General features: G+C 43.3%; 2 protein-coding genes across 5 annotated transcripts in view; both read left to right on the forward strand.

The window, feature by feature from the left end:
* The first annotated feature begins 41,191 nt into the window (after positions 1-41,191).
* On the forward strand, positions 41,192-114,372 carry LOC128704097 (uncharacterized). The gene is made up of 4 exons (XM_070091896.1): positions 41,192-41,274; positions 99,065-100,288; positions 105,904-106,062; positions 110,261-114,372. Exons 1-4 carry the CDS (start codon positions 41,211-41,213, stop codon positions 110,476-110,478), a joined length of 1,665 nt encoding a protein of 554 aa, XP_069947997.1. The 5' UTR covers positions 41,192-41,210; the 3' UTR covers positions 110,479-114,372.
* A 19,144-nt stretch (positions 114,373-133,516) lies between these two features.
* LOC128702530 (carotenoid isomerooxygenase) overlaps positions 133,517-144,179 on the forward strand; it is a 53,273-nt gene continuing 42,610 nt past the window's right edge. Inside the window, exons 1-2 of one of the 4 annotated variants that reach the window (XM_053796822.2) lie at positions 133,575-133,675; positions 143,554-143,657. Coding sequence is in view for 1 of the 4 variants with exons in the window: in XM_053796808.2 (XP_053652783.1) it covers positions 133,575-133,612 (38 nt within the window). In the remaining 3 variants the exon portion in view is untranslated. Of the gene's footprint in view, positions 133,676-138,092; positions 138,213-143,553; positions 143,658-144,179 lie in introns of those variants that run through there. The other 3 variants (XM_053796815.2, XM_053796808.2, XM_070091898.1) reach the window with 3 other exon arrangements.

Here is a 144,179-nt window from a genome sequence, read left to right on the forward strand (position 1 = left end):
TAGAGGGACTAGTACCGAACTTGCACACGAAAATCACTCACTACGAAAGCAAAAGACTTGGCAGACGATGCACCATCCCCCCAATGAAAAGCAGGGGTGTCACTAGCACGTTAAGAGACCATACAATAAGTGTCAGGGGCCCGAGACTGTTCAACTGCCTCCCAGCACACATAAGGGGGATTACCAACAGACCCCTGGCAGTCTTCAAGCTGGCACTGGACAAGCACCTAAAGTCAGTTCCTGATCAGCCGGGCTGTGGCTCGTACGTTGGTTTGCGTGCAGCCAGCAGCAACAGCCTGGTTGATCAGGCGCTGATCCACCAGGAGGCCTGGTCACAGACCGGGCCGCGGGGGCGTTGACCCCCGAAACTCTCTCCAGGTAAACTCCAGGTAAACTACGTCACTTTCTAGGCTATTCCACTTCCTAACAACTCTGACTGAAGAAATACTTCTTAACATCCATTCGACAGATCGGAGTCATCAGCTTCCAATTGTGACCCATTGTTTCTGTGTCTCATCTCAGGAACATCCTGTCTTTGTCCACCATGCCAATTGCTCGCAGTATTCTATATGTCGTTATCACGTCTTTCATAGCCCTCCTGTCCTCCAGTGTCGTCAGGCCGATTTCCCTTAATCTTTCTTCGTAGGACAACCCCCTTAGCTCTGGGACTAGTCTTGTTTCAAACCTTTGCACTTTCTCTAATTTCTTGACGTGGTTGACCAAGTGTGGATTCCAAACTGGTGCTGCGTACTCCAATGGGGGCCTTACGTATATGGTGTGCAGAGTCTTGAACGATTTCTTAACGAGGTATCGGAACGCTATTCTTAGGTTTTCCGGACGCTCGTATGCTGCAGCAGTTATTTGGTTGATGTGGCCCTTAGGAGATGTGCTCAGTATTATACTCACCTCAAGATCTTTTTCCTTGAGTGAAGTTTGCAGCCTTTGGCCACCTAGCCTATACTTTGTCTGTGGTCTTCTTTGCCCTTCCCCGGGGGTTGAATTCGAGAAGCCAGTTGCTGGACCACGTGTTCAGCCTGTCCGGGACTCTTTGTAGTCCTGCCTGATTCTCATCGGATTTAATTCTCCTCATTAATTTCACATCATCTGCGAACAGGGACACTTTTGAGGCTATCCCTTCCATCATGCCATTCACATATACCAAAAATAGCACTGGTCCTAGGACTGACCCCTGTGGGACCCCGCTCGTCACAGGCGCCCACTGTGATACCTCATCACGTACCATTACTCGTTGTTGCCTCCCTGTCAGGTTTTCTCTGATCCATTGCAGTGCCCTTCCTGTTATACGCGCCTGATCCTCCAGCTTCTGCACTAATCTCTTGTGAGGAACTGTGTCGAAGGCCTTCCTGCAGTCCAGGAAAATACAATTAACCTAACCCTCTCTCTCATGTCTTACTTCTGTTACTTTGTCATAAAACTCCAGATGGTTTGTGACACAGGATTTGACTTCCATGAATCCGTGCTGGTTATCGTTTATAATCTTGTTCCGTTCCAGGTGCTCCACCACTCTCCTCCTGTGTGTGTGTGTGTGTGTGGTGTGTGGTGTGTGTGTGTGTGTGTGTGTGTGTGTGTGTATGTGTGTGTGTGTGTGTGTGTGTGTGTGCACATATGGGTGTATGTGTGTGTGTGTGTGTGTGTGTGTATGTGTGTGTGTGTACTCACCTAATTGTGGTTGCAGGGATCGAGACTCAGCTCCTGGCCCCGCCTCTTCACTGATCGCTACTAGGTCGTCTCTCTCTCTCTCTCTCTGCTTCCTGAGCTTTGTCATACCTCATCTTAAAGCTAGGTATGGTTCCTGCCTCCACTACTTCACTTGCTAGGTTATTCCACTTCCTGACGACTCTATGACCGAAGAAATACTTCCTAACATCCCTGTGACTCGTCTGAGTCTTCAGCTTCCAATTGTGATCCCTTGTTTCTGTGTCCCCTCTCTGGAACATCCTGTCTCTGTCCACCTTATCTATTCCCCGCAGTATCTTGTATGTCGGTATCATGTCTCCCCTGGCCCTTCTGTCCTCCAGTGTCGTCAATCCGATTTCCCTCAACCTTTCTTCGTAGGACATTCCTCTGAGCTCTGGAACTAAAGTTGTTGCAAACCTTTGTACTTTCTCTAGCTTCTTGACGTGCTTGACCAGGTGTGGGTTCCAAACTGGTGCTGCATACTCCAGTATGGGCCTAACGTACACAGTGTACAGTGTCTTGAACGATTCCTCATTAAGGTATCGGAACGCTATTCTCAGGTTTGCCAGGCGCCCATATGCTGCAGCAGTTATCTGGTCGATGTGTGCCTCCGGAGACGTGCTCTGTGTTATGGTCACTCCAAGATCTTTCTCCTTGAGTAAGGTTTGAAGTCTTTGTCCACCTAGCCTATACTCTGTCTGCGATCTTCTTTGCCCTTCCCCAATTTTCATGACTTTGCATTTGGCCAGGTTGAATTCGAGAAGCCAGTTTCTGGGCCACGTGTCCAGTCTGTCCAGGTCTCTTTGTAGTCCTGCCTGATCCTCATCCAATTTAATTCTTCTCATCAACTTCACATAATCTGCGAATAGGGACACTTCAGAGTCTATCCCTTCCATCATGTCATTCACATATATCAAAAATAGCACTGGTCCTAGGATTGACCCCTGTGGGACCCCTCTCGTCACAGGCGCCCACTGTGATACCTCATCACGTACCACGACTCGTTGTTGCCTCCCTGTCAGGTATTCTCTGATCCATTGCAATGCCCTCCCTGTAATATGCGCCTGATCCTCCAGCTTCTGCACTAATCTCTTGTGAGGAACTGTGTCAAAGGCCTTCCTGCAGTCCAGGAAAATGCAATCCACCCACCCGTCTCTCTCGTGTCTTACTTCTGTTGCCTTGTCATAAAAGACCAGAAGGTTTGTGACACAGGATTTGCCTTCCATGAATCCATGCTGGTTGTCATTTATAATCTTGTTCCGTTCTAAGTGCTCCACCACTCTCCTCCTGACAATCTTGTCCATGACTTTGCATACTATACACGTCAGAGACACTGGTCTGTAGTTTACTGCCTCGTTTCTGTCTCCTTTCTTAAAAATGGGATTACATTTGCCGTCTTCCATATCTCAGGTAGTTGCCCATTTTCAAGGGATGTATTGAAGATTGTGGTTAAGGGCATGCACAGCGTCTCTGCTCCTTCTCTAGGGACCCACGGGGAGATGTCCGGTCCCATCGCCTTTGAGGTATCAAGGTCATTTAGCAGCTTTTGCACCTCCTCCTCCGTCATCCAACACCTGTTGGTATATTCCCTGTTGATGTTCCCCTCTGTGCTGTCTTCCCCGAGCCCTTCCTGTCTCTACTGTAAAAACTTCATTAAATCTATAGTTTAGCTCCTCACATACCTCCTGATTATTTCTTGTGAGTTCTCCACCTTCTGTCCTCAGCCTGATCACCTAGTCTTTGACTGTTGTCTTCCTCCTGATGTGTCTATACAACTATGTGTGTGTGTGTGTATGTGTGTGTGTGTGTGTGTGTGTGTGTGTGTGTGTGTGTGTGTGTGTGTGTGTGTGTGTGTGTGTGTGTGTGTGTGTGTGTGTGTGTGTGTGTGTGTGTGTGTGTGTGGAACATATTGTTCAGAACGTAATATTTGGCAGTAATCTTATACTAGAACCGGCAGCGGTATACAAGCTGCGTTATTTCTTCATCAGCCAGGACCCATCAAAGCTTCTATGATAAGTGAGGAGTGAACGGGGTTTGTGAGGTAAGATAACAGAAAATTTACTAGTAATCAGTGGTGATTCGTAGAGTAGCTACTAGGCCATTGCTTGGTGACTGATAGCGATCAGTGGTTTCTTTTTAAAAAAGAATGAAAATAAATCAAATTTTTTGTTGTGAAGGGAAGTTAGAGTAGTACAGGCTGCCATAATTATATTTATCCTTATACAGCAATTCTCTGAAGAAGGAAATCAGTCATGGGGACTGGAAAAGGCAAATGGGGTAATAGCACCCTGGTCAGTGAAAACCCAACAGATACCATCCTACCAGAAATCAAAATGTCACTATCACCGCAAGGTATGGCAACAACACATATCCAAACAAAAACAGTGACGCACAGCTTTTATAGTGTGACTATTATATGGTGATATCGGTACTAATCCAGGACCTCAAACTATGGTACAGGTGCAAAACAGACAGATAAGGGACGGCGATAATGATGATCTAGTAGTGATGATCTAGTAGCTAGGAATGATAACCTTAACTATATATGTGATGCACAGATAGGTCATTGTGAGACAATAGAACCATTCTTATTATCTTAGACACCAACAAACATATGTATACACTGTAGTAAGGTACGAAAGAAGAGCAGTAAATATATCTTATGTAAATTGTGTAAGGGGTGGGTGCATAATGGATGTGTGTTCGATTATGGTAATGGTGCCAGATTTCATTTTGTTTGTAATAAATACACTTTGACACAGTTACCCTTTAGCAATGATGACATTGATTTACCTATTTTTAATACAAATGACCCCTTGCCATATATTGATGATTATGATTATTTTATGAAAACAGGCCTCACTCTATTCATGTCATAGCAAGATCACTTTTTCCAAAATTGGCAGAGGTTAGGATTCTAGCTAACAGAACTAGGGCGGCAGTTATATCCATCTCTGAATCCTGGTTGGATGATACGGTGACTGACGAAGAGGTCAAAATAGAAGGTTACAAAATAAAACGCTTAGATAGGAATGGAAAAGGTGGTGGGGTATGTGTCTACGTAAGGAATGACTTAGCCTATAATCCAAGGCCTGATTTAAATGACAATAAACTGGAGATTCTATGGTTTGAAGTGTTGCTTTCCATGACCAAATCCATCTTAATAGGAACTAGTTGCCGCCCTCCCACCCATGACCAGTTCTTAGAGGATTTTTCGAGAGTCTTGTCCGGACTTGATAACAATTGCTAGACAGTAATACTGGGAGACTTCAATATATGTTTTCAACAGCAAAATAAAGGGCTATGTAAAAGGTATAAGCAAATTCTAGGTTTAATAGTTACACTCAACTAATTAATACACCAACCTGGATCACACAGTTCTCAGCCACACTAATTGACAACATACTTTGTAACTGCTATGAGAACATTAGTCAGTCAGGTCTTAGTGATCATTTCATCATTTACTGTACCAGGAAAATCGCTAGATCAACTAGAAACTACAGTAAAGAAACTGGTAAATAGGCTACACAATTGTGACTGGACAGTGATAACAAGTTGCACGGACGTAAATGATGCCTGGGAAAAATTCAAAACAATGTTCACTGCCATCCTTGATAATATTGCACCAGTTAAAGAGGTTAGAATTAAACGAACCCTGGATGACTACTGAGACATTAGACAATATGAAATTTAGAGACCAGTTGCTAAAAAGATTTAAGGTAAACAGGCAGGATATTGCAGTGCTAAATGAATTCCAAAGGGTGAGGAACAGAGTGTAGAAGCTTATAAAAGGCGCAAAGGCAAGGCACTATTGCTCAAAAATCGAAGAGTACAAGAATAACCCTAGAAAGCTCTGGCAACAACTAAAACAGTTGGGGTATAGCCATAAACCCGTAGATAGATCTAACATAGTACTAAATATCGATAACGAGGTATGCCACGAAACAACTAAAGTGACAAATTGTTTTAATTCATACTACACATCTGTCGCATCAACACTAGTAAGTAAACTACCAGTTTCATCAAATACCTTTAACACAGATTTTGTTACGTTTAAAATCTTCTATACCAATAAAGGGGTAACCCCCAACAGTTGTCAATTAGTAAGTGTATCTCATGACTTCGTACAAAAAGAACTAAGCAGGTTAACCCTAACAAAGAGCACCGGCCCAGATAACATCCCGATGCTCACATAATAAATTTGTCCATCACCACTAATACCGTACCCGAGGGGTTCAAGGAGGCCAGAGTTACTCCTGTCTTCAAGAAAAATAGTAGGTCTGATGTCAGCAACTATAGGCCTGTTAGTATGCTCAGTGTAATATCCAAAATTCTAGAGAGGGCAGTGTACTGTCAAGTAGTTAAGTATCTTATGATAACAACATTCTTCATAGTTACCAATGAGGCTTTAGGAGTTCTTACGAAGCAGCCCAGCCACCGTGGAGAGAAGACGTCGTCGTTCCTGCTCTTCAGCTGAGCAACTCTGAACACTGTTGCTCGAGATTTTTCTTGGGTTATCCTGAGTAGTTCTTCACCAGAGCTGAGAGGAAACTTGCTTGCAGTCACTTCGAGCCCCATCCCATCAAGAGGGTAAGGCGGTGACTTGCTTGCTTGTTCACCCCTCTCATCCCCATCCCCCCATCCTTCCCCATCCTCCCCTCACCCATACATCAACACTGGCCCACACACTAACACACTACATACATTGCTATCCTTCTGACTTTCCTGTCTTCTTTTTCGGCAACTTCGCTTTGGCGAGTTAACACAAGGCATTTTGACCATCCGGTAGCCCGTGTGGTTTTTTAAAATCCGGCCGATCTTTGCCTTGGGCCCTTTCCCCTCACTACTCGAGGGTAGGCTATCTTAGGGGCTGACCTTCATAAGTCAGCTGAAATAGGATGTTAGATTAACATTAAGGAAAGATCCCTTTTTGTTAAGAAACTCCTCTGCCAGATGTTCCTTCCTAGACATCATGGCGAGGATACGTGTAAGATTACGTATTGCTGGAAATCAAATGTCAATGAAAGAGATTCTAACATGTATTTGCTCGAACTCAACTGTTGCTCCAGTGGATGTTTTTCAAACCCACGCTGGAGCAGTACTTCTCCTCTCTTCGGAAGAAGAGTTACTTCAACTGCTGAAGCATGATGTGCTTGAAAAACTGAAGACTTCTGGTGTTACCCCAGTTGCACCTGAGAGCTATCAAGCTCAGAGGACTGTGTTTGTGGCCAGAATCAACAGTTTCATGAAACATAGCACAGTGAATGAAATTGTTGAGGACATTAATACAGAGAATTCTGATTTTAGGGCTGTAGAAGCACATAAATTCTCTAATCCTAACAACAACAAGGTAACCTTAAAGTTAATACTTGAGACACCTGAGGAGGCCAAGTTTGTGTGTCAAAATGGCTTCAAATGTTTTGGCACCAGATGTACATCTGACCAAATCTCTCTTGAACGATTTGTCAGTGTGACACAATGTTTTAAATGTTATGCCCTTGGTCATAACACCAACAAATGCAGTACTCAAGGGCAAATTTGTAGCATTTGCTCGGGCCAACATTCTTATCGAGATTGTAATAATAAAAATACACCCAAATGTGTCCTCTGCAACGGGAAACATCATGCTGTTTCTGCTATTTGTCCTGAAAGGAAAAAGGAAATGCAGAAAATTATTGAAGCCAAGAAACTGTCCACTTCAAAGAAGTCCACTCCCCAGGCACCGCCAACGATGTCCCAAACTTCCTTCCCAGCTCTGCCTGGATCAAGTGGGACTCCTCAGGTCTCTACCAATGGTTCCAATGTTTGGAATTCTGCCCCTCTTGGAGCGCCCCAATCTAACCCTCACCTACAACATACACAAACGCAACAACAAGGTTCAGTCTCATCTATGTCTCAGGTATCCACAGCCGGGGATATGACGAGAGCACAACTAATGTATATGATGGCCAAAGACATAGCAGGTGGTGACATTCAACTCTGCTCTCAGGTTTTAATGGCTAATGGGATCACTCCCATCACTATCCCAGAAAATGTGAAGGCTATTATGACCCAGCCTTCTCATAACAAGAAGTATGTACCCTACTCTACATCTAAAAATAAGCCTAAGTCATCCCTGGCTCAGGGATCGCCCACCTCGCATACCCAGGTTGTCAACTCCCCTCAACCCGATAAGTCAACACCTGAACATAACAATGCCCCAGAAATTGGTGCCTGCTCTCCCGCTATAGAAGCTGATCCTGTTGAACAGGAACTTTCCCAGGGTAACTCACCTTGCCTACCTAATTTTCCCTTGGAGCCTCCACAGTCTCCCATTAACTCTCACGAGCCTCTGCTTCCTGTAACTGGGAATAACATTCCTCAGTTTTCTGATGATGACTCTAACGATTCTAATGAGTCTGTTAATATTACTACCTCTAGTGAAGATGATGGCATTTTTAATACACAAGCACCTACGCAAAAGTTCCCTCCTCCCCTTGACGAGTCCAGCAGGGATAGTGTGGATACAACACGTGACATTACTTGCAGGCGTTCAGACCGCAGTACACGAGCGAAGTGCAAGAAATAATGGGGATTACAATTTTCCAACTTAATGTTCAACATTTCTTTAATAACCGTTACCTTCTTGAGGTTGAACTACATAATTACAATCCCGATGTTATACTTTTGAACGAGACAGCTGCAAGAGTTGATCAACATATTAAATTACGTGGTTACTCTACTGTGGAGAAATCGAGAGGACCATTTAGTGGTGTAACCATCTTAGTTAAATTAGGCTATACATTTAAAAATATTCATGTTGATGAAGATAACATTCTTGCAATAGAAATGACAACGTCTCATGGACAACTAGTGATAGCAACTGGATATTTTCCCCCGAGACAACAATATATAGAGTCAATTCCTCTACATAGGATATTAAGCAGAAATATTCCAACAATTCTAGCGGGAGATTTTAATGCTCATCACCCTGCCCTCTTCAACTGTGGAGCTGGTATTCCACTGGGTGACTTAAAAGGAAAACAACTCTTTAATATCATGACAGCTAGAAACTTGTCATTTCAAGGCCCATTCTTTAAATCGTACATTGGACCTCATCCAGGGACACCAGATATAGTACTGACAAACAGAGACTGTGACATCTTCTACTGTCGTATATCTCCTGGTGGAAACGTAGGATCTGACCATATCCCTGTTATAATACAACTACAAACTTCTCCATTTAGAATACCTGTACCTCCTAAACCCAATCTTAACACCCTAGGATTTGACCCCTTCAGGGCATTTCTGGGTGACGATGAAATTGTGTCATTGGAAAATCTACCTTCCATTGCAATTGATGATGCAATCAGGTCCCTGCATAATCGAATAATTGAAGCTACTAATGCAACTTGTCAATTAGCTTCCACAAAGATATACCAACAATATAAACCTACTAGAGAAATTAGAGACAGTTTAAGAAATTATCAAGCAGAATGTCGAAGGCATCTTCAAACGCGACAACCACCAGTAGCTACACTGCACCGATTAAGGCAAGAATTAATTACCATGATTAGTCATCACAAACAGGACTTATGGAAATTGCTAGTTCTTCAAGCTAATCAGTATAAACGTGAACCAGCAAAATTTTGGAGTAAGATCAGACAACTTTTAGGGGCAAAGCACAAGGCTCCTAACTACCTAGTTCATACCTTCACTGATGAGGATGATGAAGAGTTGAAATTAAACTTGACGATCCACAAGACCAGGCTAATTTGATGGGTGATGTATGGGAGAAAATTCTCTCCCACAATAACAGTCGTCAATTTAACAATAATCATTATCAGTTGGTAAATGAATGGAGAGATGAGAACTTGGATGATCTACAACCACTACCTTCCATCGATACTTCAACTCTTGAAGACGCCCACCCGCTTACTGGAGAGTTTACCTGGAGAGAGTTCCGGGGGTCAACGCCCCCGCGGCCCGGTCTGAGACCAGGCCTCCTGGTGGATCAGAGCCTGATCAACCAGGCTGTTGCTGCTGGCTGCACGCAAACCAACATACGAGCCACAGCCCGGCTGACTTTAGGTGCTTGTCCAGTGCCAGCTTGAAGACTGCCAGGGGTCTATTGGTAATCCCCCTTATGTGTGCTGGGAGGCAGTTGAACAGTCTCGGCCCCTGACACTTATTGTATGGTCTCTTAACGTGCTAGTGACACCCCTGCTTTTCATTGGGGGGATGGTGCATCGTCTGCCAAGTCTTTTGCTTTCGTAGTGGGTGATTTTCGTGTGCAAGTTCGGTACTAGTCCCTCTAGGATTTTCCAGGTGTATATAATCATGTATCTCTCCCTCCTGCGTTCCAGGGAATACAGGTTTAGGAACCTCAAGCGCTCCCAATAGTTGAGGTGTTTTATCTCCGTTATGCGCGCCGTGAAAGTTCTCTGTACATTTTCTAGGTCGGCAATTTCACCTGCCTTGAAAGGTGCTGTTAGTGTGCAGCAATATTCCAGCCTAGATAGAACAAGTGACCTGAAGAGTGTCATCATGGGCTTGGCCTCCCTAGTTTTGAAGGTTCTCATTATCCATCCTGTCATTTTTCTAGCAGATGCGATTGATACAATGTTATGGTCCTTGAAGGTGAGATCCTCCGACATGATCACTCCCAGGTCTTTGACGTTGGTGTTTCGCTCTATTTTGTGGCCAGAATTTGTTTTGTACTCTGATGAAGATTTAATTTCCTCATGTTTACCATATCTGAGTAATTGAAATTTCTCATCGTTGAACTTCATATTGTTTTCTGCAGCCCACTGAAAGATTTGGTTGATGTCTGCCTGGAGCTTTGCAGTGTCTGCAATGGAAGACACTGTCATGCAGATTCGGGTGTCATCTGCAAAGGAAGACACGGTGCTGTGGCTGACATCCTTGTCTATGTCGGATATAAGGATGAGGAACAAGATGGGAGCGAGTACTGTGCCTTGTGGAACAGAGCTTTTCACCGTAGCTGCCTCGGACTTTACTCTGTTGACGACTACTCTCTGTGTTCTGTTAGTGAGGAAATTATAGATCCATCGACCGACTTTTCCTGTTATTCCTTTAGCACGCATTTTGTGCGCTATTACGCCATGGTCACACTTGTCGAAGGCTTTTGCAAAGTCTGTATATATTACATCTGCATTCTTTTTGTCTTCTAGTGCATTTAGGACCTTGTCGTAGTGGTCCAATAGTTGAGACAGACAGGAGCGACCTGTTCTAAACCCATGTTGCCCTGGGTTGTGTAACTGATGGGTTTCTACATGGGTGGTGATCTTGCTTCTTAGGACCCTTTCAAAGATTTTTATGATATGGGATGTTAGTGCTATTGGTCTGTAGTTCTTTGCTGTTGCTTTACTGCCCCCTTTGTGGAGTGGGGCTATGTCTGTTGTTTTTAGTAACTGTGGGACGACCCCCGTGTCCATGCTCCCTCTCCACAGGATGGAAAAGGCTCGTGATAGGGGCTTCTTGCAGTTCTTGATGAACACAGAGTTCCATGAGTCTGGCCCTGGGGCAGAGTGCATGGGCATGTCATTTATCGCCTGTTCGAAGTCATTTGGCGTCAGGATAACATCGGATAGGCTTGTGTTAATCAAATTTTGTGGCTCTCTCATAAAAAATTCATTTTGATCTTCGACTCTCAGTCTGGTTAGCGGCTTGCTAAAAACTGAGTCATATTGGGACTTGAGTAGCTCACTCATTTCCTTGTTGTCATCTGTGTAGGACCCATCTTGTTTAAGTAGGGGCCCAATACTGGACGTTGTTCTCGATTTTGATTTGGCATAGGAGAAGAAATACTTTGGGTTTCTTTCGATTTCATTTATGGCTTTTAGTTCTTCCCGCGCGATTCCTGACTCCTAAAGGATTCTTTTAACTTAAGTTCGATGCTTGCTATTTCTCTGACCAGTGTCTCCCTACGCATTTCAGATATATTGACCTCTTTTAGCCGCTCTGTTATTCTTTTCCGTCGCCTGTAAAGGGAGCGCCTGTCTCTTTCTGTTTTACATCTACTCCTCCTTTTTCTTAGAGGAATAAGCCTTGTGCATACATCGAGTGCTACCGAGTTAATCTGTTCTAGGCATAAGTTGGGGTCTGTGTTGCTTAGTATATCTTCCCAGCTTATATCGGTTAGGACTTGGTTTACTTGGTCCCACTTTATGTTTTTGTTATTGAAGTTGAATTTGGTGAATGCTCCCTCGTGACTAATCTCATTATGTCGGTCTGGGGCTCCGCGCATACATGACTGAACCTCAATTATGTTGTGATCTGAGTATATTGTTTTTGATATGGTGATATTTCTTATCAGATCATCATTATTAGTGAAGATGAGGTCTAGTGTATTCTCCAGTCTAGTAGGCTCTATTATTTGCTGGTTTAAATTGAATTTTGTGCAGAGATTTAAAAGCTCGCGTGAGTGTGAGTTTTCATCAGAGCTGCCTCCTGGTGTTATTACTGCAACAATATTATTTGCTATATTCCTCCATTTCAGGTGCCTTAAGTTGAAATCCCCCAGGAGCAAGATGTTGGGTGCAGGAGCTGGAAGGTTTTCCAGACAGTGGTCAATTTTTAACAGCTGTTCCTGGAATTGCTGGGATGTTGCATCCGGAGGCTTGTAGACTATCACAATGACTAGGTTTTGGTTCTCGACCTTTACTGCTAAAACTTCCACTACATCATTTGAGGCATTTAGCAGTTCTGTGCAAACAAGTGACTCTGCAATGTACAGGCCAACCCCCCCCTTTTGCCTGTTCACTCTGTCACATCTGTATAGGTTGTAACCTGGGATCCATATTTCGTTGTCCAAGTGATCCTTTATGTGGGTCTCAGTGAAAGCCGCGAACATTGCCTTTGCCTCTGCAAGCAGTCCACGGATGAAAGGTATTTTGTTGTTTGTTGCTGGCTTTAGACCCTGTATATTTGCAAAGAAGAATGTTATCGGACTGGTGGTATTGTTGGTACTGGGGGGGGATTTTTTTTCCGGCATTAGTATCTGTATCTGTTGGTTTGGAGTGGAGGCCATCGACTGTGGTTCCACTCCAGGAATGACTGGATTTGGTGTACGATTTCTGCCATTTCCTGCCAGTTTTTTTTCCTTCCTGGCACTAAAAAACCTCTCCCTCTTGAGTGGCTGTGGCTACCCAGGTTTTCCCATGGCCTGGATGTTTTGTATCTTTTTGTCCCCTTTAGATGGTATGCCTGGCAATTTAAGTTATAGCACAGTCTTTCCTGTACTGAAGAGGTACACAGTTCAGGGTGAAAAAGCTTACAGGAAGGGAGTTTGCATTTTCCTGTTGTCATATGGGCATGGCATTTCCTAGGGTGGTCATAGTTGCACGTCCCATCTGTTTTTCCAGATTTCCCATGCCAGCAGATACCGAGTGCATAGTATGTGCACAGGCTTGGTTTCCGTTTGCCTTGGGTTTCTGTGACTGTATTCCCTGTTGGTGCATGTTTCCCTGTCTTACTTCTATCCTCCCTAGCACCAACAATGGAGCTCCCACCATTACATTAATAGAGATGAGTCAAGTTATTGGAAGAATGCGTAATAGAGCCCCTGGCCTCTCTGGAATAACAATGAAACAAATAAAGTTCCTTCCCAGAAATTGTAAACAGTCTTTGGTAAATATCTTTAATGCCATCTTGGCCTCAGGATATTTTCCAGTGGTTTTTAAGACTGCTAGGATGATCTTTCTTGGTAAGCCCAATAAAGACATCCACCAACCTGGGAACTATAGACCTATATCTTTACTTGAAGTCACTGGAAAAGTTTTTGAGAAGGTCATTTCCAACAGATTGAACTACTATATGGAGTTTAATCACTTTTTTACTGAAAAACAATTTGGCTTTAGAACACATAGAGGTACCAATCATGCAATAAATATTATTTTTGATACTGTAGCAAGTCTAAAACATCAGGGGAATCTTGCCTTAATTGCCACCAGAGATGTTCATAAAGCTTTTGATAGCTTATGGCATGATGGCCTTATATACAAACTCATTGACCTACCAGACCATAATTGGACTTTCCTCAGAGTAATTTATAATTTCTTAACTCAAAGAAAAATCATTCCCACCTTTCATGGCAGGTCGACAGAGCCTTTTATACCAACAGCTGGTGTCCCACAAGGTTCTTGTCTCAGTCCACTTCTGTTCAACATTTATGTGAATGACCTTCCTCAACCAGAGTTTGGTGATACGATTGTGACACAGTTTGCAGATGATGTTATTCATGTCGTCTCATCAGCTCTGGTAAGAGGAAAATACAAGTATGAGAGAGTCATAGAAAAAATGAATATTGAACTTCGTCGAACATCTAATTGGGAAAAGAAGTGGAGAATTACGACTAATCCTGACAAGGTCCTTGTTAGCACGATAGGATGTTTTGCATCAACAATTGAAGATAAAGGGGGTATCTCCATCAGAGGTACACCTGTAGCCATTAGAAACCCTAACAAGATTTTGGGATACGAAATAGACAGGCTGCTCCACTCAACATCTCATGTAACTAAAAAGATCAACATAGCCAAAGCCGGTCTTAGCAGTCTCTTTCGATTCAGTCAAGCCCCTCAACATGTCAAAAAACATCTGTACAAAATGTTAATAAGACCTGTACTCGAATACCCATGTGTCCCAATGTCATTAACAACAAAGACCAACATGCTACGGTTACAAAGGGTCCAGAATAGAGCTCTTCGCTTTATTACCGATACCAGGAGGAGAGACAGAGTTAAAATGGTAGATTTACACATACAACAAGATATTACTGCCATAAATGTACGCCTTGACACCCTAAAAAAGAAACAACTCTATACAATACATGCCAGATAGAGAACATCCTATACAAGTGGTAAATACCACGGATTATACCATCAATACTCCTCCTCACAGGACTCAAAGAATGACTCTCCCACAGAGGGTCCGTCGTTTTATACATAAAGATGATTACCCTCGACCCATGATAATGAGCAACCTCCCTGATGAAGAAGATTGGGTAACACCAGAACCCTTCTATGTATACTGAGAACATCATCGCCCCCAATTAGGGAGACATCTTATATAACTTTCTAATGTAAAAATTATGCTATTTAATATGGCTGGACACCACCTGTAAGAAGCCATTGTCACGGAATTCTATAAACTGGCCAGAAACTTATTGCCTTCATTGTCGCATAAATATCCGTTGTGCAATCGCAAAAAAAAAAAAAAAAAAAAAAAAAAAGCAATTGCAACTTGTATAATTACTACCAATTCAGAGTCATGTACTTATATTCTGATATATCTATGTGACTCTGATGGGTTAGTCTTATACCTCTTGAAGAATATCTTATCATTTTACGTACACTTTTTAAATTACACCAAAGTGGTTGGGCCACTTACCTTTTATATCGTACCTCTCCCCCCCTCCCACCCTTTTCCAAAATTTCTATCCTTACCCATCCTTCTTCCTTACCCATCTCACTAAAGCTCTGGTCTGGATACCGATAGTTCTTACTCAACCTACACCTCCCTAATTAATCTGATGGATTACATGAGAACTGTAATGTCGATAGGGGACCTCATGGGAATGGTAATCTTAGACTTGCAAAAGGGCTTCGATACTATCAATCACAATATTTTATGTAAGAAACTTCAAGCTATTGGCATAGGTTCCATAGACTGGTTTAAGTCCTATCTTAGCAATAGGGAACAAATTGTCAAAATCAACAAAACAGAATCAGAACCCCTGCCGATAGCATATGGAGTTCCTCAAGGTAGTATTCTGGGTCCCTTATTATTTCTGTGTTATGTAAATGACATACCCATCAGTGTCAAGTGCAAATTCCTACTGTATGCGGATGCCAGTGCTCTGTTAGTGTCAGGTAAAGACCCACAAGATATAGCTAATGTAATAACACTAGAACTGGAGTCCTGCAGCAAATGGTTATTAGACAACAAACTATCGTTACACCTCGGGGAAACGGAAACCATACTCTTTGGCACGAAACATATGCTGAGAAGGGTAAATAATTTTAATGTCCGGTGTAATGGGGAACCCATCACTTCAGTTTCATCAGTAAAATAACTGGGAATCCCCTTTGACCCATGCATGTCAGGAGAACTGATAGGGAACAGTGTAGAAAAGACAGCGAATGCGAGACTGAAGTTCCTCTACAGACAAGCACAATGTCTACCAACTGAGGCTCGCAGGACCCTATGTCTAGCCCTTATACAATGTCATATGGACTAAACTGCAAAATCACCCAGAACAAAATGGTAAGATTCATCCTGGACCTGGGACCAAGAAAACATGTAGGCCAGGATTAATTACAATAATTGGATATGGTGAATATTGAAGACAGAGTAAAACAAATGAAGTTTAATCAAGTTTACAAAATTGCTCACAAACAGTATCCAAAATTCTTGCGGCTAATATTGTCAAGGCTGGAAATCAAAGTAATCACAGTACTGGAGGAGAGAGCACAACCTTGTAGTACCCAAAGTCAGTGACCAGGCTTCAAACACCTTTTATTGTCCAGCAATAAAGGAATGGAACAGACTGCCTGCACATGTCAAAGCCAGCCATAGTATGAGCCAGTTCAAGAAGAGAACCAAAAGTTACCTAATGAATGTAACGACAGAAAGGGAGGAGAATGGTTACTCAAAAATCCGGGACAAAGGAATTAATGTACAATTGCTATGGATCCCATCACATATTGGATTACTCCTTTATGATAAAGTTGATATGTTAGCCAAGAAGAGTACCCAGAAGGAGAATGTAGAATATAACATTGGTATATCTGTGTCTAGCATTAGGAATAATATTAGGAGAGAAGTAAATAATGAAAGTGATTGTTATAGGAATGCAGTTAGAAGCCTGAGTAGATCTATAACCAACTATGATAACATGAAGGTAGATAATTATGTTTATGGAGCAACTTGCAATGTGAACAGACTGATTGATGTTGTAGTGGCCAGGCTTAGGCTTGGTTACAAGTACTTCTGGCAGTTTGGGAGACACAGATGATGATCAAACTAAATGTAAATTATGTGATCAGGCATATGGCCACTGTGTCCTGTTCGCAGATGATGTGAAGTTAATGAGGAGAATTAAATCAGATGAGGATCAGGCAGGACTTCAAAGAGACCTGGACAGGCTGGACACGTGGTCCAGCAACTGGCTTCTCGAATTCAACCCTGCCAAATGCAGTCATGAAGATCGGAGAAGGGCAAAGAAGACCACAGACAGAGTATAAGCAAGGTGGCCAAAGGCTGCAAACCTCTCTCAAGGAGAAAGATCTTGGGGTGAGCATAACATCGAGCACGTCTCTGGAAGCACACATCTACCAGATAACTGCTGCAGCATATGGGCGCCTGGCAAACCTGAGATTAGCATTCCGATACCCAAACAAGGAATCTTTCAAGACATTGTATACCGTGTACGTCAGGCCCATACTGGAGTATGCAGCACCAGTTTGGTGTTATAAATTTAGAGAAAGTGCAAAGGTTTGCGACAAGGCTAGTTCCAGAACTCAGGGGAATGTCCTACGAAGAAAGGTTAAGGGAAATCGGCCTGACGACACTGGAGGACAGGAGGGTTTACCTGGAGTTTACCTGGAGAGAGTTCCGGGGGTCAACGCCCCCAAGGCCCGGTCTGTGACCAGCCCTCCTGGTGGATCAGAGCCTGATCAACCAGGCTGTTACTGCTGGCTGCACGCAATCCAACGTACGAGCCACAGCCCGGCTGGTCAGGTACGGACTTTAGGTGCTTGTCCAGTGCCTGCTTGAAGACAACCATGGGTCTATTGGTAATCCCCCTTATGTTTGCTGGGAGGCAGTTGAACAGTCTCAGGCCCCTGACACTTATTGTATTGTCTCTTAACGTGCTAGTGACACCCCTGCTTTTCATTGGGGGGATGTTGCATCGTCTGCCAAGTCTTTTGCTTTCGTAGTGTGTGATTTTCGTGTGCAAGTTCGGTACTAATCCCTCTAGGATTTTCCAGGTGTATATAATCATGTATCTCTCCCGCCTGCGTTCCAGGGAATACAGGTTCAGGAACTTCAAGCGCTCCCAGTAATTGAGGTGTTTTATCTCCGTTATGCGCGCCGTGAAGGTTCTCTGTACATTTTCTAGTTCAGCAATTTCACCTGCCTTGAAAGGTGCTGTTAGTGTGCAGCAATATTCCAGCCTAGATAGAACAAGTGACCTGAAGAGTGTCATCATGGGCTTGGCCTCCCTAGTTTTGAAGGTTCTCATTATCCATCCTGTCATTTTTCTAGCAGATGCGATTGATACAATGTTATGGTCCTTGAAGGTGAGATCCTCCGACATGATCACTCTCAGGTCTTTGACGTTGGTTTTTCGCTCTATTTTGTGGCGAGGGGAGACATGATAACAACATACAAAATATCGCGTGGAATAGACAAGGTGGACAGAGAGAAGATGTTCCAGAGAGGGGACACAGAAACAAGGGGTCACTCTTGGAAGTTGAAGACTCAGATGAGTCACAGGGATGTTAGGAAATATTTCTTCAGTCAGAGAGTAGTCAGGAAGTGGAATGATCTAGCAAGTGAGGTAGTGGAGGCAAGAACCATACATAGCTTTAAAATGAGGTATGATAAAGCTCATGGAGCAGGGAGAGAGAGGACCTAGTAGCGTTCAGTGAAGAGGCGGGGCCAAGAACTGAGTCTCGACCCCTGCAACCACAATTAGGTGAGTACAATTAGGCGAGTACTATGTGCTTAATTATCCATTTATTGTGGAATACAGAGACAGACAATATAATAACCTATGTGACATGTCAAGATATCTTATTAATAAAAATAAGATACCAGAAATACTAAGCAAATTTCCTAAATTTGCTTGTAACAGATAAGTGAACTGTATATATGTAGATATAAACCCATATGTACACCTGTTAACCCCTTTTGGGGTTCGCAGGGGCTATGCGGCCCGTCTGAATAGACTTTATGCAACACAAGGAATTAGAGTTGGGCGCGTACAGACCTTTGATGTGGGGTTTTCAGACCACCGTGCAGTGCTAGCGGACTTGGACTGGGATGGAACGATCAGGGTTTATCCAGGTTATTGGAAACTGAACGTGCGGCTATTGAAGGGGCAGGGGGATGGGTCCGTTTTTCAGGATTGGTGGAAGAATCTCTGGGAAACGCGACTGGCAGGTGAATGTTTGTTGGAATGGTGGGAAACGCGTGCCAAACCCGGAATAGCGAGTTATTATAAGAAGCGGGGAAAGGAGGGGCAGCTAAATGATTACTATGTGGGGGGTAGGAGTAGTAGATATGACGACATTGAACATCTTCGTAGTCGACTTGCAGAAATTCACAATGAACGTTTCAATGCGGTTAGAGTCAGAGCAGGTATGGAAGAAGTGCTATGGGGTGACAAACCTTCGGGTTGTGTCTTGCGCAAATTTAGGGTCAGACAACAGGCGACGTCCCTCTTGCAATTGGAAGTATGCACGGGTTTGGGTGGTTACCTGCCAGGTCAAGTACTTCTCACCACTGACAGCATGAGTTTTTATGCTGATCTATGGTTTGGGGAAAAGCTACGGCGGGGAGTAGGGGGGGTCCATGCGGGTGGCCTGGTGGGGAGGGATTTCAGAAAAGTTATAAGTGACAGGGATAGAACGGTACTAGAAGGTAGAATTCGAGTGGAGGAGGTAGAGGATGCGATTTTTAGTATGAGCAAAGGAAAGGCACCAGGTATAGATGGGATTTCGAATGATTTTTATAGGGCGCATTGGGGAAGTATTAAGCATTGTTTGGTTGATGTATTGAATTGCATGCTCACGGAGGGGAGGTTAGGTATGTCGTAAAGTACGGGGGTAGTTGTGTTGGTGCCCAAAAAGGGAGGGGGGAGGGGTCTGAGTGCATATAGAGCAATATCTCTTATGTGCTCGGACTATAAAATCTTTGCAAAAGTTTTAGGAAACAGAATTAGGAAGGTTATGGGGTTGGTTATTCACGAGGGACAGCTAGGCATACCAGGTAGGAGCATGAGGGACGGATATGTACGTATTTTTTTTTTATTTTATTTATAACATACAATACATTAACAAAAGTATACAGTATGAGAGCATCGACAGACAATACAAATTCATCAATTTCCATACACTGCAATATGCAGTAATATGTCAAATATATACACTTCATGCAGCTGATAGGTGAATACTGCCATATACATAATTCATTACTACAAAATATAACTGTTCAAGTAATACAAAATAAAGAATCCTCTTACTCCTTCCCGACTGCTAATTTCAATATACACACACAATAATTACATGCCGCAAAAAATGCAAGCAGTATAACCCCCCCCCCCCCCATTTACCCCAGCTCACCAAAACGTACAGCATTTTACCGTTGTTTATTTAACTTGTAAACTAACCAAACTAATTTAAACTTAAGAACATATTATATTGAAAACAATAACAACTCTACAGTAGTGAAAATGCCAGCTGCTGTCCTACCATTATTTATATATACATATGTATATATATACATTATAAAAGGAATTAGTTTACAATGGGAGTCAAATCCTATCTTTATTGCTGTCCATCGACACCATGCCTAACCCTTCTAGGGTAGGGTAGGTGCCTGAGCCCGAGCCTTTAGCTCATAAGACTGTCATTCCCATTAGCCCCCTTGGGGCGGGGATGGCAGACCAGAGAGGCCTAGCTTGTGGCTAGGCCTGGGGACAGTTGGTCCCAAAGATGAGGAGGTATTTGTGCCTCCTCCCATGGGAGACTTAGGTCTCAGACACTCCCTAAAGAGGGAGCCAAGGCCGGGCCACCACTTGGAAAAGGCCCGGGCCGGGAGAATACCGGCTAATCTTTAATAATAATTATTGCTGTCCCATGCAGCATTCTCAGACTTCTACTATTATACGTTACTACGACAGCCTTCAGCAGAAGGCATTAATTAACAAATATTAAATAACACTAAGAACGCATGAACTCAGCACTCCCATGCACATCCCAATTACACACAATCCTTCTCTCTTGCACTTATCACTCACCCACGCACATGCACACCAAACCAACATCTTTCGTTTGGCAAGCCCGTTTGGTACCCCCCCCCTTTTTTTATCGAATGCTTTACACAACAGTCTAAACCCACTTCCGTCCTCTCACAACTCTAGCAACTCCCCAACAGTGATGGACCTGTAACTCTTAGTGAAATCTCCCTCCCATCTCCTCCCATAAATTTCCCGATTCCTATTCATTGTCCTACAAAAAAACCTCGCTAAAACTCGTTTCCTCGTCTCCCTATTATCCACCCCTCTCATTCCCCACGATATGTGCACGAAATCCACCATGATATAAGCTAGTCCCGTGCCACATTCTCCCCCACCCCCCCTATATCAAGAGTCAGCGCTCTCAACACTGACACCCCAGTTCCTCCTATCCTCCTGACCACTTTCCCCAGCCATTCCCTCACACTCCCCAAATAGTCGCAAAAGTATACCACGTGATAGGCTGTCTCCAACTCCCCACATAACCCACACCAACCCTCCTCTACGACACGTCTATTTCTGAGGACTGATCCAGTAGGCAGAATCCCGTGTAAAAATTTAAACATGATCTCTCGCACCCTGGGCCCTAGCTTTAGTTTACCGAACAGACTCCATATAGTGCCCCATGCATACATCGGGAACAGCCCCCCAACTGGGGCCGTCTCCTCTACCCTCAATATTCGATATAAATCCCTCACCTTTAGTTTGTCTGGCTCGCGCGCCCACAAAAGTGCCCTCAACAAAATCTCACACTCCCTCCATTCCCCACCCACATACATTCCCCTCAAAATATCATGCAACCTTTGCATGCATGTCCCCATCTGTCCCCCTAGTCTTTTCCACTCCCACCTGACGAAAATGCATTTCACCCTCCTTCCCAGGTCCAACAAACCTAAACCTCCCTTCCTCACCGGCAAAGTCACCACCTCCCTCTTCATCCATTCACATCCTGAGCCCCATAAGAACCTAAAAACACTTCTAAGGATACGAGTAATCTCAGCCCTCAGCAATGGAAAAACTGCTGCTACATACCATACCTTACTGTACAGCAATACATTAATAACAATCGCCCGTTGCAATAATGTCAAGTGATAAGGCCATAACATCCCCAACCGTTCCACGCGTTCCACCATTCTCAACGAATTCGCCTCCCTAGCCTCCCGTATGGTCGCTCCATACAAAATGCCACATATTAATAACTGCCCTTCCTGCCTTCTCACAACATCACAGTCCCAATCAACTCTGTCTCTCCACGCCCCTAGCCCCATGATCTTTGTTTTCTCAACGTTTACCGTCATGCCTGTCGCCCCTCCAAACATGCCAACCACCCCTCCCAGCTCTCTCAATCTTGTTCCTTCCAGACTAGGAGTGTCGTGTCATCCACGTAACCTACCACATGATGCCTAATCAAGCCCTCCCTCGACCCCTCCCCCCCACACACTCTGGTCTCAACCAACCTATAAAATGGATCTTGCACACATGCAAATAATAACTGTGATAGCGGTCAACCCTGCCTCAAGCCCCTATCCATGTTCACCACACCTCCCACACGTCCATTGATCTGAATTCTCGCTTTTGCCCCTTTATACAACGTTTCAACCCACCCCACAATCTCATCCCCAAAGCCTTGTTTGCTAAGGATCTGTCCTAAACCCTCCCTTTCCACCTGATCATAAGCACCCTGCCAATCAATTGCCACCATACCCCCTCCTTCCTGCGTCCCCTCAAAACTCTCAACAAACCCCTTTAGAATTCCGTGCCCCATGACCATCGACCGTCCTGGCAACCCTAGTTGACCTTTTGAAACTACACGTCCCACTACACATTTTAACCTATTCCCCAAAATCTTCGCGAACAATTTATAGTCCGCACACATGAGAGTAATCGCCCTGTAATGCTTAAGTGTACTCTGCCCCTTACCCTTAGGCACAAGCACAACGACCCCTGTACTTTGCGTCTCGCCCAGTTCTCCCCCGTCTTTCATTCTATTGAACAGCGTTACTAAAAAACCCCTTAACAGATCCCAATGTTTTAAGTAAAATTCACTTGGTAGTCCATCAATACCTGGTGCTTTGCCTCTGCACATGTCTACAAGTGCTCTCCATATCTCCCCCTCTTCAATCTCACCACCCAAAGCTTCCCTGTCCTTTCTCCCCAGAGCTACGGGCTCTACAGCACACACCCCATCAAGATCCTCCCTATTAACTCCTTTACTTTTCCAATAATGCCCCTACCACGCATCCACGAACATACTCATCCCCTCCGTTGTTTTTAACACCTGCCCTTCCCTAAAACCTTTCACCTCAGTGTGCACTTCCAAATCTGCTATTGTGGTCGCTGTCCTCCTCTGCTGTTGTCTCCTCAACACACATGCCGATGGCTTGTCCCCCCAAAGCACTTCCTCCACACCCGCCTGCACCCGCACCGCATGAAATCTCTCCTCCTGCACCTCTCTTAACCTGCTCTTCAGATCATCTATTGCCTCTGTTTGGAATACCCCTCCCACCACTCCTTGCTCATGATAGTTTCCTATTCTACTTTCCAAATAATTTGTTAATCCATACTTCAGTCGATTTATGTGCTTCCCCTCACCCACGTAAAACCTACAAATTCTCTCCTTGGCCACACTGTCCCACCAACGTACAACATTATCTACCCTTTTTGCCTCCTCACTTAGCTTCCTCCACAACGAAGCAAACCCCACCTCCACTTCCTCATCCTCAAGGAGTCACGTGTTTAATTTCCAGTAGCTTTCAAACCGTTTCACTAATGAATCCCATGCCACCCCCACCACCACTGCCCTGTGATCTGAATAAATTGCTTCTATAGTGTTAAAAGACTCTACTGAAACCCCTTGCATTATATAGATCCTATCCAGTCTAGCTGCATATTCCCTCCTTACATACGTATGTTGCACTTCACCTATTCCACCCCAAAATGCATCTTGTACCCCAATATCTCTACACAGATCTCGCAACACGCTTGAAAAATATCCTGCCCCCGCTGGCATCACATCAAATCTCCGTATTATACAATTCCAATCTCCCCCAATCAATGCAACCCTGGACAGTGCTCTCAAGAAATACACCAGATCATCCCTTACAAATGCCGATTTTACCCTCACATCGTTCTCCACCGGAGCATACACTCCAACAAAGGACACGCATTCATGCATCCACCACCCGTCCACTCATTATTTTTCCCTCACCCCCCTCAAACCTTTGCAAAACAAACGGGCTTGCCTCACGAATTAAAACACCTACTCCGCCTTTCAAATGTGTCGTTGGCATTACAAAAGCCCTATATCCATCCACCTCCAGCAATTTTCCTGCTTTCAAGTTATGCTCTTGTATAAAGGTAACATCTACCTTGTAACGATACAGCAGTCCTCGCAACCATACACACTTACCACTCTTACATAAACCATTAACATTAATTGTCATACACCTTAGGCCTGCTTACGTTTTCCACCCACTTTTCCCCACCACATTTTTCCGCTGTCCAGTAGCCTCATACACACCGTCCTTGGCACTCACCCCACCCCTTCCACTCCTAACCCCTTGCTTACATTTCTTTTTCTCTGTGCCTCTACACACACCTTCAATCCTCGCCTTTTTCCCTGGTCTTTGTGCTGGAGTGAGGACGTCATCCGAGTCAGACGTGACAGCTGCCCACTTCCTCGACACTTCCTCTTCTGCCATGCTTGTCTCCTGACCTTTCTCATTGTGCACCTCCACCTCTATCACCTCATTTCCCTTCTCACTACTTGGCCAAGCCAACATTACATCCCTTCCTCCAGACCCGCATGCTTCCCCTTGTCCCGGTACCTGGTCTCCCGTCATTACCTCTGTCAAGGCTTCCTCCAATTTAGGGAACATCTCCTGCAAAACTGTCTCAAGCACTACGTCAATTTCTACGTCATTCGGTACGTCCTTGTCCGTCTCGTGCATCACATCCTCTGCAGACGCACTCAACTGCTGCACTGCACCCTCCTGCTCCACCTCACGTTGCATTTCCTCCACTTCCTCACTCTACAACCGACCACGCCTACGTCCATCCTGGCGGTTCTGTTCAGTCACTGTAGGTCCTCGCCTCGAAATGTCACTCCTTGGTATTCCCTGGCCAGTCCTCCACCTCACACATTCAGCCGCTATGTGATCATAACCATCACACAGTCTACAAGTTCTACGTTGGCCAGCGTAAGTTACAAGTATTTGTGTTCTAAATTCCTCTAAGAACACATACGAAGGTATAGGTTGCCTCAGAGTCATCTTTAGGCTAAAACTACCTTCTGGATAACCCACATAAGCCCCTGCCGTCCACTTGCCTTGTTGAGCTACGTGTACAGTTCCAAACTTCCCGAACACACTACGTAGGTCAGCTTCATTTGCCTCGAAAGGCACATTACGTAACTTTACATACGTAAATTGACTCGAAACATCGACCATCTTTACCAGGATGCCCTCGTTAACCTCGATAGCAACATCCTGATAATGAGCAAGTAGATCCTCATATACCTGTGATGACAGCAGTTTCACGAACATTCGGTAGTTTCCATTTAAGGCTACTCCGTAAAGGTCGCAATCCTCAATCCCATATGTCTCTCGAATAATCAGAGGCAACAACGACAACGCTGAATCTTGATTAATTGTACCTCTCAGTAATTCATTCGCTGCCTGACTACGGTGGAGTGAGGTTGTGCTCAGCACCCCTCTGCTGTTTTTCAGGCGAGCTACCCCAGTACATCAACAACCATTGAGTAGTGTGGACGTGCGCTGCTCATTTTGGGATATCAAAATGGCTGAACATACAGTACGGAGAGTAAATACTATCTGCATAGAGCTGGTTCGTGGTACGTTAAGTGGAGATACGATGAACGTACTTCTCCCTAACATCATCAGGGACACATATGGTATCCCCAACGAGGAATTATATGGCGTCGCTCTTAATGGTTTGACAAGAATCTTCGTGAAATTTCTGAGAGCCGGCTTCTACACAAGAATTGTCGAGCAGTACCAGGAACAACGCATGAGTGTGAATTCAGCGATGGATGTTGTGTTACATGATGTTTCTAAGTACTTCACATGGGTGAAGGTACGGAATGTACCCTTCGAGGCTACGGCATATGGACTACAGGAGTTTTTTCGCAGTTATGGGACAGTGCATTCTGCAACCATGGGGGTATGGAGGGATGGTCCGTATGAAGGAATGCCGGAAGGTTCTTACACCCTTAAAATGTCTTTAACAAGGCCTATACCATCCTATGTAACGATGACCGGTTGTAGAACACAGGTTTATGTGTACTATGCGGGTCAGAGAAAAACATGTCGTCTGTGCAGCTCTTATGAGCACATGGCAGCCCAGTGTCCTAGGAGGCGGGCTCCTCGAATTCTGAAAACGCCGATTGTGATACAACAGTCGTGTGATTTGGTGCCTGGCTCTGTTGCCTCGGGAGGCCATCTCTGGAGCGTGGAGGTCGACCGGGAGGTGGCGGAGGAGGAGACATGTGTCACTATCCCAGGGGAGTCGGGGGAGTCGAAGGTGTTATCTGAGGAGTCTTTAGTCCAGGAAGCTTCGACTCAGGAGGGTTTACTGGCAGATGTCATCAAGGATTTTTTGGATGGGGATGAGCCCGGTGCAGAAGGTGTCCTCAGTTTATGTGAAGTTGGAGAGCTGGAGGGACAACAAATTGTGGAGAAAGACTTGAGTAAGAAAAGGCTGGAGCGTGTGGTGGCCGTGGAGGTACACCAGGAGGATTCGTCTGAGGGTGAGATGTGTGTAAGTGGAAGTTCTAGAAAAAGAACTGCGGCATCAGAGATAGACGAGGTTATTACCCCGGGGCAGAGGCCGGGGAAGAAGTCATGGGCAGCGGTTGTGGAGCCGATGCCACATAGTGGTAGAGGTGCGCCTGAGTTGCACAGTGGGAGAGGGAGGGGGGAGGCGACTGCACAGGATAACTCGAGTGGTAAGGGAATACGTAATGTGAAAAGTGCAGTGAGTAAATCCCAGCGGCATAGGGGAAAGCCGCCACTTCTATAATTTTCAGAAGTGTCACGCTTAATGTCAATGGACTTAAGATTGAGGTTAAGAAAGTTTGGTTGGAGTGGTTTTTACGGCGGTTTGATGTAGATATTTGCTTTTTGCAAGAGCATAATCATATGGCTGGTTGTGTGTTGCGGTTAAAAGGATATCGGATGTATGTTACCAGTGGTTTGCAATTGAAAGGTGGAGTAGCAGTGGCGATAAAGGAGACCAGCCCCTTGCGTGTCATCGGCTGGGAAGAGGGGGGGGGGGGGTGGGAGGGTCGTGAGGGTGGATGGTGTCTGGGGCGAGAGTCGAGCTAGTTTTGTAGGAGTTTACATGCCAGCAACTAGCAATACCAGGGTAAAAGTAGATTTTGTCAGAGAGGTATTGCTGTATCACTTGAGAGGTTTGCCTGCTATAACAGTAATAGGTGGTGATTGGAATTGTGTGATTAGGAGTGGTGATGTCGAACCGAGAGGGGCGGGTTGTGTGCTGAGTGTGCTGAGGGATGTATTGCGAGATATTGGGGTTGTTGATGTGGTGGGGAGGGGGGGATACCTAGTGGAGCACACGTTCGTCCGTAGGGGATATGAAGCGCGATTGGACAGAATTTATATTAAGCAGGGTATAGATGTTGTGAGGGTGCAAACCTTCGATGTTGGGTTTTCGGATCACAGAGCGGTAATAGCAGATTTGATGTGGAATGGAGTGGTGCGTATTTATTCTGGGTACTGGAAATTAAATGTAAGACTTCTTAAGGAGGAGGAGGAGGGGCCTTTTTTCAGTGATTGGTGGTTGCCTTTTTGGGAGGCTAGGGACAGGGAGATAGATCTGTTAGATTGGTGGGAAATGCAGGCAAAACCGGGAATAGCGAATTTTTTTAAGGTTAGGGGACGGGAAGAGGCGAGGTGGCGTTTTGGGTTGCAAAATTATCTGGAGGGACAGTTGCAAGATTGTTATGTTGGGGGAGGTGGTAGGAGGGATGACATGGACAGTCTGCGGAGCAGGATCGCTGAATTACACAATGATAGGTTTGATGCAATTAGGGTTAGGGCGGGGTTAGAGGATGTATTGTGGGGTGATAAGCCGTCTGGGTTTGTTTTACGTAAATTTAGGGACCGAAAGAGTGTAACCACCATTCTACAATTGGAGACAAGCCCTGGGGTGGGAGGGTATCCAGTGGGTCGAGTCCTATCCAATACGGAAAGTATGAGTCTCTATGCTGATAGTTGGTTTAGGGAGAAATGGAGTTGGAGGGAGGGGGGTTCCTGGGAGGGTATTTTTGAAGGGGGGTTCCATAGCGTTTTAAGTGAGCAGGATAGAGTGGGGTTGGAGGTTGGTATAAGTGAGGTTGAGGTGGAAGAGGCAGTTTTCGGTATGAGTACCTGGAAAACACCAGGGATAGACGGTATACCAAATGATTTTTATAGAGCACATTGGGGGTGTATTAGGCAGTGCTTTGTTAGGCTATTGGATCATATGTTAACTAGTGGGAAGTTGGGCACATCGCAAAGTACGGGTGTCATAGTTTTGGTGCCAAAGAAGAGGGGAGGAAGAGAGTTGAGTGCTTACCGAGCAATATCTTTGATGTGTGCTGATTACAAGGTTTTTGCGAAAATTTTGGGTAATAGACTGAAGAAGGTCATGGGGTCGGTGATACATGGGGGACAATTTGGTATCCCGGGGAGGAGTATGCGGGTAGGTCATGGACGTATTCGGGATTTCCTTGAGGGTAGTAGTAAGGGAGGTATTCTAGGTCTGGATTGGGAGAAAGCTTATGATTATGTGGATAGGGAATTTTTGTTTGAGAGTATGGTGAGAATGGGTTTTGGAGGGAGGGTGGTTGGATGGGTGAGGACATTGTATGAGAATGCATCGATGAGAGTACAGGTAAATGGGAGGTTGGGTAGTTCAGTAAGCATGGGGAGGGGTTTAAGGTAGGGGTGTCCACTCTCCCAAATACTCTTTGCATGTATGCAGAATCCTTTCTATGTTCTGGTTGATGGTGGGATGGGAAGGATGGGGGAGAGAGGTGGATTTTGTGGGAATATTGTTGGTTATGTAGATGATACAACTGTTTTACTTAATGAGATAGAAGATTTAAGTAAAGTGGGAAGGGTAATTGAGATTTTTGGGAATGCTACTGGGATGAGAGTTAATAAGCAGAAATCACGGTTGCTGGAGGTAGGCAATTGGGTAGGAGGGACCTTGGGGGAGGAGTTTGGATGGATAACTGTAGATAGGCTAAAGATTTGTGGGATTTTGTATTTAGCAGATGTACAGGAGAGCAGGAGGGTTAATTCAGAAATGGTAATGGACAGAGCTTTGAGTAGGCTCAGGAGTTTAAGGGCCGGGGATGTAACCTTGCATCAAAGGGTTGTGGTGGTAAATACACTGATTTATAGTAAGGTGTGGGGAGTGGCGGAAATTTACCCCTTAAGAAGTCAGGATATTATGGAATTACAAAGGAGAGCCTTAAGGTATGTGTGGGGTTTTGGGAGGGCGTGGTTGGGTAAAGATGTGGTAATGACTGCGGTAAGACAGGGAGGATTGGGATTGATGGCATTAGGGTCTAGGGTGAAGGCGCTATATGTGAAGCAGAGGTATATTCGGGCAGCGGGGGAAAGGGGTCTTCGGGTGGGGGAGGTGATGGGGGATATCCGCAAATGGTGGGGTGGCAGGGACTTAGTGGAGTGTGAAGATATGTTGCGGTTTATGTTAAAGGTCCGCAATGTTAAAAAACTCAAGGTAAAACGGTTAGTGGGTGTGGGTCGTCGTCAGGAATCAATGCAAGGGATGGCAGTGTATCCCACATATGATTGGAGAGTGATATGGGTGGAATTTAGTAAATTAAGAATACCGGCAAGAGCGAGGGAATTAGTATATAGATTTCTTATGGGGACGTTAGCATCGAAAGAGGTGCTAAGACGAATGGGTTTTGTGAGAGAGGCATCATGTGGTTTTTGTGGGGAAGTTGAAACGGCTTTTCATGTAGTATATTTTTGTTCTGCTTTGGAGGTGGTAAGATTGTGGTTGAAGAGGGTTTTCTTTTTATTGGGGGGGGGACAGATATCAACCCTCAGGGCTTTAATGTTAGATATGGGAGGGGTACCCAAAGAGGTGGGGAGGGCTATCAGATACGTAATAGTTGATTACTTGTATGTTTCTTGGGGGATGAGGGAGGTGGAGGGAAACATTAGGATAAAAGCGTTGGCGGCGTGTTTTTATAGGACAGCATGTAGGAACAAACAATTATATGGGGGAAGGTGGGCAATTAGTTTTCCGGAGGGATATCGTGAACTTACTGTTGAACGTCTACTCCGTTTGATGACGGGGTGAGAGGCAAGGGGTTGGTCTCTTCAGTGGTGTGTCCTCTTGGAGTGATTGGAAGCCTGATGAGGAAGGTTGATTGGTTTGCAAGGTGGTTGATGTGGGTAAAGTTTTTTTTTGCAGGGAGCCGTCGGGGGCTCCGGGGTATGTAGACCTTTATGAATTTGTAAAATCACAGAGTCAAAAGTAGTATGTGATTTTCTGTTTTTTCTCTTATTGTTATGAGAACCATTTTATATAGGGGGTTTATATTTATATGTATATTGTGAAGATATGTTTTATACATTCGAATCTGATGTTAGATTTATCCTTGTCATACGTCTCTTTTTTATCGTATTGAATGGGTACAAAATGACCTATGTACGAAAATATAAAAGTATTTGATGGGGTTTATATATACCCTTCATTTGACTGGAAGGTCATATTATATATTGAGTGTTAATAGGTACCATTAATTTTGTGTGTGTGTAGGTGTGTTTGTGGGAACCAATGTCTTAGGTATAGTTCTATCATTGGATGTAATATTTTTTTAGTTTATTTGGTGAAAAGTCATTTAGAGCTTTATTTCTATGTATGATCCAGTTTGTTCTGTACGAACAAGTGCACATACACGTATGTGTGTATATGCATGCGTATGTGTATGCATGTATATATGTATATGTATATATATATATATATATATGTATATATATATATATATATATATATATATATATATATATATATATATATATATGTATGTATGTATGTATATATATGTGTGTGTGTGTGCTTGTAGGACTCATTCCTACATGTTTTATAATGACTCCGACTGTTTGTTTGGAAGTCGGTTGGTTGGGTTATTTTAGTAGAATTTGTTATATCACTGTGTTACAATGTTTTTTGTGTGTACCTGACATTGTCTGACACTTCTGTTTTGGATGTTATGTATTTAGTTTGTCTAGTTTTTTTTTTTAGTGATAAGTCCTTTTTTTTGTTTGTTTGTTCTAGTATAATCCAGTCTGTGCTGTAAGAACATATGTGCACATACATGTATGTGTATATGTGCATGTGTATGTATATACATATATACATGATTATAGGACTTATTCCTACATGTTTTATGACTCCGACGTTCTGTTTTGTAGTCGGTATGTTTTTTTTTTTCCCGTAAACGGGTTGGGTTTCTTACGGTAGAATTTCGTTATATCAATATGTTAAAATGTTTTTTTTTTTGTTTATTGTGTGTGTACTGACATTGTCTGTCACGGTTTTGGATTTGCTACTTGTTGGCTTGTATCATGTGTATGTTGTTTTTAAATAAAATATAAAAAAAAAAAAAACTCTCAGTAATTCTATGCCGACAGTGTTAATTCTACGGTGCACCCCAACCACCATTGTGACAGCCTGGCTAGCACTTGCGCCTGTCAGAGAGAAGTAGCAAACGTCCACCCTCACCGGCAGCTGGGCGAGGAATTTATATGTACGTATTAGGGAGTTTTTTCAGGAATGTCAAGGGGGGGGGGTGTCCTCGGGCTTGACTGGCAAAATGCTTACGACTGCGTTGATAGAGATTTATTTATTGAGGCTTATTTTATTGAGGCAGGGTTTTGGAGAGGGGATTGTAAGATGGGTTGATACCTTGTATGTCTCGGCTATGGTACGCGTACAGGTAAACGGTAAATTGGGGCAGCCGGTCCGTATGGAAAGGGGTTTGAGGGGTGCCCCCACTCCCAGCTGCTTTTTGCTTGTATGCAAAACCCCTTTTATGAGCTGGTGGATGGTGGTTTGAGGCGTGGAACGCTGAGCAGTGACCATACAGCGCGTGTGGTCGGGTAAGTAGATGATACCACGATTTTGTTAAAAGGGGAGGAGGATTTGCAGATCGTGGGATGGATTGTTGAGTTTTTTGGGGCAGAGTCTGGCATGTGCGTCAATAAGGCAAAATCGAAATTATTGGAGGTGGGTACATGGGTGGCGGGGGGCGTTGGGCGAAAGGTATGGGTGGTCAGTCGTGGTGCAACTTAGAATATGTGGTATCGTGTACATGACAGATGAGAGGGAGGGCTGAAGGGTAAACTCTGAATTGGTGGTTAACAAGGCTTTAGATCGACTTCGGGGGTTAAGAGCTGGGGATGTCTCATTGCAGCAGAGGACAGTAGTGGTCAATACACTTGTTTATAGTAAGGTATGGGGTGTGGCTAAGGTGTACCCTTTAAGAGATGTGGATATTCAGGAACTGCAGAGAAGGGTCTTACGTTATGTTTGGGGTTTCGGGAGAGCTTGGTTAAGTCGGGAGGTTGTCATGACCCATGTTCGTCGAGGGGGTTTAGGTCTCTTGGCTTTGTAAAGCAGCGGTTCCTCAGGGCGGGCGGTGAGAAGGGCATCCGGGTGGGTCGGGTAATGATCGAAATGCGTAAATGGTGGAGCGGCAGGGGATTAATCGAGTGTGAGGACATGCTGCGTTTGTTGTTAAAATTGAGAAATGCACAACGGATCCGGGTGGGGCAAATGGTCAGCATATGTTGTCGTGGGGAAATTGTACAGGGATTGTCTGTTTTTCCGCTGTATAATTGGGGGGAAATATGGGACGGATTTTGTAAACTTAAGTTGGCACCAAGGGTTCGTGAATTGGTGTACAGATTTGTCATTGGGATTTTAGCATCAAAATCGGTCTTAAATAGGATGGGTTTGGTAAGGGAGGCGGATTCCTTGCGTTGCGGTCTTGAAGAAACAGCTTTTCTTGCAGTCTACTTTTGCGATACCTTGGACAAAGTTCGTTCGTGGTTAGGGCGGGTTTTCGATTTTCTTAGTGGGGGAAGTATTTCAACCTTACGGGCCTTAACATTGGACGTTAGCGGAGTATCAAGTGAGGTACGAAGAGCAATAATGTACGTGGTGGCTGATTTCCTCTATATCTCGTGGGGTATGCGGGAAACCGGGGGAACAGTTAGGATCAGGGCAATTGCGGCAGGTCTCTACAGAACGTATTGCAGAAATAAACTCATATATGGTAGTAGTTGGGATAATAGTTTTCCTGCAAACTATCGATGTCTTACTGTTCAAAGGTTGCTGCAACTGGGGGTGGGGTAAGGCAACGGGGGGCTGGACTTCCCCCGTGGTAGCACCAACGGTATGTTCGGGACTTCAGGGTAGAGGGCGGGTCTTAGGGAGTGACGTGTATGTATTATGAATGGTTCCGTGCGTCTGTGTGTGTATGGTTGTGGCGTTGTGTGAAACTGAGATATTGGATTAATCCTAAAATGGTCATGTATCTTGATAATACAGATAAAAAGCAATATTTCAGCATATGTTCCAGCATCTAACAAGACTGAACCGGTTCCCGACTATGGCCGGGGTTTGGTGAAGTATGTTGGGTCTTTCCTGGGATTCCCGTATGGTTTTGTTTAGTCATTTGTAAGCGGATGCCACGCTGATATCACCGCTAAAAGTACAACGTTATCTGGCCTTTAAGGGGAATGTTCATAAGCAGACCTTTGGTGATGATTGTTAACTTTTGATGAAGGGCACAAAGTTTCATTTGCCTAAGATTGTTTTTGTATATGTAGTAGCGGTCTCCACTGTGAGGGGGGGGGGGGTTGAGATGTATAATGTCCTATATTGTAAACTTTGGACATTCAAGTTCCTTGGGCAGCAGCTTTTGTGGGATATATTGTTCCCTCACCCAGTGATATCACATGTATTTTTTTTTATCATTTATGGTGCATATAGTCAGTTGATGTTCAATTAAGCACCTTTACTAATATCACTGTATACAAGTAAGGTATATTTTTTGTGGGCTTATAATTAGTTTAAGAAACTAAATAGGGGGTTGGTCGGGGTATTAGGTGTCTAAGTGTTTCCTCATATGTAATCATACATGACTCACGAAATCGTAATGACACGATTGCAAACAAACCATACCCCGGCCGGGATTGAACCGCGGTCAGAGAGTCTCTGGTCTAGTGGCTAACGCGACGGTCTGGAATTTTGAGACTGGCCGCGGGTTCAATCCCGGCCGGGGTATGGTTAATCATACATGCTAGAACTGTAAAAGTCTTATGTTAATTATTAAAGTTTTTTTGCATATTTTGATTCCATTTTCAATATATACAAAAACAAAAAAAAAAGAACACCGTGTTTCAATTTCAAGAGTCATGTAGGTTTCTGATAGTTATTTTATATAACCATAGTACCATTGATAGTTATTTTATATAACCATAGTACCATTGATAGTTATTTTATATAACCATAGCACCATTGATAGTTATTTTATATAACCATAGTACCATTGATAGTTATTTTATATAACCATAGTACCATTGATAGTTATTTTATATAACCATAGTACCATTGATAGTTATTTTATATAACCATAGTACCATTGATAGTTATTTTATATAACCATAGTACCATTGAGTGTGCAATGTATTAGTTTATATGATATTGTTTTTGTATATAAAAGTTCATACACAATATGAATAAGACTGTCAGGTTTTGGTTATATAATTATTTTGTGTTTAAGGTATGTTCTGGTAGCCCTCTGTTTAGTTATATATATGTCGTTGTCTTATGTAAAGTTTTCACGTTTTTTGTTTTAAATCAATTATGTATACCATACATGTATACTGTGTTTTAAGTCAATTATGTATACCATACATGTATACTGTGTTTTAAGTCAATTATGTATACCATACATGTATACTGTGTTTTAAATCAATTATGTATTCCATACATTTATACTGTGTTTTAAGTCAATTATGTATACCATACATGTATACTGTGTTTTAAATCAATTATGTATTCCATACATTTATACTGTGTTTTAAGTAAATTATGTATACCATACATGTATACTGTGTTTTAAATAAATTATGTATACCATACATGTATACTGTGTTTTAAGTCAATTATGTATACCATACATGTATACTGTGTTTTAAATCAATTATGTATACCATACATGTATACTGTGTTTTAAATCAATTATGTATACCATACATGTATAGTGTGTTTTAAGTCAATTATGTATACCATACATGTATACTGTGTTTTAAATCAATTATGTATACCATACATGTATACTGTGTTTTAAATCAATTATGTATACCATACATGTATACTGTGTTTTAAATCAATTATGTATACCATACATGTATACTGTGTTTTAAGTCAATTATGTATACCATACATGTATACTGTGTTTTAAATCAATTATGTATACCATACATGTATACTGTGTTTTAAATCAATTATGTATACCATACATGTATACTGTGTTTTAAATCAATTATGTATACCATACATGTATACTGTGTTTTAAGTCAATTATGTATACCATACATGTATACTGTGTTTTAAGTCAATTATGTATACCATACATGTATACTGTGTTTTAAATCATGTATACCATACATGTATACTGTGTTTTAAGTCAATTATATATACCATACATGTATTATGTGTTTTAAGTCAATTATGTATACCATACATGTATACTGTGTTTTAAGTCAATTATGTATACCATACATGTATACTGTGTTTTAAATCAATTATGTATACCATACATGTATACTGTGTTTTAAATCAATTATGAATACCATACATGTATACTGTGTTGTAAGTCAATTATATATACCATACATGTATTATGTGTTTTAAGTCAATTATGTATACCATACATGTATACTGTGTTTTTTAAATAAAAAAATTATATATATGTAAGGTTTTGCATCATGAACGTGTATATATTTCAGTTCACGACCCTGTTACTGTGTTTATTTGTAGCTATGTTCTCGCCGTAAGTTACTGTTGTATGTCATACAGCAATATCTTGCGAGTATATAGGTGCAATCCTTTTTGTGTCAGGTATTTTGTGTCGGGTATATTTTCTCAGTGTACGAACCTTTTGGATTGAGATCCATACTGTTTTCTGTTTATTTTTATTTTTATGTTACGCTGCATTGGTTTTAAATAAAATATAAAAAAAAAACTTCAGTGGCAAAATCTAAAACATGTAAATAACTCGTTTTAGCTTATTCCTAGTATATATCCTTTACAGTAAAATAATATCTCTTACATTGTATAATAATAAGGTATTAAAAGGATCCTGATAGAAATAAGTCACTCTGACTTTTTTGGGTTATACCAGGTTCTCTACACATATGCTGCTATGTATGATAATCTATGTAACTGTATTTGTGTATACCTGGAGTTTACCTGGAGTTTACCTGGAGAGAGTTTCGGGGGTCAACGCCCCCGCGGCCCGGTCTGTGACCAGGCCTCCTGGTGGATCAGCGCCTGATCAACCAGGCTGTTGCTGCTGGCTGCACGCAAACCAACGTACGAGCCACAGCCCGGCTGATCAGGAACTGTCTTTAGGTGCTTGTCCAGTGCCAGCTTGAAGACTGCCAGGGGTCTGTTGGTAATCCCCCTTATGTGTGCTGGGAGGCAGTTGAACAGTCTCGGGCCCCTGACACTTATTGTATGGTCTCTTAACGTGCTAGTGACACCCCTGCTTTTCATTGGGGGGATGGTGCATCGTCTGCCAAGTCTTTTGCTTTCGTAGTGAGTGATTTTCGTGTGCAAGTTTGGTACTAGTCCCTCTAGGATTTTCCAGGTGTATATAATCATGTATCTCTCCCTCCTGCGTTCCAGGGAATACAGGTTTAGAAACCTCAAGCGCTCCCAGTAATTGAGGTGTTTTATCTCCGTTATGCGCGCCGTGAAAGTTCTCTGTACATTTTCTAGGTCGGCAATTTCACCTGCCTTGAAAGGTGCTGTTAGAGTGCAGCAATATTCCAGCCTAGATAGAACAAGTGACCTGAAGAGTGTCATCATGGGCTTGGCCTCCCTAGTTTTGAAGGTTCTCATTATCCATCCTGTCATTTTTCTAGCAGACGCGATTGATACAATGTTATGGTCCTTGAAGGTGAGATCCTCCGACATAATCACTCCTAGGTCTTTGACGTTGGTGTTTCGCTCTATTTTGTGGCCAGAATTTGTTTTGTACTCTGATGAAGATTTAATTTCCTCATGTTTACCATATCTGAGTAATTGAAATTTCTCATCGTTGAACTTCATATTGTTTTCTGCAGCCCACTGAAAGATTTGGTTGATGTCCGCCTGGAGCCTTGCAGTGTCTGCAATGGAAGACACTGTCATGCAGATTCGGGTGTCATCTGCAAAGGAAGACACGGTGCTGTGGCTGACATCCTTGTCTATGTCGGATATGAGGATGAGGAACAAGATGGGAGCTAGTACTGTGCCTTGTGGGACAGAGCTTGTCACCGTAGCTGCCTCGGACTTTACTCTGTTGACGACTACTCTCTGTGTTCTGTTAGTGAGGAAATTATAGATCCATCGACCGACTTTTCCTGTTATTCCTTTAGCGCGCATTTTGTGCGCTATTACGCCATGGTCACACTTGTCGAAGGCTTTTGCAAAGTCTGTATATATTACATCTGCATTCTTTTTGTCTTCTAGTGCATTTAGGACCTTGTCGTAGTGATCCAGTAGTTGAGACAGACAGGAGCGACCTGTTCTAAACCCATGTTGCCCTGGGTTGTGTAACTGATGGGTTTCTAGATGGGTGGTGATCTTGCTTCTTAGGACCCTTTCAAAGATTTTTATAATATGGGATGTTAGTGCTATTGGTCTGTAGTTCTTTGCTGTTGCTTTACTGCCCCCTTTGTGGAGTGGGGCTATGTCTGTTGTTTTTAGTAACTGAGGGACGACCCCCGTGTCCATGCTCCCTCTCCATAGGATGGAAAAGGCTCGTGATAGGGGCTTCTTGCAGTTCTTGATGAACACAGAGTTCCATGAGTCTGGCCCTGGGGCAGAGTGCATGGGCATGTCATTTATCGCCTGTTCGAAGTCATTTGGCGTCAGGATAACATCGGATAGGCTTGTGTTAGTCAAATTTTGTGGCTCTCTCATAAAAAATTCATTTTGGTCTTCGACTCTCAGTCTGGTTAGCGGCTTGCTAAAAACTGAGTCATATTGGGACTTGAGTAGCTCACTCATTTCCTTGCTGTCATCTGTGTAGGACCCATCTTGTTTAAGTAGGGGCCCAATACTGGACGTTGTTCTCGATTTTGATTTGCATAGGAGAAGAAATACTTTGGGTTTCTTTCGATTTCATTTATGGCTTTTAGTTCTTCCCGCGATTCCTGACTCCTAAAGGATTCTTTTAGCTTAAGTTCGATGCTTGCTATTTCTCTGACCAGTGTCTCCCTGCGCATTTCAGATATATTGACCTCTTTTAGCCGCTCTGTTATTCTTTTCCGTCGCCTGTAAAGGGAGCGCCTGTCTCTTTCTATTTTACATCTACTCCTCCTTTTTCTTAGAGGAATAAGCCTTGTGCATACATCGAGTGCCACCGAGTTAATCTGTTCTAGGCATAAGTTTGGGTCTGTGTTGCTTAGTATATCTTCCCAGCTTATATCGGTTAGGACTTGGTTTACTTGGTCCCACTTTATGTTTTTGTTATTGAAGTTGAATTTGGTGAATGCTCCCTCATGACTAGTCTCATTTTGTCGGTCTGGGGCTCCATGCATACATGTCTGAACCTCAATTATGTTGTGATCTGAGTATATTGTTTTTGATATGGTGACATTTCTTATCAGATCATCATTGTTAGTGAAGATGAGGTCTAGTGTATTCTCCAGTCTTGTAGGCTCTATTATTTGCTGGTTTAAATTGAATTTTGTGCAGAGATTTAAAAGCTCGTGTGAGTGTGAGTTTTCATCAGAGCTGCCTCCTGGTGTTATTTCTGCAACAATATTATTTGCTATATTCCTCCATTTTAGGTGCCTTAAGTTGAAATCCCCCAGGAGCAAGATGTTGGGTGCAGGAGCTGGAAGATTTTCCAGACAGTGGTCAATTTTTAACAGCTGTTCCTGGAATTGCTGGGATGTTGCATCCGGAGGCTTGTAGACTACCACAATGACTAGGTTTTGGTTCTCGACCTTTACTGCTAAAACTTCCACTACGTCATTTGAGGCATTAAGCAGTTCTGTGCAAACAAGTGACTCTGCAATGTACAGGCCAACCCCCCCCTTTTGCCTGTTCACTCTGTCACATCTGTATAGGTTGTAACCTGGGATCCATACTTCGTTGTCCAAGTGATCCTTTATGTGGGTCTCAGTGAAAGCCGCGAACATTGCCTTTGCCTCTGCAAGCAGTCCACGGATGAAAGGTATTTTGTTGTTTGTAGCTGGCTTTAGACCCTGTATATTTGCAAAGAAGAATGTTATCGGACTGGTGGTATTGTTGGTACTGGGGGGGGATTTTTTTTCCGGCATTAGTATCTGTATCTGTTGGTTTGGAGTGGAGGCCATCGACTGTGGTTCCACTCCAGGAATGACTGGATTTGGTGTACGATTTCTGCCATTTCCTGCCAGTTTTTTTTCCTTCCTGGCACTAAAAAACCTCTCCCTCTTGAGTGGCTGTGGCTACCCAGGTTTTCCCCTGGCCTGGATGTTTTGTATCTTTTTGTCCCCTTTAGATGGTATGCCTGGCAATTTAAGTTATAGCACAGTCTTTCCTGTACTGAAGAGGTACACATTTCAGGGTGAAAAAGCTTACAGGAAGGGAGTTTGCATTTTCCTGTTTTCATATGGGCATGGCATTTTCTAGGGTGGTCATAGTTGCATGTCCCATCTGTTTTTCCAGATTTCCCATGCCAGCAGATACCAAGTGCATAGTATGTGCACAGGCTTGGTTTCCGCTTGCCTTGGGTTTCTGTGACTGTATTCCCTGTTGGTGCATGTTTCCCTGTCTTACTTCTATCCTCCCTAGCACCAACAATGGAGCTCCCACCAGTTGTTTTTGGTAATTTATCCTCACTATTGCTATTGGAGTCCTCTTGTTTGCTATTTCCTGCGGTGTTTCTAGTTTGCAATATTGGTTTTATCTTATCTTTGACTACACTTGTTTCCCTACTATGGCTCCTGTCCCCTATGAGGTCATTTATATGTATTCCTTCCTGCGTAAATAAACTTACTTACCTAATTTGCAAGTACAACCGCACTAACCCACGTAGAACCCATAATGACCCAAGAATACCGACAGTAATACCTACAACTCGATAAATTGATGATCAAAGTAAGACTGCCCCTTCTGTCCCACCAATAAGGGACAAACACCTAGCAACATCTGTTACTGGGGCAATAGAATGTTTATTGGTTTCTGATATATATTCATTGCCTTCTAATTTTCATTGTATTCCAGCAGATTGATAATTAATTTTCAGAGTGAAATCTATTAAAGTTTATTCTTCATATTTTTTTTTTTTATATTGTCATAATTCTTGTGACCTACTCACTCGTGTGTGTGTGTGTGTGTGTGTGTGTGTGTGTGTGTGTGTGTATACTCACCTATTTGTGGTTGCAGGGGTCGAGTCTTAGCTCCTGGTCCCTCAGTCTGGAGAAGAGCATTGTTCCATACTCTGAAACAATATTGTTTCAGACTACGGAACAATGCTCTTCTCCAGACTGAGGGACTGACCACCTCAAAACTTTAAGGGTGATGGACTGATTACATCGTCTTCAAGTCTCTTCTGCTTCTATCAACTTTTCTGTACTCGACTGAAGAAGCCTACTGTGTAGGCGAAACGTTTCGAAATAAAGATACCTGTTGCATATGTGTCTTACCTAACAACCTGTCGGTATTTTATACCATTTTAATGTTCAGGTACCTGGGTGTTAGTCGACTGGTGTGGGTGGCATCCTGGGGGACAAGATTAAGGACCACAATGGAAATAAGACAGTCAGTCCTCGATGACGCACTGACTTTCTTGGGTTATCCTGGGTGGCTAACCCTCCAGGGTTAAAAATCCGAAGGAAATCTATCTACAAACCCAATGCACCGTCCCGCTGCCAGACGAGCACTTACCCAAGCTCTATGCAAATAAAGTACTCTCCAGCTTCACTTCACCAACAACTACTCCAGTATTACTATGAGATCAAATCACAAGAAACAAGAACAACAAGAAAGCACTAAGCAAACTATTATTATTATTATTATAAACTATTATTATTATGATTGTTATAAACTATTATTATTATTATTACTGAACTTATCTACCGAGCAGGATGCTGGTGTACCATCCGCTACCCTCACTAACGCCCACGGCGACGTAACAACAGCAAACATGGTTGACTCTCTCTCAAACTCCCCTTCCTTCACAGGATTCAGCACGCCAGATAATCTCTCAGGTATGAAAAGCGATCGTGAAACTCTTAAGTTATACATCATCACCTTAACTAGTGATAATATGAATCTTCGTTCAACACTAGCTCAACATGACACTATGACAGCTCACCTTGAGAGCAAGATTCTCGGCCTTGAACAAAACATAACATCTGGAATAACTGACTTTGGCAAGACCCTACAAACAGTCATAGCCAGGAATACGGAACAAATAACTGTAAACACAATTGACGAAAGGGTGGAAACATCGGACGTGTTTCCTTACACCGGTTGTCTATGTTCACCCATCAGTAAAATGGGTACCTGGGTGTTAGTCGACTGGTGTGGGTCGCATCCTGGGACAAAACTGACCTAATTTGCCCAAAATGCTTAGCTCTACAAGGGGCTTTCTATATAGTAGTATGTCACTGATGTCAACTAGGACTGTATACCTTGTACATGTACTTGTAGTAAATAAAGATATTATTACTTTATTATTATTATTATTATTATTATTATTATTGTTAGATGATAAAACCGAGCAAGAAAAGTTATCTGACTCGGTAATAAAATTCAGCTGAAGTTCTTTTCGTATTATTGTTCTCAAACTACTACCTGACAAGCCAAGATTGTAATCTACTCCCTCTTTGAAAGCATACAGCTTAGCCAATTTATCAGTTCTATCATGCATCTGAAGACCAATGTGAGATGGAATCCACAGCATGTGCACTCTGACTCCACTGTCCACAATCCTACCATACCTGTGTCTGGCTTCTGACACAAGCATGCCACAATTTATGCTTAATGAGTTGAGAGCATTTATGGATGACAGAGAATCAGTTACAATTAAACTGTCAATCTTTGATACATAGATGCATTTCAGTGCAAGGAGTATGGCAAACAGTTCTGTCTGAAGGGTAGAGGCCCAATTATTGATGCGTGCTCCAATTTCTTTAAGAGAGCCATCACTCTGTACGACAACAGCAGCACTACCAGCTGCACCAGTGGATTGGTGAACAGAACCATCAACGTAAATAATTTGCGAGAGTGTGTGCTGTGTGACTAAGTTATCAATACAGCTTAAGGCCTCATGTTTGGCTTCAAGGCTTAAGGCTCAGGGAGATTGACACCAGTGAGTCCATCTATCATCATTCTATCATGCAGGAGGAGCCACATGTCTATGGTGCATCCAACAAAATAAGCAGACTCTTGGATGTCACTACCGCCCGGCTCCGGCTGGGTTACAAGTATCTTTGGCAGGTTAAATCACCACCACCAGATGTAGACCAAACGAAATGTAAACTTTGCCAGATGGATTATTGTCACACCCTGCGTCATTATGTACTGGAGTGCGATAAAATTAATGAATTTAGAAACAACTCACTCAGAAGTGTTCAAGAAATGGCTAAGTATTTTATCCACAGTGGTATATTACAGACCATTCTGGAGAAATACCCTGACTTTGCTAGCTGTAAATAAAGCATTACCACATGTGTGCATGTGTGTGTGTGTGTGTGTGTGTGTGTGTGTGTGTGTGTGTGTGTGTGTGTGTGTGTGTGTGAGTATGAGTGTGTGTGTGTATGAGTGTGAGTGTGTGTATGAGTGTGTGTGAGTATGAGTGTGTGTGCGTGTGTGTATGAGTTTGTGTGTGTGTGTGTGTGTGTGTGTTTATGTGTGTGTGTGTATGAGTCCATCTATCATCATTCTATCATGCAGGAGGAGCCACATGTCTATGGTGCATCCAACAAAATAAGCAGACTCTTGGATGTCACTACCGCCCGGCTCCGGCTGGGTTACAAGTATCTTTGGCAGGTTAAATCACCACCACCAGATGTAGACCAAACGAAATGTAAACTTTGCCAGATGGATTATTGTCACACCCTGCGTCATTATGTACTGGAGTGCGATAAAATTAATGAATTTAGAAACAACTCACTCAGAAGTGTTCAAGAAATGGCTAAGTATTTTATCCACAGTGGTATATTACAGACCATTCTGGAGAAATACCCTGACTTTGCTAGCTGTAAATAAAGCATTACCACATGTGTGCATGTGTGTGTGTGTGTGTGTGTGTGTGTGTGTGTGTGTGTGTGTGTGTGTGTGTGTGTGTGTGAGTATGAGTGTGTGTGTGTATGAGTGTGAGTGTGTGTATGAGTGTGTGTGAGTATGAGTGTGTGTGCGTGTGTGTATGAGTTTGTGTGTGTGTGTGTGTGTGTGTGTTTATGTGTGTGTGTGTATGAATTTGTATGTGTGTGTGTGTGTGTGTGTGTGTGTGTGAGAGAGAGAGAGAGACTCAGCAATCAACATTTGCACCAATAACTCACTACAGTTGTGACCGGGTGTGGAAGTGTGAATTGCTCATTACTCTAAAATTTGTTCATGATTGCAGCCATGTATAAACGTAAGTAACCATTCTTACAGTATTCATTACCTTTGTAACTTGTGAGTTCATTACCTTTGTAACTTGTGAGTTCATTACCTTGTACCTAGTTCAGCCATCAAAACTTTGGAGCCCGGTCCCTGGACCCATTGTGTACCTCTGTAATCTGTAAATACCTTTGTAACTTGTAATGATTGTGACTAGACCTACCTGGAGTTCATTACCTTTGTAAATTGTGAGTTCATTACCTTTGTAAATTGTGAGTTCATTGCCTCTGTAGCTTGCTCAGCTATCAAAACTTTGAGGCCCAGTCCCTGGACCCATTATGTACCTCTGTAATCTTTTGACTACCGCCCACAGGATGGGTATGGGGTGCATAATAAACATATTAAACTAAACTCGGTAATAATTAGCAGTTCACTCTTTACAAGTGAAATAAACCAAACCAACTGTAAAGATATTATTATTCAGATCACAAAAGACCAACTAAATGTTATTGTGCCAGTGAATGAAAAAAAGGAAACGCGCTTACTAGGGAACCAAGGTAGAAGTGTTATGCTTAGATTTCACACATGCCAGGAAAAAATCTAATTAGTTCATCAATTACAGTTAAAAAAGAAGTATACATCAATGAGTGCCTGACAAGAAAACGTCAGAACCTCTTGTTCAGAATAAGAAAACTTAAACGGGAGAATAATGACAAAATTCACCTGTGCTTCACACGGGATGGAAAAGCCAAGAAGAGTACCCAGAAGGAGAATGTAGAATATAACTTTGGTATATCTGTGTCTAGCATTAGGAATAATATTAAGAGAGAATTAAATAATGAAAATGATTGTTATAGGAATGCAGTTAGAAGTCTGAGTAGATCTATAACCCACTATGATAACATGAAAATAGATAAGTATGTTTATGGAGCAACTTGCAGTGTTAACAGACTGTTGTAGTGGCCAGGCTTAGGCTTGGTTACAAGTACTTCTGGCAGTTTGGGAGACACACAGATGATGATCAAACTAAATGTAAATTTTTTTTTTTTTTTATATTTTATTTAAAACAGTGCGATACAAATAGCAGAAATATATTAAAAGATACACGACAAAAGCTTACTGCACTAGAATTTCACTTAACCCGAAACCTAATATTGATACCATACTGTACAGTGGTAATATTGATACCATACTGCACAGTGGTAATATTGATACCATACTGCACAGTGGTAATATTGATACCATACTGCACAGTGGTAATACACACACACCCAACACACTGTATATTACAATGGTAATACACTCTCACACACAACACACCGTATATTACAGTGAATATACACTCACACTCAACACTATACATTACAGTGATATTGTTTTATTTGTTAAAGAACATCTCTAACAAGGTTACTTATACAAAACATCAAACACTGGAAATTATAAAGATTGTACAATAAAAGAAGAGATATAAAAAAAAATTAAACACGCACAATGACACACATACACAAGCACACATAGGTGAGGTTTCTGCCTGTCAACACACACGTATGAGAGACTAAATCTAAGATCTCAGGTGCTTAACAGAGCACCACGATACTCAAACATTAATTTAGGCGATTATCACAAGATCTTAACATACATAGGTATTTAGGATACAAAGAAGGAAACGGGATAATACTAAAAGTCACAATAAAAACATCCAATATAACAAAACAAAACTACGATGTGAAATTTTACATCTCAGCGGAACTAAGAAAAAATGATGCAAGTAGTTACATGTAATATAATATTACTGAAAAGCACACTGTAACACAGCATAAAATATAACAAAATAAGAACCAGTAGCTTATGCTAGGAAAAACTTTTTTTTTTTTTATAAACATTACACTTGAATCAAAATCATTAAAGACACCTATAACATATTTGAGTCATTGAAAATTTTCATCATAAAGTCCTTGAAATGATTTATGCATGATAAATGATAATATGCAATCGTAGTACAACACATTTCTAAATGATAACTTTTTAGTTCCTGAAACCCTCGGGGCAATAACCATATTTTTTTTTTTTTATATTTTATTTAAAAACAACATACACATGATACAAGCCGACAATTAGCAAATCCAAAACCGTGACAGACAATGTCAGTACACACACAATAAACAAAAAAAAAAAACCATTTTAACATATTGATATAACGAAATTCTACCGTAAGAAACCCAACCCGTTTACGGGAAAAAAAAAAAAAACATACCGACTACAAAACAGAACGTCGGAGTCATAAAACATGTAGGAATAAGTCCTATAATCATGTATATATGTACATACATACACATGCACATATACACATACATGTATGTGCACATATGTTCTTACAGCACAGACTGGATTATACTAGAACAAACAAACAAACAAAAAAGACTTATCACTAAAAAAAAAACTAGACAAACTAAATACATAACATCCAAAACAGAAGTGGCAGACAATGTCAGGTACACAAAAAACATTGTAACACATTGATATAACAAATTCTAAAATAACCCAACCAACCGACTTCCAAACAAACAGTCGGAGTCATTATAAAACATGTAGGAATGAGTCCTACAATCATATATATGTGTACACATATATATACATATATACATATATATATATATATATATATATATATATATATATATATATACACATATAAATACATATATATATATATATATATACATATATATATATATATATATATATATATATATATATATATATATATATATATATATATGTATACATATACGCATGCTTATACACACATACGTGTATGTGCATTTGTTCGTACAGAACAAACTGGATCATACATAGAAATAAAGCACTAAATGACTTTTCACCAAATAAACTAAAAAAATATTACATTCAATGATAGAACTATACCTAAGACATTGGTTCCCACAAACACACCTACACACACACAAAATTAATGTTACCGATTAACACTCAATATATAATATGACCTTCCAGTCAAATGAAGGGTATATATAAACCCCATCAAATACTTTTATATTTTGGTACATAGGTCATTTTGTACCCATTCAATACGATAAAAAAGAGACATATGACAAGGATAAATCTAACATCAGATTCGAATGTATAAAACATATCCTCACAATATACATATAAATATAAACCCCCTATATAAAATGATTCTTATAACAATAAGAGAAAAAACAGAAAATCACATACTACTTTTGACTCTGTGATTTTACAAAATTCATAAAGGTCTACATACCCCGGAGCCCCCGACGGCTCCCTGCAAAAAAAAAACTTTACCCACATCTACCACCTTGCAAACAAATCAACCTTCCTCATCAGGCTTCCAATCACTCCAAGAGGACACACCACTGAAGAGACCAACCCCTTGCCTCTCACCCCGTCACCAAACGGAGTAGACGTTCAACAGTAAGCTCACGATATCCCTCCGGAAAACTAATTACCCACCTTCCCCCATATAATTGTTTGTTCCTACATGCTGTCCTATAAAAACACGCCGCCAACGCTTTTATCCTAATGTTTCCCTCCACCTCCCTCATCCCCCAAGAAACATGCAAGTAATCAACTATTACGTATCTGATAGCCCTCCCCACCTCTTTGGGTACCCCTCCCATATCTAACATTAAAGCCCTGAGGGTTGATATCTGTCCCCGCCCCCCCAATAAAAAGAAAACCCTCTTCAACCACAATCTTACCACCTCCAAAGCAGAACAAAAATATACTACATGAAAAGCCGTTTCAACTTCCCCACAAAACCCGCATGATGGATCTCTCACAAAACCCATTCGTCTTAGCACCTCTTTCGATGCTAACGTCCCCATAAGAAATCTATAAACTAATTCCCTCGCTCTTGCCGGTATTCTTAATTTACTAAATTCCACCCATATCACTCTCCAATCATATGTGGGATACACTGCCATCCCTTGCATTGATTCCTGACGACGACCCACACCCACTAACCGTTTTACCTTGAGTTTTTTAACATTGCGTACCTTTAACATAAACCGCAACATATCTTCACACTCCACTAAGTCCCTGCCACCCCACCATTTGCGGATATCCCCCATCACCTCCCCCACCCGAAGACCCCTTTCCCCCGCTGCCCGAATATACCTCTGCTTCACATATAGCGCCTTCACCCTAGACCCTAATGCCATCAAACCCAATCCTCCCTGTCTTACCGCAGTCATTACCACATCTTTACCCAACCACGCCCTCCCAAAACCCCACACATACCTTAAGGCTCTTCTTTGTAATTCCATAATATCCTGACTTCTTAAGGGGTAAATTTCCGCCACTCCCCACACCTTACTATAAATCAGCGTATTTACCACCACAACCCTTTGATGCAAGGTTACATCCCCGGCCCTTAGACTCCTGAGCCTACTCAAAGCTCTGTCCATTACCATTTCTGAATTAACCCTCCTGCTCTCCTGTACATCTGCTAAATACAAAATCCCACAAATCTTTAGCCTATCTACAGTTATCCAGCCAAACTCCTCCCCCAAGGTCCCTCCTACCCAATTGCCTACCTCCAACAACCGTGATTTCTGCTTATTAACTCTCATCCCAGTAGCATTCCCAAAAATCTCAATTACCCTTCCCACTTTACTTAAATCTTCTATCTCATTAAGTAAAACAGTTGTATCATCTACATAACCAACAATATTCCCACAAAATCCACCTCTCTCCCCCATCCTTCCCATCCCACCATCAACCAGAACATAGAAAGGATTCTGCATACATGCAAAGAGTATTTGGGAGAGTGGACACCCCTGCCTTAAACCCCTCCCCATGCTTACTGAACTACCCAACCTACCATTTACCTGTACTCTCATCGATGCATTCTCATACAATGTCCTCACCCATCCAACCACCCTCCCTCCAAAACCCATTCTCACCATACTCTCAAACAAAAAGTCCCTATCCACATAATCATAAGCTTTCTCCCAATCCAGACCTAGAATACCTCCCTTACTACTACCCTCAAGGAAATCCCGAATACGTCCATGACCTACCCGCATACTCCTCCCCGGGATACCAAATTGTCCCCCATGTATCACCGACCCCATGACCTTCTTCAGTCTATTACCCAAAATTTTCGCAAAAACCTTGTAATCTGCACACATCAAAGATATTGCTCGGTAAGCACTCAACTCTCTACCCCCCCTCTTCTTTGGCACCAAAACTATGACACCCGTACTTTGCGATGTGCCCAACTTCCCACTAGTTAACATATGATCCAATAGCCTAACAAAGCACTGTCTAATACACCCCCAATGTGCTCTATAAAAATCATTTGGTATACCGTCTATCCCTGGTGTTTTCCCGGTACTCATCCCGAAAACTGCCTCTTCCACCTCAACCTCACTTATACCAACCTCCAACCCCACTCTATCCTGCTCACTTAAAATGCTATGGAACCCCCCTTCAAAAATACCCTCCCAGGAACCCCCCTCCCTCCAACTCCATTTCTCCCTAAACCAACTATCAGCATAGAGACTCATACTTTCAGTATTGGATAGGACTCGACCCACTGGATACCCTCCCACCCCAGGGCTTGTCTCCAATTGTAGAATGGTGGTTACACTCTGTCGATCCCTAAATTTACGTAAAACAAACCCAGACGGCTTATCACCCCACAATACATCCTCTAACCCCGCCCTAACCCTAATTGCATCAAACCTATCATTGTGTAATTCAGCGATCCTGCTCCGCAGACTGTCCATGTCATCCCTCCTACCACCTCCCCCAACATAACAATCTTGCAACTGTCCCTCCAGATAATTTTGCAACCCAAAACGCCACCTCGCCTCTTCCCGTCCCCTAACCTTAAAAAAATTCGCTATTCCCGGTTTTGCCTGCATTTCCCACCAATCTAACAGATCTATCTCCCTGTCCCTAGCCTCCCAAAAAGGCAACCACCAATCACTGAAAAAAGGCCCCTCCTCCTCCTCCTTAAGAAGCCTTACATTTAATTTCCAGTACCCAGAATAAATACGCACCACTCCATCCCACATCAAATCTGCTATTACCGCCCTGTGATCCGAAAACCCCACATCGAAGGTTTGCACCCTCACAACATCTATACCCTGTTTAATATAAATTCTGTCCAATCGCGCTTCATATCCCCTACGGACGAACGTGTGCTCCACTAGGTATCCCCCCCTCCCCACCACATCAACAACCCCAATATCTCGCAATACATCCCTCAGCACACTCAGCACACAACCCGCCCCTCTCGGTTCGACATCACCACTCCTAATCACACAATTCCAATCACCACCTATTACTGTTATAGCAGGCAAACCTCTCAAGTGATACAGCAATACCTCTCTGACAAAATCTACTTTTACCCTGGTATTGCTAGTTGCTGGCATGTAAACTCCTACAAAACTAGCTCGACTCTCACCCCAGACACCATCCACCCTCACGACCCTCCCACCCCCCCCCTCTTCCCAGCCGATGACACGCAAGGGGCTGGTCTCCTTTATCGCCACTGCTACTCCACCTTTCAATTGCAAACCACTGGTAACATACATCCGATATCCTTTTAACCGCAACACACAACCAGCCCTATGATTATGCTCTTGCAAAAAGCAAATATCTACATCAAACCGCCGTAAAAACCACTCCAACCAAACTTTCTTAACCTCAGTCTTAAGTCCATTGACATTAAGCGTGACACTTCTGAAAATTATAGAAGTGGCGGCTTTCCCCTATGCCGCTGGGATTTACTCACTGCACTTTTCACATTACGTATTCCCTTACCACTCGAGTTATCCTGTGCAGTCGCCTCCCCCCTCCCTCTCCCACTGTGCAACTCAGGCGCACCTCTAGCACTATGTGGCATCGGCTCCACAACCGCTGCCCATGACTTCTTCCCCGGCCTCTGCCCCGGGGTAATAACCTCGTCTATCTCTGATGCCGCAGTTCTTTTTCTAGAACTTCCACTTACACACATCTCACCCTCAGACGAATCCTCCTGGTGTACCTCCACGGCCACCACACACTCCAGCCTTTTCTTACTCAAGTCTTTCTCCACAATTTGTTGTCCCTCCAGCTCTCCAACTTCACATAAACTGAGGACACCTTCTACACCGGGCTCATCCCCATCCAAAAAATCCTTGATGACATCTGCCAGTAAACCCTCCTGAGTCGAAGCTTCCTGGACTAAAGACTCCTCAGATAACACCTTCGACTCCCCCGACTCCCCTGGGATAGTGACACATGTCTCCTCCTCCGCCACCTCCCGGTCGACCTCCTTGCTCCAGAGATCAGGCCTCCGGCCTCCAGAGGCAACAGAGCCAGGCACCAAATCACACGACTGTTGAATCACAATCGGCGTTTCCAGAATTCGAGGAGCCTGCCTCCTAGGACACTGGGCTGCCATGTGCTCATAAGAGCTGCACAGACGACATGTTTTTCTCTGACCCGCATAGTACACATAAACCTGTGTTCTACAACCGGTCATCGTTACATAGGATGGTATAGGCCTTGTTAAAGACATTTTAAGGGTGTAAGAACCTTCTGGCATTCCTTCATACGGACCATCCCTCCATACCCCCATGGTTGCAGAATGCACTGTCCCATAACTGCGAAAAAACTCCTGTAGTCCATACGCCGTAGCCTCGAAGGGTACATTCCGTACCTTCACCCATGTGTAGTACTTAGAAACATCATGTAACACAACATCCATCGCTGAATTCACACTCATGCGTTGTTCCTGGTACTGCTCGACAATTCTTGTGTAGAAGCCGGCTCTCAGAAATTTCACGAAGATTCTTGACAAACCATTAAGAGCGACGCCATATAATTCCTCGTTGGGGATACCATATGTGTCCCTGATGATGTTAGGGAGAAGTACGTTCATCGTATCTCCACTTAACGTACCACGAACCAGCTCTATGCAGATAGTATTTACTCTCCGTACTGTATGTTCAGCCATTTTGATATCCCAAAATGAGCAGCGCACGTCCACACTACTCAATGGTTGTTGATGTACTGTGGTAGCTCGCCTGAAAAACAGCAGAGGGGTGCTGGGCACAACCTCACTCCACCGTAGTCAGGCAGCGAATCCAGCAATAACCATATTGCCCATAGATATCAAAACTCAATTATACATCCTTATAAACAGCACTCCATGCTCACACCCAAGTCTAGGAAAATAGCCCGTTGTGTCCCCTTACCCATTTTGCAAATCCCATAAATCCCTTAATGTGAAATTTCGATAACCCTCACTAAAATCTCTCTCCCATCTCCCTCCATACACCCCTTTATTCCTACACTGTGTCCTATAAAAAGTTGCTGCCAACGCATTAATTCTTGCACGCACGTCCGCCTCCCTCATAGCCCACATCATGTATATATAATCCGTAATCATATACCCAATCGCATTCTCAACCCTTTTATTCACCCCAGTTATATCTAAACTTAAAACCCTCAAGACCTGCAAACCCCCTCCCCCCACTAACCTTAAAACCTTACCCATCCAAACCCTTATAAGTTCAATACAATCGCAAAAATACACCGTATGATAAATAGTCGCCAATCCTCCACAATCCTTGCATTCCCCATCCTCTCGTATTCTCTTATAGAATAAAACCATTCCTGACGGCAATATTCCATGTAAAAATCTATACATAACTTCTCTGACTTTAGGTTTTAAACGCAATTTGTTTAAACGCCCCCAAATATTACGCCAATCATACATCGGATATACTCCTTCTACCGCCGCTACCAAAGCCTTACCATCTGCCCTATCAAGATTTCTCAATTTAATATGTAAAGGATCCCTCACGTTTATAAATACCCGTAACATTGCCTCACCTATCATGAACTCCCTACCCCCCCACCACCGTCGCATATCCTGATGTATTCTATGAAGACCGTCTCCTTTCACCCCTCCCTCCCGCTTATAACTATGTTTTAAATACATACTTATTATCCTCTTTTCGACATCTATAAGACCCAGCCCTCCACGGCCAACCGGGAGTGTGACAACCGCTCTACTTAACCATTCGCTCCCTGTTCCCCAAATGAATCTAAAAACACTTTTTTGTAGCCTTTTTAACTCACAACGAAGTATCGGAAATATTACCGTAACATGCCATAGTTTACTATATAATAGCACATTCGTTGTAATCACCCTTTGTTGCAAACTTAAATTAGCAGCTCTTAAACCACTGAGGCGCTTCAGAACACTGTCAACGATACGCACGGAATTTATTTGCTGTGCTAACTTGAAATCATTTACATAAACGATCCCACATATCTTTATTTGGTCCACCCTTTTCCACCTTTCAGCAACCATTCCGTCCTCACGTGACCCTTTTCCAAGATTCATATACTTTGTTTTCCCCATGTTGATCGTCATGCCAGTAGCTTTTTCAAAAACTTTCACTAACGTTTCTACCCGAATCAAATCCATGTTTTCTCTCACCAAAATCGTCGTATCGTCGACATATCCAACAATGCCCGCTCCCCCATCCCTTACATTACCCATCCCCTTTGCTTCCAATAAAACCCTTATCCCTCTATAAAAGGGATCTTGAAAACAAGCAAAAAAAATTTGTGAAAGGGGACAACCTTGACGCAAACCCCTTCCCATCTGAATTCGATCTCCCAACCTCCCATTCACCTGCACACGCAAGGTTGCCTCCTGATACATTAATTTGGCCCATGATATAATTTCCGCACCAAACCCCTGCCATCTCATGATCTTCCATAACGTCTCCCGTTCCACACTATCATATGCCGCCTCCCAATCTATAGCCAATACCCCCCCCTTTCCTAATCTTACTCTTTCTTCAATAAAACTTCTAATCATACCGTGACCTTCATACATAGACCTGCCCGGCACCCCATATTGTCCCTTGTCAATCACTCTGCCCAGGACTTTTTTTATTCTGTTAGCCAAGATCCTTCCAAAAATTTTATAGTCACCACATAATAACGAGATTGCACGATAATCTTTAACCGTTAATGGCTCGCCTTTAGGAACTAGGACGACCACAGCCAACCTCTGTTGTTCCCCTAAAACCCCATCCCGCTTCATTATATTGAATAAACGTACCAAAAACCCCTTTAAAACGTTCCAATTTTGAAGATAAAAGTCGCTGGGCAACCCATCAATTCCTGGCGCCTTACCCAATTGCGCCCCAGATAAAGCCTCCCAAGTCTCACACTCCGTTATCGGCCCTCCCAACATCAAACGATCATGCTCCTCCAGCTCACACTGCACAAACCTACCGATTGACTGCAATGCAATTTCACTTATTCCAACACTTTGCGTTTTCAATTTAACCCATGCATCTATATACCCACTCATACCCTCCGTCGTCGTCAACTCCTGATTCACTCTATACCCCTGCATACCTACCTGAACATTCAACCCCATTAACTCCATTGCTTTGCGACGTCTGTGTTGATTCCTCAACACACACGCCGACGGCCGATCTCCCCACAAAACCTCTTCGATTCCACCCTTAAGCCTTTCCCCATCAAACCTTTCGTTTTGTAAATTTCGTAGTTGCTCCTTAATTCTTTCAATTTCTATAACAGGATAATTAGCATTCGCTTGTACATAGCAGTCGCGCAACTGCCCCTCTAAATATCGTTGGAAACCGTATTGTAACTGACTATATCTCACTCCTTGACTAATATAATATTCCTTAATTCGCTTTTTGGCTATCGTTTCCCACCAATTAACCAAATCCACATCTCTAGGTGCTTCAACCACAAGGCGTTCCCACATATGCCCAAAAGACAAAAGACTTTCCTCCCTCTTCAATAACTTTACATTTAATTTCCAAAAAGATGGACCCCTTCTAGGCACACCCTCAATATCTACATCCATTACAACTCCTCTATGATCCGAAAAAACCACATTTATCACATTCACTCTCCGCACTGTAACCGCACTAGACACGTACATTCTATCCAATCTCGCCGCATAATCTCGTCTAATAAAAGTATGCTCCACCATGCCACCCCCCCCACACACATCCATTAAACCCACACTCGTCAATAAATCTCCCAGGAATCCCAAGCAACAACCTGCTCCTCGAGGCTCCACATCTTTTCGTCGTATTACACAATTCCAGTCGCCCCCTATTATCGCTACATTTGGTAAACTACGTAGATAATATACTAATACATCTTGTACAAAATGAGTTTTAAGTCGTACATCTCCCTCGGCCGGCCCATATACACATACAAAACTTATGTGTGCTCTACCCCATAAACCATCCACCCTAATCACTCTCCCCTCCCCCCTTTCACTATGGCGTACTACAAACGGGCTATTTTCCTTTACCAGAATGGCGACGCCTCCTTTTAACCTCGTCGCATATTCCATATACACATCATAACCATCCATTTCTAACTCATATCCAATTCTGTAATTGTGTTCTTGGATAAATACCACATCCACATCTAGACGCACCAAAAATTCATTAAACCACTTTCGCTTCCGCTCAGATCTCAAACCGTTAATATTTATTGTCAAAACCTTAAAGTCAATTAATGGGGTTTTCCTTTCGTTCTAGGTATAGACTTTTCACTTATACATTTTACACCACCTCTATCCCTCCCCCCTTTTTTGGGAACCACCTTGATAAACCCTTGTTTCGTGGATTCTCTGTTCCCTGTCCTCTGTACATCCGCCCAAGACTTTTTTCCTGGCCTTTGGGCAGGAGTAAGCACGTCGTCTGAGTCTGATGGGGTCGCAGTTCGCTTTCGCGTCCTACCCTCCACCTGCATTGGGATTTCTTTAGTACTATCGTGATGCACCTCCACTTCTGCTACATTTACCGTCATACCATGCGACACACTAGACTCAATGCTTCCATCCGTCGCCTCACCATGATGTTCAACCGATCCCAAAATTGCACCTGGATCCTCCACATGGTTGACGATCGACTCGTCTAACAAAACATCCAGTGCCTTCACTAAAGACGCCGCTACATCCTCTTCCCCCATAGTGGGCAGAGTCTCTTCCAATACTTTATTTATGTCCAGTGACGGTGATTCTTCTCGCTGTTTTGCATCCTCCAAAGCATTCTCCTGCGCTTTTTCTACCTCTTCACTCCAAGATGTCCGTTGTCGAGACGGGTGAGCATAAGACTGTTCTCGTCCCTCAACTTCCTCGACTTCTTCCGGTTGTTGCTGTTGCGATATTTGGAGATTCCCACGACGCTTACCACACTGTGCCGCTATGTGGTCATACGACCCACACAGCCGACACGTACGACGTTGCCCCGCATATGTCACATATACTTGAGTTCGAAATGCTTGCAGCATAATATAGGACGGTATGGGGTGGCGTAAGGTCATTTTGACTGAATATGTTCCCTCCAAACTTCCAGCATAAGGTCCAGCGGCCCACCGACCTGCAGAGGCCATATGAACCGTACCATAATTACGTAGTTCATCTTTTATAACAAAATCAGTCGCTTCAAAAGGCACATTCTTGATTTTTACCCATGTGTAGTATCTTGATACATCATGAAGACGTACTGATACAGCTGAATTGACGGCTATAATGGTCTCTTGATACTTATCCACCACTGCTTCGTAGACATTTGCTGACGTCATTTTAACGAAAATCCGTGTCGTCCCATTAAGTGCTACACCACATATCTCTTCATTTGCGATACCGTAGGTATCACGGATAATCGCCGGTAGTAACAAATCCATCGTGGCTCCCGTGACAGCCCCACGGGTCAACTCAACGCAAACAGTGTTGATGCGCCTGTTGCTATGCAGCGCCATGTTGGAAAATGAGCAGCACACGTCCTCACTACTCAATGACTGTTGACGAACTGGTGTAGCTCGCCTGAAACAGCAGAGGGGTGCAGAGCACAACCGCACTCTACCGTGGTCAGGCAGCGAATGGTAAATGTAAATTATGTGGTCAGGCATATTGTCACTGTCTTGAACACTATGTGCTTAATTGTCCACTTACTGAGGAATACAGAGACAGTATAATAAACTATGTGACATGTCAAGATATCTTATTAATGAAAATAAGATACCAGATATACTAAGCAAATTTCCTAAATTTTCTTGTAACACATAAGTGAACTATAGATATGTAGTTATAAATCCATATGTATTCCTGTTAACCCTTTGGGGCCTAGTTCCTGGGCCTTTTGTGTATCCATATGCTCTTGCGCTACCGTCCACAGGATGGATATGGCGTGCACAATAAACTAGCCACTTCAGTGGCAAAATATAATCTAATCTGTACTATCATTTACCAGATAGTACCAAGTACCTCACTGTCGCATGTTTTTCGCGCTATTGCTTGTGTGACTTAATTTTGTGCTATAATAATATAATAATAATGACATCTTTTATTTATTACAAGTACATGTACAAGGTATACAGTCCTAGCTGACATCAACGACATACTGCTATATAGGAAGCACCTTGTTATGCAGAGCATTTCGGGCAAATTAGGTCAGTGTCCCAGGATGCGACCCACATCAGTCGACTAACACCCAAGTATCTATTTTACTGATGGGGAACATAGACAACAGGTGGAAAGAAACACGCCCAATGTTTCTACTCAGGCTGGGAATCGAACCCAGGCCCTCGCCGTGTGAAGCGAGAGCGTTAGCCACCAGGCCGCTATCGCTCAAAAAATCTCTTTGTACAGTTATTTAATTATTATATAACTAACTATACTTTGCAACGTGCAGTCCAAACTCCTAAGTTCAGCCACCACCCTCTATAGTGTTTACATTTATTGTTTTACTTGTAATTTTAAACATCAAATTTTACTATCTTATTTTTTTGTAATTTTGTTAAATATCATTATTATTATGTCACTACAATTTTTATTCAGTAAGCCTGGAGGCTTATTGAATAAAAATTAATTGTTAAAATTTCATTGTTAAATATTCACAAACTTCTTAAAATTGTTGTCAAAATTATTTTGCACTTTTGTTATTTTTTATTATTCCTTCTCCTTACATTCTATTAGCAGTTTTTTTTATTTTAATCTCTGTGGCTTCATTCCTCTTTAATTTTTTAGATAAATCCTTGTATACTTATACTTTTTATTGCCTTTTGTGAGCTTTTCATATTAGCTCCAGTGTAATATTAAGTCCTAACTGTGTGCAGTATTATTTTACAAGTTGTCAAAGTCAATATATCAATTTATTTTATTAGTTAATAGTTTTTTTTACTGTTAGTAGTACATACATTCTTCATTAGCCATGTGAATGCAAACATCGACCCTGATATCAACCTCTTATTAAATGGCACAAACAATCCTAACAACAATTGTCTTTACTACACTACTAGTCAGGCCATGACACTACTCAGTACCAACAATAATATAACAGTATTCAGTTATAATGTCCGATCATTGAGTAAACACTTTGATGACCTACTAGCATTACTCAATTCTCTACATGCCAGTATGTCAATCATTACTCTCACTGAAACCTGGCTTAAACATGGCATTGCAAGCATCTTTGCTATTCCTGGTTACACAGCCAATCACAACTGTAGGCTCGATCAACTAGGAGGTGGCACAGCTATCTACTACTCTGATGAACTCGTATGCATCAAATCTACCTGCACAAGGGATAAAAATGGTGAATATACATTTGCTAAATTCAAATCCAAAAACCTAAAAAAACTATACCAGTTGGAGCTATCTACAGAATGCCTCACACAAATACTTACACATTTAACGAAAACCTAAGAAACATTATAACTGACTCAGAGATGAATAAACACCACACGATACTTACACGTGACTTCAACATTAACCTCATCCAGGAACACGGCCCACAAGTAACTGAGTTCACTAACACTGAGCAACTGCTTACTGCTACCATCTATAACCAAACCATCAAGAATCACCGAGACAAATGCCTCGCTACTTGACCATATCTGGACTAACACTATATCCCCACTAAGAGCAGGTATTATCACATAACTCCACAGACCACTATCCCACCTGTCTCATAACAAACTTATGTAAACTCCCACAGGACACAAGTAAGATCTCATTCCGACTACAAGACGAGATATCAGTAAATTTCATTTCAGCATTAAGCAACATTGACTGGCAAAGTGAGCTAGCAGCCAACCTCCATATTGATGAATGTGTCAAAATTTTTCTACAAAAAACCCTAAACATCTATAACAGACATTGTCCAATAAAAACTAAACAAATCACAGCCAAGAGACTAAACAGCCCCTGGCATACAAACAGCATCCTCAGTTCCATTGACAAAAAACATTTATATAAAAAAACAGTACAGAATGGGTCATAAAACGAAGGAACAGACGAAACGTTACTCGTCAACACTTACGAATCTAATAAGAAGGGGAAAAAAACTGTATTACGAAAACAGATTTTATGACATAAAAGGTAATATGAAAAAGACCTGGAAACCCTCTCTGAAATTCTAAGAGTAGGAAATTGCCTCGGAAAAAAGTGATTAACTTAACGAAACCAAATAAACCTCTCATCCAGCCGACAGATTCCACCAACAAACTAAACGTCTTTTTCTCGACTGTAGGAACAACACTAGCAAGCAAAATCCCAAATTAAAATACACAACCAAAAAATTACCTCACTGGTAACTACCCCAGATAGCTTACCACCAGTTATGTATAGATAAAAGCTTCTCATTTGTTGTCATCCATTATTGGAACACTTTTTAACAAGTCCATTGAATCTTCAGCCTTCCCATCCCTACTCAAGTCAGAAAGGGTTACTCCAATCCACAAAGGAGGTGATCCTACTGATTTAAATAACTACAGACCTATATCAAACCTACCCCTTCTATCTAAAATCTTCGAAAAAATAATTCACAACCAAGTTTACTCATACTTTGTATAACACAACATACTAAACCCCTGCCAGTTTGGATTTAGGCCAAGCAAAAGTATAAATGATGCAATTATGCATATGCTTGAACTTCTATATATGGCGCTGGAAAAAAAGGAAATTTCACTGGGCCTCCTCATAGACCTACGAAAAGCATTTGATACAGTTGACCACCATCTCTTGCACCTAAAATGTGAACATTACTGGGTCAGAGGACACTTACTCGATTACCTAAAATCATATCTTAACAATAAACACCAGTATATATACACAAATGGTGTTGCCTCCACCACACAACCTGTTCATGTTGGAGTCCCCCAGGGTAGTGTCACCGGACCACTGCACTTTCTCATTTACATCAATGACGTCCCCAATGCTTCTAAACTACTTGAACATGTTCTTTTTGCAAATGGCACTACTTATATCTTCTCTCACTCAAACCAAACCATATTTAGAAACACTGCAAATAATGAGCTACTAAAAATATCCACTTGGGTGACGACTAACAAACTTTCAATATCGACAAAACCTACTTCATACTGTTTGGAAATATTCAGCTAAACATATTGATAAATGGCTCCCCCATTTCAAGACACACTGACGGAAAATTGTAGGGCTCCACATTGCTGTTTTAAATTTCAGACCCACATACAGCATATTTCCAAAAAAATATACAAAATAGTAAGCATCCTTTCTAAGATACGGTAATATGTAGCCCAAACGGCACTTCTTGCTCTTTACCACTCTCACATACCCTTACCTCACCTATGGGATTTGTGCATGAGGTTCAACTACAGCAAATCACCTTAAACCTTTAATAATCCAATAAAAAGCTGCTGTGAGATCGATTACAAATTTCTGCGCCAGGCAACACACCCCACCGCTATTTCAGAGCTTTAACCTGCTTAACATATAAAACACCCACTCATATTATTGTGCCTACTACATACACACAACATTATTCTGTATTATTAACCCTCCTCTCAAACTCTTTCTTGAGAACTTTTTTTTGCGATTCGTCTCTCACCCTGCGGGCTGAGAGGACGCTTTCTGAGCCTGCTCTTGCTTACACCTGGTGGCGAACCGTTTACTACAGTACGCAAGATGGCGGATCGTCAAGGTAGAAGAGTAAACACAGTCTGTGTGGAATTTATTCGTGGCTCTCTCAGTGGTGCAACGATGCATGTCTTGTTGCCTACCATCATTCGCGACGTCTATGGCATCCCCACTGAGGAATTATATGGTGTGGCTCTCAATGGGATGTCGAGGTTTTTTGTAAAATTCGCAAATGCCGGCTTTTACTCCAAGATTGTGGACGCTTTTCAAGAGAGAAAAATGGCGGTGAATTCAGCCGTAGAGGTATGTCTGCATGACGTCTCCACATACGTCACCTGGGTCAAAGTAAGGAACGTGCCTTTCGAGGCGGAGGAGTATGTTATTCGGAAAGTTTTTGGCAAATACGGCACGGTACATGCAGCGACCAAGGGAGTATGGAGGGAGGGCCCATACGAGGGGCTCCCGGAAGGCTCCTGCACCCTAAAGATGACATTAAAACAGCCGATTCCATCTTACGTTTATCTAGAGCACTACAGGACCCAAGTTTTTGTTCACTATGCGGGCCAACGTAAGACATGCAGGTTATGCAACTCGTATGACCATATGGCTGCTCAGTGCTCCAGACGCCTGGTTGTACGTATCCGGGAACCTTCTCCTGTGGTCCTAAGAACCGAGGCCTTTGATCTGGAGACTGGTCCCTCGCCTGAACAAGGACCTAAGCTTTGGAGTGAGGAAGTACAACAAGAGGAGATGCAGTCTATGGCGTGCGCCACCCTGTCGGTGGACACTACAAACGTGCCCACGCCACCTGTGGGGCCTACGGAGCCTGTGGGGTTGTCACAGGAAAGTTTGCTGGAGAACGTGTTAAACGATCTCCTGGATGGGGCAGAGCATAGCCCAGACGTTTCACCTGAGAGTCAAGAAGTGGTGAAGGATGATTCGCCAAAGATGGGAGACCTGGACGTGCCTACAATGACACGGATGCATGAGGTGGTGGTGGAAGTTCACCAGGAGGCTTCGTCTGGTGAGGCGATGTGTGTGGAAGTTGGTTCCCGCAAACGGACGGCAGGAGTGTCGGATATGGACGAGGTCCTGACACCGGGACAGCGTCCAGGGAAGAAATTATGGTCGAAAGTGGCGGAGGCGCCTCCTGCAGACGGGGTTGGGGCAAGCGCCCAGCATGTGGGTAGGGCACGGGGGGGTGAGGGGGGCCTTGGGAAGTCAAAGGTCAAAGAAGGTCAGTGTAATGTACATGTAGGAACGGGAAAGACCCACAAGCATAGAGGAAAACCTCCTTTTGTGAATTCAAGTGTGTTACCATCAATGTAAATGGTCTGCGGGCAGAGTTTAAGTGTGTGTGGATGGAGTGGTTCTTGCGCAGATATGCTGTGGACGTATGTTTCATACAAGAACACAATTATAAGTTTGGGCGAGAGTTACGGTTAAAAGGCTACCGAATGTATGTTAGCAGTTCTTTAAAATTAAAGGGTGGGGTAGCTATAGCGGTGAAGGAGTCCAGCCCTTGGCGTGTCTTAAGATGGGAGGAGGGGGGAGGTGGGAGGGTGGTGAGGGTAGATGGGTACTGGGGTGAGGTGAGGGTTTGTTTTATTGGCGTTTACATGCCAGCGGACAGCAACACTAAAGTTAAAGTAGACTTTGTAAGGGAGGCTTTAACGTTTTACACTCGGGGTTTGCCGTTCATTACCGTCATGGGTGGGGATTGGAATTGCGTTATCCGCCATGGCGATGTTGAGCCGCGGGGGGCGGGGTGCGTTTTACCTGTCTTACGGAATCTGCTGGGGGATGCAGGGGTTTATGATGTGGTGGGGCGGGGTGGGTGGGGGGTGGAGCATACGTTCGTTCGTAGGGGCTATGCGGCCCGTCTGGATAGACTTTATGTAACACAAGGGATTAGAGTTGGGCACGTACAGACCTTTGATGTGGGGTTTTCAGATCACCGTGCAGTGCTAGCGGACTTGAACTGGGATGGAATGATCAGGGTTTATCCAGGTTATTGGAAACTGAACGTGCGGCTATTGGAGGGGGAGGGGGATGGGTCAGCTTTTCAGGACTGGTGGAAGGATATTTGGGAAACGCGACGGGCAGGTGAATGTTTGTTGGAATGGTGGGAAACGCGTGCCAAACCTGGAATAGCGAGTTATTATAAGAAGCGGGGAAAAGAGGAGGCGAGGTGGAGGTATGGGCTGCAAAACTATCTGGAGGGGCAGCTAAATGATTACTATGTGGGGGGCGGGAGTAGTAGTCGGTATGACGACATTGAACATCTTCGTAGTCGACTTGCAGAAATTCACAATGAACGTTTCAATGCGGTTAGAGTCAGAGCAGGTATGGAAGAAGTGCTATGGGGTGACAAACCTTCGGGTTGTGTCTTGCGCAAATTTAGGGTCAGGCAACAGGCGACGTCCCTCTTGCAATTGGAAGTATGCACGGGTTTGGGTGGTTACCTGCCGGGTCAAGTACTCCTCACCACGGACAGCATGAGTTTTTATGCTGATCTATGGTTTGGGGAAAAGCTACGGAGGGGAGTAGGGGGGGTCCATGAGGGCGGCCTGGTGAGGAGGGATTTCAGAAAAGTTATAAGTGACAGGGATAGAACGGTACTAGAAGGTAGCATTCGAGAGGAGGAGGTAGAGGAGGCGATTTTTAGTATGAGTAAAGGAAAGGCACCAGGTATAGATGGCATTTCGAATGATTTTTATAGGGCGCATTGGGGAAGTATTAAGCATTGTTTGGTTGATGTATTAAATTGCATGCTCACGGAGGGGAGGTTAGGTATGTCACAAAGTACGGGGGTAGTTGTGTTGGTGCCCAAAAAGGGAGGGGGGAGGGGTCTGAGTGCATATAGAGCAATATCTCTTATGTGCTCTGACTATAAAATCTTTGCAAAAGTTTTAGGAAACAGAATGAGGAAGGTTATGGGGTCGGTTATTCACGAGGGACAGCTAGGCATACCAGGTAGGAGCATGAGGGACGGACATGTACGTATTAGGGAGTTTTTGGAGGAATGTCAAGGGGGGGGTGTCCTCGGGCTTGACTGGCAAAATGCTTATGACTGTGTTGATAGGGATTTATTGAGGCTTATTTTATTGAAGCAGGGTTTTGGAGAGGGAATTGCAAGATGGGTGGATACCTTGTATGCCACGGCTATGGTACGCATACAGGTAAATGGTAAATTGGGTCAGCCGGTCCGTATGGAAAGGGGTTTGAGGCAAGGGTGCCCCCTCTCCCAGCTGCTTTTTGCTTGTATGCAAAACCCATTTTATGAGCTGGTGGATGGTGGTTTGAGGCGTGGAACGCTGAGCAGTGACCATGCAGCGCGTGTGGTCGGGTACGTAGATGATACCACAATTCTGTTAAAAGGGGAGGAGGATTTGCAGATCGTGGGATGGATTGTTGAGTTTTTTGGGGCAGAGTCAGGCATGTGCGTTAACAAGGCAAAATCGAAATTATTGGAGGTGGGTACATGGGTGGGGGGGAGGTTGGGCGAAAGGTATGGGTGGTCAGTCGTGGTGCAACTTAGAATATGTGGCATCGTGTACATGGCAGATGAGAGGGAGAGCCGAAGGGTAAACTCTGAATTGGTGGTTAACAAGGCTTTAGATCGACTTCGGGGGTTAAGAGCTGGGGATGTCTCGTTGCAACAGAGGACAGTAGTGGTTAATACACTTGTTTATAGTAAAGTATGGGGTGTGGCCGCGGTGTACCCTTTAAGAGATACGGATATTCAGGATCTGCAGAGAAGGGTCTTACGTTATGTTTGGGGTTTCGGGAGGGCTTGGTTAAGTCGGGAGGTTGTCATGACCCATGTTCGCCGTGGGGGTTTAGGTCTCTTGGCTTTGGGGCCACGGGTGAAGGCCCTCTATGTAAAGCAGCGGTTCCTTAGGGCGGGCGGTGAGAAGGGCATCCGGGTGGGTCGGGTAATGATCGAAATGCGTAAATGGTGGAGCGGCAGGGGATTAATAGAGTGTGAGGACATGCTGCGTTTGTTGTTAAAGTTGAGAAATGCGAAACGGATCCAGGTGGGGCGAATGGTCAGCATATGTTGTCGTAGGGAAATTGTACAGGGATTGTCTGTTTTTCCGCTGTATAATTGGGGGGAAATATGGGAAGGATTTTGTAAACTTAAGTTGGCACCAAGGGTTCGTGAATTGGTGTACAGATTTGTCATGGGAATTTTAGCATCAAAATCGGTCTTAAATAGGATGGGTTTGGTAAGGGAGGCGGATTGCTTGCGTTGCGGTCTTGAAGAAACAGCTTTTCATGCTGTCTACTTTTGTGATACCTTGGACAAAGTTCGTTCGTGGTTGGGGCGGGTTTTAGATTTTCTTAGTGGGGGAAGTATTTCAACCTTACGGGCCTTAACATTGGAAGTTAGCGGAGTATCAAGTGAGGTACGAAGAGCAATAATGTACGTGGTGGCTGATTTCCTCTATATCTCGTGGGGTATGCGGGAAACCGGGGGATCAGGTAGGATCAGGGCAATTGCGGCAGGTATCTACAGAACGTATTGCAGAAATAAACTCGTATATGGTAGAAGTTGGGATAATAGTTTTCCGGCAAAGTATCGATGTCTTACTGTTCAAATGTTGCTGCAACTGCGGGTGGGGTAAGGCAACAGGGGGCTGGACTCCCCCCGTGATAGCACCAAACGGTATGTTAGAGATTTTAGGGTAGAGCGCGGGTTTTAGGGAGTGACGTGTATGTATTATGAATGGTTCCATACGTCTGTGTGTGTATGGTTGTGGCGTTGTGTGGCACTGAGATCTTGAATTACTCATAAAATGAAGTCTTGTGGAATGTGTGACACGTTTTGTTAAGTTTATATGTGGCGTGATAGATGTTATAAGGAGTTTAGTGTTGGTAACTTACTAAAATCATAATAGACCATTTGGATATTACTTTTTCATGTTGTAATCTTGGGTTCTTTAAAATGTGTACATAGCCTAGTATTGTACCGACATGTAGGATGAGGTGTATTATCTTGCATTTTGAGTGTGAACTTCACGATATGCAATGTTTTGAAAGTTTATAATTCATGGTTAACATTAATATTTGATATTATATTGGTGGTGTATATTCTTCTACTTATTACAGTGTATGTGTATAGGAGTGTAATGTTTCATAACTGTTTTAGTCTGTAAATTTATGTTGTCTTGTTCATGCACTACCAACTCTTAGGTAAACACTCATTAAGGTTTTGATGAGGTCAGTGTATGACCATTCATTAGGATAATTAATGTATGTTATTTAGAACGGCGACTGTACATACGGGGGGGGGGGGGTAGAAGTGTCAGCTGTGTCTGCACTGGCAATAATGATTGTAAAAGGAGGGTTTGTAGGTTATGTATATGGTTGTGGGTTATATATATGGTTGTGGGTTATGTATATGGTTATGTATATGGTTGTGGGTTATGTATATGGTTATGTATATGGTTGTGGGTTATGTATATGGTTGTAACATGGCCATTATCTATGGTGTTCTTTAAATGTACCAGGATTGTGTACTAGAGGTTTTGTAATATCTAGTGTGGTTTTTAAATTTATACTCTTATACATTATTGTATTTGTCCTATGTTCTAAATAAAAATATAAAAAAAAAAAATGACGTCCCCAATGCTTCTAAACTACTTGAACATGTTCTTTTTGCAAATGGCACTACTTATATCTTCTCTCACTCAAACCAAACCATATTTAGAAACACTGCAAATAATGAGCTACTAAAAATATCCACTTGGGTGACGACTAACAAACTTTCAATATCGACAAAACCTACTTCATACTGTTTGGAAATATTCAGCTAAACATATTGATAAATGGCTCCCCCATTTCAAGACACACTGACGGAAAATTGTAGGGCTCCACATTGCTGTTTTAAATTTCAGACCCACATACAGCATATTTCCAAAAAAATATACAAAATAGTAAGCATCCTTTCTAAGATACGGTAATATGTAGCCCAAACGGCACTTCTTGCTCTTTACCACTCTCACATACCCTTACCTCACCTATGGGATTTGTGCATGAGGTTCAACTACAGCAAATCACCTTAAACCTTTAATAATCCAATAAAAAGCTGCTGTGAGATCGATTACAAATTTCTGCGCCAGGCAACACACACCACCGCTATTTCAGAGCTTTAACCTGCTTAACATATAAAACACCCACTCATATTATTGTGCCTACTACATACACACAACATTATTCTGTATTATTAACCCTCCTCTCAAACTCTTTCTTGAGAACTTTTTTTTTTTTTTTTTTTTTTATATTTTTATTAAAAAAACGAAACTATACAAAATTTAGAGTATAAACTGTAATCATACAAAAGTGAACTCCACACCATAACCATTACACATATGTCCTCCTGCGGACGGTTATACCTTCAAACATTGCCTAAAAACCCTAAAGGTATTCCTTCCATTTTACAACATACAGTATGACCTAAGAATATTACATCATTTCATGTATCAAGTCAAGTTTTCTACCTTCAAATTCCTCTTCAAGGGGGGCTCCTTGGCGTGGTGAAGAGGCTCTTGGTCTGAGGAATTAGCCCTGTCGGTCTTCTTCCTCAGACCGAACCTAATTACCCCCCATTCTCCCCTCCCCTATCCCATCCTCCCCATCCTCCCCTTTTTCCATTCCTCCTCCTCCTCCTCACCCCTCCCTTTTGCCCTTCCTCTTTTTAGCCTTCGTGATTTCTCCCACAGGCGCGCTAGTTCCTAGGTAGGGGAAAGGACACCGGGGTCGATCCCATTCCGTTGAGGTTTCTTGGCGGTGGCGTAGTTTGCCGTGGAATCTGGATTGCCTAGGGATGTCCCGATCCCTCTCCGGTATCCCGGAGTAGCTTTGGGTGTCTTTTGGGCGACGGGTGTATCTCTGGAAGCCACCTTTCGGATTCCGGGGGTGGTGGCTGAAGGAGGTATGCTTTGTGGCGGATATCCGGCCGCCCTCTCTTTTGTCCACCGAGGTAGCTCGGCAGATGTGAGGTTGCTATCCCGGATTGCTGGTTTACTGGCATGAAGGGTAGGGTATGGCACGGGTTCCATGCTGCATCTGCGCTACTAGCGGTGTCGAGTCCTCTTGGGCGCGGAGGGAGATTTCCGGCCCTTTCATTCCTCCTGGGAACTATTCCTCCCCGCTCCCCCCTTTTTTTTATTCTTTTTTTTGTTTTTATTTTCTTTTCTTCTTTCTTTTTTTTTCTTAAAAACAAAAAGCAAAGGAGTAACCTAACCATGGCAGCCCTAGTCCATGAAACCACTACCCCCGGGCCCCTTCTTGATACCGCACCCCATTCTGACCCTGCCTTGTGTTTAGACCACTCTTCGGACACTCCTGATGCCCCTGTACCTCTTGCTGGTGCTGTTTCCTCACCCGCTTCAGGTACCGGGGCTTCGACTGACTCCTTCGATTTGTCTGAACTCCGCTCTCCTTTGACTATGCTTCCGGCTTCTCCCTCTACGGTACGGCAATTTTCGAATCGCCCACCCATTTCATGCCGGACCAACTCCGGTCCTACTCCTAAACGCCAACGTCAATCTCCTGATGATGCTCCGTCGTTACCTTCCCATTCTACTCGGAAACGACCGACACGTCAAGCACTCCCTCTCCACGCTCAGTTTCGGACCACACAATGGACTAAATTCTTTACTTTAAGACCAACTTCTTCTTCTGCCTACCTTTCTGACCATAGTATTGCCAAAGCGCTCCTGCGTCATGTTGGCAGAGATATTTCATTTCACGCTCTCAAGAGCGGTACGCGCATCGTCACTGTCCAGAATGCTACCCAAGCTCATGATCTTTCTCTCCTTTCGAATATCGATACTACTCCTATCACTATTGAAAAACATCTTTCTCTCAATTCTTGTAGTGGTACTGTCATTCTGCCCCATACCATAGTCCAACAGAATTTCCAGTCATGTGGCAATGACATTTTTGAACAGCTGGAACTCCAGGATCTCCCAATCCTCAAAGTAGACACTTATGTCCTTCCTGCCCGGGGGCGGAGACGTTACCCTTGCAATGTGGCTCGTTTAACTTTTGACAGCCGAGAACTCCCGTCCTCTGTATATGTCGCGGGACATCGGTTACAAGTTCGAAAGGTGATACCTACACCGCAACAATGTAGAAATTGCTGGCGTTTTGGTCACCCAGCGAAATATTGCAGATCTATGGCCGAATGCCCAGTCTGTGGTGCCGACGACCATTCTAATACATCTTGCAGTCAACCTCCATCTTGCCTTAATTGTAATGAAGCTCACCCTTCGTACTCCCGCCGTTGCCAGGTCTACTTAAATGAACGTGAAATCCGTTGCCTCAAAGAGGCAGAAGGTCTCCCTTATGCTATGGCAGTTACTCATCTCCGCCTCCAAGGGAGACTACCCCGTGTTTCTTATTCTCGTGTTTCCAAACGTCCCCCCACTTCTGGGGTCCCATCTTCTGCAGCCTCCTCTGTTGTTACCCCTCCCATAGCCACTACGGCATCTAATCCTTTTGCTGTCCTTGGCTCTGACGTCCCGACTACAACTCAGTCTGTTCTCACATCTTCGCGTCCTTCCTCACAAGCCCCAGTATCGACAAGACCTCGTACGACACCTAATACCAATCGCCCCTCTACTCAGAAGTCCAAAAAATCCACATTGCTCAAATCTTCTTTGCCCCTTCCTTCCCTTCTTCCGCCTCCACACTTTACCTTTCCAGTCTCTGTACCTAGTTCTTCCCCTCTCTCTGGCTCTATTACAAGTGTGGAGATTCACCCTCCTCCTCGTACTATGCCTTCCACCCCCGTCCCCTCCCAAGTTTCTCCCTCTTCTGTCACCTCCCAGGTTTCTGCCTCTTCTGTCCCCCCCCACACTTCATCTCCAGTCCCTTACACTTTTCCCTCCCCCTCTACTTTGGTACAGTCCATTACTGTCCCAATCTTTACTCACCCTCCTCCTCCTATCTCCAATATGGTCTCCCATACATCTTTGAATTCAGAAACACTTGAAGCCATTTCAGAATATATTGCAGAGACTAAACCTTCAATGGACACTGATTCACTTCCTGTTCCTTCTCTTCCCTCTCCTCCATCTTCACAACCCCATTCTTCGCAACGCTCCGTTCCTTCGCTACTTGAACATCTTCCAATGCCACCACACGTTGACTTTTCTAACCCCTCTAGTCCGTAGGTGCCTTTACCTACAGATTCCTGATATTTTCTTCATCGCCAATCATGGCCTATTTACAGTGGAATATCCGCGGCCTCAGGGGTAATCGGGGTGAGCTTCAGATGTTGCTTTCCAGGTTTTCCCCTGTTGGTGCTTGCTTACAAGAACCAAAATTAAACTCGGCTGTTTTCCAACCTATCTCAGGCTATAATTTATTGTATTCTTCGGATCCTTTCTCAGATGGGACCTTTAATGAAAGTGCCCTTCTTCTACGCAATGATATTCCGTACTGTCAACTATTTGTCCATACATCGCTGCATTACACTGCAGCCCGTATCCACTTGAATAAGTGGTTTACAATATGTTCTTTATATCTCTCTCCTTCTCGAGCATTTTCTATCCCAGACTTTGCCTTTCTTGTTTCATCCTTACCACCACCACTTCTGTTACTTGGTGATTTTAATGCCCACCATTTCCTCTGGGGGGGGTCTCATTGTGACTCACGTGGCATTCAGTTGGAGGCTTTTCTTGCCTCTCACCCCCTCCATGTTTTAAATACGGGTACTCCCACCCATTTTGATCCTCGTACTCATACTCTCTCTTGCATCGATCTATCAGTCTGCTCTTCCTCCACTGCACTAGACTTCACCTGGTCTGTTCTACCAGACTTACATGACAGCGATCATTTTCCGATCATTCTTACTTCTCCTTCCTATTCACCACCTTTCCGTAGCCCTCGCTGGCAGTTTGATCGGGCAAATTGGGATCTTTACTCACACCTCACTGCTTTTAGTGAGGTTCCTTCTTCATCCTCCATTGATGAGCTCCTACACATCTTCTCGACGTCAGTTTATACCGCAGCTTCTCATTCTATACCCCAAACCTCAGGCAGGCATTCTCAGAAGTGCGTGCCTTGGTGGTCTCCCGCTTGTGCTCGTGCAGTACGTTTGAAGCGTGCTGCATGGGGCAGGTACCGGTACAATAGAACCGCTGAGAGACTTCTTGATTTTAAGCAGAAGCGTGCGATCGCTCGCCGTGTCATCCGTGAAGCTAAACGCACTTGTTGGCGAGACTATGTTTCCACCATCACCTCTGCTTCTTCTATGAGTGCAGTCTGGAAAAAAGTGAGGAAATTGAGTGGTAAATACTCTCCTGACCCAGCTCCTGTTCTACGGGTCGCTGGTGTTGATGTAGCAAACCCTCTCGACGTTGCCATTGAACTTGGCACACATCTGGTCCGTATTTCCCGAGGGCTCCATCTATGCCCCTCGTTTCTTTCCTCAAAGTCTGCCAGAGAGTTAGTGCCCTTGGACTTTTCTTCTCTCAGAGAAGAACAGTATAATGTGCCTTTTACACTTCAAGAACTGGAGGCAACGCTCTCAGCTTGCCGATCATCGGCAGCTGGGCCTGACGACATTCATATTCGTATGTTACAACATTTACATCGGTCAGCCCTTGTAGTCCTCTTACACCTCTTCAATCTTATTTGGGCACAAGGAGTTCTTCCCCAGCTGTGGAAATCTGCCATTGTTCTTCCTTTCCGCAAACCGGGTACTACTGGACATGATGCCTCCCACTATCGCCCCATCGCTCTTACTAGTGCAGTTTGCAAAGTGATGGAACGTCTCGTAAATCGACGTTTAATGTGGTATTTAGAGACACACAACAGTCTCTCCGCTAGTCAATATGGCTTTCGTAAGGGTCGTTCTACCATAGACCCCTTACTTCGCTTGGATACGTATGTTCGTAATGCCTTTGCGAATAATCACTCAGTTATTGCCATATTTTTTGACCTTGAGAAGGCATATGACACAACTTGGAGGTATAATATTTTGGCCCAGGCCCATTCCTTAGGCCTCCGAGGCAATCTACCATCCTTCCTTAAGAACTTTTTAACTGACAGACATTTCCGTGTTCGAGTCAATAATGTTCTTTCCCCGGACTTCGTCCAAGCTGAAGGTGTCCCTCAGGGATGTGTTCTAAGCACAACACTTTTTCTCCTTGCTATAAATGATTTGGCCTCTGTTCTTCCACCCAATGTTTGGTCATCACTCTATGTTGATGACTTCGCTATTGCTTGTGCAGGCGCTGACTGTCATCTTATTGCAGTTTCTCTCCAGCATGCGGTCGACCGTGTTTCCACTTGGGCCACCACGCATGGGTTTAAATTTTCAAGTACCAAAACTCACCAAATTACTTTCACTAGACGCTCTGTTATCTCCGATCATCCTTTGTACCTCTATGGCTCCCGTATCCCCGAACGTGATACAGTCAGGTTTCTAGGCCTTCTCTTTGACCGTCGGTTATCCTGGAAACCTCACATAACCTCTCTGAAGGCAATTTGTCACAGCCGGCTAAACCTTCTTAAAACCCTTGCTCATCTTTCCTGGGGAGCTGATCGTCGAACTCTGCTTCGCCTACATTCAGCCCTCGTTTTATCGAAACTCGATTATGGTGACCAGATTTATTCCGCGGCCTCTCCTGCTACTCTCTCTAGCCTTAACTCTATCCATCACCAAGGTTTACGTTTGTGCCTTGGTGCTTTTCGCTCTTCCCCTGTTGAGAGCCTCTATGCAGAAGCGAATGTTCCATCCTTGTCTGATCGCCGTGATGCCCATTGCCTTCGCTACTATGTACGCTCTCACGATCTACACAATCCTTCCATTTATAGAATCGTCACCGATATTAGTAGACATTCTTTATTCGTTCGCCGCCCCTGTTTGCTCCGTCCCTTTTCTCTTCGCCTACATTCACTCTTGTCTTCCCTTCAGTTACCACCTTTATATGTTCATGTAGCATCTCACTTTTCCCTACCCCCCTGGGAAGTTCCAGCTGTTCGGGTCTGTTCTTTCTCACTCCCTTGCTCGAAAGCTCAACTGCCTACGGTGGCTTCCCGCTCTCTTTTTCTTGATCACTTCCATTCCCATTCTCATGCCACTGCTGTGTACACAGATGGCTCTAAGTCTTCAGACGGCGTCGGATTCGCAGCAGTGTTTCCGGACAGCGTCGTGCGGGGACATTTACTATCTTCAGCTAGCATTTTTACTGCTGAACTGTATGCCATTCTTGCAGCACTTATTCGTATCGCATCTATGCCTATGTCATCATTTGTAGTAGTCTCAGACTCCCTTAGTGCTCTACAGGCTATACGAAAATTTGATACATCTCATCCCCTAGTTCTCCGTATCCAACTTTGGCTACGCCGTATCTCTACCAAACATAAAGATATTGTTTTTTGTTGGGTCCCTGGTCATGTCGACATACAGGGCAATGAACAGGCAGACACTGCTGCGCGGTCAGCAGTACATGACCTACCAATTTCCTATCGAGGTGTCCCATTTCTTGACTATTTTGCTACAATAGCTACCCACCTTCGCACCCGTTGGCAACAACGTTGGTCAACTCTGCTCGGTAACAAACTTCATTCTATTAAACCGAGCATAGGTTACTGGCCGTCTTCTTGTCATCAGTGCCGAGGTTGGGAGACCACTCTCTCCCGCCTTCGCATTGGCCACACTCGTCTTACTCATGGGTATCTCATGGAAAGGCACCCTGCTCCTCTCTGTGAGCAGTGTCAAGTTCCAGTATCGATTAGCCACATTCTGTTAGACTGCCCTCTCTATCAACGAGCACGCAGAATTTACCTCCAACGTCGTCTTCGTTCTACTACTCTCTCTTTACCTTCCCTTCTTGCTGATGGACCCTCCTTTAATCCTGACTCTCTCATTGACTTCTTGACAACGACTGATTTACTCCACAAACTCTGATGATACTTTTCGCACTCCCCTCAGCCCTTTCTAGTTCAGTCTCTTGCTGCCCTTTACCCTTTCACCATCCACTGCCCCGCTGTTATCCGTAACCTATTACTCATTCATCTCCCTTTTGCCACCTGATGCCCTCGCTTCCTTCCTGCCCTGCAGCGCTGTATAGTCCTTGTGGCTTAGCGCTTCTTTTTGATTATAATAATAATAATCTACCTTCAAATTAAAATTAAAATTCAAACCCACCTATTTGATGACAGTTGCCATTGTTATCAATGACGTCGTTCCTCTCATACAAGTGTCATTTCGTATTTCTCTTAATATACAAACAATAAAAAATATTCCCTAAATAGTTGCTTCATTCCGTATATATATTCCTACTATACCATGGAAAAAGCCCTCTGATAAGATGACCACTTCCCATATTATATATCTTCTGACATTTTTAACAATATTTATGAAATGGACAACCATGGTTACCCATATGAACTTTCTAAAACTCCAATTATAATTATCTCCCATAAACCTTTCACTTCCTGACAACACGCAATTTCCCCCTTTTAACCCCCCCCCATGTTAGGTTCTTAATTCACGGTGTATTTTACCTATTACTAGCTAAAACTAGTGAGTACCTTATATCTCACAATAACATTATATGCTTTTTTTTATATTTTTATTTAAAAAAAACACAGTATACATGTATGTTATACATAATTGACTTAAAACACAGTATACAAGCTGGTATACAAAATTGATTTTAAAACAAGAACCGTGAAAACTTTATGTAAGACAAAAATAATATATATAACTAACAGAGAACTACCAGAACATACCTTAAACACCAAATAAATATATAACCAAACCTGACAGTCTTATTCATATTGTGTATGAAATTTTATATACAAAAGAATGTCATATAAACTAATGCATTGCGCATTCAATGGTACTATGGATATATAAAATTTTATATACAAAAGAATGTCATATAAACTAATGCATTGCGCATTCAATGGTACTATGGATATATAAAATTTTATATACAAAAGCAATATCATATAAACTATACATTACACACTCACTAGTACTATGGTTATATAAAATAACTATCAGAAACCTACATGAGACTTGAAATTGAAACCTGGTGTTCTTTATTTTTGGTTTTGCATATATTGAAAAAGGAATCAAAATATGCAAAAAGCCTTTAATAATTAACATAAGACTTTTACATATCTAGCATGTATGATCACATATGAGAAAACACTAAGACACCTAATACCCCGACCAACCCCATATTTAGTTTCTCAAACGAATTATAAACCCACAAAAAAAACCTTACTTGTATACAGTGATATTAGTAAAGGTGCTTAATTGAACATCAGCTGACTATATGCACTATAAATGATAAAAAAAAAATACATGTGATATCACTGGGTGTCAGAACAATATATCCCACAAAAGCTGCTGCCCAAGGAACTTGAATGTCCAAAGATTACAATGTTGAGAGTAAGACACATGTGCAACATCTGGGAATTTGTATTGATAAAGCCACTGGATGGCGAAACGTCTACAATAAAGATACCCAGATGTTGCACATGTGTCTTACTCTCATCTTGTCGGTATTATATACCATTCGTACACAACTTGTCAGACACTGCAACATCATGGAATCTTAATTCTGAGGACATGTACATAACCTTCACGACTACGACATCTACTACTACAACTAACCCATCTCTTTGGGAAGGACCTACTTCCACTGGGGAATCCCGCCTACCAGTGAATATGCCCTCGTCTGCTACACCTGACGTTACTATATAAGCGCCAGGATTCTTTCTTCTGCTTCAGAATCTCCACGACTATGGTGCTGTTCGCACCTACTCTTAGGTTGAGGGACTGATTACCTCATCTTCTGTACATAGTTCTACTGTCTTCAAGTTATGTCCTAGAATTTGTATTGATAAAGCCACTGGATGGCGAAACGTCTACAATAAAGATACCCAGATGTTGCACATGTGTCTTACTCTCATCAAAGATTACAATATAGGACATTATACATCTCAACCAATCCCCTCTCATAGATGACCTCTACTACATATTCGAACAATCTTAGGCCAATGAAACTTTTTGTCCTTCATCAAAAGTTTACAACCATCACCAAAGGTCTGCTTATGAACATTCCCCTTAAAGGGCAGTATAACGTGTACTTTTAGCGGTGATATCAGCGTGGCATCCGCTTACAAATAACTAAACAAAACCTAACGGGAATCCCAGGAAAGACCCAACATACTTCACCAAGCCCCGGCCATAGTCGGGACCCAGTTCAGTCTTGCAGAGGCTGGAACATATACTGAAATATTGCTTTTTATCTGTATTATCAAGATGCATGACCATATTAGGATTAATCCAAGATCTCAGTTCCACACAACGCCACAACCATACACACACAGACGCACGGAACCATTCATAATACATACACGTCACTCCCCAAAACCCGCCCTCTATACACAAATAACCCGCACATGAAAGAGAGAAGCTAGCGACGACGTTTCGGTCCGACTTGGACCATTGACAAAGTGTGACTTTGTCAATGGTCCAAGTCGGACCGAAACGTCGTCGCTAGCTTCTCTCTTTCATGTGCGGGTTATTTGTGTATCGTTCCAGTCACGGTATTGTGCCTTTTTGTTATTTATGGACCCCGCCCTCTACCCTGAAGTCCCGAACCCACCGTTTGGTGCTACCACGGGGGGAGTCCAGCCCCCCCGTTGCCTTACCCCACCCCCAGTTGCAGCAACCTTTGAACAGTAAGACATCGATAGTTTGCAGGAAAACTATTATCCCAACTTCTACCATATATGAGTTTATTTCTGCAATACGTTCTGTAGATACCTGCCGCAATTGCCCTGATCCTAACTGTTCCCCCGGTTTCCCGCATACCCCACGATATATAAAGAAAATCAGCCACCACGTACATTATTGCTCTTCGTACCTCGTGTGTGATGAATGGTTTGAAAAACCGACAAGTTGAAGATTGAGACACTTATGCAGCATATGGGAATCTTTATTCAGGAAACGTTTCGCCACACAGTGGCTTCATCAGTCCAATACAAAGAGGAAGGCGTAAGGAGAGGAGGAGTATGAGGTAATCAGTCCCTCAGCCTGGAGTCGATGTGTTCAGTCCATCAATCTTGTAGAATGACATTCTACAAGATTGATGGACTGAACACATCGACTCCAGGCTGAGGGACTGATTACCTCATACTCCTCCTCTCCTTACGCCTTCCTCTTTGTATTGGACTGATGAAGCCACTGTGTGGCGAAACGTTTCCTGAATAAAGATTCCCATATGCTGCATAAGTGTCTCAATCTTCATCTTCGTACCTCACTTGATACTCCGCTAACGTCTAATGTTAAGGCTCATTCCCAACACCGTTACCTGGCTAAGATACGTTGATGATGTATTGGTTTTCTATCCAAACGTCTCAATATCCAGGCCCTTCTCAACAAGATCAATGCAGTTGAACCATCAATAAAGTTTACACTTGAACGCGAAAATGATGGCAAACTTCCTTTCCTCGACGTTCTACTGTGCAGATCTCCCGACAGTGACAGACTTCTCTTCAAAGTGTATAGAAAACCTACCAACAAGGACGATCTTATACACTTTTATTCACACCAAGACACCCGCACTAAGAGAGGAGTCCTCATTGGCTTCTTCTTGAGAGCTCTTCGCATCTCCAGCCCTTGTTTTCTAGAAGAAGAATGCACTTACATAACACAAGCCTTTACACGTCTTCAGTTCCCATCTTTCTTCATCCGAAATTGCAGACTTAAGGCACAAGCTATCCTCAACAAACCGCCCATGGAACAGCCCCCTAAGCAGTTCATAGTACTCCCATGTGGTGATGTTGCCACGAATACTCGCCGGGCACTTGCTATGAGTAACATCAACGTTTCCACCATAAACACATCATCTATCAAAGACCTCACTACGAAACGCAGCCCCACACCTCTAACTTCTACAACAGGCGTCTACACTATCCCCTGTGGGTTCTGTCCCAAGAAATATGTAGGCGAGACAGGCAGAGATCTTGCAGTCCGCCTGAATGAGCATCGAAATGCCTCTAACAGAGACGATGTAAGGTACGCCTGTGTCCTCCACAGAGACTCCACGGGACATTTGATGAACTGGAATGAGGCACAACTCGTTCTCATCGAACCAGACCTCAGACGCCGACGGTGCCTAGAAGCCTCACTAATCGCCGTCACCGACACTATAGAACGCAACACTGGAAACTACAAAATTTCAGAAACATTGGCATACATGATACTTAAGCACCACCAACCCAACAACACAGGAGTCACATGATTTCATCGTCTACCCGTCCTCTTCATAGGCAGAGGTTGTTTTGATAAGGACCTGCCTCGCATGGGGCAGTAGGCCTTCTACAGTGTTCCTCCATTCTTATGTTCTTATGATATTCCTCAGGTCACGTGCGTCACACCTCACTCTCTGCCTATATATATAATGTCTTTCTACCTCTGTATGTTAGAAGTGATCAAGGTCCCAGGACCGAAACGTTTTCTAATAAATATGTCATAGTGTTTGCTTACGTGTCTTTCTAAACCAAGGCTCGTAAGGTTGAGATAGTTCCCCCACTAAGAAAATCGAAAACCCGCCCCAACCACGAACGAACTTTGTCCAAGGTATCACAAAAGTAGACTGCATGAAAAGCTGTTTCTTCGAGACCGCAACGTAAGCAATCCGCCTCCCTTACCAAACCCATCCTATTTAAGACCGATTTTGAAGCTAAAATCCCTATGACAAACCTGTACACCAATTCACGAACCCTTGATGCCAACTTAAGTTTACAAAATCCGTCCCATATTTCCCCCCAATTATACAGCGGAAAAACAGACAATCCCTGTACAATTTCATTACGACAACATATGCTGACCATTTGCCCCACCCGAATCCATTGCGCATTTCTCAACTTTAATAACGAACGTAGCATGTCCTCACACTCGATTAATCCCCTGCCGCTCCACCATTTACGCATGTCGATCATTACCCGACCCACCTGGATACCCTTCTCACCGCCCGCCCTGAGGAACCGCTGCTTAACATAGAGGGCCTTCACCCGTGGCCCCAAAGCCAGGAGACCTAAACCCCCACGGCGAACATGGGTCATGACAACCTCCCGACTTAACCAAGCCCTCCCGAAACCCCAAACATAACGTAAGACCCTTCTCTGCAGTTCCTGAATATCCACATCTCTTAAAGGGTACACCTCAGCCACACCCCATACTTTACTATAAACAAGTGTATTAACCACTACTGTCCTCTGCTGCAAAGATACATCCCCAGCTCTTAGCCCCCGAAGTCGATCTAAAGCCTTATTAGCCACCAATTCTGAGTTCACCCTCCGGCCCTCCCTCTCATCTGGCATGTACACAATACCACATATTCTAAGTTGCACCACGACTGACCACCCATACTTTTCGCCCAACCTCCCCCCCCATCCATGTACCCACCTCCAATAATTTCGATTTTTCTTTATTGACGCACATGCCAGACTCTGTCCCAAAAAACTCAACAATCCATCCCATGATCCGCAAATCCTCCTCCCCTTTTAACAAAATCGTGGTATCATCAACATACCCAACCACATGCGCTGCATGGTCACTGCTCCGCGTCCCACGCCTCAAACCACCATCCACCAGCTCATAAAAGGGGGTTTTGCATACAAGCAAAAAGCAGCTGGGAGAGGGGGCACCCTTGCCTCAAACCCCGTTCCATACGGACCGGCTGCCCCAATTTACCGTTTACCTGTATGCGTTTCATAGCCGAGACATACAAGGTATCAACCCATCTTACAATCTCCTCTCCAAAACCCTGCTTCAATAAAATAAGCCTCAATAAATCTCTATCATCACATTTGTAAGCATTTTGCCAGTCAAGCCCGAGGACACCCCCCCTTGACATTCCTCCAAAAATTCCCTAATACGTACATGCCCATCCCTCATGCTCCTACCTGGTATGCCTAGCTGTCCCTCGTGAATAACCGACCCCATAACCTTCCTCATTCTATTTCCTAAAACTTTTGCAAAGATTTTATAGTACGAGCACATAAGAGATATAGCGCTATATGCACTCAGACCCCTCCCCCCTCCCTTTTTGGGCACCAACACAACTACCCCCGTACTTTGCGACATACCTAACCTCCCCTCCGTGAACATGCAATTCAATACATCAACCAAACAATGCTTTATACTTCCCCAATGCGTCCTATAAAAATCATTCGAAATGCCATCTATACCTGGTGCCTTTCCTTTACTCATACTAAAAATTGCCTCCTCTACCTCCTCCACTCGAATTCTACCTTCTAGACTCAAGAAATCGTAATGACACGATTGCGGGTTCAATCCCGGCCGGGGGTATGGTCTACCTTCTAGTACCGTTCTGTCCCTGTCACTTACAACTTTTCTGAAATCCCTCCCCACCAGGCCACCCTCCTGGACCCCTCCTACTCCCCGCCGTAGCTTTTCCCCAAACCATAGATCAGCATAAAAACTCATGCTGTCCGTGGTGAGGAGTACTTGACCCGGCAGGTAACCACCCAAACCCGTGCATACTTCCAATTGCAAGAGGGACGTCGCCTGTTGTCTGACCCTGAACTTGCGCAAGACACAACCGGAAGGTTTGTCGCCCCAGAGCACTTCTTCCATACCTGCTCTGACTCGAACTGCATTAAAACGTTCATTGTGAATTTCTGCAAGTCGACTACGAAGATGTTCAATGTCGTCATACCTACTACTTCCACCTTCCACATAGTAATCATTAAGCTGCCTGTCGCCCCAGAGCACTTCTTCCATACCTGCTCTGACTCGAACCGCATTAAAACGTTCATTGTGAATTTCTGCAAGTCGACTACGAAGATGTTCAATGTCGTCATACCTACTACTTCCACCTTCCACATAGTAATCATTAAGCTGCCCCTCCAAATAGTTTTGTAGCCCAAACCTCCACCTTGCTTCCTCCTTTCCCCGCTTCTTATAATAACGTGCTATTCCGGGTTTGGCACGTGTTTCCCACCATTCCAACAAACATTCATCTGCCCTCCGCGTATTTTTCCACCAATCCTGAAAAGCAGACCCATCCCCTTCCCCCTCCAAGAGCCACCCATTCAGTTTCCAATACCCTGAATAAACCCTGATCATTCCATCCCAGTCCAAGTTCACTAGCACTGCACGGTGATCGGAAAACCCCAGATCAAGGGTCTGCACGCGCCCAACTCGAATTCCTTGTGTTGCATAAATCCTATCCAGTCAGGCCACGTAACCTCTGCGCACAAACGTATGTTCCACCCCCCACCCACCCCTCCCCACTACATCATAAACCCCTACATCCCCCAGCAGATTTCTTAGGACAGGTAGAACGCACCCCGTCCCCCTTGGTTCAACATCCCCATGGCAGATAATGCAATTCCAATCCCCACCTAAGACCGAAATTAAAGGTAAACCTCAGATGTGAAACGTTAAAGCCTCCCTCACAAAGTCTATTTTAACTTTAGAATTACTGTCCGCTGGCATATAAACTCTGATAAAACAAACTCTAACCCCACCCCAATACCCATCCACCCTTACCACCCTTCCATCTCCCCCCTCCTCCCATCCCAAGATGCGCCAAGGGCTGGACTCCTTCACCGCTATTCACCCCTCCCTTTAATTTTAAAGAATTACTCACATACATTCGGTAGCCTTTCAACCGTAACTCTCTACCAAATTTATAATTATGTTCTTGCATAAAACATACATCCACATCATAACGATGCAAAAACCACTCCATCCACACTTTTTTAACTTCAGTCCTTAAGCCATTGGCATTGATAGTAACACACTTGAATTTACAAAAAAGGTGGTTTACCTCTATGTTTTTGGGTCTTTCCTGTTCCCACTCGCACATTAGACTGCCCGTCTTTGTCATTCGGCTTCTCGAGACCCCCCTCCCCCCGCACTCTACCCTTATGCTGGGACCTTGAAACTATCCATTCTGTGACAGGCAGCTCAGCCACTTTCGCCCACGATTTCCTCCCTGGGCGCTGTCCTGGTGTCAAGACGTCGTCCATATCCGACTCTCCTGCTGAACGTTTGCGGGAGCTGCCATCCACATGCATCTCCTCACTGGACGAAGCCTCCTGGTGAACCTCCACCACCACCTCATGTGTCCGTACGAACGTGGTTTTGTCCTGCATTTCCATGTTAGGGGCTTCCTCAGTTGTTAACTCACGACACGCCGTCGAAACAACAGGACCATGTTCTGTTCCATCTAGAAGGTCCTGCAACACGTCTTCCAGCAACTTATCCTGTGGCAAAACCTCAGGCCCCACAGGATCCACTGTAAGTGTGGGCACGGTCGATGCATCCACAGACAGGGTGGCACACATCGTAGACTGCGTGTCCTCCTGTTGCATCTCATCACTCCAAAGCTTGGGAACTTGCCCAGCGGAGGTACCAGGCTCAGTCACGAAAGCCTCAGCCCGTAGGCCCACAGGTGACTGGTCCCGGGAGTGGCCAACCAGTCGACAGGGGCACTTGGCAGCCATATGCTCAAAAGAGTTGAATAGTCTGCTAGTCTTCCTTTGGCCCGCGTAATGAACAAACACCTGGGTCCTATATTTCTCCAGATGTACATAAGAGGGAATCGACTGGTGGAGCGTCATCTTGATGGTGAAGGAGCCCTCCGGGAACCCCTCATATGGGCCCTCTCTCCACACTCCCTTGGTCGCTGCATGCACCATTCCGTATCTGCCAAAAACATCCCGCAGATCGTACTCCTCCGCCTCGAAAGGCACATTCCTCACCTTGACCCAGGTGACATACGTCGACACGTCATGTAGACACACTTCCACAGCCGAATTCACTACCATTCTCCTTTCTTGAAAAGTTTCCACAATCTTGTTGTAGAAGCCGGCATTCACGAATTTTATAATATCCTTGACATCCCATTCAAAGCTACGCCATATAATTCTTCATTGGGAATGCCGTAGAGGTCTCGTATAATGCTTGGCATTAATGTGTGCATTGTAGAAACACTGAGGGAGCCTTGTGTGAATGCAACACAGACCGTGTTAACTCTCCTGCCTTGTCGGTCCGCTATCTTGTGACTTGTAGTGGTCTGTGAAAACTGCGCAGAAATCAGTTGAATCAAGAGCTACTGCGCAGCCTGTCCACATGGCCCAATAGCGATGCGAACAATCCCCATTATATGCACATACTAAAAAGGTCGCCTTACACAGAAGGCAGACTTTTAAAAATTGGTAACATACATCCCTAAACTCTTACATATATATACATTTGCGTATATACTCGATCACACATACCCACACCGACTCATACACACACTTTAACACAACAATAGATAAGACTTTTACAACCTTATATTTTAATCCTTTATTAGGAAAAAAGCAAGGCAATTGAATAATTTTTAGAAAAACATGATTACTCTGTATCCTTGATACCAAAATGTTAACAATGCTTTGATTGTTGACTCACTTACAAAGATCATTTACTTTATTAAATCTATGATCAGCAATGACCTATTGTTTTTCAACACATGGCTAAACTAAAACATTCACACACAAGAAAACTCTCCCAAATTACACCACATCTGACATGTCATCCCTCCCATACAACTCTCATGACAATCCTTCCACATTTACATATCCTTCATTATGGTCATATTTGCGCTATAAAAGGAAAATGGTCCCTTAGTACTTAAGTAGCCAAGTTACTGAGTCCCTTTACCGTTATATTTCTATAAGCCTCTGGGAACGCAGTTACCCACCTTTTACCATAAATGATTTTATTTCTACAGACTGTGCGATAAATTCCTGCTGCAATTGCCCTTACCCTAATCCCCCCACCTTTTTCCTTCAAGCCCCAGGAATAAAACAAGAAATCTGTCACAAGGTATAGAATGGCTCTCTTTACAACCTGAGACACCCCCCTTACTTCTAAAGTTAGGGCACGCAGGAGCTCTACATTGCCCCCAACCATTAACTTGAAGACTCTAGCCAGCCACACCCGTACCTGCCCCAACTCCCTACAAAAATATACTGCATGAAAGGCTGTTTCCAATTCCTCACAATGTTCGCATTTCGCTTCCCTTACCAAACCCATTACACACAAAGCCTGCTTTGATGCTAAAATTCCCATTACAAATCTATAAACTAACTCCCTTACCCTTGGCATTAATCTAAGCTTCTGGAAATCATGCCAAATCGTACCCCAATCATACAAAGGGTATACCGCCACCCCTTGCACGACTTCTGGTTTCCTACTCATCTCTACTAACCTTCCCACCTTGAGCTTTTTTACCTCACCTATTACTAACATAATCCTTAGCATATTCTCACATTCCATTAAGTCTTTTCCTCCCCACCATCGTCGTACATCCCCCATCACCCTCCCAACACTCACCCCTTTTACCCCCCCCCCCTCCCTTGCATACCTCTGTTTAACATACATGGCCTTTACCCTCGGCCCTAGCATCAAAAGCCCTACTCCCCCTCAGCACACATTCGTCATAACCACCTCTTTACTTAGCCATGCCCGTCCAAAACCCCATATATAACGAAGCACCCTTCTCTGTATCTTCTTTATCTCCTGTTCCCATAAAGGATACACCACTGCCACGTTCCACGCTTTGCTATAAACCAATGAATTTATTATTATTGCCCTTTGCATTAAAGTAACATCCTTCGCTCTTAGGTTCCTAATCCGTTGTACAACTTTCTCTCCCACCAATTCCGAATTCCTCCATCTAGCCTCTTGCTCATCTGCCATATAGATAATCCCACAAATTTTCAGCTGTTCAGTCACATCCCATCCAAACTCCACCCCCATTCTACCCCCCACCCAATCTCTTATCTCTAATAATTTCGATTTAGCTCTGTTGACACGCATGCCTGACGCCTCCCCAAAAAACCTCATTACTCTCTCCACCTTTCGCAAACCTTCGACATCACTGATCAGTATTGTTGTGTCATATGCATAACCAACTACCTCTGTAAACCCCGTCCCCTCCCCCTGTAATGTTGTTGCTTCCTCAACTATTTCATAAAACGGGTGTTGCATACATGCAAACAGAATTTGAGACATAGGACACCCCTTTCTCCATTTTCAACACGCTACCCAACCTACCATTAATTTGCACCTGAATCATGGCTTCTGTGTACAAGGTCTTCACCCATTTTACTATTCCCTCCCCAAAACCCATAAGCCTTAAAGTGTCAACCATGTACTCCCTGTTCACACCGTCATAAGCATTCTCCCAATCAGTGCCCAAAATTCCACCCCCCTTACAACCCATCAAAAATTCCTTAATTCGACTATGTCCATCCCTCATGCTATGACCCGGAATCCCCAACCGACCCGTGTGCACAATACCACCTATCACCCTCTTCATCCTGTTCCCTAGAATCTTCGCAAAAATCTTATAATCCGTACACATTAAAGATATGGCCCTGCATGTGCTCAGTGTTCTCCCCTCCCTCTTTTTCTTTACAAGCACGACCACACTTGTCCTTTGTGACATTCTCAATTTCCCTTCCTTCAGCATACTATTCAATACCTGAACCAAACAATCATTTATGGTTTCCCAATGCACTCTATAAAAATAATTCCCATCGATTCCCGGTGCTTTCCCCTTACTTAAATTGAACACCGCCTCTTTCACTTCTTCCATACTTATTACTCCATCCAATCCCCCTCTGTCCTCACCACCTTTCCCCAAGGCTTTCACCCCTCCTCTTTCTTTATTAACTATCCCCACGTTACCCTTTTCCCATTTCCTTTTAAACCAATAATCCGCATAATTACTTATCCCCTCAGTTGTCACCAGCATTTGCCCCTTAGTATAACCTTCCAAATCGTCACTAACCTCTAAATGTATTATAGTGGACTCCTGTTGTCTAATTCGAAAACTTCTTAACACACTACCCGACGGTTTATCTCCCCATAGTACGGCATCCATCCCCGCCCTTACCCTTATTTCATGAACATTAAAATGGTATAAAATACCGACAGGTTGTTAGGTAAGACACATATGCAACAGTTAGGTATCTTTATTTCAGAAAAGTTGATAGGTTTCAGACTATGGAACAATGCTCTTCTCCAGACTGAGGGACTGACCACCTCAAAACTTTAAGGGTGATGGACTAATTACATCGTCTTCAAGTCTCTTCTGCTTCTGTCAACTTTTCTGTACTCGACTGAAAAAGCCTACTGTGTAGGGGAAACGTTTCGAAATAAAGATACTTAACTGTTGCATATGTGTCTTACCTAACACCCTTATTTCATCAAATATTTCATTATGTATTTCCCTTAATCTCTCTCTTAGCCCTGATATTTCTTCAAAAGACTTCCCCTCCTCAACCGCATAACACTCATTGAGTTGCTGTTCCAAATAATTCTGAAAACCATACCTCCACCTCGCCTCCTCCCTTCCTTTATATTTATAAAACCCCGCGATACCAGGTTTAGCCCTATTTTCCCACCAATCCAAAATACTCCCTACCCCATCCCTTGCCCTCCACAATTGTCTCCACCAGTCTCTAAACTCTGCATTCGCCACCTCACTCCTCACCAACCTCGCATTTAACTTCCAGAAACTTGAATATACCTTTACCACACCCTCCCAATCCAGCTCTACCAAAACTTCCCTATGATCAGAAAACCCTACATCCACTGTTTTTACCCCTCCTACACTAACTGCCCCCGTTATATAAATCCTATCTAACCTCGCTGAATAATCTCTTCTAACAAAAGTGAAATCCACTCTCCAAGCCCCACTGCCCTCCACGTCCCTCACCCCTACATCCTGTAAAACGTTGCGTAACGACCCTAACACACAACCCGCCCCCCTTGGCTCCACGTCCCCCCCCTTATAACACAGTTCCAGTTCCCCCCAATTACAGTGACTAGAGGTAAACCCCTTAAAAAATACACCAAAAAGTCTCTCATAAATTCCTCTTTTACTTTGATTATATTCTCCGCTGGCATATAAACCCCAATGAAACATACTCGAGATGCTCCCCACTCACCATCCACCCTCACTACCCTCCCCCCCCACTTCTTCCCACTTTATAATACGTAAGGGACTATTTTCCTTCACGGCCACTGCCACTCCCCCTTTTAACCTAACAGACCCACTTACATACAATTTATAACCTTTTAATGCCAAAGCACAGCCTATCTTATGATTATGTTCTTGTATAAAGCATACATCCACATTATATCTCCTCAAGAATCATTCCATCCATACTCGTTTCACTTCATTCCTCAATCCATTTACATTTACAGTTACTACCGTGAATTATTTTATAAGTGGCGGTTTACCTTTTCTTCTTGGCACACACCCTCCTATACCATCCTGCTGTATTGCTCTTTCTTGACAGCTTGCTTATTCACCCCCCCCCTATCCCTCCATTATCCCTAGAACCATTAAACCCTTCATTACCCCTCCCCTCTTTCCCCTTATGATATACTTCCTTTCACCAAGATTTTACTCCTGTTCTTTGTCCTGGAGTAAGAACATCGTCCATCTCTGACGTTCCTGCAGTTCTCTTATGAGAACTCCCCTCCCCACACACCTCGTCACCTGTCTTTTCCGCCCTATGAACTTCTGCCACAACGTTGTTCACATTAACATTAGGGCACACAGTATTCCTAAACTCCAGATCTTGCTGCGCTGTTGCCTGCACGAGGTTACACCCTTCATCCTCCTGTCCCTCCTCAACGTCTTGCAAAAAGGAGCTTAGTACTGCCTCCAGCAAGCCATCCTGTTGGCCCGTACTCTCCTCAGCAGACGTCGATGTCGTCTTTCCTTTATCAACCGTTAGTGTTACACCTTCCTCCATAGCCGCCTCAGCCTTATCCACTTCTTCACTCCAACGGCAAGGAATATTGTTTGGCCTTACTCCTTCCTCCAACGCCCCCATACCATTCCTCTGATGTAAAATCACTGGTACCTGTTCCCTCCGTCCAGCTTTTTTATAGCATTGGGCCGCCATATGTTCAAAAGATCCACATAATCTGCAAGTCTTCCGCTGCCCTGAGTAGTACACGTAGACGTGGGTCTGGAAGACCTCCAGAAGAACGTATGATGGAATCGGCTGCCTCAACGTCATTTTCAGCGTAAATGATCCCTCAGGTAGCCCCTCATAAGGTCCGTTTTGCCACACCCCCATCTCAGCTGAGTGGATTTTTCCATAGCTGCTAAACACTGCCATCACATCATGCTCTGTCGCCTCAAAAGGCACGTTTCGTACTTTCACCCACGTCACATAGCTGGACACATCATGTAAGCAGACTTCCACCATAGTGTTCACTGCTAGCCTTTTCTCTTGATATTTGTTGACTATGCTTGCATAGAATCCTGCTTCTTTGATATCCCTCTTGTCCAGCTCTCCTTATGCAAAAATGCTATTTACATAAAGAGCCCTAAGATCTGGAATTCATTGCTGGAACATACAAAAGGGTTCCTGCCTGCACACCAATTCAATGCTCTGCTTAGAAATCACCTCCTCTCCCAAAATTAACCACACAAACACTGTATATTATCGCTACCAACAAGTCAAAAATTCCTAAATATTATAAGATTGTTTCTAAACTAAAAAGGATTTCAATCTCATTATGTAAAATGTGCCAAAATATAATACTGTAACTTGTTAATCAATTACTTGTTAGTTCATTTACCGCTAAACCACTAAGCACTAACTAACAAACTATGATATGTACGCTGTAACTTGTTAATCAATTCATCTCAATAATAAATTCAATTACTATTGAACCACTAACTACCTTTGTTGAAATATAAAAAACGATGTTCATTTCGAACCAACTATGATATTGATTGACCACTTCGCTCTCGGGCTGAGTGGTTGTGCTGCGCAGAAGCTCCTGGTTTCACCTTTGCACAACTTCCTATTTTCTCCAAGATGGCGGCCAGTTGCCGCAGGAGGAGTAACAATATGTGTGTTACTTAGTCAAAGGAGCAATTTGCCAGATGAATGCCTCTGTTTTACTGCTGGCGATCGTTCGAGATACGTTCTGCATTGACAACGATGAGCTATGGGAATGCTCTTAATGGATCTTCAAGGATTTTCATCAAGTTCTCCACAGTGGCGGCTTACGAAAGGACGGTGACTCAGTATCAGGAGCGGTGTATCACCATATCATCTGACCTGGAGGTGCGCCTGCGAGATGCCTCCAAATACTACACCTGGGTGAGAATTCGAAACGTTCCTTTTGAAGCAGATGATGTGGATATATGTGACAATTCGACTCTATGGTGAGGTACATGCTGTGACATTGGGACAATGGATGGATGGAATCTACGCAGAGCTTCCTGCAGGTTCTTACACCACCAAGATGACATTGAGAAGACCTATTCCCTCATATGTAGTCCTGGAGGATTCTAGGACACAGGTGTTTGTGACCTATGTGGGACAACGTAAGATGTGTCTTTTGTGTGGTGCTTTTGACCACATGGCAGCCGTGTGTGGTAAGGCAGCAGCTCCACGGTCATCAGAAATGCCAGTGATCTCAGAGCCTTTGGTGGCTTCTTCGTCTGCTCCCATGGTTGCGGAAGGCAATGGAAAATGGGTGGGCGAAGTGGATGGTGTGGAGGAGCATTGTGTGACGCTACCAGAAGTTTCTGCTCCCACACAGGAAGGACCTGGAGTTGGGAAGGAGCCTGTGGGGGTGGGGGAGGCCGGTGAACTGCAGGATTTATCTGAACCCATGAAGGAGATGATTAAGTCTTTCCTGGAAGTGCCAGTGGAGGAGATCCCCTCTGTAGGTGAGGGAATTCTGATGGTTGAGGAGGACCTGAATGGGCAGGTCTCAGGTCCTCTGGGGTCAGGGTCTGGCATGTTGCAGTTGCAGCAGGTGGAGGCTAAGGTGCACAGGGAGAGTGAAAATGCTGGGATGGAAATTGAGGGTGCATCTAAAAAGAGAGCTTGAGGCTTGTCAGATGACATGGTTATTACTCCAGCTCAACATTCTGGTAAGAAGACATGGGCGGAAGTGACTAAGAAAGGGCAGGGTTGTGCACAGGGGGGTCCAGAGGGGCAAGAGTGCATGGGAGAAGGTAGGAGCAATGAAAATTGTAATAGACAAGTCACAGAGACATAGAGGAAAGCCCCCTTAGGGCTGAAGTTAAACGTGTATGGTTGAAGGATGTCTTGCAGCATTTTGACATTGACGTGTGTTTTATTCAAAAACATAATTTTAAGTGTGGCAGAGAGTTGAGGCTGAAAGGTTTTAGGGTATATGCTGGTAGTTCAGGGAAATTAAAGGGTAGGGTGGCAGTGGCAGTGAGGGATTCCAGCCTATTTCAAGTGCTCATGTGGGAAGATGGGGGAGGGAAGGGTGGTGAGGGTGGAGGGGCTATGGGGGGAGGTTAGGGTGTGTTTTCTGGGGATATACATGCCGCAAATAGTACCAGATGGGTAAAGGTGGATTTTGTATGGGAGGTTTTGCTTTTTCACTTGCAGGGTTTACCCATGGTTTCTATAGTAGGCGGTGACTGGAATTGTGTAATCAGAAATAAGGATGTGGAGCCACGAGGGGCAGGGTGTGTGCTTGGGGTGTTGAGGGATTTGTTGAGGGAGGCGGGGGTTTATGACATAGGGGAGATGGGTGGAGAGTGGAGCACACGTTTGTGCGGAGGGGTTATGCTGCCAGATTGGATTGCATTTATATAACTCGTGGAATAACAGTGGAACATGTGCTGACGGTAGACTTCGGTTTTTAGGACCATCGTGCAGTTTTGGCAAAGGTGGCATTGGATGGTATGGTTTGCCGGTATGTGGGTTATTGGAAAATGAATGTGAGGTTACTTCAGGGGGAGGAGGAGGGGTTGTCATTCAGGGACTGGTGGAGGCAACTCTGGGATGCATGCAACCAGAAGGAGGATGTATTGGGATTGTGGGAGAAGCATGCTAAACCACGGATTAAGGAGTATTATCAGCATAGAGGACTGGATGAGGTGTGGTGGAGGTTTGGTTTACAGAAATTCCTTGAGGGGCAGCTCATTGATTGTTATGAAGGGGGAGGGTGTGGTAGGCATGGGGATATAGAGGATCTAAAGGGAAGATTGAAGGATATACAAAATTCTCGCTTCAATGCGATACGTGTGAAGGGAGGGTTAGAGGAGGTACTATAGGGAGACAAACCATCAGGATGTGTTTTGCAGAGGTTCTGGGAAAGGCAGCAGATGACTACGATTGTGGGATTAGAGGTGTGTAAAGGGGTGGAGGGATATTACCTGGAGTTTACCTGGAGAGAGTTTCGGGGGTCAACGCCCCCGCGGCCCGGTCTGTGACCAGGCAGGTGGGGCAGGTTCTAAGTACCACTGATGGAATGAGTAACTATGCTGATTAGTGGTTTAGGGAGAATTTTAAGCAGGGGGAGGGTGGAGGAAGGGGGCGGAGATTATAGGGGAAGGAATCCTGGGAGTTTTAGGGGAGGAGGAGAGAGCGGCACTAGGGGGTAGGATCAGTGAGCAGGAGGTGGGGGAGGTGATATTGAGCTTGAGTAGGGAAAAGGCGCCGGGGATTGATGGGATCCCTAACGATTTCTATATTGCAAATTGGGATTGTATGAAGGAATGTCTGGTTTCTTTACTTAACTGAATGAAGGAAGAGGGAGTGCTGGGGGAGACACAGGGCATGGGAGTAGTTGTTTTGGCTTATAAAGGAGGGGGGCAGGACCCTGGGTGCCTATAGGGTGATCTCCCTCATGTGTAGTGATTATAACCTTCTTGCGAAGGTATTAGGTAATCGCATGAAGAAGGTGATTGACCTTGTTCTACATAGAGGACAGTATGGGATACCAGGTACATGGTAGAATTAGGGATTTTGTGGAGGGCAGATAGGGAGGGGGGGGGTCTTAGGGATCGATTGGAAGCAGGCATATGACTGTGGAGATAGACGTATGTTGTGGAGTATTTTACAAAAACAGGGTTTTGGGGATGAGATTGTACAGTGGGTGACTACTTTGAATACACCTGCGAGGGTCAGAGTACAGGTTAATGGTAAGTTGGGGCTGCCGATACAGTTGCAAGGGACAGGGCTGTCCCTTGTCTCAAATCCTCTTTGCATGCATGCAAGACCCCTTTTACAGGCTTATAGAGCAGTGTTTCCTGGAGTTTACCTGGAGAGAGTTCCGGGGGTCAACGCCCCCAAGGCCCGGTCTGTGACCAGGCCTCCTGGTGGATCAGAACCTGATCAACCAGGCTGTTACTGCTGGCTGCACGCAAACCAACGTACGAGCCACAGCTCGGCTGGTCAGGAACCGACTTTAGGTGCTTGTCCAGTGCCAGCTTGAAGACTGCCAGGGGTCTGTTGGTGATCCCCCTTATGTATGCTGGGAGGAAGTTGAACAGTCTCGGGCCCCTGACACTTATTGTATGGTCTCTTAACGCGCTAGTGACACCCCTGCTTTTCATTGGGGGGATGTTGCATCGACTGCCAAGTCTTTTGCTTTCGTAGTGAGTGATTTTCGTGTGCAAGTTCGGTACTAGTCCCTCTAGGATTTTCCAGGTGTATATAATCATGTATCTCTCCCGCCTGCATTCCAGGGAATACAGGTTCAGGAACCTCAAGCGCTCCCAGTAATTGAGGTGTTTTATCTGTGAAGGTTCTCTGTACATTTTCTAGGTCAGCAATTTCACCTGCCTTGAAAGGTGCTGTTAGTGTGCAGCAATATTCCAGCCTAGATAGAACAAGTGACCTGAAGAGTGTCATCATGGGCTTGGCCTCCCTAGTTTTGAAGGTTCTCATTATCCATCCTGTCATTTTTCTAGCATTTGCGATTGATACAATGTTATGGTCCTTGAAGGTGAGATCCTCCGACATGATCACTCCCAGGTCTTTGACGTTGGTGTTTCGCTCTATTTTGTGGCCAGAATTTGTTTTGTACTCGGATGAAGATTTAATTTCCTCGTGTTTACCATATCTGAGTAATTGAAATTTCTCATCGTTGAACTTCATATTGTTTTCTGCAGCCCACTGAAAGATTTGGTTGATGTCCGCCTGGAGCCTTGCAGTGTCTGCAATGGAAGACACTGTTATGCAGATTCGGGTGTCATCTGCAAAGGAAGACACGGTGCTGTGGCTGACATCCTTGTCTATGTCAGATATGAGGATGAGGAACAAGATGGGAGCGAGTACTGTGCCTTGTGGAACAGAGCTTTTCACTGTAGCTGCCTCGGACTTTACTCTGTTGACTACTACTCTCTGTGTTCTGTTAGTGAGGAAATTATAGATCCATCGACCGACTTTTCCTGTTATTCCTTTAGCACGCATTTTGTGCATTATTACGCCATGGTCACACTTGTAGAAGGCTTTTGCAAAGTCTTTATATATTACATCTGCATTCTTTTTGTCTTATAGTGCATCTAGGACCTTGTCGTAGTGATCCAATAGTTGAGACAGACAGGAGCGACCTGTTCTACACCCATGTTGCCCTGGGTTATGTAATTGATGGGTTTCTAGATGGGTGGTGATCTTGCTTCTTAGGACCCTTTCAAAGATTTTTATGATATGGGATGTTAGTACTATCGGTCTGTACTTCTTTGCTGTTGCTTTACTGCCCCCTTTGTGGAGTGGGGCTATGTCTGTTGTTTTTAGTAACTGTGGGACGACTCCCGTGTCCACACTCCCTCTCCATAGGATGTAAAAGCTCGTGATAGGGGCTTCTTGCAGTTCTTGATGAACACGGAGTTCCATGAGTCTGGCCCTGGGACAGAGTGCAGGGGCATGTCATTTATCGCCTGTTCAAAGTCATTTGGCGTCAGGATAACATCAGATAGGCTTGTGTTAACCAAATTCTGTGGCTCTCTCATAAAAAATTCATTTTGTCCTTCGACTCTCAGTCTGGTTAGTGGCTTGCTAAAAACTGAATCACATGGGGACTTGAGTAGCTCACTCATTTCCTTGCTGTCATCTGTGCAGGAGGGGAAGGTCCTGGCAGATCTGGGATTGTGGGGTATGTGGATGACACCACAGTTTTGGTGGGAGGGGAGATCGGATTGGATAATGTGGGATGTATAATAGAGATCTTTGGTGTTGCGACTAGGATGAGGGTTAATGGAGCAAAGTCTGTTATTGGAAGTAGGTATGTGGGGGGGGGGAAGGGTTTGGAGGAAGTGTATGGGTGGAATGTTGTAGATAGAATTAACATCTGTGTTGTTATGTACATGGCGGATGCTGGGGAGGCGCAGAGGGTAAATTCCAGGGAGGTTGTGAGTAGAGCATTGGGTAGGATGCGAGGGTGGAGAGCCGGAGATATAACATTGCAGCAGTGGGTGGTGGTGGTAAGCACTCTTGTGTACAGTAAAGTGTGGGGAGTGGCGGAAGTCTATCCCCTGAGGTTGCGTGATATTAAGGGGGGTTTTGAGGTATGTGTGGGGTTATGGGAGGCCGTGGCTACAGAAGGTGGTGGTGATGACGGGTGTGCTGCAGGGTGGGCTGGGTCTCATACCTTTGGACACATGCTTGAAGGCAGTGTATGTGAAGCAGCGGTACCTGAGGGCGGGAGGGGAGAGGGGTATAAGGGTGGGAGTGGTCATTGAGGATGTGAGGAAATGGTGGAAGGGGAAGGAGTTATTGGTGTGTGAAGATATGGTGAGTAATTTGTTGACAATATGGGATGCTAGGAAAGTAAGGGTAAGTAGGCTTGGGAGGACAGGTAGGCTGGGTGAGATGATACAGGGAGTAGATGCACACCTGATGTATGATTGGAGGGGCATTTGGGAAGACTTTCGAAAGATTAGATTAAAGCCAAAGGTTCATGAAATGGTATATAGATTCTTGCTGGGGATTCTAGCTTCAAGGTCTGTGCTATATAGGATGGGTTATGTAGATGCAGGGAATTGTCTGCGTTGTGGGAAGGAGGAGATGGAGGAGACGACTTTCCATGCTGTATATTTTTGTGAAAACTTGGGGGTTGTAAGGACATGGTTAGTGAGGGTCCTAGGTATAGTGGCAGGGAAGGGGAGTAACATTTCGACTTTGAGGGCTTCGCATTTTGATGTGGGAGGGGTTTTCAAGGACATTCGGTGGGCAGTGATGAATGTGGTGACAGATTTTTTGTGTTTCTTGGGGGTATGTGGGAGGTGGGGGGGTGATTGTAGGGTGTGGGTGCTTGCAGTGAGTGTGTACCATATGGTTTGCAGGAATAGGCTACTATATGGGAGGGTGTGGGTAATTTTCCTTTGGGCTAACGTAATCTGACGGTAGGTGTTTTGTTAGGGTTGGGTGTAGGGTAGAGCTGGGATGGGTTGTTTTCCCTGAGACTGTCACTTTTGTTTTGTTTTGGGATCAGTGGAGGTTGGAATGTGGAATAAGAGTGTGTAGTAGTGGAGTATATGGGTGTGCAGTCATTAAACATGAGAAGGGGTATAGTGGGGGGTGAACTGGAGGCATGTGGTCAAGAGACAGTGATTTTGACTTCAAACTTCAAGTATGGGCTTGAATATGAAAGGGAGAGAGAGTTTGTGTTTAATATATAAACAATATAGAGTCAGGGGATGGCGGGGGAGGGGGGGCTTTCTGAAGTGTCAGGGGCCAGGATGGTTTTTAAATGCTTGATGTAGTACGGCTCTGTATATGTACTACTATGTGTGTTATGTACGGTTTCAGGAGTTTAGCTCCTGTGTGGGACTGTCTATGTTTTACAATTGTAATATGCTGTTTAGGTGAGGTGAGCCATGGTCTTCCTGTGAGGTTAGACACTCACTCAGGTGATTGCTGTTTGTTTATGTTTGTTGGGTTTTTATGTGGAGAGTAAAACATGTCCTGTTTAGGGTATTCACAAGAGATTTTTGTTTGAGGCTTAAAGATAGGGACGTAATAAGAAGATCCAATGTTCCCACTTTGGTTATGCTTACATGTGACAGGAAAATCTTTCATAACCATATATTTTTTGTTTCGGCGAATCCCGTTGTCAGAAACCAAAATGTTACAAGGTTACAGGATGTGTTTATATAATGTACTTAATAATTAATTGTATTATTTGTGTGTTATTTATATAAAAGAATAGCTAGTTGACCTTGTTTGGTTTAAAGTTCTTTTGTGTGATGTGATCCATGGTTTTATTGTAATTGCTGTATCATACTTTATGACACTGTGTATTTTATGTAGTGGTATTGTAAGCCACAAGAAAGTTATAGCCTTTACCTTTGTATTATGAACAGGTGTATCTGTAGAATTTATGCTTTATGTTCATTAGTGATGTAAGTTTTCATAATTTTCGCTAGTATTGTATTTATGTGTTAGGGTTAACATAAAATTTTTATTGTGCACTCTTACGGTCATCCTTTAATATTGTATTACTCCGATAGGGGGGGGGGGTTGGCTAGGGGAGGGGGGGAGTTCAGTTTGCAGGGTGTTATGGAATTAAACATACTATGTTACCTTTGTTTTGGTATTAGATGTTCAGGTCATGGTAATGGATATCAGGTTTTACCTTAGTAGAGAATTGTTCAGTTTTATTTTCGCTTTTTTTTATTTTTTTTTATTTCATGTTATGTATTGTCAACTTTCTACAGAGTATGTGTATCAGTACTCTCCTTCATACAGTTAAGTAAAGAGACCAGACATTCCTTCATACAATCCCAATTTGCAATGTAGAAATCGTTAGGGATCCCATCAATCCCCAGTGCCTTTCCCCTACTCAAGCTCATTACTGCCTCCCCCACCTCCTGCTTACAGATCCTACCCCCTAGCGCCGCTCTCTCCTCCTCCCCTAAAACTCCCAGGATTCCTTCCCCTATAATCTCCGCCCCCATTCCTCCACCCTCCTTTTGCTTAAAATTCTCCCTAAACCATTCCATCAGTGGTACTTAGTACCTGCCCCACCCTATATCCCCCCACCCCTTTACACACCTCTAATCCCATAATCGTGGCCATCTGCTGCCTTTCCCTGAACCTCGGCAAAACACATCCTGATGGTTTGTCTCCCCATAGTACCTCCTCTAACCCTCCCTTCACACGTATCGCATCGAAGCAAGAATTTTGCATATCCTTCAATCTTCCCCTTAGATCCTCTATTTCTCCATGCCTACCACACCCTCCCACTTCATAACAATCATTGAGCTGCCCCTCAAGGTATTTCTGTAAACCGAACCTCCACTGTGCGTCATCCCATCCTCTATGCTGATAATACTCCTTAATCCATGGTTTAGCATGCTTCTCCCAATACCCCAATACATCCTCCTCCTGGTTGCATGCATCCCAGAGTTGCCTCCACCAGTCCCTGAATGACAACCCCTCCCCCTCTCCCTGAAGTAACCTCACATTCATTTTCCAATAACCCACATGCCGGAGAACCATACCATCCCATGCCACCTCTGCCAAAACGGCACGATGGTCCTAAAAACCAAAGTCTACTGTCAGCACACGTTCCACTGTAATCCCACAAGTTATATAAATGCGATCCAATCTGGCAGCATAATCCCTCTGCACAAACGTGTGCTCCACTCTCCACCCATCTCCCCTGACTATGTCATAAACCCCCACCTCCCTCAACAAATCCCTCAACACCCTATGCACGCACCCTGCCCCTTGCGGCTCCACATCCTTATTTCTGATTATACAATTCCAGTCACTGCCTACTATAGAAACCATGGGTAAACCCCGCAAGTGAAAAAGCAAAACCTCCTATGCAAAATCCACCTTTACCCATCTGGTACTATCTGCCGGCATATATGTCCTCAGAAAACACACCCTAACCTCCCCCCATTGTCCCTCCACAGTCACCAACCTCCCCTCCCCCACTCTTCTCACACAAGCATTTGAAAAGGGCTGGAATCCCCCACCGCCACTGCCACCCCACCCTTTAATTTCCCTGAACTGCCAGCATACATCCTAAAACCTTTCAGCCTCAACTTTCTGCCACACTTAAAATTGTGTTCTTGAATAAAACACACGTCAGTGTCAAAACGCCGCAAGACATCTTCCAACCACATTTACAGTTAGACACTTAAATATGCAGAAAAGGGGGCTTTCCTCTATGTCTCTGTGACTTGTCTATTACACTTTTCATTGGTCCTTCCTTCTCCCATGCACTCTTGCCCCCCTAGACCCCCTCCCCCCCTGTGCACGACCCTGCTCTTTCTTAGTCACTCCTGCCCATGTCTTCTTACCAGAACGCTGAGCTGGAGTAGTGACCTCGTCATCCGACGAGCCTCCAGCTCTCTTCCTAGATGCACCCTCAATCTACATCCCAGCATTTTCACTCTCCCTGTGCACCTCAGCCTCCACCTGCTGCAACTACATCATGCCACACCCTGACCCCAGAGGCCCTGGGACCTGACCATTCAGGTCCTCCTTAAACATCAGAATTCCCCCACCTACAGAGGGGATCTCCTCCACTGGCACTTCCAGGAAAGACTTAATCATCTCCTGCAGGGGTTCAGATAAATCCTGCAGTTCACCGGCCTCCCCCACCCCCACAGGCTCCTGCCCAACTCCAGGTCCTTCCTGTGTGGGAGCGTCCAAAACTTCTTGTAGCATCACACAACGTTCCTCCACACCATCCACATTGTCTGCCTATTTTCCATTGCCTTCCACAACCATGAGAGCAGACGAAGAAGCCACCAAAGACTCCGGGGCCACTGGCATTTCTGATGACCGTGGAGCTGCTGCCTTACCACACCCGGCTGCCATGCGGTCAAAAGCACCACACAAACGACACGTCTTACGTTGTCCCGCATAGGTCACAAACACCTGTGTCCTAAAATCCTCCAGGACTACATACAAGGGAATAGGGCTTCTCAATGTTATCTTGGTGGTGTAAGAACCTGCAGGAAGTTCCGCGTAGATTCCATCCATCCATCGTCCCAATGTCACAACATGTACCTCACCATAGTGTCGAAATGTGTCACATATATCCACATCATCCGCTTCAAAGGGAATGTTTCGAATTCTCACCCAGGTGTAGTATTTGGAGACATCCCGCAGGCGCACCTCCAGGCCAGATGATATGGTGATAGACCGCTCCTGATACTGAGTCACCGTCCTTTCGTAAGCCGCCACTGTGGAGAACTTGATGTAAATCCTTGAAGATCCATTAAGAGCATTCCCATAGCTCATCGTTGTCAATGCAGAACGTATCTCGAACGATCGCCGGCAGTAAAACAGAGGCATTCATCTGGTAAATTGCTCCTTTGACTAAGTCAACACACACAGTGCTACTCCTGCAGCAACTGACCGCCATCTTGGAGAAAATAGGAAGTTGCGCAAAGGTGAAACCAGGAGCTTCTGCGCAGCACAGCCACTCAGCCCGAGAGCGATGTGGTCAATGTGTTTATATCTGGTTACAGTCGTAATGAGTTATTTATGTAGACATGAATTAGGTCAGGCAGCAGTGAACAATGATGAAAATGAGAGATGAGAGGCTCCATCACACGTGAGAGCTTAACTCGTCACTCTACAGTAATTTCTCGATGCTCCATTAACTTGTATAAAGCTTTTTGACGTTTTCTTTGTTTTTCCAGATGACGGCAACATTGCTGAAAAGAACAGAAAATCTCTTCCTATAGAGTGGACTAACATCCAGTTAAGTAAACTATCAAAGTTCCTATTTCTCTTGGACAAAGGAGACAAGATTTTGGACAGCACGGAGACCACTGTATCTGCGGAAATACCTTTATCGCTCAAAGATCCAAACAGCACGGAGAACATGGCCGAAAAGAAAACTCGTCCAACTCTCGATGCTCAAAAGGCTTTCCTTTCAGTCTTGACAGACGAAGAATTCAATTTTCGTTCCGTCTTGGAGGTACTTCACGATCACGTTATAGAGCTGGTGGATTATTCAATAATAACGCTGGAAGAGGACTCTGAAGGTGCTAACGGGGATGTGAGTAAGCAAGACGAACACCTGCTGATTCTGGTTGAGATTTGCCGTTACCTCGAAATTGATTGTCACGGCCTTGAAGACAAAATTGAAAAAGTCCAGAAGAAATTTTTGCTTACAGAAGAAGAAAAGAAGACCAATTTCTTCATAAATGCTGACAGTTTGCGCATTTGCCGTATATGTGACCAACTGACGATCTCTATCGTCCATCAGCTGCTGGATACTGTGCAAAATGATATGGATCTCGGCAAATTCTTTCAAACAAAATTGGACATTTCCTTGGAGATGCTAAGGAAGACCGACGGTCTGAAGGAGGCTTTATTTTTCTACATGATCAGAGTTTTAGAGGAAAACGACAAACTCAACCATATATATACAGACAAATTAGAAGAACTCCTGGAAAGAGTGAGCAAAGCAGTAACAGACAAGAATGATCGGCTCATTATCAAGGGTGTGGTCAGTACTCTGAGTGAGTACCCCATGAATTGTCGACCCGCCGGTCACTGCCTCGTCTTCTGCGTCACCGAGGACAGAAAAGGAGCACAAGAAGAAATAACAAAAGTTAAAAATGTTTTTGAGAATTCTCTTGGTTACATAGTCCATATTGAAAAAGACCCAACTCGCACGACACTGCTGGCGTGTATGAAAGAACTGCAGAAGCCGAAGTATCGCTATTATGGCTCTATCATATACTGGTTCATGGCTCATGGCACAGAGACCGACCTGAAGTTAGCCGACGGCAAGGATTATAAGCGGGAGGATTTTATCAACGAGTTCTCTAAACTGAACAACTTCAGAAAGAAGCCAAAATTATTTTTTATGGTATCTTGTCGAGGGGAAGACACCATACCAATCAAAAAGAAAAGTAAGTGTTAGGTTCTTGTGGTGTGGTGAGGGCAAAACAAAGAGACGGTGCTACCAAGAATGTACATAAACCTAGCTATTTTTGGTGAACCTAACAGAGGGTGTGTGTAGCGGTAAAGATTTTGTAAAATAACACGAAAAACGGATCATTGTTTGAGATCATTGGTGTAAGTTTGATGACAATGAAATAAAAACTAAATGTAAAATATATTAGCTACTATTTTGCAGGCAAGGCACACGACTTGTGTCTAGAAATAAAACGAGAGAATTATATTGTTATCTACGTAAGTGGTGTGCAAGAAAGGCAATTTAACACATCCTTGGATCGGAATGCTTTATATTTGGAAAAAATCTAAGTTCATTTTATGGTAAAATGTGCTTTTTAAGTATGAACTCTATTTATAGCAATTTAAAATTGCTAAATAAGTATTTAGTAAGACATTTTTATTCATTTTACGAGAAATATATTTAAAAAAAAATTTTCTTGCACATTGTTGTGATAGAAACACAGGCCTTATCTCTAGGCTTTATTGAACATAGAATCTTCATAGTACTTCTGCAACAACAAAATATAATGACTAGTACATCTAATAATGGCTTCTACAGGGATGGTGATGTCTTGCATATGTCAAGAGAAAAGTTATAACTACAGGCCACATATTTAAACTCACCATGTAATCTGCATCGCAGATAAATGGATAAAGTATAAGAGAATCACACACCATATGTTGGTGCCCATGACCACACCAAACTGTTGTTGTTGTTGTTAAGGGCCCCTAGAGGTGGTGCAGTATTATCCTGCTGCTGCTCCTCACAGGACCAGTATCACTACAATCTCCCCCTTCTAAAATATCAGAGACAGTAATCTCCCAAACTGTTAGGTGGGCGACGTACACGTCCCGACCTTCGTAGCCCTTGAGCCTCTTCACCAGGTTCGATATTTTCCAGCAGGGTTTGATTAACTGCTGGAGCAGAATCCTCTATTTCCATAGGGGTAGTCTCAAGGGGCTTTCCAGGAGAAAACGAAGCATCTTTCACATCTATTGGTGTATCTTGAGATTCCACACTAATAGGGATTTCAACTGGGGCTAAATGTCTTGTAGATACTGTAGTCTCTTCACCATTTTGGTAGCGAATGTGGGCGTAATGTGGATTAGCTTGCAGGAGCTCTACCTCTTCCACTAAAGGATCCGTCTTGTTCATCCTACGGTGACTCTTCAGGAGAACGGGTCCAGGATGACATAACCAAGTGGGCACGGAGGCTCCCGTAGAGGAACGACGTGAATAGTTGAGGAGTCTTTCATGAGGGGTTGCATTAGTAGCTGTGCACAGCAGTGATCTAATAGAGTGAAGAGCATCCGGTAGGACAGTTTGCCAGTGTTGAACAGGTAGATTGCGCGACTTTAATGTCATTGTAACTGCCTTCCATATAGTACCATTGAACCGCTCCACTTGACCATTGCCTTGAGGGTTGTAGCTTGTTGTTCTGCTGCAGGCAATACCTTTGCTAGCCAAAAACTCCTGAAGTTCGTTACTCATGAACGAGGATCCCCTGTCTGAATGGATATAAGCTGGCATACCAAAAATAGAGAACAACTGTGAAAGACAACTAATAACAGTTGAAGCAGCCATATTTGCACAGGGGAATACAAAGGGAAACCTTGAATATTCATCTACTATGTTAAGGAAATACCTATTCTGATTTGTGCTTGGTAGAGGTCCTTTGAAATCTATATTCAATCTTTCGAAAGGCTGGGTGGATTTTATGAGATGAGTCTTCTCTGGCTGATGAAAGTTTGGCTTGCACTCTGCACATACTCTGCATGCTCTGATCACTTGTCGCACATCTTCCACTGAGTAGGGCATGTTCTTTGATTTGACAAAATGGTACAGGCGTGTAACTCCTGGGTGACACAAAGCCTTGTGGAGAGATGAGAGTGATTGCAAATCATGACATGCTGCTCCACAGTGGGACCTAGAGAATGCATCAGGTGAGATGTTCTCTTGACCCGGTCGGTACAGGATATCAAAGTCATAACACGATAGTTCCATCCTCCAGCGTAATATCTTGTCATTCTTTATCCTACTTTTGTGCCTCTTGTCGAACATATACATCACGGACCGTTGGTCAGTCCTTATGGTGAAATGTCTACCAGTTAAATAATGCCTCCAGTGGCGAACTGCTTCTATGATGGCCTGGGCTTCCTTTTCTACAGCAGCATAACATTTCTCTGATCCTTGAAAAGTTCTCGAAAAGAAGGCTACTGGTCGTCCTGCCTGAGATAAGACTGCAGCAATGGCAATGTCAGATGCATCCGTTTCCACTTCGAATGGTAGGGACTCATCAATGGCTTGAACTACTGAGTTTTCAATGTCCTGTTTGAGAGTATGGAAAGCGGCTTCTGCTTCCTTTGTCACAGGAAATGTGGTAGCACTCAATGGGCGGACTTTACTTGAATAGTTGTAGATCCATTGTGAGTAATAAGCAAAGAGACCAAGAGTTCTTCGGAGTGACTTTTTGTCTTGAGGCATTGGAAGTTCCCGTAGAGGTCGTAGTCGTTCAGGGTCTGGGAATATTGAACCTCCTTCCACTACATAACCAAGGATGCTAAGCCTTTTAGTTGAAAAAGTGCACTTTTCCTCATTGTAACTGATATTTTTCTTCTTGGCGGCTTCCAAAAACTTATCAAGGTTTGCATCATGTTCCTCCTGGGTCTTGCCACAAATGGTAACATTATCTAAATACGCGTAAGTTCCCATGAGTTGCTCTTCCTGAATGAGTGAATCCATAATTCGTTGGAAGCAGGCTACCCCATTGGTGACTCCAAAAGGGACTCTGGTAAACTGATACAGGCCATCACTAGCCTGAAACGCTGTGTATGGTTTATCTTCATTCCTTATAGGGACTTGATGATAGGCACTCTGCAGATCAATTGTGCTAAACACGTAGTACTGAGCAATTTTGTTCACTGTATCGTCAATTCGAGGTAGAGGGTACCCATCAAGAAGTGTAAATTTGTTGATTGTCTCAGAGTAATCGATAGCCAGTCTCCGTTTCCTATAACCATCTTTAACAACAACAACCTGTGCACGCCAAGGAGAATCACTCGGTTCTATAATACCCTCCTTCAGCAGCCTCTGAGTTTCTTTCTCAATGAACATCCGATCCTCATAAGAATAGCGGCGTGACTTAGCTGATATAGGATGGCAATCCGCGGTAAGATTTGCAAACAGCTTTGGTGGGTCTACCCTTAAAGTGCTAAGTCCACAGACAACAAGAGGAGGCAGTTCACCTCCATATGTTAAGGTGACACTACCATGCAGCTTCTGAAAGTCCTGACCAAGGATAACATCAGAGCACAGTTGTGGCAGAATAGCTAAATGTACATCTTGATAATCCTTTCCATTAACTCTGAGATTTACCTTACAAAACCCTAAGGTCTGAATAGAGAGAGATGTTGATGCCATGGAAACGGTACCTGATGAGTGATGTAGAGTCAAGGAGAGCCGTTTAACTAAGTCAAGGTTGATGAAACTCTCTGAGCTGCCACTATCAATAAGACCATCTACTTCTGTTCCTTTGATGAATACTTTCACAACTGCCTTTGACAGTGAATTTGGAGTAGCCGCAGAAGTCACTGTTGCTAGAGTCGCATGATCACTGGAATGTGTGGAGGCACTAGCTCTTGTTGATGCATTAGCACGACATACTTTCGCAAAGTGACCTTTCTTGTGGCATTTATGGCACATTGCTTCACGAGCAGGACACTTTGGACGTGGATGTCTTGAAAAACCACAAAAGAAACACACCGTACCTGCTGCTGCTGTCACTGAGGCAGGTTCCACAGTAACTTCATTGCAAGAGTCTTGGTCAGGAATTGCAGCACTTACCACTCGAGAAGGCTGAGCGGTACTGTATACTTCAGAATTCTTCTGGGCTGAATCTAGAGCTCTTGCCTGGTCAAAGGCAGCAGCTAAGTCGAGAGTTTTATTCTCCAATAAACGCTGCCTTATTATTGGTGATTGCAGGCCACTGATAAAAGCATCCCTGATGGACTCTTCACAATACTGAGCAGCTGTCACTGCTTGGAAGTGACAGTCCTTACCTAAGATTTTCAGTGCTTGAAAGTATTCCTCTAAGGACTCATCAATCTGCTGGCGGCGAGTTGCAAGGCGATAGCGTGCAAAGATTTCATTTGTAGGTTTAATATACTGAGACTTGAGGGTTTTGATAGCATCTTCGTAGGTATTACACTCAGAAATAGCCTCATATATCTTAGGTGACACAAAATTGATGAGCAGACTTAGTTTATCTAGATCTTCTTTAGGAAGGGCTCCCAAGAAGTTTTCGAAAGTCTTAAACCAGTGCTTCCATTCCTGAGCAGCCGTTGATAAGCTGGGGTCACAGTCTAGCCTCTCAGGTTTCAGTAAACGCTCCATGTTGTGATGTAGTCTAGCGCAGGATCACCACCAGGTAGCCCAGGATTCTATGTTCAATAAATTGTTGTGATAGAAACACAGGCCTTATCTCTAGGCTTTATTGAACATAGAATCTTCATAGTACTTCTGCAACAACAAAATATAATGACTAGTACATCTAATAATGGCTTCTACAGGGATGGTGATGTCTTGCATATGTCAAGAGAAAAGTTATAACTACAGGCCACATATTTAAACTCACCATGTAATCTGCATCGCAGATAAATGGATAAAGTATAAGAGAATCACACACCATATGTTGGTGCCCATGACCACACCAAACTGTTGTTGTTGTTGTTAAGGGCCCCTAGAGGTGGTGCAGTATTATCCTGCTGCTGCTCCTCACAGGACCAGTATCACTACACACATAACACATAATTTTTTATACAACTACTAGCTTTTAGAGTACAGTATATACTGTCAAATGGAGGGATTATGTACACCATGTCACTTATAGTGATTATTTTGTATGTTACAGTAACATCTTTTAATTTTCAGCCTTCTATTGTGAGACTTTATCTTTTGTATGACTTACAACACTGGATTGTCTGGTGACAGTTGCTGTATTTTCTCTGGTTTCTTTATGTACTTAACTTATTCAGGGCTCATCACTGGTGCCACAGCCTGAAAGATTCTTTGTAAAATGTAGGTAAGGATGGGTGATATAGTTAAGTTAGTGAAGACTGTCTATACACTGATACGTGGATTAGTATAAAAGGAGTTAATTATGGATGATATAAGATTGGTAAGTTGCTTTGAATGGTATTAACTATTGTTGATACATACTGAACCAGCGGCGTCTGCCGCTGGTTCATTTTTTTATTTACAAGATTGTAAATATTGTCTTAGTTAAATATTGATCCTTGTGGCACCTCAGCTCTAACTGGAAGTCTGTCTCTAATTTCATCAAGTGAAGTACTTGTTAATAAACGCTTTTTCGCGTCCCATTAGTCAACTCCACTTGGACTGTCAATGAGCAGTCATGTGGAGAAGGCTGAAGTTCACAATTAACTGTCAGAAGCACCCTGCCTAGGAAGTTATACCTCATTGCTTTATCACTTCTTATTACCTCATATCTTTCCTCTTTTCCCAACATCTTGCTCACTTCTTAATGGTACTTTCCTCTTTGGAAAAAAGGTGGGATCCTAGTGGCGGTGGACGGGGGCCTAGAGACAGAGAACGTGACAGAAATCGTAAAGAACTACCACAACATCACAGCCGTCTACTACAAGATGGACCGCCTGGTTGCTAGCTCAACTCTACCCGAGCAATACTCCTTCAGGTTACCTGATAAAGGCAAGTGTTTGGGGATCTTGTCCTCTTCAAGGGGGGCTCCTTGGCGTGAAGAGGCTCTTGGTCTGAGGAATTAGACCTGTTGGTCTCCTCAGACCGAACCTAATTACCCTCCATTCCCCCCTTCCCTATCCCATTCTCCTCATCCTCCTCATGACTCCTTCGATTTGTCTGACCTCCGCTTTCCTTTGACTATGCTTTCGGCCTTTCCCTCTATGGTGTGGCAATTTTCGAATCGCCGGCCCATCCCACATCAGACCGACTCCGATCCCACTCCTCAGTGCTCATGACAATTACCTGATGCTACTTCTTCACTTCCTTCTCACCCTCAGAAATGACCAACCCACTCATCACGCACTCCCTTTCCATGATCAGTTTCGAACTGCAAAATGGATTAAATTCTTTACAACCCACTTCCTCTACTGCCTATCTTTCTGACCATAGTATTAACAAGGTGCTCCTATGCCATGTTGGTAGAGATATATCCTTCCACTCTCTCAAGAGCGGTACACACATCATTACTGTCCAGAATGCTAACCAAGCTCCTGACCTTTCTCTTCTTTCACATATCGATACTATTCCTATCACTATCAAAGAACATCATTCCCTCAATTCTTGTAGTGGCACTGTCATTCTGCCCCATACCATTGTCCAACAGAATTTCACAACGTGGCAATAACATTCTCGAACAGCTGGAACTCCAGGATCTAATCCTCAAAGTAGACACTTATGTCCTTCCTGCCCATGGGCAGAGACGATACCCTTGCAATGTAGCTCGATTAACTTTCGACTGCCACGAACTCCCAGCCTCTGTTTATGTAGCAGGTCATCGGTTACAAGTTCGAAAGGTGATCCCTATACTGCAACAGTGTAGAAATTGCTGGCGATTTGGTCACCCAGCGAAATATTGTAGATCTATAGCTGAATGCCCATTCTGTGGTCCTGACGACCATTCTAATACGTGTTGTAGTCGACCTCCCTCTTGCCTTAATTGTTAGGAAGCTCACCCTTCTTACTCTTGCCATTGCCAAGTCTACTTAAATGAGCGAGAAATCTGTTGCCTCAAAGAGAAAGATGGTTTCCCTTATGCTATGGCAGTTTCTCATCTATGCCTCCAAGGGAGACTCCCCCGTATTTCTTATTTTCGTGTTTCTAAACGTCCCCCCACCTCTGGGGTCCCATCTTCTGCAGCCTCCTCTGTGATTACCCCTTTCATAGTCACTCCAGTATCTAATTCTTTTGCTATCCTAGGCTCAGATGTCCCTACCTCAACACTTCAGTCTGTTCTCACTTCTTCATGTTCTCCCTCACAAACCCCGGTATCGACAAGACCTCGTACAACACCTCCTCCCAATCGCCCCTCTGCTTCTCAGAAGTCCAAAATATCCCCACTGCTCAAATCTCATTTAACCCCTCCTTCCCTTCTTCTCCCTCTACAGTTTACCTTTCCAGTCTCTCTGTCTGGTTCTTCACCTCTCGCCAGCTCTGTTACGAGTGTGGAGGTTCACCCTCCTCCTCGAACAGTGCCTTCCTCCCCTGTCCCCTCCCAAGTTTCTTCCTCTTCTGCCCCCTCCCAAGTTTCTTCCTCTTCTGTCTCTTCCCACACTTCTTCTCCAGTGCCCTCCACCCTTTTGTCCTCCCCTACTTTGGTACAGTCCATTGCTGTCCCAATCTTTACTCAACCTCCTCCTCCTATCTCCAACATTATCTCCAATACAACGTCTTTGACTTCCAAAATGCTTGAAGCTCTCTCAGAACATATTGAAGAGACTAAACCATCAATGGACACTGATCCACCTCTTGTCCCTTCTCTTCCATCTCCTTCATCTGCACAACTCCTTTCTTCACAGCACTCCATTCCTTCGCTGCTTGAACGTTTTCCACTGCCACCACATGTGGACTTTTCTAACCCCTCTAGTCCATAAGTACCCTTACCTGCGAATTCCTGGTATCTTTCTCGTTGATCATCATGGCCTATTTACAGTGGAATATCCGTGGCCTCAGGGGCAATCGGGGTGAGCTTCAAATGTTGCTCTCCCGGTTTTCCCCTGTTGGTGTTTGCTTACAAGAACCAAAATTACACTCTGCTGTTTTGCATCCCATCTCAGGCTATAACTTATTGTATTCTTCGGATCCTTTTTCTGATGGGATCTTTAATGATCCCATCAGATATTCCGTACCATCAGCTATTTGTTCATACCTCGCTGCATTACACTGCAGCCCATATCCACTTGAATAAGTGGTACAAATCTCCTGCTACTCTAGCCTTAATCCCATCCATCACCAGGGATTACGTTTATGCCTTGGTGCTTTTCTCTCTTCTCGTGAAGCGAATATTCCATCCTTGTCTGATCACAGTGATGCCCATTGCCTTCACCATCATGTTCGCTCTCATGATCTCTGCATCCCTTCCATTTATAGAATATTCACTGATGTTAGTAGACATTATTTGTTCATAGCCCCTGTTTACTCTGTCTCTTTTTTCTTAGCCCCCATTCGCTCTTGTCTTCCCTTCAGTTACCACCTTTCTATGTTCATGTAGCATCTCACTTTTCCCTGCCCCCCTGGGAAGTTCCAGCTGTTCGAGTCTGTTCTTTCTCACTTTCTTGCGCAAAAGCCCAACTACCTACAGTAGCTTCCAGCTCTCTTTTTCTTGACCACTTCCACTCTCATTCTCATGCCATCGCTGAATACACAGATGCCTCTAAGTCTTCTGACAGCGTCGGAATTGCAGCAGTGTTTCTGGACAGTGTCGTGTGTGGGCATTTACTATCCTTGGCTAGCACTTTTACTGCTGAATTGTATGCCATTCTTATAGCTCTTATCCATATTGCATCTATGCCTGTGTCACTTTTTGTGGTTATTTCAGACTCCCTTAGTGCTTTACAGGCTATACGAAAATTTGATGCGCCTCATCCCATAGTTTTCCGTATCCAACTTTGGTTATGCCACATCTCTACCAAGCATAAAGATGTTGTTTTTTGTTGGATCCCTGGTCATGATGATGTACAGGGCAATGAACAGGCAGACACTGCTGCGTGGTCAGCAGTACATGACCTTCCAGTTTCATATAGAGGTGTTCCATTCACAGACTGTTTTACTGTAATTGCTACTCACCTTCACACCCGTTGGCAACAACGTTGGTCTGATCTGCTCAATAACGAACTTCATTCTATTAAACCGAGTCTAGGTTACTGGGCGTCTTCTTGTCATCAGTGTCGAGGTTGGGAGACTACTCTCTCCCATCTTCGCATTGGCCACACTCGTCTTACTCACGGGTATCTCATGGAGAGGCGCCCTGTTCCTCTCTGTGAGAATTGTCAGGTTCCAGTGTCTGTTAGCCACATTCTGTTAGATAGCCCACTCCATCAACGAACTCGCAGAATTTACCTCCAACATCGTCTCCGCTCTGCTGCCCTCTCTTTACCTTCCCTTCTTGCTGACGGACCCTCCTTTAATCCGGCCTCTCACTGATTTTTTGACAACAACTGATTTATTCCACAAACTCTGATGATAATGCCTTTAGCACTCCCCTCAGCCCTTTCTACCTTAATCTCTTGCTACCCTCTACCCCTGCACTATCCACTGCCCTGATGTTCTCCATAACCTACTAATCATCCCTCTCTCTTTTGCCACTCGATACTCTCGCCTCCTTCCCTGCCCTGCAGCGCTGTATGGCCCTTGTGGTTTAGCTCTTCTTTTTTATTATAATAATAATAATTGGAATCTCGTTCATTGGTCATGATTACTATTACTGCTAATATTACTAGTGCTAATATTTCTACTACCTCCTTCTCCTACTACTGCTGCTACTACTACTGCTACTACTTCTACTGCTACTACTACTGCTACTACTACTACTACTACTACTACTACTACTACTAGTAATAATAATAATAATAATAATAATAATAATAATAATAATAATAATAATAATAATAGCAACCGTAACAGTTGAAGCATCCGTTGACTACCAGAGCTAGGTTTTACACCCCAGTTAAAACTAAACAGGAAATCATTATTTGGTAGTTCCCTAAGATGATAATAGCCACACGAAAATCGATCTTTTATAAGTTGGTAGTCATACTAACTTTGTGAGTCATTCATTATCCTTTGTACATATGTCAGTAACATATATCTGACCTTTCATACGTTCATCAAAATCTCTCAATTTAAGGTACTGTCTGTGTGTCTTTATTAGGCTCAGTGTACGTGGACACAGTGTGTCGTCTACTGGAACAACACCGCGGCGACAACATTACACAGGTCCTCGAGAGAGTCTGTAACAAGATGCACCAGATACTGTTTTCTTGCACTGAGAAGTTCAAGGGGGAGGCCAAACAGGCGTGTTACTACGAGAGTACTCTTCAGAAGACCTTCATCGTGCCTAGGGAGCCTCAGGGAATCTACCAACAATAGGGTGAAACGACTTCAAAAGACAAAGACGAGCTTTTATCAGGACAAAGTTTCGCTCTATATAGAGTTTTATTAAGTCATGACCTGCACGACTTGATGGAACTCTACACACAGCGAAATGTTTCAGTTAAAGCTTGTTCTGTAACTTGATTTGATCTTTTCACTGCCTGAAGTTCATGAAATGGGAAAGTTGGGGGTAAATAAGGTTGATTCGACGAAGGAGAAGGGTAGTTCAAATTCCTTAGATCAAGAGCTCTTCACTGGCAGAAAAGGACTCCTCTGAAGGGAGTAGTTCCTGTTTTTTATAGTATTAAAATCCACCCATTGCTAGAAGACCCTTAAGAAATATGTCACAAGTAATGTCTACGAGCATCATTTGATGTCCTTTGAAAGATCACATTATTATTAATTTCTCAGGAACCGCTTTATTGTAGTCCAAGACTATGCAATTTACCGAGCCGTATATACTACCTTTCTTCAGCTTCATTATTCTACTATAGATCTCCTGTAAGTTCATGAGGCAGATCTTACCGTCAATGTTAGTTTGTTCCATAAGCTTCTTTATTACCTTATTTTCTCACTTTAGACAGTATACATGTTAATAATACTGGGTGGTAATTGGCTGCATCTCGTTCCCCTGCTTATGTATTATGATCATATATGTGGGTCGCATCCTGGCGACAAAACTGTCCTAATTTGCTCGAAATGGTCTGCATTATTATTATTATTATTATTATTATTATTATTATTATTATTATTATTATTATTATTATAAGGCTGAATCTGCTATAGGTACATATTTACTGCTAGAAAAATATGGTTAGCAGGAATATGGAGACACGTTCACGCAGATAGCCTCATCCAAGTCTCGAACCAGAGTTCTTCAGTTAGCTTGAACCATCCATCACACCAGCTGTCACCACATTCATCACACCAGCTGTAAACACATCCATCACACCAGCTGTCACCACATTCGTCACACCAGCTGTCAACGCATCCACCTACAACAGCTGTTATTACAGTCAACACACAATCTGTCACTACATCCACCATACCAGCTATCAGCACATCCATCTATACCAGCTGTCACCACATCCATCACAATAGATCGCTCGAACACCCAATTTACACTCACCAGACTGAGAAAAATGGAAGAAGTATACATAACAATTTTGAAAAAGAAAATATTAATGCTGAACTCCTTCAAGTTTCGTTATGTGTTAAAACGCACACTTTATGGAAAATTTTCTAGGGGTGATTACCTGTATGTACCTCAACATTATATACATACAAGTAAACTCATTGGGAGACAACCATATTGTTTACCGTAGTCACCCCGTGTAGACATGTGAGAAAACTTAACCACCCCTGGTCACGGCAAGTGGTTCCTTCGACCTCACAATCTTATCCACATCTATCCGAGACCAGTATGGATTGGGTAGCACCCACAAGTACGGTGCTACTAATTAATTGTGGACTGTATAGATTATATTAGTTTAACTGAATGAAGGGGGGTGGGGTAGGTTACACATGGATATATCCATCAAGAAAAACACTTGTACATAATCTCACCACTTACCAGATATTCGCTGGTGGTCACTTGATGTAGCTGGATCACTCATAACCTATCCAATTACAACATACCTAACTGGCCAGTATCAGTCTGCTATAACTAGAAGGGTTACTTAACTGTGGGTGATTGATACTCCTTATTTCCTCCATTCACCATCTCATTTCGATGTCCTGCTACACCGACACGGTTCTTATTCCAGCAGGACGAGATATCCGTCGGTTTGTCCCGGTTTAGAAGTCGCGATTCCATAAAGCTTCACTATCCTCGGTACGAGGATCATGCGTTCACTCGGAGCAGGGCGATCTATTTCACATCCCGCATTCTCTTAACTCAATGTTATTATCACTGATTACATTACCATTCACAAGACGATTTAACGTCTCATAATTATTATACACATTAGAGGTCACTCCATTAAGATCTGAGGCCGATGAGCGAGGATTAACACACGGGTATTTCCCCTGGACACACACCATGGCCGTGCACCAGTCACACCCGGTCGAACCATTATTCACCAATTTTACCACCTTTTTACAATGGTCCCGTAAATCACGTTCCCTCACTCTTCACCAGGAACAGTTACGACACTTCCTATTATGAAATGAGGCCTATATTAATCCTTAGGCCGCCGTGAATGCCAATTTCCTGGTTCCATGCTTTCCCAGCCTCCTCACCACATTCAAAACACTCCCGCCTCCCCCATGGCCCGAGTCGACCTCTCCCCCCGCACATCCGCGCATGCGCAAAGGGAACTCTTGGTTCTATCCTATTGTCAAATACATTTTTGACTCATATCGACACATTAAACACCTATTAGGCGCTATAGCTTCGGAAAATCAAAAATTTTCCACACACTTAGCCAATCACTTCTGGAAGCACAGTTGTTCATTCGCAGTTTAGGAATATATTTGACCAGTATACCACTTAAAGTGTCTGTACTAAAGGGTCTCAAACCTTCCCAAAATAAGAGTATTCAAATATCTCATTACCACTTATGCGCATTTATTTTTTTTTCACTTTTCCGTATAGTTGTTGTATACGGTACGGTAACTGATACAATCTCAAAAAAAGAGATTAATAAAAATGGTCATGGCCACGAGGAATAAACAGAAAATAGTCGGTAGGGGATACTGTTATAACAAAGGTTGATAATTTACTTCTAATTTAAAAAAAAAAATAGATATTTCACATCATTTTCAGGTCTTTGAAGAATTTTCAAATTTACCACTGTAATTAGGAAATTCCAAATTTACCACTGTAATTGGGACTTTTTTTTTTTGTTAATGACTGTTACACAGTAATATTCGCCTATTACAAAATAATATTCGACCATTAAATTAAATTAAATTAAATTAAATTAAAATCTTTATTTACTACAAGTACATGTACAAGGTATACAGTCCTAGCTGACATCAATGACATACTACTATATAGAAAGCCTCTTGTTATGCTGAGAATTTCGGGCAAAAAAGGTCAGTTTTGTCCCAGGATGCGACCCACACCAGTCGACTAACACCCAGGTACCCATTTGACTGATGGGTGAACATAGACAACCGGTGTAAAGATACACGTCCAATGCAGGGGCGTCGTAAGGGGGGGCGGGCCGCCCTGGGTGACATCAGTTATGGGGTGACACCATAGAGCCTCTAAAGAAGGTGACACTAATGCCCAAAACAGTGCTGCACCAACATAAGAGAAGAATCCTTCGTTTCTATATAGCCTACTATATATTAACAAAGTACAAATAGGCCTATATAGGGAAAATCATTGAGTTTGATGATGTGATAGATGATTTTGCATAACTGAAGCCAAGGAAATGTAAGATCAGATTTACGGTGATGTTACCTGTACTCAAGGTTAAATAAAATGTACGATCAGATTCACCGAGATGTTACCTGTACTCAAGGTCAAATGTACGATCAGATTCACTGAGATGTTACCTGTACTCAAGGTCAAATGTAAGATCAGATTCACTGAGATGTTACCTGTACTCAAGGTCAAATCTAAGATCAGATTCACTAAGATGTTACCTGTACTCAAGGTCAAATGTACGATCAGATTCACTGAGATGTTACCTGTACTCAAGGTCAAATGTACAATCAGATTCACTGAGATGTTACCTGTACTCAAGGTCAAATCGGAACTAGTGTTTCTCTGATATTGCAATGTTTTTCTTTATTTTTCAAGTTTTTTTGCTTTAGTTTTGGCATTGTTGAAGATGAATAAATGTAGGATCTGTTGCTATACTCAGTGATATTTGAGTTTATGTTTCCTCAATATTACTATGATTATTTATTTTATCATTAATAAAGTTGAGAAGTATTCTACTGTTCAGTTTATGGTCCTTAAACGTTCTTATTGTTAAATATTAGTCACTGGTCATGCAGTAGTGACGTAACTGGACTTTATCCCCCATCCCCCCGCCCTTGGATTTCATCGGGGTGTCACCAGAGATTCCGCCCCAGGTGACACCAACTCTAGCGACGCCTCTGGTCCAATGTTTCCACCCTTTCGCCGGGAATCGAATCCGGACCCCTCACAGTGTGAAGCGAGATTCTGCCACCACGCCACGGGACACAGTCAAGAATACTTCAGTCCCTGAAATAGGTATTAAAATAAACTTTCACTGTACAGTAATGTGCATATTAACTGGGACAGATGAAATAAGACATTTATTTTGAAAATTAATATTTATTAAAAAAATACACGGCAAAGATATGACTTTTAATTGATTTAATACGAGATATGACTACCATTTGCTTTTATAAGCATTGCTACACGTTTTGGCATACAGTCGACCAGTGCTGGATACATTTTGACAAGTTTTTCGTCGCGATACCATGTCCTAATAACAACAGCGATTAGCTTCTCCAAAATTGAACAGTCCTGTTTTGCGACCCTGCGTTTGGTTATTGTGCATGGATTCTCAGTTGGGTTGAGGTCAGAAGTTTGCAGGCCAATTTACAACACTTAGCCCACTCTCTTCGAAGAATGTCAGCATTTTTCTGGAAGTGTCTCATGGAGCAAGATGCTGCTGGAAAATGCCTTCCCCATCACGAAAATCTTTCCACATTGGGAAGCAAATGAGTTGCCAGGATTGCCTTGTATTTATCACTGTTCATCGCTCCATCAGCAAGAACAAGCCGTCCAGAGCCTTTAGTAGTAAAATTCAAAACATCTTATGTGGGTGTTTTGGCGCTTGTTGAATGTGTCCATTCCTAAGAGGTTTGCCTTTGCTCCGTCTCACTACCACTGATCTGTACCCATATATTTCAAAATGTGCATCAACTGAAAATATAACTTCTCCATTCATCTGTCGTCCATTCCTTATGATCAAATGCCTACCTAAGCCTTTTTTTTTCCTTCATAGCAGCAGTCAACAATTGTTTCTATACTGGCTTTCTGGCAATTCTGCCAACTTCAAGGAGCCTTCGTCGAACAGTTGAAGAATCAACATTTATGCCAACTGAAGCCAAATCTCTCTGTAGATCTTTTCTGGTCTTCTTGGGAACCTTCACACTATTTCTTATGATAACCTTGTCAACCTTGCGTTTTCTTCCACATTCCTCGACGCAGCGCTCCACAGTCACCAATGTCATTAGCTCTCTTCAGAATCCGACCAACAGTTTACTTTGTCAGATTCAGATTTTCAGCGATGTGATATTCAAATCAGTATGTTTTCTAAGAGCTACAATACTGCACGCTTCTTAGGTGTAACATCCATCATGAATTTCAGCATTAATCATGAACTGAAGGGGAGAATTTGGCGAATCCACATTCACTCACTGAGGACTCTTGCAGGAATAGCCTTACAGAACAATAGTTATTGTAGCACTGATAAGAGTCGCAGCTGGATGGTTGCCGTAAGTCGGTATCAAACTCTTCTGAAAAAAAGAACCCAAACTATATTAAGCCGGAGACTAAGACATATTATGAGATAATCACAAAATTTACTCCTGTCTCAATTAATGTGCACACTACTGTACATACATGTGTGTAAGTGAGGGGCTTCCACACTGGCACCCTGTATGAGGGAGATGTCAGACAGACAAGCAGGCTGGCTGGCAGGTAGGTGTGTAAGGTCACCACACGACCTCTTGATGGGATCATTCTCACACGAAATCGATACTGTTCTTAATCGCTTATGAAGGGCAGTGTGGAACGTGCCTCCACGACACTCCATTGGATTTTTATCATATTCACATGCTTTTCTTCTATCGTCTCCTAACTCTCCTCTTCCTCCTACTGCTCTCTCTCTCTCTCTCTCTCTCTCTCTCTCTCTCTCTCTCTCTCTCTCTCTCTCTCTCTCTCTCTCTCTCTCTCCTCCCTCTTCTCTCTGACACATTTCCTCATTCCCTGTACTGACCTCACCCGGCACTATTTATCTTGATTATGCCAGATTATTTCGTCTTAATCGTCCTTGCTATCGCAATTTCACGTCTTCCTCCTCCATCTTAATTTCACTTTGTTCTGCTAACATACATCATCTGAGCTTCCCTATTCTCTTTCCGACACTTGTTACCATTGTCAAAATTCCAACTTACAGCAGCTTGGCCTGATGTTAATGGTATCAAAGTTCAACACGTACACACGTCAGTACTGGACTTCCTATTACATATCTTAAATCGAATTTGACCTGAAGGATTTTTATCTCTACAGTGGAAGATTGATGTGTTTTTTTCTTTTCAAAAACTGGGAGAGACTGAAGGAGGAGGGATGAGTTACGTTAAAGACCCATAACTTAATAAGGTAATTGAGGGATCGTATTTTATACAAAGAAGCTTGTTTAATCCAAGCTGAATTTGTTTCATGAGCATGTATAGTTAGTACTTGCAGATCTACCTGGAGTTCATTACCTTTGTAACTTACTCTGCTATCCAAATTTTGGGGTCCAGTCCCTGGACCCATTATGTACCTCTGTAATCTCTTGCCTACCGCCCACAGGATGGGGATGGGGTGCATAATAAACATATTAAACTGACTTGCTCCTAATAACCATCAATTTTCTCAAATGGGATTTGATCTTTTGTATATATTAACGATTTTAGCATTGTTTGTGCTGGCTTAGACAGTCAGCAGATGACTGCCTCGTTACGACACAATTCCAGTTAGGCCTCCCGTCGCGGCTCGTGTTTTGTATATCCTGAACAGTTTAAATATATAACTAAGGACATAATATTTTACAGAAATATCCAAAATTTGCTACAATTAGATAAGGAAGTGACACCTTTATAACGAAACAGCAAAAGATGGAGTCAATACCTCCATGAGCTTGTTAACTATAAGAGCTGATACATGTTTTTATGGCTGCATGTTTACACCCAGCATGAGTGGAATTGCTCTTTAGCCTCGCCCATCCGGGCAAAATCTCTTTCCAAAACAAGCTCGGTAACTCACGTGGCGCCTGGTCATTATTCCATGCTATCCTTCCAGTTTTGCCTTTTCCTGTTTTCCATATTGTTAAATTCCTTGGCTTCTTCGATTGTTGAATATCTTGGAAATTCCACCTAGTCTCCCTAGAAACTGTGTGTGTCTTAAAAGACACAAGTTACTCAGCGTTACTCAAGTTACTCACATAGAGAAATTCCAAGCGCTTTTGTGATTTTCTCACATTATTCCTTGATGATGTGAGAAATAACGAAAGCGCTTGGAATTCCACTTATTCTTCACTGTGGTTAGTTTGCATATTGTAATATCACCTGTTTACTGTGATCTTGTTGTGCACTTCTTAATGCACTTTATATTAAGATCAAACTTAAAAAGAAATATTTTCATGAAGGGATAAGCTACAGTTTGTAGGTCATTCAGCGCAACGAGTGGTAGAGGCTCGAACCTCCGTTATCTAACCACTGTGGGGAAAAAATGGTTTTAATCCTTGAGAAACCTCATTTTCTTACTCATCGCCGTGGAATAAATCTTTCATTCCGGCCGAAAAAAGAAATAGTTCCTTAGTGACCGATCAAGATAATCGCTAAAAAAAACAGGTCAGGCAGATTATATGAAGTGTGTGTGTGTGTGTGTGTGTGTGTGTGTGTGAGAGAGAGAGAGAGAGAGAGAGAGAGAGAGAGAGAGAGAGAGAGAGAGGTGTGAGATAGAGTGAGTAATGCCTCTCACATGCAGGATGATCACAGCCAGCATCACCTGACATGACAGATGTGAGACTCGGGGCGCCAATGTTTACTTCGTCAGGGATAATGTCTCGTGACGAGGGTGTAGTAACATGATGACTCGCTGGGGTATTAATCAACCACGGGTGTACCAGTTTTGTGTATCAGCATTAATCAACCACTGCTGTACCAGTGTTGTGTATCAGTAATAATCAACCTCTGACTTACCAGTGCTTGTGATGCTGCCCCAACCCTCCATCCACTGAAAATGGAATTGCAGTGTGTAACCTTTATTATGTATAGTATACATGATAAAGATTACACACTGTATAAGCATATTCACAGAACGAGGATGATATGATACATCTAATCAAAAATCCCCACTGGCGTCAGATTTTAGAATTAACGTGTATCAAGGTTAAAGAATTCCGGAGACACTGAATGCAGTTTTATGAGGAAGAAAGAGGATGACCTCTATATTCACAGTGCAGTTTTATGCCTAAATCCGATGGCTGTGAGATGCTCCAGTTATCCAGTATTGGAGTCAGATGATTCATCCTCGAGTGAGAGCGGTGACCTACCTCGCTTGTTCTGTATAGAGTTAATAGACTCTTTGGTGGTTTCAAAAATGAATTTGTTTTACCTTCCCTCAGTGGATGTTGATATTAATGATGTTATAAATGTTAATTCTTCTTCTTCTTCTTCTTCTTTAGTAACAATAACAAAAAGGCTTGACACCACTATACATTACAATAATATTGAAAATAACATTAAAAACAAATGCTTTCTTTCTTCATCAGCTTGGATGCTCTCATAGTTATTCAACCCACAGTGGAATGCTTGACCATAACTTCATCGCCCTACTGAAGTTTCCTAGCTTAGGCTGACGCATTTTATTACCCACAATGTAACTTGTATATAGAGAAGAGTGATGTTGAGAAATGGGATTACCAGTTAAGCTTAATTTTAAATATAGGGAAACTTAACTTAGAAAGACAGCTCATCGCCTGCACAGCCGCCCCTGCAGATGAGGTCTTGAGAAGCTGTCGAAGCCATTCCTCAACGGGCTGAAATGAGTTATAATTTGTAAACAATAAATTACCCCTAGGGGGTGTTATGTCAGCATATTTCATTCACTGATTGCTGACAAACTTACGTGTGTGGACTCAAAGGTCCGCATATCACCAGGGTTTATGATAAGTGACTAACTCACGACTTTATACTCAACTGCGCAGTCAATAGTAGTACATCACGAGTTAGAACACTTACCTGGGTATATGTATCTGACCCATAATTATGCCCGGATATCCGTTGAGTTGATTGAAGAATAGTGTTCTTTGAAGAACACTAAGAAGTTGATCACACTTCTCTGTAAGTGTTTATCGTGTTTTGTGAGACACTTTGTTCACACTAACACATGGATCAGTGTTCCTTTTTGGTTATCCTGACGTCAGTGTGACTCTCAGTAGAGTCAAAAGTAATCTGAAGATGCCACAGCACCCCATGCCGTTACTCCCCTAGCACAAAGGAAAAACTGACCTAGCACTTTTACTTCCTTGCCACTTCCTCCATGAAGCAAAGCAGAATGTTTGATTCTTGCTGTCTTAAGCATAGACAACAATATACACTATCTCTACCATGGTAATAAAGTGGGAGCAGGATTTTCCTTAATTGTCCTGCTAAGGTAAGAGATGGACTGTCTCTTATTAAACTACACTTTGCAACACTGGACCGCACAGAGCGGCGGTCGCTTGACCACACGTTGCATACTGGTACTGCATCTGTGATCAATTACTCACTGTAGCAGTATACAAGATATTTGCCCCTTCTGAGAGGGCTGGGCCCCTCAGGGCTGAAAGGGGCTGAAGGGGCTGATACCTCCCTCCTGGAGAAAATTTCTCCACAAGTGACCACATACTGAGGGCGTTTCCTCAGTGTAACTCTCAATGTTACTACTGACATTTAGTCACTGCTGTCTTGACTTTACATTTTTGTTATCAAGGGTTCCTAATTTCTTGTCACATCTGACATGATTGGTTTCTACATTATTCAGTTTATAGATGCCGGAGTTACTCTCATTCTAAAAGATCAGTACTTCTAATTTTTTTCCACGCTGAACTGCGTCTGCCATTTTTCAGACCATAGCAAACTCCAGGTATGAACAGCAAGGGACTCAGTACTGATATTTGTGGAACCCCACTTGTGACTTGTCCCCATTCTGACTTCACCTCTTTCTTACAAACTCCTGGTTGCTTATTATTCAGCCATGCCTTGATCCATGAGAGAAATTTACCTCCAATACCATGTGCTGTTACTTTCTTCAACTGCCTCCTGTGTAGGGCTTTTACTGATATCTAAGTAAACGACACCTATAAACCTTAGCAAATCTAGTACTTGTATGTTGAAGGACAAGTCATGTATTATTTGATTCACCAGATTCTATTTTTACAAGGACATGTACAACATTCAGGGAAGGCATTCTGGGTATTAAGTCACTAGGTACTTTTTTTTTTTTACTATTTAAAGCCCAGTAATTAATGTCTCTCATCTGCTGAGTAAGTCACGGACCTCATAGCAGCGTCTGATTCCTCTTCTGGGCTCTAGCAACTTTATTTCTAGGACACGGATGTAAGTAGTGCCTGATTCCTCTTCTGGGTTCTAGCAATCTTATTTCAAGGATACGGACCTCATAAGCAGTGTCTATAGCTCTCACTTCAAGGTCAACCCAAACATATCATGCAGTAGGAACTTTTTTTTTCTGTCGAAGCATCAGTCACTTTGGTGCTGATGCTATACTAAGATGATATCATTTTTATATCCTTCAGCCTAAAATTCCGTGCTTAGGCGCCTAAACTCATCAATAAGACCTGGGTACACTCACTGTAAAACAAATCATTGCACGGTTTGTAAGGCATCATGTTTGGCACTCTATGTATGAGCAAGACCTTAAAACAACTGTATACACACAGAGAGGTATATGGTACTGTATCTCACTGAATACACACCGAAAGTTTACTTTCATTACATTTCAGGGATTTACTTTAATCCATATTTCAGGGATTAAAGTAATCTTGATAGGTGGTGAGCCGGTCATATTCAGCATTAAATACCATTGTAGTCAGCAGGCTTTAAACACCATTAACCAAGTCAGATCTCGATACACGGACCGAAACTTCAGTACACTCACTGATAGAGCTCAGCGAAGTTAAAAAAAAAATGATCATACGCTCTAAGATCTCAACATATTCACTATTAGACCTCACTGTGGTTTAATACCTTATTTCACTCATTATAACATCTCAGGACAATCATAAACACCTGCTGTCCCCGTCCCTGTTCAACCATCAGTATACAGTAGTAGGGACACCGAGCGAGCGAGTCACACCTTCCGTGCTCCGCGAATATAAGTGTTTTTGAGGGCTACCCAAGTGTTCTGCAAGGGTTGCAAAGTGTGTTAGGGTAGTGAACAATCCTAGAAGCGATTTACAATCTGCCTGAGCCACATAAGTGTGGGGAGAGCCACAATTTTGTAAGTGATCTAGAAAGTGAAACATGGTGGTGCAGTCAGAGCGAGCAGGCTAGTGTGGATGGTAAGGCGATGTTGTCACGTGTCACCCAAGAAAGATAATAAAGTGAAACAATCATGTGGCCAGTGAGAAATACAGTGAATAGGGTACATTATTAACGAGGAGAAATTGAGGTGGATCTTCGCCAGGACGTCACATCGAGCTGGACAATCTACAGGCTGCTACAGCTGCATTGCAAGTACTGTATTCACCTATGAGTGGTTGTGTGGGTGTGGGGTTCCAGGTTCCAATTAACCACCAAGCTGATTGTGAATGGTCTCTCATAGCACTATAAAGAATAGGCACTCAAGTATTCAATAAGGAATAGCAACTGGTAATTCATTGAACAAGGGGAGTAACTTACTATAAGCTAGGTGGCAGGACAAACATTTAAGGGCAACATTGTAAGTAGGTGTGGGTCAAGTCCCAGGAGGGTGGGGGTCAGGTCACAAGAGGTTGTGGTCACAAGCAACCACTGAGACTCTACATTACACTCCAATGCACAAGCACCTACTTTCCAGACACATAGTAAACCCATACATAATTCCACACATAATTCCACACATAATTACACACACACACACACACACACACACACACACACACACACACACACACACACACACACACACACACACACATACACACACACACACACTCACACACACATATCCAGACTCACACATACACTCCCCCCCTCCCCACCGACATCTTACTCCTTCCCCTGATCCCACCCCTCCCTCTTTCACCCTTCCCCTCCCCACCTCTCCCCTCCTTCCCTCTCTCCTTCTCCCACTCACCCCACTTGCTTCTCCCTCCTTCCCACGCCCCACAATCCCCCCTAAATCCCCTTCCCCACTCTCCCACATAGCCACAGTTCCTCCTCTACCTTCACCCCCACACTCTGACATACACACTACTAACCTAACACACAGAATTACATAGGTTTCCCACTCTGAGGCAATCAGGATAAAACAAAAATGGGTTGCCAGAGAGCAGGAAGAAAAACCAAAGGACAGGAGGAGGAAGCTGCAACGGAAGATTGGGCAACAGAGCTCATAAAAAGGGAACATTAATGGGAAAAGAAACTAGAAGAACTTAGCATGAGAATGGAAGAGAGGATAGATATGGAAAGCAGGAAGTGGGAGGTGCAAGTCAAAGCAACAGAGGCTAGGATACAGAGTTTAGAAGAGGAACTGAAAAATCTAAAACAGCCTAAAGAACTAAAGAACATTTTGGGATTGACATCAGAGACTGCTACCTCAGTCACAAATAAGGGGACTGTAGGGAAAGAAGGAGCAGAACTGCATGTAGTAGCTCTATCAGAGGAGACTGTAGTAAATGAAAGAGCTAAGCTATATGTGGAGGCCCTAACAGACCACAGCAGAGCCCAGGGAAAGCCGAGAAGGGAAAATGACAGGACACTGAGCCCAAGCACACTGAAGAAAGGAAAGCTGCAATGGAGGAAATCAAATTGAAGGAGGGGGATACAAAAGGATATGCAGTGGGAGAATGAAAGGGTGAGGTCAGTCTTTGTGTATGGGCTCTGGAAGTTGAAGGGGAAACATATGAAGCAAGAAAACACGGGGGAAAAAAAGCAATTGAAAGCATCATAAAAGCAATAGGAGAAGACAACATGACCCAGCTGGAAAATTTTTGGAGAATAGGGGGGTTTGTAAAAAAAAGAACCCGGCCAGTGAAAGTGACCTTCAAGGCAGAATCGACTTGAAACAGGATCCTGCAGGAGAAAGCACGATTAAGGGACATGCCGGAATACAGGAAGGTGTATCTCAACCATGACAGAACACAAGAAGAAAGGCAGAAACTGAGAGAGATGGTACAAAGGCGAAAGAAGGAAAGAGAGGGGATGGAGAAGACAGACAGGAGATCCCAGACCCAGGAAGAAGATCAAATACAGCCTCCCTCACAACTTCCTATAGAGCCTCCCAACCAGGTCAACCCCAGTGCAACCACTCTAAACGAAAACACCCATGCCACATCCAATGCCCCCACCCACTGCATTACAAACTCCACCCCCACAGCAACCACCCATAGTTCCTTATCAGGGCTCCCACTTCCCCAACCCCAATATACCTCCCAGACCACAGTCTTAGAAAAGAAGTTGAAGGTGTGGTATACAAATGCAGATGGAATAACAAATAAGTATGAGGAGTTGCATGAAAGAATCAAGGAGACATCCCCAGACATAATAGCACTCACAGAAACAAAACTCACCAGAATAATAACAGATTCAATCTTTCCATCTGGATATCAAATCTTCAGTAAAGACAGAAAGGAGAGGGGGAGGAGGAGTTGCACTGCTCATTAAAAACCAATGGGGGTTTGAGAAAATGGAAGAAATGGATGGCATGGGCGAAAGGGACTACTTAGTAGGAACAATCCAGTCTGAGGGACATAAGGTGATAATTGCAGTAATGTACAACCCACCACAGAACTGCAGGAGGCCAAGAGAAGAATACGATGAGAGCAACAGAGCAATGGTCGACACACTAGCCGAGGTAGCCAGGAGAGCACACATGGGAGGAGCAAAGTTACTAGTTATTGGTGAGTTCAATCACAAGGAGATTGACTGGGAAAACCTGGAGCCCCATGGGGGTCCCGAAACATGGAGAGCCAAGATGATGGATGTGGTACTGGAAAACCTCATGCTTCAACATGTTAGAGACACTACCAGATAGAGAGGAGTGGATGAACCAGCAAGACTGGACCTTGTATTCATCTTGAGTAGTTCGGACATCGAGGATATCATGTATGAAAGGCCCCTGGGAGCTAGTGATCATGTGGTTCTGTGCTTCGACTACATAGTTGAGCTTCAAGTGGAGAGAGTAGCAGGAATAGGTTGGGAAAAACCAAAATACAAAAGGGGGAACTACTCAGGCATGAGGAACTTCCTCCAAGACATTCAGTGGGAGAGGGAACTGACAGGAAAACCAGTACAAGAAATGATGGACTATGTGGCAACAAAATGCAAGGAGGCAGAGGAGAGGTTTGTTCCCAAGGGAAACAGAAATAATGGGAAGAACAGAACGAGTCCTTGGTTCACCCAAAGGTGTAGGGAGGTGAAAACTAGGTGTACTAGAGAATGGAAAAGGTACAGAAGACAGAGAACTCAGAAAAATAAATAGATTAGCCGAAGAGCCAGAAACGAATATGCACAGATAAGAAGGGAGGCTCAGCGACAATATGAAAATGACATAGCATCGAAAGTCAACACTGACCCGAAGCTGTTGTACAGCCACATCAGGAGGAAAATAACAGTCAAGGACCAGGTAATCAGACTGAGGAAGGTTGATGGGGAGTTCACAAGAAACGACCGAGAGGTATGTCAGGAGCTCAACACGAGATTTAAAGAAGTATTTACAGTGGAAACCAGTAGGACTCCAGGTAATCAGAACAGGGGGGTACACCAGCAAGTGCTGGATGAGGTACATATAACCAAGGAGGAGTTGAAGAAGCTGCTATGCGAACTTGACACCTCAAAGGCGGTGTGACCAGACAACTTCTCTCCATGGGTCCTTAAAGATGGAGCAGAGATACTGTGTGCACCATTAACAAAGATCTTCAACACATCATTTGAAACTGGGCAACTCCCTGAGGTATGGAAGATGGCAAATGTAGTCCCAATTTTTAAAAAGGGAGACAGACATGAGGCACTAAACTACAGACCTGTATCACTAACGTGTATAGTACGCAAGGTCATGGAGATCATCAGGAGGAGAGTGGTGGAGCACCTGGAAAGAAACAAGTGTATAATTGACAACCAGCACGGTTTCAGGGAAGGAAAATCCTGTGTCACAAACCTACTAGAGTTCTATGACAAGGTGACAGAAGTAAGACAAGAGAGAGAAGGGTGGCTCGACTGCATTTTTTTGGACTGCAAGAAGGCCTTCGACAAAGTTCCTCACAAGAGGTTACTGCAAAAGCTAGAGGATCAAGCACACATAACAGGAAAGGCACTGCAATGCATCAGAGAATACCTGACAGGGAGGCAACAACGAGTCATGGTACGTGACGAGGTGTCAGAGTGGGCGCCTATGACAAGCGGGGTTCCACAGGGGTCAGTCCTAGGACCTGTGCTGTTCTTGGTATATGTGAACGACATAACCTGGAGTTTACCTGGAGTTTACCTGGAGAGAGTTCCGGGGGTCAACGCCCCCGCGGCCCGGTCTGTGACCAGGCCTCCTGGTGGATCAGAGCCTGATCAACCAGGCTGTTAATGCTGGCTGCACGCAAACCAACGTACGAGCCACAGCCAGGCTGATCAGGAACCGACTTTAGGTGCTTGTCCAGTGCCAGCTTGAAGACTGCCAGGGGTCTGTTGGTAATCCCCCTTATGTATGCTGGGAGGCAGTTGAACAGTCTCGGGCCCCTGACACTTATTGTATGGTCTCTTAACGTGCTAGTGACACCCCTGCTTTTCATTGGGGGGATGTTGCATCGTCTACCAAGTCTTTTGCTTTCGTAGTGAGTGATTTTCGTGTGCAAGTTCGGTACTAGTCCCACTAGGATTTTCCAGGTGTATATAATCATGTATCTCTCCCGCCTGCGTTCCAGGGAATACAAGTTCAGGAACCTCAAGCGCTCCCAGTAATTGAGGTGTTTTATCTCCGTTATGCGCGCCGTGAAGGTTCTCTGTACATTTTCTAGGTCATAACGGAAGGGATAGACTCAGAAGTGTCCTTGTTTGCAGATGATGTGAAGTTAATGAGAAGAATCAAATCGGATGAGGATCAGGCAGGACTACAAAGAGACCTGGACAGGCTACAAGCCTGGTCCAGCAACTGGCTCCTTGAGTTTAACCCTGCCAAGTGAAAAGTCATGAAGATTGGGGAAGGGCAAAGAAGACCGCAGACACAATATAGTTTAGATGGCCAAAGACTGCAAACCTCACTCAAGGAAATAGATCTGGGGGTGAGTATAACACCGAGCATATCTCCTGAGGCGCACATCAATCAGATAACTGCTGCAGCATACGGGCGCCTGGCAAACCTACGGATAGCGTTCCGATACCTCAGTAAGGATTCGTTTAAGACTCTGTATACTATTTACGTCAGGCTCATACTGGAGTATGCAGCACCAGTTTGGAATCCACACCTAGTCAAGCACGTCAAGAAATTAGAGAAAGTGCAAAGGTTTGCAACAAGACTAGTCCCAGAGCTACGGGGATTGTCCTACGAAGAAAGGTTGAGGGAAATCGGCCTGACGACACTGGAGGACAGGAGGGTCAGGGGAGACATGATAACGACATATAAAATACTGCGCGGAATAGACAAGGTGGACAAAGACGGGATGTTCCAGAGAAGGGACACAGAAACAAGGGGTCACAATTGGAAGTTGAAGACTCAGATGAATCAAAGGGATTTTAGGAAGTATTTCTTCAGTCATAGAGTTGTCAGGCCGTGGAATAGCCTAGAAAGTGACGTAGTGGAGGCGGGAACCATACATAGTTTTAAGGCAAGGTATGATAAAGCTCATGGGGCAGGGAGAGAGAGAACCTAGTAGCAATCAGCGAAGAGGCGGGGCCAGGAGCTATGACTCGACCCCTGCAACCACAAAATAGGTGAGTACAAATAGGTGAGTACAATGGGTACCTGGGTGTTATTCGACTAGTGTGGGTCGCATCCTGGGACAAAACTGACCTAATTTGCCCGAAATGCTCAGCATAACAAACGGCTTTCTATATAGTATGTCACTGATGTCAGCTAAGACTGTATACCTTGTACGTGTACTTGTAGTAAATAAAGATATTATTTTTATTATTATTATTATTAATATCACTCTTGATGCGCATACACTGAGAGCAACAGTGAATGCACACTTGGGAGGGTGTATGTCATATAGTATATACGTAAAGTTCACTTTTAACCCAATATTAGGAATTAACTTGATTGGCGACAGTCAGTCAGCCTTGACGACCACTCTGCCTCCCTCGACGACACATCACACTCAGGTTATTGACACCAAAATACCCTGTCAATATTTCTGGTCACGACTACTTCCGTCATCTCTCGATGACGAGTGGCTCCCGTAGCTCGGTTGGTAGCGCACTCTGCTCACACATTGAGCATCCGTGGTTCGATCCCTGGTGCGGGTAGAAACACTGGGTGTGTTTCCTCACACCTGCTGTCCCTGTTCACCTAGCAGCAGGTAGGTACCTGGTTGTTAGTCTAATGATGTGGGTCGCATCCTGGGGAACAAAATTAACCTAAGTTGCCCGAAATGCTCAGCATAACCAGAGGCTTTCTATATAGTATGTCGTTGATGTCAGCTATGGTCTGTATAAATTGTATCATGTACTTGTAGAAATTAAGGTTAATATTATGTCTCTCCCCGTAGCTCATCGTGACGAGTGTCTCCGACCCTGCACACGCCAAGGGACACATCGACAATGTATCACTTGGCGTGTCGCACTTCAGTGAGTCATGTCCAGCCTGTGACGTTTCTACAAAAGTGTCATGCTTCTGTGAATCAGTCACAGGCTGCATCGAATTAAAAAACCGAGGGGTCATACAACGCATGGGGAATGAAAAGGCAATCCCGTTTGATGTGAGGAAACTAGGAGGATGACTCCAGTTCCTAGAACAAGATATCTTCACCAGCTTCAAAACAGACACCCTCCTTGAGAGGGTCACGCCTCTGAGGTTAACAATTCCACAAAATTCTCAGTAATCTAATATTTCAGACAAGTCAGAGATCAGGTGTGCATATATATATATATATATATATATATATATATATATATATATATATATATATATATATATATATATATATATATATATATATATATTTTTTTTTTTTTTTTTTCAACAAGTCGGCCGTCTCCCACCAAGGCAGGGTGACCCAAAAAAGAGAAAGAAAATCCCCAAAAAGAAAATACTTTCATCATCATTCAACACTTTCACCACACTCACACATTATCACTGCTTTTGCAGAGGTGCTCAGAATACAACAGTTTAGAAGCATATACGTATAGAGATACACAACTTATCCCTCCAAACTGCCAATATCCCAAACCCCTCCTTTAAAGTGCAGGCATTGTACTTCCCATTTCCAGGACTCATGTCCGACTATATATATATATATATATATATATATATATATATATATATATATATATATATATATATATATATATATATATATATATATATATATATGCAATAAGATCACAGTAAACAGGTGATTTCAAAATATGCAAAACAACCACTCTGAAAGAATAGAGAAATTCCAAGCGCTTTCGTGACTACTCACATTATCAAACTATATATATATATATATAAATATATATATATATATATATATATATATATATATATATATATATATATATATATATATATATATATATATATATATATATATATATATATTAGGGATGTGTCGAAGTATCGGTATCGGCGGGTGTCGCCCATTTTAACGGTATCGGTGAAAAACGGCCGATACAAGCCGATACTTTTTTAAATATTAATATTACATGTGTGTTTAAAAATATCAACATCAACACTCTACATCACTATTTTGAGGAGTTACACACACACACACACACACACACACACACACACACACACACACACACACACACACACACATACACACACACACACACACACACACACACACACACACACACACACACACACACAGTATGCAGTCATGTAGAAGATTATCAGGAGGAGAGTGGTGGAGCACCTGGAACGGAACAAGATTATAAACAACAACCAGCATGGATTCATGGAAGGTAAATCCTGTGTCACAAACCTTCTGGAGTTTTATGACAAAGTAACAGAAGTAAGACATGAGAGAGAGGGGTGGGTTGACTGCATTTTCTTGGACTGCAAGAAGGCTTTCGACGCAGTGCCTCACAAGAGATTAGTGCAGAAGCTGGAGGATCAGGCGCTTATAAGAGGAAGGGCACTGCAATGGATCAGAGAATACCTGACAGGGAGGAAACAACGAGTCATGGTACGAGATGAGGTGTCAGAGTGGGCGCCTGTAACAAGCCGGGTTCCACAGGGGTCAGTCCTAGGACCGGTGCTGTTTTTGGTATGTGAATGACATGACGGAAGGGATAGACTCAGAAGTGTCCCTGTTTGCAGATGATGTGAAGTTAATGAGAAGAATTAAATCAGATGAGGACCAGGCAGGACTCCAAAAAGACCTGGACAGGCTTGACACATGGTCCAGCAAATGGCTACTCGAATTTAACCCAGCCAAATGCAAACAGAGTATAGGCTAGGTGGCCAAAGACTTCAAACCTCGCTCAAGGAGAAAGATCTTGGGGTGTAATACCGAGCACGTCTTCGGAAGCACACAGCAACCAGATAACTGCTGCAGCATATGGGCGCCTGGCAAACCTGAGAATAGCACTCCGATACCTCGATAAGGAATCGTTCAGGAAACTGTACACCGTGCACGTCAGGCCCATACTGGAGTATGCAGCACCAGTTTGGAACCCACACCTGGCCAAGCACGTCAAGAAATCAGAGAAAGTGCAAAGGTTTGTAACAAGGCTGGTTCCAAAGCTAAGGGGTATGTCCTACGAAGAAAGGTTAAGGGAAATAGGCCTGACAATACTGGAGGATAGGAGGGTCAGGGGAGACATGAAAACAACATACAAAATATTGCGAGGAATAGATAAGGTTGACAGAGACAGGAGGTTCCAGAGATGGGACACAGAAACAAGAGGTCACAATTGGAAATTGAAGACTCAGATGAGTCAAAGGGATGTTAGGAAGTATTTCTTCAGTTACAGAGTTGTCAGGAAGTGGAATAGTCTGGAAAGCGAGGTATTGGAGACAGGAACCATACATAGCTTTAAGACGAGGTATGATAAAGCTCATGGAGCAGGGAGAGAGAGGTCCTAGTAGCGATCAGTGAAGAGGCTGGGCCTGGTGGAATCTGCCTTAATCCTTGTTAATTCCCGAGTGACTGACACACTGGCTCCAGGGTCGCTGGCATACATGATAATCTTCATTTTACTGATATAAACTACTTTTGCGTGACAAATTTTCGTGTAAATGTGACGGCGTTGAATGGAAGACTCGCCATCGTAGCTCACTGCTCCACAACTTCATTTCTGACTCGACTATGTAGTATTTCTATACATAGCTTTACCTTTGATGAGTTCCGATAGGTTTTTCTGACAACTCACAGAGTGAAGTGCTGCCTAAGTGAGGCACCACCTGACAGAGTGAGGTGAACCAGTAGGCCTACTGGGCGAGTTGTCACCGTCTCTGAGTCACGTATCACCTCAGTGTTTAACTCAGAAGTATGCTTCTCATGTCTCTTCTTCCTCTGAAGATGTGCAAGTACATGAAAGGGCTCAAGTTTTTTTTCTGTTTTCACTGTGATGAAAACTGAAAATTACGCGTTTTATTATAATTTCTTCCATACACACACACGTATCACTGTACTATTTTTTAATAGTTTATGTACAGTGATTCACATCTTTCAACACAGTCGGGCTATCACTGTCAATATGCTATCAGCACCAATGCTGTCATAACTTCTCTATTGTCGAAATCAACCCTGGGCAGTCAAAATATTTCAACATACGTTAATTAGTTTTCGCAACCATATCAATAATTCGTTTCGTGTCACCGATTACACGTGACAGCAAATTTTAACGAAAGGGAAAATATTCCTATCATTCCGAAAAATATATTTTTTTTTATTCATAGGAGGGAACGCTAAAGCAGAAAGGGGGTTATAAAATGTCTAGAAAATGGGAGGTAATCAGGTTTCGTCCAAGGAAGGGGAGGGTAAGCAACTGCAACACAAATGACCTCCTTCCCTCGGCTCAGGAGCTTTAGCAGTAGATTATTCTTAAACCTTCCTTCAATGCCACATCTTCTATGATAGCTAGATAGGTAGAGCTAGAGATTGTCAATTTGCAGGCCGCGGTTCACCTCCCCCGTCCGTCGTTCTTGCAATGTTGCAGAAAGGAGGAAGGCTAAGCAAATACGATCACAGGGAACGCCTTTGCAAAGGCGTTCCCTGTGATTATATTTGCTTGGACCTCCTCTTTTCTGCAACAATGCAATCTCCTGATGTGTTGATTGCAACACGATACGCCTAGTGCTATCAATCAACTCCCCCGTGGCTGTTTTGCATCTTCTATCGCTTGTTCGCGATTTTTGCACACACACACACACACACACACACACACACACATGCTGCGGCATATGGGCGCCTGGCAAACCTGGGAATAGCGTAAGGAATCGTTCAGGACTTTATACGCTGTGTACGTTAGGCCCATACTGGAGTATGCAGTACCAGTTTGGAACCCACACCTGGTCAAACACGTCAAGAAATTCGAGAAAGTGCAAAGGTTTGCAACAAGGCTAGTTCCAGAGCTAAGGGGAATGTCCTATGAAGAAAGGATAAGGGAAATCGGTCTGACGACAATGGAGGACAGGAGGGTCAGGGGAGACATGATAACGACATACAAAATACTGCGTGGAATAGACAAGGTGGACAGAGAGAGGATGCTCCAGAGATGGGACACAGAAACAAGGGGTGACAATTGGAAGCTGAAGACTCAGATGAGTCAAAGGGATGTTAGGAAGTATTTCTTCAGTCATAGAGTAGTTAGGAAGTGGAATAGTCTGGCAAGCGATGTAGTGGAGGCAGAAACTATACATAGTTTTAAGACGAGGTATGATAAAGCTCATGGAGCAGGGAGAGAGAGGACCTAGTAGTGGTCGGTGAAGAGGCGGGGCCAGGAGCTGAGTCTCGACCCCTGCAACCACAATTAGGTGAGTACACACACACATTATATATATATATATATATATATATATATATATATATATATTCTTTCAACACACCGGCCGTATCCCACCGAGGTGGGGTGGCCCAAAAGGAAAAACAAAAGTTTCTCCTTTTACATTTAGTAATATATACAGCAGAAGGGGTTACTAGCCCCTTGCTCCCGGCATTTTAGTCGCCTCTTACAACACGCATGGCTTACGGAGGAAGAATTCTGTTCCACTTCCCCATATATATATATATATATATATATATATATATATATATATATATATATATATATATATATATATATATATATATATATATATATATATATATATATATATATATATATAATGTCGTGCCGAATAGGTAAAACTTGCAGTTTTGGCTTAAATAGCAACGCTTTTCTTGCCGATTAAGGCAAGCGAAAATTTGTATATACAATAATTTTAAATGAGTTATAATAATAACAATAATAATAATGATAATAATAATAAAAATAATAATAATAATAATAATATCTATTTCTTCAAGTACATGTACAAGGTATACAGACCATAGCTGACATCAAGGACATACTATATAGAGAGCCGCTTGTTATGCTGAGCATTTCGGGCAAATTAGGTCAGTTTTGTCCCAGGATGCGACCCACACCAGTCCACTAACACCCAGGTACCCATTTTATACTGATGGATGAACAGGGACAGCAAGTGCCTTATGGAAACACGTCCTAATATTTTCCAGCTGTACCAGAGATTCGAACTCCGGACCTCCGTGTGTGAGGTGAGTGCGCTAGTGATCGAACTACGGGACACCGTAATTGACCAATTTTACCTATTCGGCACGACATACATTTTCCTGATGTTAGTGTTCGGGTGAATTGTGCCCTTAATGACCAAACTGCGGTTAATAGACGTCATTGCGACAAACATGAACAAACAAATGAGAAAAGTAACAAAGTTACCCCACGAGGAAAACTAGTTGTCGTACAGCAACACCCACACACACAAGGCCGCTCCGCGCGCTGCCTTGCCAGACGTACGGTGCTCTTGGTCCTATTTAGCGAGACATTTAATGGTACAAGAGTTAGTGTTCCAAGGTGATCCAACGAGGTAGGGTATACACTCGGTGCTCCCACACTTGCCTTTGAATTAAAAGGCTACTGCTGGTGCAATGTAAGTGTAACGTACGTCTGTGAGTGGCTGTAGTGAGTTCTTGTCCAGTGGTGTTGCTAAAACATTTTGATGACGTTATCCTGTAGTACAACTGCTTTCACATATTTTTTTGCTGCCATTGCGCTCGTTTTATTGCCCGTGAATGATCATTTGCTTTACGTCATCGTGCGTTAAGTATCGTTGTTCGTTGATAAAGAAAGGCTGATGTTAGGGAAGTATTGTTGGGGTTGAGTGAGAAACATGGTAGTGTACGTGTTACCAGGCTGGCTGAGGTTCCACCGCCCCAGGAAGTACTGACTTGTGTCCGTGCGTACGTGTGCACGCATGAACGCATGAGTATGTACTTGGGGGTACGCATGTACGCGTGAGCGGGCATGTACGCATGTGTGTGCGCCTGCCAGCCACCTGTAACTGCTGGCGTTGTATTGATTTTTCCGTCTCGTTACCAGTGTTGTGCTCGTTGACACTTACCAATGTTATGCTTGCCCTCTCGTTGACACTCGTTACTAATGTTATGCTTCCCCTCTCGTTGATGCTCGTTACCAGTGTCCTCGTTAACGCTTACCAATGTTAAGCTTCACCTCTCGTTGACACTCGTTACCAGTGTTGTGCTTCCCCTCTCGTTGACACTCGTTACTAATGTTATGCTTGCCCTCTCGTTGACACCCGTTTGAGTATCTATGTGCTAACGTACCTTAGTGCTAGTGAAGGGTTCTTGATGCAAGGAATTAGAGAAGCCTTTCCCTTTGGATCAAACCATACCCCCGGCCGGGATTGAACCCGCGGTCATAGTCTCAAAACTCCAGCCCGTCGCGTTAGCCACTAGACCAGCTAGCTACAATAAGATTCATTAGCTGGTCTAGTGGCTAACGTGACGGGCTGGAGTTTTGAGACTATGACCGCGGGTTCAATCCCGGCCGGGGGTATGGTTTGTTTGCAATCGTGTCATTACGATTTCTTGAGTCCTTTGGATCAAACCTGATTACCTCCATACCCCCAAGTGCCAGGACTGGCCCTTTGAATGTTAAAGTTCAGAGATACTTAAGAGTGAAAACGACGATAAAGCTTATCAAATGTGAAATCAGTCAGTGCCCCTTCACAACTGACTTGTACTAAAATGTTTAGTAAGAATTCGTATAGATTTAATTTCGTGCGCGCTCGTGTGTGATTGGGGGGGGAGACAGGAAGATGGGAAACAGGGAGATGGGAGACAGGAAGATGGGAGACAGGAAGAGGGGAGACAGGAAGAGGGGAGACAGGAAGAGGGGAGACAGGAAGAGGGGAGACAGGAAGAGGGGAGACAGGAAGAGGGGAGACAGGAAGAGGGGAGACAGGAAGAGGGGAGACAGGAAGAGGGGAGACGGGAAGAGGGGAGACGGGAAGAGGGGAGACAGGAAGAGGGGAGACAGGAAGAGGAGAGACGGGAGGGACTGGGACGGGGGATCTTTTGGGTGACAGTGTAATTATATAACTATTCCCATCACTATAATAAATTTTCGAATATTGTATTAACGCTTAGTAATTAAAACCCGCAGTGGTATATATTTTATTAACGCTCTCGCAAAGGATTTAAGTTTTATTTGTGGCATGTTGAGTTCTGAACCCATAGTGGTGATACAGTGCCATGAATAAGGGCTTTCTCTTCAGGACAGCGCTGTATAGCCCTTGTGGTTTAGCGCTTCTTTTTGATTATAATAATTTCTCTTCAGGGGCCTGCCCTTGAAGGCACACCTATCTTGCTCTTGATCGAAGGAATCGGACCTAGATCGAACCCGAGTTGTCTTCCATTTCCCCAGGTGTTGTAACCCCCGACGGGTTTAGCGCTCCCGCCATGAACGTAATAAATAATAATAATCGGGCAGTTAGTATTCAGTCAGTGAAACTCTTGCCTATACAGAAAATTAATATATAAAATCTTTATCTATTTTTTTTAGCAGGACGATAAATAAACGAGCATCAGGTAGTCGTCTTAATCCGCAGGACACTAAAATTTTTATGGAACATAAATAACTAGTGAACCAAAGGAAGTTACAATGGTACCAAACAGATGTCTTCTATAACCTCCTCCTTCCCTATTCATCAGAGCGGGTAAAGTTATGTAACATAAAGAGGTGTATAAACCGAGATTATATTTTAATACCCATTTCAGGAATTAAAGTATCCTTGCCTGGTTGTAATTGGGTTACATGCAGTCTTAATGACCCTGCTGTGTAGCAAATAAGCCTCGTCATCTGGGCATATATACAAATGTATATCAAAAGTTTACGTCTATTTTGGCCTATGGCCGGACTCTGTGGGTAGAAAAACTTTGGTAACTCGTAAAGGTATATATCCCTGTTTTACCGATAAAAGTAGCCTTGCCTGGTGTTCTAGTTCCCATATTTTTCCATCTCCCTTTGTGTTAAAAGATGGATGGCGTTTCTCGCCCTCCTATTTCTATCGCGGGTTGGGTTCCTGGTCCACACGTTCCCCTATCGCAAGAGCCATTAAACCTTTTCCATGCTTTGATACAGCCTCGGGGCTGACTTCTGCCGGTCGTTAACCCCGAAGAAATTTCCAGTCTGTGAATACTTTCCCCACCTGAACGTTGCGTATAAACTCGGTTTAACTTCATTTTAGGCTTGCGTATTTATACTTAACATCTGTACACTGCTGCATTTTATTGACCATAAATTTAAACTATATAAAAGGCTACAACAGGTGTTATTGACGTAACCAAAAATTTTTTTAACGCACTTGGATTAAAACACTACTAATGTAAGAACTATTGCAATGGTTACCTAGTTTACGAAATTTTGTTGAAAATGGTATACTGACAAGTTGAAGAGTAAGATACCTGTTTTCTAGAACGGTTAGGCATCTTTGTTGATTGAAAATTTTCGCCTACACTGAAAACTCTCTCGCCAAGGTTGATACTGTTGTACATGTCTTGATCATGAAACAGATTAGCAGGTATTTCATTAAAAAAAATTTTTTGATTATATTTTTTTTATTAAAAAAATAGGATGCACAGTACCACAGGTCTGCAACAACGAAGAGAAAAAAATCCTTAGCTATCACTGTTAACGGACTTGCCCCTCTTTAAGGGATTATTATGTGCAGGTGCATTTCTAATGACTGCACCTGTGGAAGATTGAGACACTTATGCAACATATGGGAATCTTTATTCAGGAAACTTTTCGCCACACGGTGGCTTCATCAGTCCAATACAAAGTAGAAAGGCGTAAGGAGAGGAAGAGTTTGAGGTAATCAGTCCCTCAGCCTGGAGTCGATGTGTTCAGTCCATCAATCTTGTAGAATGTACAGCATAGGGCCGTAGACGTGGCTTATATACTGTAGTGAGGTGAGGCGAAGCAGGAGGAGGTGGGGTCATAGTGGTACCATCCACTAGTCGAAGTAGGTCTTCGTCCAAAGGTTGGACAAGTGTTGAAGAATTCTTTGTCCAACCTTTGGACGAAGAACTACTTCGACTAGTGGATGGTACCACTATGACCCCACCTCCTCCTGCTTCGCCTCACCTCACTACAGTATATAAGTCACGTCTACGGCCCTATGCTGTACATTCTACAAGATTGATGGACTGAACACATCGACTCCAGGCTGAGGGACTGATTACCTCAAACTCCTCCTCTCCTTACGCCTTTCTACTTTGTATTGGACTGATGAAGCCACTGTGTGGCGAAACGTTTCCTGAATAAAGATTCCCATATGTTGCACAAGTGTCTCAATCTTCAACTTGTCGGTTTTTCAAATAATTCATCACGACTGCACCTGTATATCTTAGATGCAGTTTAAGGATCATGATTCTCGTGGTGTAGGAATGTTTAGTTTTATTAAATGTTTTATCGCGAGTGCAACCCGCAAAGGAGCTCGCACTCGGGCGTTCACACTCAGACTTGGATACAAATACAACAAGTAGGTCTAATTAAACTATGTACTGCAGTTGAGCTAGTCTTGCTTGAGTATGTTGAACCTAAAAGGTTGTATGCTTCCACAGACCAAAGTTCCGATGACACAGGAATAAAAGATTGAAAGAACGCCACAGTAAGCCTGTTTCACGCTAGGCAGGTCCAACTCATACTTAACCACACCCGCTCGTGTACCTGTATTTAAAACTACTCACAGGTCTCGCACTAATGACGCTACCTGGGAGTTTGTTACACTAAAACTATTTTCAAACCAGTACTTCCCTGTAAGTTTTATATCTAAATTTATCCAACTTTAATTCATTGCTGAGAGTTCTATCGTGGTTAAATATTTTCAGCAGGTTATATCTTCTTTATTCCGGTTTTACATTTGTATACTTCTCTCAGTAGTAGTTACCAGTAACCAGTGTACCAGTAGATGACTCACTACCAACTGTCTCTGCGTGAATCACTGTTTGTATTCATATTGTGCTGACCACAGCAGTATTTCAAACACCCCCTCACATATGGGTACTGGGGTTAGTCAGTCTGACGAGAGTGAGCAAGGAGGCATGTCACGGCTGTTTGGCTCTTCCATACTACCGTTATAATTATACGTACTACCAGCCTACGTGAGTATTACTTTACCCTATCCACGTGTTCGAACCCCCACATGATACTTCAGTAGTATCCCCTTCCTAAATTCTGTCTTTTCATAGTGCAAATTCAGTACCTTCAGTCTTCATAGGACGGGTTTCTGATACGAGGGATCAACTTCATCCTTTTCTGAATATTTGGCGGTACATTTATTCCATTTTATAATATGGAGCCCAGAAATGAGCAGCGTAATCTAAATGAAGTATGACCTTGGACGTGTATTTTTGATGCTTCTTGACATGAAGCTGTGAATCCTTTTGACTCTTGAATACTTGTGCACTATTAGCCTTAAATTTCTACTACCTAGAACTCCTTAATCTTTTTCACATTCAGTTTGACTAAGCTCAATATTGCGTACTGTAACTATTTCCTTTTCCTGGGATTAGACCCATGCATTTGTCTGCACTAAACTGCACTGTCACTTCTCCGATCTCACCCTCAACCTTTCAAATATCTGGTAGTTTTCTAATGTCCTCTTCAGAAATGATCTAACGGGCTGTTTTTGTCATCGGCAAACTTCCTTATGTCGCTCTTATTCTCATCTGTTATGTAGACTGGAAGCACAGGGTACCAATACCCCAGCAGCACACCACTTGTAATGTTCCCTATTCTGATTTCTCCCCATTTATGCTCACAATTTGACTGCCCCAGGAGATAATTTTTCTCGTATACCACTTGCCGTTACTTTCTTCATCAGTCTCCTGTGTGGGATTTTATCAAAGGTCTTGCTGAAATCCATATATTCGGCATCGTATTCTCTCTTGACCTACTGCCTCGGTCTAGTACCTCGGTGAAAAAAAATAGGTTAGTATTAGGTCGAGCGCACTTTTTTTTTTGAGTGTTGAGATTAACCATAATATTATATAGTTCATGGTGGCTTTTGATTGCATTCACAATCATTGATTCCGTCAACTTTTTCACAATTAAAGTTAGGCTGATTTGGTATATAATTTGAACTTTGCTCTTAGCTTGTATTGAATATCACATTTGCAGTTTTTCATATCTCCGGCACCATACATGTTCATAATGATCTGTTGGTGATCCGCTAATGTTTCTTTTTCAGATTAGTCTTGAAAACGCTGTTTGGTTGAAATCCATCAAATTCTCTGAGAACCATGTTACTAGTGACTTGGATCTTGCATAATTTATTCTCGTACAGACTTCTACAATTATAAGGATATCAGATAATCCGATAAGCGCCTGAACCTTTATTCCATACACAGAGATCCTTCATAGGGAGGCGGGGGGGGGGTTACCTGGATGCTAGTGAAGGGCACTTTGATCCTTGGAACTGGTACTACCCTCCCTTCATCAGATTAGATTACATCTCATTGTAGAGGAGTTTTATGATTTGTATGGGTTTAAAGATTCTCCATGAATGTAATGATAAAACCATGGGCATTGTAAATGATCGCTGGCGAGCGTTAACGCCCGGCCCACCTGCTTTTGTTACCAGTTTTGTGCTTGTAGCGTTTACACGAGTTTCTTGCGATGCTAACAGTGACACACTGTCAAGGGCGGCGCCACTGAGGTCTGGTCATGGGGGCTGAAGCCCCCGAAAATTACATAAACCCCCAAATAATAACTACCTCAAGACAAGCCCTCTCCTATAATATACAATTTCTGGAGCCACCACTGCTCAATGGGTTTCTAATTGAGCTCTCTTCTTTCTGCTTGTTGATTATTACAGTGGGAAAGGGAAGGGGGAGGCTGGTCGTCATCAGCTGTTTAAGAGGATAGTTGAATGAAGTTTGTCTATCATGGGGGAACCGTAGGGAGCAGACGTCTCGGGAATAGGTTATCTAATTAATTAGAACAAGCCCTTAATTAACCAGCATCAAGGCACCCCCTTCTCTCCCCCTTTATGAAGGGTTAAGGGATGATTACGTCACTCGTATCGTGTTAACATGCAAGTAACATCATAGTCTGGTTCTCGTGTACTGTTTCCAGAGCTCTGGTGCTTATCAGTTATTTGCAGTGCCCAATATTTAGCATATTATGGATGTGTTGAGGAAAGTTAAAATATTTACTTCATAACTACTACGTACGAACCGTACGTACCTTTCGTACTACGTACGAACCGCAGCCCAGTACCTGACCAGCCGGGATGTAGTTCGTACGTTGGTTTGCGCGCGGCCAACAGTAACAGTCTGGTTGATCAGGCCCTAATCCCCCGCGAGACCTGGCCATGGACCAGGTCGTGGGGGTGTTGCTCTCCGGAACACCCTTCAGGTATACTCTAAGTACAGAGTATTTTCCGAAATAACTGAAAATATGACGCTGCAGATACATTGGCCTTTATGTAATTTTTTTCAATGCTAGTTTTTTTTACATTCAGGCATATAAACTTCACTTGGCTACATCCGAGCCCATTGGACCCGCTCCTCTAGACCGCAGCTTCAGGTGGCGTGGACCACAAAGTTCTTGGCGGGCGTCCACCCCCCAGGTGGAGTGGGAACGATCGATGAAAATTGATAACCGTTGCACTCAACTTTCCTGATGGGTTAGCGGTTTCATTGATCTTAATTCCTTCAGTTCTAGCATGTTAATATTTTGTTGTATAAATTCAAGGGCTTAATTCTATGATTTTTTTTTATATTTTTGCAGTATACGCCTGTTAAACATATTTCTCTTGCGAGGCTTCGTTTCCAGTATAGTGTCATTTATTCCAGAAAACTATATTACTGACGAATTTTCGTCAAATATTAAAGAAGGTGCATAGATAAAAAAAAAATCAGTCCTAGACATTACGAAAACTTTTCGCTACAAGTGGCGGAACTTTTTTCCTGAAATGTCTTGAACCTAGAGGGACTAGTACTGAACTTGCACACGAAAATCACTCACTACGAAAGCAAAAGACTTGGCAGACGATGCAACATCCCCCCAATGAAAAGCAGGGGTGTCACTAGCACGTTAAGAGACCATACAATAAGTGTCAGGGGCCCGAGACTGTTCAACTGCCTCCCAGCATACATAAGGGGGATTACCAACAGACCCCTGGCAGTCTTCAAGCTGGCACTGGACAAGCACCTAAAGTCGGTTCCTGACCAGCCGGGCTGTGGCTCGTACGTTGGTTTGCGTGCAGCCAGCAGTAACAGCCTGGTTGATCAGGCTCTGATCCACCAGGAGGCCTGGTCACAGACCGGGCCGCGGGGGCGTTGACCCCCGGAACTCTCTCCAGGTAAACTCCAGGTAAACTGGGCATGTCTTTACATAATATCGGCATTTCCATAGCTTTCCAGTCATTAAAGAGGATGTCTGGAAAGTAAACAGATTTCATAAATTTATTAAAATATAGTAGAATATATGAAAATGCAATTCTTCGCATAAGTTAGTGTAATTATGACAGTTCTGTGGTAGTTTGGGCGTGATGGCCCTGTTATATGGCCTCCCCCCCTCCCTCCCACGCTCCTCTGATATAACCCTTTTAGACGTCTTGTTGGGTTTCATTGATTGTGTTCCAGGTACCAGTAACTAACATTAAAACTCCGTACTACAATAATACAAAGGGAAAAGTTGCACCGAATATGTTGATCAGTACGTGGAACGGAGTATCATGGATGTGTTATGGGCCACCAGAGATGCACATGTTGAGGTTGCTTAGATTAGACAATCGTGAAGCTGTATACAAACTGTTAGTTTATTTAGTTTATTTATTTTATTTATTTATTTATTTATTTATTTGAACATGATACAGTGAAGTACAAAAAAATATAGTTAAATGCAGCATGCCAAAGCCACTTGTATGCAGAGCATTATGGGCAGGCTTAAAATTAACTTAAGATTAACTAAGCAATGATATATTCAGTGGTACAAAAATTATTGTAAAACAGATAACAATTTAGTACAAATGAGTATTACAAAGACAGGTCATATGGTCATTTACTGTGTTGCTGTGTAATCAGTAGAATGGAGTATTCTGTTAGGTAATGAAGTTAAATAGTAAAGTTTGATTGGGTCACAGGTTGACATACGAGATACAATAATGAGATACATATACGAGATACAATTTATGAGATACAGTTATTCAGTATTTATTTAGTTGTGGGTGAGTAAGTGATTTTTGAGAAGAGACTTGAATTTATAAACAGACAGTGTTTCTTTTATATTCACAGGTAGTGAATTCCAGATTTTAGGGCCTTTTATGTGCATTGAGTTTTTGCATAGCGTGCGATGGACACGAGGAACATCAAAGAGTGATCTGTGTCTTGTGTTATGGTCATGTGTTCTGTTGAGGTTGGTAAGGAGATGTTTGAGGGGAGGGTTTATGTCAGAGTTAAGTGTTCTATGTATGTAGTAGGTGCAGTAATAAGTATGGATGTTTTGTATTGTGAGTAAGTTTAGAGTTTTGAATATTGGTGGAGTGTGCTGTCTCTAATGGGAATTTATCATTCTGAATGCAGCCTTTTGTTGGGTGATTAGTGGTCTGAGATGGTTTATTGTTGTTGAGCCCCATGCACAAATTCCATAGGTGAGATAGGGGTAAATAAGTGAGTGATATAAGGCCAGGAGGGCTGACTGTGGAACATAGTACCGTATCTTCGATAGTATGCCTAGGGTCTTGGAATTTTTTTTGGAAATTTGTTGTACGTGTGTTTGAAATTTGAGTCTATTATCAAGGTGGATTCTAGGAATTTTCCCTCTGTGAGTTTTGTGATAGGTGATCCATTTATCATTATGTTAAGAGACACATCTGTGGCTCTGTTACCAAACTGCGGGAAACTTCTATTTCATAAATTACCGTTAAAAAAATGAAATCGGAAAAGGACTTTGTGTAAGGTGCTAAACCTGTGTGGGGTCGCCCAGCTCAGTAAGTGGAGGCGGCTCCACGCAAATTTAAAAATTTCCGGTTTCAATATATGAACGTTAATTAACACCTTGACCTGGCGTCACTTTCTGATGTCAAAATGTCTATCTACATTACTTACTGTTTAGTGGTGATAAATAATTAGATTTAGTTATGTAATAGAGTAATTTTTATCTCGAATAACGATGTTCGTGTTTAAATGGGAGGTGAAGGTAGATAACGTTATCCTGAAAGGTACGACAGCCCTTTCTTAGTGTAAAACTGTTAAGTTTTGCAGTTTAGCAGAATTGGTGGTCTTTCCTGTCTCGTGAACATGTAAGATGAAAGAACGTCTTGCAAACTTGTGTAAAATAATTAATATATATATATATATATATATATATATATATATATATATATATATATATATATAATTATGTATACTATATATACACGCTTACCTTCACATTCTTGAGTTTCTTCGTTCCTTAATAGTTCTTAGTCCCGTAATGTATTTTTTTCAATTTCAGAGGCTTGATCTGAGACTGCGTAGCAGGAAGGGGGGGGGGCGATGATCCCCTAAACCTACATACACTGGTTTACAATGTAACATGGGGGCACGCTGAACATCGCGGTAGGTAGTTTGTATCAGGAATGATTTGCAAGTTTTTATGAAGGCTGGAACTGGTTTACGACCACTGTCGATTCTGAGAAAATTGCTACTTTCTTTACCGTCTTCAAGTGCAACGAATATAATTATAACTTTTATTCCATTTTAGGTACTCTCGTATTAACTAGGCCACAGTCAGGCCACCGTTGCTCAACAGTAGTGGGTTACAATGGTAGACCAGCATTATATAAAGCTCGCACCTCAGGATTTCTTTACGCTATTCACTTTGCCACCGGCTTGTCCAGATGACCACACCAGGTCCTGTTAGTCTCCTGTAGACCTTCCTGTGCACCTCTTCTGCACATTTTAAGAGCATGATGGGCATAGCTGTTCACTCCTCTACAGCAGGCTGCTTCATCTTCCTGGTCATGTTCTTTATTCTTCGGCACTTCAACATATTGACGGTGATGAGATGGGTGGCAAGGGCGGTAATGACGTCCTGACGAGATAGCGACGCGGAAGACTGGTAGATTTGATAAGAGGATA

Source organism: Cherax quadricarinatus, chromosome 37, assembly GCF_038502225.1.
Source record: "Cherax quadricarinatus isolate ZL_2023a chromosome 37, ASM3850222v1, whole genome shotgun sequence".
NCBI classification, from domain to species: domain Eukaryota; kingdom Metazoa; phylum Arthropoda; class Malacostraca; order Decapoda; family Parastacidae; genus Cherax; species Cherax quadricarinatus.

Coding starts and splice junctions, on each gene's coding strand:
- LOC128704097 (XM_070091896.1), top strand. CDS start 41,211: ATGGTTGACTCTCTCTCAAACTCCCCTTCCTTCACAGGATTCAGCACG. Junction 100,289..105,903: donor CATACCAATCAAAAAGAAAA/GTAAGTGTTAGG, acceptor TTTGGAAAAAAG/GTGGGATCCTAGTGGCGGTG. Junction 106,063..110,260: donor CTTCAGGTTACCTGATAAAG/GCAAGTGTTTGG, acceptor TGTCTTTATTAG/GCTCAGTGTACGTGGACACA.